The sequence below is a fragment of the Heterodontus francisci genome, chromosome 17, assembly GCF_036365525.1.
Source record: "Heterodontus francisci isolate sHetFra1 chromosome 17, sHetFra1.hap1, whole genome shotgun sequence".
Lineage (NCBI taxonomy): Eukaryota > Metazoa > Chordata > Chondrichthyes > Heterodontiformes > Heterodontidae > Heterodontus > Heterodontus francisci.
In genome coordinates, this window is record NC_090387.1 from 25,978,010 (window position 1) to 26,099,905 (window position 121,896).

The window sequence follows — 121,896 nt, forward strand, 5'->3', positions numbered from 1 at the left end:
TGTTTCCATTGCTTCCACTACCACTGCACTGTCCATATTGAGTAGTTCATATATTGATTACTCTCCCCGTGAAACATTTCCAGATATCAGTTCTAAAATTTGCCTTTTACTAGTTGTTTGAACCTGTGACCCCCTTGCCCTACTCTCACAATCTAACTTTAAGTAAAATTCTAGATTTACTTTTTCTATTTCATTTACTAATCTGTATGTCTCTATAAGATAGCATTTCAGGTAATCCTTTACAAGCTGGAAAGCCCAAGTTCCTTCTGTCTTACCTCATAACTCAGATCATTGATATTAGGGCCAGACTTATGGTTCTTTGCACTGCCTCCAATGCTTGAATGTTTCCCTTGTGTCTTGGCAACCAGATTGGATGGAATATTTGAGGTGTGGTCTGACCAAACTCTACAATTTGATCACGAGTTCCTCTTACCTTTCTAATCCATTTCCCATTTGTGCTACTGTGTTTGTCCTTGCTTATAATGTTTAGTGGGCATTTGGTGGTAAGATCAGATTAGACATGATTTTCTTCAACGTTTCACAGAGAGGAAAGACATTTCTACCTTCTTGAATAGAACTCAGCTGCAGATTAAGAATTTAACAGTTTGTGTAAATACTAATTAGAATGGCATTGACCTGTCTTAGTGATAGAATTGACATGGCCAGTTTGTGTAAAGCACCTATTTTTCTCCGGAGCAGCATGATTTGTACAATCTTCCTTATCAGCTTAAAATGCCAGGCACTACTCATTCCATCCTTTCCTTCTAAAGGAAGATGGAGATTTTGAAGGTCATTGAGTCAATGCTGAAAACTAACCAAAGATATCTGGCAAAATGCTGTAAAATCCCACACTTCACACTTGTTAACTTGATTAAAGAACAAGGATAAAATCACGGATGCCTGGCTAGTCAATCAGAACTCGGGTGACAAAATACAGAGGTTATGATAAAGAGCTAGACACAGCAAACTCTATCACCTGATGTTCTGCTAAGTGGCCCATAGCTTATACAGAAAACAGTGTCAAAACAGTAATGGGTAGGCTTGATTGCACAGAAACATAAGCCTGATTTAGTTAGTGGAAAACCTAAGGCATCACTGTGTTCGTGAAAATTCATGGTAGGGTTACCAATCTACCTGGATTGTCTTAGGATCTTCTGGAATTAAAGATTAATCTCCTAGGCACTGCTGCAAGCAATCCAGGAGAAAATGTTTTTGAACATATTCATTTATTTGTTATAAAAAAAATTGGAGATGGGAAAAATTGCAGTTTAACTGCACAAGGCAGTTGAATATGCGAAGTCATATAATTAAACCTCTAGCAATACATCCAACCAGATCTGGTAATCCTAATTCTCAATGAGAAGTTTGATGCTGAAACTTGGATGAGAAGGGATTATTCAGACTTCCAACATGAGTTTGATAAAGAGAAAATTGACAACAGTGTCAATATTTGGCTGCTTTGGAGAGATGGTGGGAACAGAACACCAACATCTGTGTTGTAGGAGGAAAGAAAATGAAGTAATCACACTGCAGTTTTGCTACCACATGTCTGACATGGACAAGTGCCATGTAGCCATTGGAAAAATGCAAAGTGTCAATTTACCAGTTGAATGCAGAAGTAATAGGAATGCTTGAATTACTTCAGTAGAATTTTCAGACTGGCTTTGAAAGTGGAATGGTCACCAGCAGAGAATAATTGATCTTGTTATGGAAAATTTTATAGGGTACAACACAGATCTTAAACTGTGCAAGAGTTTCTCTATAGAAAACATAAGATTGGCACAACTGCCAGACCAGAGGATCATGTAAACTTTCATGGAAAACTATCCTCAATCTCCACACACCAAAAAGATCCAATCTTATGGCAGTGACTACATTGGATGACAATAACTGTACTGGATGTTACCAGGTGCATATTAAACTATGCTTTGGATAGTTTCTTAGGGGCTGAATTTAACCCCCTTTCCCTCCTGGCAAGAATGATGTAGGTTGTTAGAGTGGGGTTAAGATAGTGGGGAGGTTGGGCCACATTCCTGACATATTCTGCCCCCTAACATCTTGACTTGCCTTAGAACAGGCATGGGAGGGCCTTCCGAGGCAGACAAGGACATTCTTTACATTGAGAAGTCACAGCCCAATTATGTCATCATCAGCACAACGTCACTTTAGCTAAAGAAACATCAGGAGGCCCACATGGGGCCAAGTCAGACAGTTGGACCTGACTAGAGTATATTGTTATGGACAGGCGGTAAGGGGTGTGGGTGGTTCTCACTGTTCACCTCCCAACTGACGACAGCAACTGTTTTTGTTACTAGAGTTTTAACCCCTTTGTGTTTTATTTGCCAAATAAACATTCAGTGACAGTCTTTCTTGTAGCTTTAAAACAGAAGATTAATTATTTATTGAGCAATATTCATTCCCAAAATTGTCACAACCACACCCACAGACACATTCTCTCTCTCTCTCTCTCTTTCTGTCTCTGTCTCTCTCTTTCTCTCACACACACACACACACACACACACACACACACACACACACACACACACACACACACACACAAGAAAAGATAGATAGAGAGGAAAAGGGTAAGTGCTTTGAAGTGAGGTAGGTGTTTGGGATTCACGCTAAACTTTCTCGGAGGTCAATTTCTCTTTTAAAGTTGCAGGACTGGGTTATTTGTAGATTTCTCTGGTGGGTGAAACTTCAATCTGGAAAGAAGTTTACTTTCAGTTCTCTGCTGCACAAGTTGAAGTGTAGAATTCACAGCAGGGCACCTTCTTTGGCTTTTCCTAGAGATCTCAGCTCTCTGGCTAGACAGGCTTTTGGTGATGTTGTTCGAATTCTCTCTCCCTCTCTCTTTCTCCAGAGCGCATCAACACGAGCAGAATTTCTCACCCACAGCTGTTACAAAAATTTCTAAATTCACTTGTAACAGCCCTTCAAAACACTCCCACAGGGGATGCTGAGACCAAGTGGGCCCACATCAGAGACGCCATCTATGAGTCAGCTTTGACCACCTACGGCAAAAGTGCAAAGAGAAATGCAGACTGGTTTCAATCTCATAATGAAGAGCTGGAACCTGTCATAGCCGCTAAGCGCATTGCACTGTTGAACTACAAGAAAGGCCCCAGCGATTTAACATCCGCAGCACTTAAAGCAGCCAGAAGTACTGCACAAAGAACAGCTAGGCGTTGCGCAAACGACTACTGGCAACACCTATGCAGTCATATTCAGCTGGCCTCAGACACCGGAAACATCAGAGGAATGTATGATGGCATGAAGAGAGCTCTTGGGCCAACCATCAAGAAGATCGCCCCCCTCAAATCTAAATCGGGGGACATAATCACTGACCAACGCAAACAAATGGACCACTGGGTTGAGCACTACCTAGAACTGTACTCCAGGGAGAATGCTGTCACTGAGACTGCCCTCAATGCAGCCCAGCCTCTACCAGTCATGGATGAGCTGGACATACAGCCAACCAAATCGGAACTCAGTGATGCCATTGATTCTCTAGCCAGCGGAAAAGCCCCTGGGAAGGACAGCATTACCCCTGAAATAATCAAGAGTGCCAAGCCTGCTATACTCTCAGCACTACATGAACTGCTATGCCTGTGCTGGGATGAGGGAGCAGTACCCCAGGACATGCACGATGCCAACATCATCACCCTCTATAAAAACAAAGGTGACCGCGGTGACTGCAACAACTACCGTGGAATCTCCCTGCTCAGCATAGTGGGGAAAGTCTTTGCTCGAGTCGCTCTGAACAGGCTCCAGAAGCTGGCCGAGCGCGTCTACCCTGAGGCACAGTGTGGCTTTCGTGCAGAGAGATCGACCATTGACATGCTGTTCTCCCTTCGTCAGATACAGGAGAAATGCCGTGAACAACAGATGCCCCTCTACATTGCTTTCATTGATCTCACCAAAGCCTTTGACCTCGTCAGCAGACGTGGTCTCTTCAGACTACTAGAAAAGATCGGATGTCCACCAAAGCTACTAAGTATCATCACCTCATTCCATGACAATATGAAAGGCACAATTCAACATGGTGGCTCCTCATCAGAGCCCTTTCCTATCCTGAGTGGTGTGAAACAGGGCTGTGTTCTCGCACCCACACTTTTTGGGATTTTCTTCTCCCTGCTGCTTTCACATGCGTTCAAATCCTCTGAAGAAGGAATTTTCCTCCACACAAGATCAGGGGGCAGGTTGTTCAACCTTGCCCGTCTAAGAGCGAAGTCCAAAGTACGGAAAGTCCTCATCAGAGAACTCCTCTTTGCTGACGATGCTGCTTTAACATCTCACACTGAAGAGTGCCTGCAGAGTCTCATCGACAGGTTTGCGTCTGCCTGCAATGAATTTGGCCTAACCATCAGCCTCAAGAAAACGAACATCATGGGGCAGGACGTCAGAAATGCTCCATCCATCAATATTGGCGACCACGCTCTGGAAGTGGTTCAAGAGTTCACCTACCTGGGCTCAACTATCACCAGTAACCTGTCTCTAGATGCAGAAATCAACAAGCGCATGGGTAAGGCTTCCACTGCTATGTCCAGACTGGCCAAGAGAGTGTGGGAAAATGGCGCACTGACACGGAACACAAAAGTCCGAGTGTATCAGGCCTGTGTCCTCAGTACCTTGCTCTACGGCAGCGAGGCCTGGACAACATATGCCAGCCAAGAGCGACGTCTCAATTCATTCCATCTTCGCTGCCTTCGGAGAATACTTGGCATCAGGTGGCAGGACTATATCTCCAACACAGAAGTCCTTGAAGCAGCCAACACCCCCAGCTTATACACACTACTGAGTCAGCGGCGCTTGAGATGGCTTGGCCATGTGAGCCGCATGGAAGATGGCAGGATCCCCAAAGACACATTGTACAGCGAGCTCACCACTGGTATCAGACCCACCGGCCGTCCATGTCTCCGCTATAAAGACGTCTGCAAACGCGACATGAAATCGTGTGACATTGATCACAAGTCGTGGGAGTCAGTTGCCAGCATTCGCCAGAGCTGGCGGGCAGCCATAAAGACAGGGCTAAATTGTGGCGAGTCGAAGAGACTTAGTAGTTGGCAGGAAAAAAGACAGAGGCGCAAGGGGAGAGCCAACTGTGTAACAGCCCCGACAAACAAATTTCTCTGCAGCACCTGTGGAAGAGCCTGTCACTCCAGAATTGGCCTTTATAGCCACTCCAGGCGCTGCTTCACAAACCACTGACCACCTCCAGGCGCATATCCATTGTCTCTCGAGATAAGGAGGCCCAGAAGAAAGAAGAGAGATCTCAGCTCTCTGGCTAGACAGGCTTTTGGTGATGTTGTTCGAATTCTCTCTCCCTCTCTCTTTCTCTAGAGAGCTACTTTTTAAGGTCAAAAAGTCTCTCATATGTTGGGAGACACAAAGCCCGCTCCCTGTGGTGACCAACAATGGCCCAGGATGTGGCTACTTCATATCTACTGTGTTTCAGAAGAGCCCATTCAATTCAAAAATGTTTGTTGATGGGTTCAGGTTGAATGTAATTGACACCTCTTAGTTTGGAATGTATCCTTTTGTCCTTACCAGATAGTTTGAACATACAGGGCCAGGTCATTTGACCTTCGGCGGCTATTTTGTAGCACATTGTCCACTTTTTAAAGGAAAAGTCAACTTTTTATAACTCTTTAATTTGGGTTCAGTATTTCAATAGCTGCACATCATGTAAGCATGACAATATATATTTGACATTTTGTAGTAATCCTCATGGGCCAGAAGGAGCAGGAATGTGCCCTTGGGCACCACAAGGAGAACTTGAGCCACCTGGCCTTGCCTCTCCCTTCCAGCCCAACATCTAGTGTTAAACAGCTACCCCCTCCCACCATCCCAGCACTAGCATAATGCTGGGAACTCTACCCTTGGGTCCCTTGCACCCTTGGGCTTCCCTCCCAACTTCTATTCCCACCCACCAGCCCTGACGTTAGTTCAGGCAATTTCCAGCAGGAAACAGCGCTGCCGTAGTCAAATTACACCCAGGAGATAATATGGCCCAGGCTTTACGCTGAGCTCTCCATGGAGGGGTTGGGGGGTGGGGGCTGGTGGTGGTCCTGCCCTGTACCCTGCCCATCCCAAACATTGCACCAGTTAAATACAACCAATGGCATCAATGCTGCTGAAAGCAAATCCTACATTCCTCATGTGCCAGAATTAATTCATACTGTCCAATCTCTACTTATATGATTGTCCTTACCTGGAATGTAACAATAGTAGCCCTTAGTGGTCTGAACCCAACATTCAAATAATGTGTTTTGCATATGCCTCCAATCTATTTTTTTTAATTCATTCATGGGATTTGGGCGTCGCTGGCCTGTCCAGCATTTATTGCCCATCCCTAATTGCCCTTGAGAAGGTGATGGTGAGCTATTTGAAGGTGGACTAACAAAACACCTGGCAAGATGAAGCCAAATATGTATCATTAAGCTGTTTTTAAACAGCAGGTGAACAGACAGAACATGTATTGAGCTCAGTTAAATCAGTACAATTTGTCTTCTAAATAATGGACACATTGTGATACCCCCATATCAGTGAGTCATCTTTCTTGATCAAAACAAAGTGACTTCTAACTGCCCTCCTAAGTTTAACTTTCTAAGTCAGGTCGAGTTGACCCTTGTGGCTTTCTCTGTTTCTTCTGGTTTTTTTTTCAATCTCCGTATGTCCACAACCTAAGTGGAGGACCTATGCCAGACAACCACTGCTAAGTGTTTAGGATCAGAGACCTCCCAACATAATGAGTATGAAATAATTATTGATTGCCAAGACAGGCTAACAAATTATTTATTGTTCACAGTCTTTGGGGAAACAACTTCATTACCTCGACCTGTTAGGATATTAACTGCCTTTTATCACTGCTTCTTCAAAAGCCTTGTGTGCATAAACCTTGCTTTAAAATTCCAACATGTAAATTTAACTCATTCCCAAATACTTTCTGTAGGAAAATGGTCAAAAATGCTGAGTTGTGACATTGTATCTGCAGTTCACATGATTGCTACTACATGGGTAGTAGTCTTATCGACATGCATGGTGAATTGTTTTTGTAAATATGGGCTTACTGCTGTGAATGAGTACATGTTTGATGAAATGAATGCTTCTGCACCTCTAGAGGCAACCTTTCACTCACAGGAATACATTGTAAGAATTTAATATAGACCTAAAGTAGTTTATGGCACAGAAAGTAGTAAGTTGCCCATCTATTCTGTGCTGGTTCTGTGCCGGAACAATGCAAAAATAATTCTGCAGCTCTACTCTTTCCCTATAGTCCTATATCTTCCTTTGCTTCAAATAGTTATCCATTTTCCCCTTAAAAGATGCAACAGTCTGCTTTAACCACTCCCTGTAACAAAACATTCCATCTCCATCAACCCTCTGTATCAACTAATTTTACTAAACCTCTATCTTCACTCTCGTTGTGACAAATTGATGACCCTTCAAATTCTCCAACCAGAGGAAAGGATCTTTTATTTCTCATCCTATCGGAACCTTTCATAATTTAAAAAATCTCCATTAAATCCCCTCTTAACCTATTTTGCTCCAGTGCAAATAATACCAGTATCAATACTCTCTTCTTATAAATACAGTTTCCTTCCCTGGCATCATCTTGGCAAATCCATGCGATATGTTCTCTATGGCTTTAATAATGTCCTTTCTATAATGAGGTGCCCAAAATTGCATACAGTACTCTTAAAGCAGCCTAGTGTCCTGTGCAAAGTTATCTAAATTTTTTCTCTTTTACTCCATTTCCCTATTTAAAAAACTCGAAATGTTACTGGCCTTCTTAAAAACTCTATCTACCTGCATATGCTGGCAAACCTGGGACATGCTGAGATTTGCACCAAGCTCATGGACCCAGAGATTACAAGTGAAATGAAATTAGGAAATCGAGCATTTGGCAGCAACCATTTGATTGAAGGAGATGAAAAGGAATCAGTTGTCATATCAACACAGTAAGAAATGAGGTGGAGAATTGTCCATCAAATTTACACTGTGCTTTAAAAAAGAGGATAAAGTCATTCATGATGCTGAATGATGCTTATTTGATCAGTTACACAACCTGGTTCCCAAGAAGCAACTAAATACAGAAGACAGTTACAAACTGCTAAGAGTTTGGACATTTTTTTATTTCCTAACGTGTTTATGCTGTAGCCAGTGTTTGTAGGATTGTACTGCTGTTTCTCAGTAAATAAAATTGATATAATCTGTTCCATTTGACTGTCTGATTAGCAAAGCTCACTAATGCATATGTCTACATATAATGATGAAACATAGTGCTGACCAAACCTCCCATTATAACCGAATGCAGCTCTGCTCTTTTTAGAGATAGACATTGAAGCTCTATCTATATTGAATTACCAGTCTGAGTCCAGCCTAAGGTTGGTCGGTAAAGTGAAGCTTACAGCCAGAGCACCCCATTTATACTGTGGGTTACAATTCTAATTGCACTATCACTCCTCATCTGAGAGTTCTATGCATGCTCATGATAATTTCACAGCTCTGCTGCTTACCTGTAAATTGGAAATATCTTAAAATTGAAGATGGGAGTGACAGCTTTCTCAGAACATTTAAAAATGTAATAAAGTACCCAGAAAATGACCCAGCACTGTTTACACCTGCCTTGACATCAGACTAGTGTGGTACCAAAGGCAAGGCAATAATTGATATGGTTATACAAGCATTTCTAGCTAAGGATGAATTGCTTTTCATTTGCTAAAGGGATTACATCTTCCCTCCTCAGTTTAGTTTTTTTTAAAGTACTTGACTCTGGCATGTCCATTAATGGCAGCAGAAATAGTCAGTCTATTTCAATAGAAAAGCACTGATTACATAAATTCCACTGCAACCTATTTACCACATTTACAAAGCCTTACAGCACTTTATGTAATGGTGTCTGATCTGAAGAGTGTCACTACACTCGATCACTGCCAACTATTTGTTGCATCACATCAGCAGCATTCACTTCTCCACAAGCCAAATGAGACACTGAAATATCTTTTTTTTTTAAAGAACTTGAAGTGAGGGCGCATCATTGTGTCATGTATATAGCTAAAGCATGATGGCAGTGAAATGCTTAAGTTTTATCAGCCTTTTGAATTCACAGGAGGAATAAAAATAAACAATGTGTTTTTTGTAAGACAGGAGGGCCAATAATACACTCCTGTGTTCCAGCAGTGCTGCTGCACTACGGGTACTGGCTCACTGCATTGTTGGGAATAGAAGCCTGATGTGCTCCTGTAATGCACTGAATATCAGGGATTTTAACTTACCTGACTTACCTGAAGTGGTGGGGAACTAGTAAAGTGCAAGAAACCCACAAGTCAGGGTTTCCCTGCCCACTGTGGAGTTTTAACTGACATTGCCGAATTGTTTCCCCCCCTTCCCCCTCCCCCCCCCCCCCCCCCGATTGACAGGCTTGGCTTCCAATTGGGCAGGGAGCAGTCCGGTAGAGACCACCGATCAAGGTAGGTCCGCAACCCCTGGAGGGGCTGTGTTGGTGGTTAGGGGAGGGTTTGCTAGATCTCGGGGGAGGGTGGAGTTCGATCCTGGGCGGGGTGCTAATCCTAGGAATCTGGGGAGTGTTGGTCAGATCCCAGGTTCTGGGAAGGTGGTGTAGTAATTGGAGGCCGGAGTGGGGGGACGGAGGGGAAATTGAAGGCCAGTGGCAGAGATAGTGGTTGGAATAGGAGGCCAAGGGGAGGGGTATCGGAGGCTGAGGACGGAACTCAAAGGGGATGTCTGAGGCTGAGGCAAGTAGTTGGAGCTTCCTAGGGAAGATTGGAACGGTGGTGAGGGGGAGCATGCCCAATATCAGGGTGTTGCCCAGGCGGGTACACTAGATCCAGCAGATAAGTGAAGAGGCACTGACTTCCTGGCTCTGACCATCCTTATCTGGGTTTAGCTGCCAGGTTTCCCAAGGCTCAGAAAACACTGCCATCCCCAATTAAATTTTAAATGGGAAATAATAATAATGATGAGGCTCACTACCTCATTATACTATTCAAAGTGCTAACCTGCCTCCTTTGAGCAGGTTGGTCATCTGTCCACCATCCCGCCTCCATTAAAACCAGAAGTGAGCAAGTTGGAGGTGGGTTTGGGTCAGGATTCAGGTGTTAACACTTTAACCACTCAACTGACCCAAACAAATACACTTTTTGAGGTTAAAATTCCTCCCTAACTATCTGTAATGCTTAGTTCATGTACATCAGTCATAGGCGAACTTTATTAATACTCAGATTTCATGCAAAGACAGTTAAAGGAGCACCTAGCAGGCAACGTTCCCGCTAAGCTGAGTGGATGCGCCCCCACGCTGCAGCCTGGAAGGTACTGAGCAGGTCTTGTACTTTGCGAACTAACATGTGCACTGCCAGGCAAAAATCTGATTCGAGAGATTCATAAGCGAGAGGTGCACAGATTTGGGAGGCGGCAACATGTTCATGGACCTTGGAATGGAAATGGAGATGAGAGATGGGGCAATAGTTTGCAAGGACATATGGATCAAGCATTATTCTTTGAGGAGCTAATGATGGTGACAGTTTCAAAAGAGAGGAAAAAGAGAGAATTATTTACAAGGTCACTTGCATGAAGGCCAGGAAGGCAGGTTAGGTGGTCAGTTTTGTGGGAATGGGTTCAATGAAGCAGGCGGTGGTGTGGAGAGGGCATGAGGGGAGATTAGAGAGAAACTAAGAGATGGGGGCTCAGACTAGGGCACGGTAGGAACATGGGATGAGAGCTGGTTTTGTAGGAAAGGAAAAGATGGAGGGTATTACGAGCTCACAGGACAACAGTCTTGCTTGTACTGTGTCTTTATTGAACTCAACTTGTCATGGCTGCTTGCAGTGAGTGCCTCTTGGTAGAGATCATATGACTATGGCAAGCCAGGAGGTACATTAGTACAGTATTGCATTTCTACCGCGAGCAGAGGGGGCAGGGCTAAGGATTTAAGGAAATGGTTGGTAGTAGAGAAAAGAAGATGCAGATTGTCTTTCCTTTTCAGATGATTCTTGAATAGTGAGTGGTTTTGACAGAGGAGACTGAAGCCTGACAGCTCTTAATGTTGTCCAGACAGATCCGGTATTCGATGGCTAAACCAGTTGTGCGCCAGATGACATTCAAGTGTCTGCCCACAAGCTTGTACTTCTGTTCTCAATGTTGAATGTATAGCCAATCTTTGACACTCTTGAGAGTGATGGCTCTGGTCATTCAAACAATTCATCTTAGATGTCCCCGTGTACTTACCTAAGCAGCTCTTATCTGATGAATCTCACTGCAGTGTGTCAAATCTCTGAGGTGATAGACTTTTTTTGAGAAATACCATGTGTAACCTCAGAATGATAAAATCCTACAGCAACGATACAATGGTTTGTGCCAACTATTTGAAAAAACAGTCCAATTTAATCCCAGATCCCAGCTTTTTTCCGTTAACCTTGCAAGTTAGTCCTCTTCAAATACATGTCCAATTGCCTTTCAAAGTTACTATGGAATCTGATTCCACCGCATTTTCAGCTAATATGTTCCAGACTGTCATGCAGGCCCCCCACCGGCTAAGAATGAGGCACATTAATTTCACCACATGGACGTTAAATTTCAAATTGTTGCTGGGAAGAAGAGAAGGCCTATTACAAGGGGTTTCCGGGCCCCTGGCTGGAAGGACATTTTTTCATATTAACAGACACTGCTTGGAGCAGAGGAGCTATCCCCTGCTCCAGTACAATACACAAAGCCAGAAGTGGTTTTATCAGTCAGTCACGTGATGACCCTGCTGGCCAATTTGGGGAGTTTTAAATTGTAGAGACAGTGTTTGAACTGGCAGAAAGCTGAATACTCCTGGTTTGAAGCAGATCTCCTCTCTCCTGTCTGCTCCCATCTCTTTCTCACGGAACTCCAAAACCCATTGAAGACACATGAACCCCAAGAGAGAAAAGTCTCCTACAGTGAACAAGGTTTAAGAAGAATACTGGGCCCCAATGAAAAGTAAGACCATTTCTTCAATCAGGGACTCTACAGCGTGCTTGAAGCATAGTAACAAAAAAACCCTCCTCAGAGATTGCCTCAAACTTTTCCACTTTATTTTTTCTTCTGCTCTTTTCTGTTCCTATCTGCATATGTGTATTGTGTATGTATGCTAGCGTGGGCATGTTGTGTATCCGTTGTCATTAACCGAATTAGAGTTTAAGTTTAATAAAATGTCATCTTTCTTTTTTAAACCTAAGAAAGCCTGTTTGTGCTCGTTTCTTTGCCTTATAACTGGAAAGCAGTGAGCAAGGATTCACCAAGGGAGAGCTGAAAACACAGTGTGTTTAAAAATAAAACCCTGTTACAGTAAGACCAAGTGAAGGCTGAAAGGGAACCCTAGACCTCTTTCTTACCCGGTATTTACCCTCTAGTTCTTTTGTCAATTATTTTAAATCTATGACATGTGGTTGCTGACTCTCTTGTCAGACCAAACAGTTTCTCCCTGCCTGCTCTATCTAAAGGCCTCATAATGTTGATTAACTCTATTAAGCCATCCTCTTAACTTTTTCTGCTCTAAAGGGAACTATCCCAGCTCCTCCAAACTCTCCACATAACTGAGCTCCCTCATCCCTGCTGTCATACTGATAAATCTTCTCTGTACCCTCTCCAGGGCCTTGACATGCTTCCTAAAGTGTAGTGCCCAGAATTGTACACAAAACTTCAGCTAAGGCCTAGCCAATGATTTATAAAGGTTTCGCATGACTTCCTTGGGTTTTAAGCCATTATATATCGTTCCTGGCAGTACAATTTTTTGTCAAAGTAAGTTTGTTGTTCAAGTGCCTCAAATCCAGTATTTAATGAATTAGATGGCACAAGATGAAAGAAGAGATGAACAGGCCTCATATTTGCAGATATTGGCACACATTCCTCCTAGTGAATGAGTACAACTGCCTCAGCTCCCGGTGGTGCCAATAGCTAAGCTTTGCCACCTGTAGGAAGGACAGCTGCAAGCCAATTCCAATATAGAGACACACTGCCCCCAGCTGTTATGCTTGTGGTTCACTTATGGCTAGCCACTTCACTATTAGCTCACAGATCAAACTGATGTACTGGTCAGTATGCTTCCACTTTCATCTGCTTCCCCATGATATAGCAGGTGCCCAATGTTATTGCATTGCTGCAGCTCCTGAAGTACAAGAGGTTAATGATAGCTAATATACATCCAACACGAAACTCATTCTGGGTGTCAGTAAACGAGCATGTGTATCTTACAATGGCTTGATGTGTGAGGCCCTTGGAAGATGCGTGTTAACCTCAGCACCTATGAGCTGTGCTTCAACGAAGTTACCACTTTCTGGAAAAGAGATTTAATGGAAAAAATTGGTTCACTGCCATCTCAAACATTTTATTCTTGTGTGCTACATATAGCATGAAATTGTACTAGATAAAGTAATGGTTATATTATTTTATGGATAATTGGAGAGGGTCAGATTTAGACCTGCAGCTAGCACAGTTCATGAGAAGGAAGCAGTTTGATCCACTTCTTATTCTGCACCCGGCTCCTACCACGTCTGCAAATCAAGAGAAGCAAATCCAACTGTTAACAGTAAGGGGAGATTTTCCTGGGTCTGTGCAAAAGGCACACTGTCATGCAGGCCCCCACCTGCCAAGAATGAAGCACACATTATTTCACCACATGAAGATTAAAACTAAAAAGTATTGTGGGGAATAAAAGAGGGCCTATCATAAGGAATTGCCAGGCCCCTTGCCAGAAAGACATTTTTTGCATACTAGCAGACAGTGTTGGAACAAAGGAACCAGTCCCTGCTTCCCCAATACACAGAAGACCATGTCAGACCAGTTTAGTCACATGATTAACTGGCAGCTGGGAGTTTTTTGAATTTGAACTTGCCACAGAGTTTTAAAACTCAGAAAGCTGAATACTCCTGGACTGAAAAGACCTCTCCCCTGTCTGCCCCCATCTCTTTCTCATGGAACTGAAAACCCATTGAAGACACATGAACCCCAAGAGAGAAAAGTCTCCGACAGTGAACAAGGTCTAAGAAGAATACTGGGCCCCAACGAAAAGCAAGACTACCTACAAAAGGACTACAATGAGCTCGAAGCTCTTCTGATATTGCCTCAAACCTCTATACTTTATTTTTTCTTCTGCTCTTTTCTGTCTCTATTTGCATGTGCGTATCTCATATGCATGCTAGTGTGGGGCACAGCGTGTATCTGTAGGCGTTAACTGAATTAGAATTTAAGTTTTAATAAATTTCGCTTTTCTTCTTTAAACTTAAGGAAGCCTGTTTATGCTCATTTCTTTGCCTTATAATTGAAAAGCAGTGAACAAGGATTCACCAAAGGGGGAGCTCAAAACACACTGTGTTTAAAATTAAATCCTTTTACAATAAGACTAGGTGAAGGCTGAAAAGACCCCTAGACACCTTTCTCACCTGGTCGTAACACACATGAATGTCAGAAAATTGGGGAAAGCAGAGAATAGCCTGTAAAAGAAAATTGGACAGATACCTTTACAGGCATAAAAACAGGAAATGCTGGAAATACTCAGCATGTCTGGCAGCATCTGTGGAGAGAGAAGCAGAGTTAACATTTCAGGTCAGTGACCCTTCTTCAGAACTGGCAAATGTTAGAAATGTAAAAGATTTTAAGCAAGTAAAGTGGGTGGGGGAAGGGTGGGGGTAAATCTTTTACATTTCTAACATTTACCAGTTCTGACAAAGGGTCACTGACCTGAGATTTTAACTCTGCTTCTCTCTCCACAGATGCTGCCAGACCTGCTGAGTATTTCCAGCATTTCCTGTTTTTATTTCAGATTTCCGGCATCTGCAGTATTTTGCTTTTATTCCTTTACAGGCATGTTTTCTCGCCAGCCTCATATTTGCTGTGCCCAGCCAATCCCGCGCACCTGAGTACAAACTCAGAAGAGCACTTCCATAGTGACTTACTCAACTTGTACAAATAGTATAACCATCCATAACACAGTGCTACTTATTATTTCAAAATTTTCTTCTGTTCAAATGACTTTTATGGCCAACATTTCCATTCAACTGATGTAGCTGTCACTTAAGCAGAACACCAGATGTATACCCACACAAACACAAAAACAAAACACTGTGAATGCTGGAAACCTGAAATAAAAGCAGACAATGCTAGAAATATTCAGCAGGCCAGGCAGGAAGAGCTTCCCCTCCACAGGTTACCCCCACCCACCGCTATCATGATGCCTCCCGGAGGTTCCATTGGAGGAAATGAGGGGCAGGAAATAGGTACTTTATCCCAGTGCCACAGTGTTAACAAATCAGCTGGGTCAGATCAGCTTGGCAGCAACAGCCTGTGGTTGAGTGCTTGCAGGTTTGAGCATCCAGAAGTCACCGTCCATGAGTACCTTAAGGATCCCCATATGAGGAAATGCAGCCTTCTACCAGCTCTGTCCCAGCCTCCAGTGCAGCACATCATAGGAGTAGTAGAATTAGGAAATTTCTTTAAAGAAAAATAAGGTAGCTTGATAACCTGGGTAAGAAATGAATGGAAGGTGTTTATTATTTTCCTTCCATTCAATCATCTGAGCTCCAGGACATCACTGCAGGAGTTCCTCAGGGTAGTGTCCTAGGCCCAACCATCTTCAGCTGCTTCATCAATGACCTTCCTTCAATCATAAAGTCAGAAGCGGGGATGTTCGCTGATGATTGCACAATGTTCAGCACCATTCCTGACTCCTCAGATACTGAAGTAGTCCGTGTAGAAATGCAGCAAGACCTGGACAATATCCAGGCTTGGGCTGATAAGTGGCAAGTAACATTTGCGTCACACAAGTGCCAGGCAATGACCATCTCCAACAAGACAGAATCTAACCATCTCCCCTTGACATTCAACGGCATTACCATCGCTGAATCCCCCTCTATCAACATCCTCGGGGCTACCATTGAACAGAAACGGAACTGGAGTAGCCATATACATACCATGGCTACAAGAGCAGGTCAGAGGCTAGGAATCCTGAGGCGAGTAACTCACCTCCTGACTCCCCAAAGCCTGTCCACCATCTACAAGGCACAAGTCAGGAGTGTGATGGAATACTCTCCACTTGCCTGGATGGGTGCAGCTCCAACGACACTCAAGAAGCTCGACACCATCCAGGACAAAGCAGCCCGCTTGATTGGCACCCCATCTACAAACATTCATTCGCTCCACCCCCGACACACAGTGGCAGCAGTCTGTACCATCTACAAGATGCACTGCAGCAATGCACCAAGGCTCCTTAGGCAGCATCTTCCAAACCCGCGACCTCTACCAACTAGAAGGACAAGGGCAGCACCACATGGGAACACCACCACCTGCAAGTTCCCCTCCAAGTCACACACCATCCTGACTTGGAACTATATCGCCGTTCCTTCACTGTCGCTGGGTCAAAATCCTGGAACTCCCTTCCTAACAGCACTGTGGGTATACCTACCCCAAATGGACTGCAGCGGTTCAAGAAGGCAGCTCACCACCACCTTCTCAAGGGCAATTAGGGATGGGCAATAAATGCTGGCCTGGCCAGCGTCGCCCACATCCCATGAATGAATTTAAAAAAAAATTATTTTAATGCCAAACATAATCACTTTTATTACATTTGGCACTTCGGCAATTTCTGAATCTCAATTGTCAGAATGTCAATGATGGTTTGAATGTTCTTCAATGCAGGATAAAGAAAGTGGTGAATAAGGTAACAAGGACATGTTATGCAAAGGAGCTCTATCTATGTTCTTAGGGCAGGAGTGTGACAAGATCATTAGAATTGGTGAGCTTTGAGATGATACCTGACATCTCTAGCTGCAAGACACTGATGTGGCCCTCTTTCCCCTGCTGATTCCTCTCCTTCCCCCAGATTTACCTCGTCTGATGACAGTTGCGTCTGCTGCTGCTCTGCCTCCTTCAAATACCGGCCTCTCTGCAATGTACTTTTGCTCAATATACAGCAGACCATGGTGATGCATGAGACTCTGTAGGGTAAATGTTAAACATAAAAAACAGGCAGATTTGGATCCAGTGTGGGGGAGGGTTAAAATCTTAAATATGAATCCCAATGCCAACCTATCTCCAACGGACCTCCCCCCACCCCCCGCAACTTACGGCTTTAACTGAGGCAGGATGATGGGCATTTAATGGACCTGCTCCAAAATAATACTGTGGCTACAAGAGCAGGTCAAAGGCTGGGAATCCTGCGGCGAGTAACCCACCCCCTGACTCCCCAATGCCTGTCCACCATCTACAAGGCACAAATCAGGAATGTGATGGAGTACTTTCCATTTGACTGGATGAATGCAGCTCCTACAACACTCGGGAAGCTCAACACCATCCAGGACAAAGCAGCCTGCTTGATCGGCACCCCATCTACTATCTTAAACATTCACTCCCCTCCACCACTGGTGCACAATGGCAGTAAAGTATGCCATATACAAGATGCACTGCAGCAACTCATCATGCTTCCTTCGACAGCACCTTCCAAACCTGTGACCTCTACCACGCAGAAGGACAAGGGCAGCAAACATGTGAGAACACCACCAAGTTCCTCTCCAAGCCACACACCATCCTGACTTAGAAGTATATCGCTGTTCCTTCACTGTCGCTGGATCAAAATCCTGGAACTCCCTTCCTAACAGTACTGTGGGTGTACCTGTATCACATGGACTGCAGCAGTTCAAGAAGGTGGCTCACCACCATCTACTGAAGGGCAATTAGGGATGGGCAACAAATGCTGGTCTTGTCAGCAACGTGCATATACCATGAAACGAATAAAATAAAAGGAGGCAGGTTGGCACTTTAAATATGATAATGAGGCTGCAGGCTTCATTGTTTTTCAACTTTTCAAATTTAACTGTGGATGACCTGGAAACCCAGCAGCTACACCCTGGTCAGGACGGCCAGATGCTCGAGCTAAGTGCCTTTATACCTACCTGCTGGATACAGCGCGCCTGCTTGGGCAAACCCTGCGATCAGGAATCCCTTAACTTTCCCCATGAGACCTCTGACCTTCCGCCCACCCCCAGGTCTCTGACCTCCCTCCTCTCCAGTCCACTGATCACCTCCCCAGACTTCAGTTTCCCTCCCCAGACCCTTGATCTTCCCCCTCCCCCCTCCCCCCCCCCCCCCCCCAAGTCCTCTGATGCCCTCCCCAGGTCTAAAATCCCCTCACTATGCCTTTGATTCCCTATCCAATTTCCTCCCACTGAGGCCTCCCACCCCTGGACCTGGGATTGGTAGCTCTACCTGGGATTGCCTTCCACCGGATCAATTCCCTCCCCTATCAAGATCGACACCATTGCAACCCCCCCCCCCCCAACCCCCTCCTCCACCCACCCCCGGGCGGCCTCTCCCCACCTCCATTGTGTATTCTTTAAGGACCCTGGGTTTGCCTGCTTTCAATTGTATCTGTGTTGCTTGGGCACGGTGGAATTGCACTGCAATGTCATCAGCCTCATCTCCCAACAAACACACTGTCACATTCTCACAGAGTAGAATAGCAGGGGGATGTTGGGGTGTCCGAGTATAAAGTCACAGTGGCAGCTCCCTTGGCACCTTGAACCTGGATGATGTTATTCCTATGATTGGCCATTAAGTGTACATTGATACAGTAGCATTCCTTTCTATCGATGAATGCTGCTGGTTTGTGTTCCGGTGACCTCAAGCCCATGTGTGTACAATCAATCATACTCTGTGCAAGAGGGAAGGCGGCCACTGCTGTGAAGACACAAGTTCTGATGAAGGGTCACTGACCTCAAACGTTATCTCTGCTTCTCTCTCCACAGATGCTGCCTGACCTGCTGAGTATTTCCAGCATTTTCTGTTTTTATTTCAGATTTTCAGCATCTGCAGTACTATGCTTTTATTTTAGCTAGTCCTGATCTCTGTCCTCATCTATTTCTGACCTCTTGCCTATCCCGATTTTAATTGCTCCACCATTGGCATCTGTGCCTTCACCTGCCTATGTCCTAAGCTCTGGAATTCTCTCCCTAAACCTCTCTACCTCAATATCACTCTCTCCTTCTTTGAGACACTCCTTAATACCTGCCTCTTTGACAAAGCTTTGGTCATCTGTCCTAATATCTTCCCAGAGAATTCAATGCCAAATTTTGTTAGATAACACTCCTGTGAAGTGCCTTGGGATGTTGTACTATGTTAAAAATGCTATACAAATGTAAGCTGTTGTTGTTATTGACTGCTAAATTCAATAGGGCAGGTACTATACTGCCCATCTCTGGCAGAAAGGGCACAGGTCACCTATTTAATGCAGCTGTGAACTGTGGACTACAAGACGTAGTTGATGTTCCCTGTGGCAGACTGAAGGATTCAGGGATTTAAAATTCATGGCTGTGGTGACTTGGAGGGACACTGACATTTCTTGCCCCCTTGTCCAGCAGGAAACAGGTCCTGTTGCAGAATGTTGTAGGGGTTTGCCTCCACCTGCACTGCTGCTCTGTTAGGTCCAAGGTGACTGTAGATCCTGGGTGCTGGCTCAAGACTCCTGTGTGCAGCGACCTTTTGTCTCTGACAGGTCCAATACAGGTAGCAGTGGTTGCCGAGGCTCTCCCTCCTCCAAGTGCAGCTCCATGCAGAACAAAGGAGCAAAAAAGGCCAGTGTAATAAGTAGAGAAACCTGACTCAAGGGCTGTAAGCAAAAAACGTACAGAAGTAGCCACCTGGAAGCTGGAAATTTATGGAAATGTCATCAGAGTGCAACTTTGATTTTTTAAATAGAACCCTACTTACCGAATATACAGCCAGAAACTGGTGAGTTAAAATGGGGGTGGAGAGAAGGGTGCACAAATGCTCCAAGCACTATTTTAACCCCTCCTGCCCCATTCCTGCTCGGCAACCTGAGTGGGAACTCAGCCTATTAGTTTCTGCTTAAATTTAACTTAGTGCAAATAATAGTGGAGCTCATTGTTAAATATCAGAGGCTACAAAGGTAGTTCAGTCATGTCACAACTCAGGATTGACTGACTTGCTCAAGAGCAAAGTGCTGTGGATGCTGGAAATCTGAAATAAAAACTGAAAATTCTGGAAATACTCAGCAGGTCTGGCAGCATCTGTGAAGAAGGAAAGAGAGTTAATGGGTAGAATTTATGCTGGCGACGGGGGTCTCAATGGTGGGTGGAAATCCACGCTGAGCTCCCTGTGATGGCCCCACTAAATTTAGTACCAATCAGGCACTTAACTGGACAGCAGCAGGCCTTCCATATGATTTAGAAACCCTCCGGGAGATATCCTGGCCTTGCAGAGCTGCCGGCCAATCAGAGGCTGGCAGCTGCAGCCACCAAACACCAACGAACGGCTCTGAAACCAGACTCAAGATAGGTCAAGGTGGGTGGGGTCTCGCGGGGCAGGGGTCACGGGGGAGGGGTAGGGGGTCGGCAGCAATGGCAGGGGTTGGCCCTCAGTGCCCCCCCCCCCTCTTCCCAATGCCGGTTCCCTCATTCAGGCACTAAATGCCTTTGAAAGAGGGACCGCCCACCACCAACGCCCCCCAACCCCTTGCCGAGAAGCAGCCCGCACAGTTGTTCGTGTTGAACATTAACAGAATTTCTTATCCACAGCTGTTACATAAGTTTATAAATTTACTTGAAAAAGCCCTTCAAAACACTCTTGCAGGGGATGCAGAGACCAAGTGGGCCCACATCAGACGCCATCTATGACTCAGCAATGACCACCTTTGGCAAATGTGAGAAGCAGAATGCAGACTTGTTTCAATCTCACTTTAAAGAACTGGAACCTGTCATGGCTGCTAAGCGCACTGCACTGCTGAACTACAAGAAAGCCCCCAGTGAGTTAACATCAGTAGCATTTAAAGTAGCCAGAAGCGCTGCACAAAGAACAGCCAGGCACAGTGCAAATGACTACTGGCAACACCTATGCAGTCGTATTCAGCTGGCCTCCGACACCGGAAACATCAGAGGAATGCATGATGGCATTAAGAGAACTTTTGGGCCAACCATCAAGAAGATCACCCCCCTCAATTTTAAATCAGGGGACACTATCACTGACCAACGCAAGCAAATGGACCGTTGGGTGGAGCACTACCTGGAACTGTACTCCAGGGAAAATGTTGTCACTGATACCGCCCTCAATGCAGCCCAGTCTCTGCCAGTCATGGATGAGCTGGACGAACAGCCAACAAAATCGGAACTCAGTGATGCCATTGATTCTCTAGCCAGTGGAAAAGCCCCTCGAAAGGACGGCGTTACCCCTGAAATAATCAAGAGTGCCAAGCTTGCTATACTGTCAGCACTCCATGAATTGCTTTGCCTGTGCTGGGATGAAGGAGCAGTACCACAGGACAGGCGCGATGCCAATATCCTCACCCTCTATAAGAACAATATGAAAGGCACAATTCAGCATAGCGGTGCCTCATCAGACCCCTTTCCTATCCTGAGTGGCGTGAAACCGGGCTGTGTTCTCGCACCGACACTGTTTGGGATCTTCTTCTCACTGCTGCTCTCTCATGCATTCAAGTCTTCAGAAGAAGGAATTTTCCTCCACACAAGATCAGATGGCAAGTTGTTTAACCTTGCCCGTCTTAGAACGAAGATGAAAGTACGAAGGTCGTCATCAGGGAACTCCTCTTTGCTGACAATGCTGCATTAACATCCCACACAGAAGAGTGTCTGCAGAGACTCATCGACAGGATTGCGGCTGCAATCGACAGATTGGCCTCACCATCAGCCTCAAGAAAACGAATATCATGGGACAGGAAGTCAGAAATGCTCCATCCATCAGTATCGGCGACCGTGCTCTGGAAGTGGTTCAAGAGTTCACTTACCCAAGGCTCAACTATCACCAGTAACCTGTCTCTCGATGCAGAAATCAACAAGCACATGGGAAAGGCGTCCGCTGCTATGTCCAGACTGGCCAAAAGGGTGTGGGAAAATGGCGCACATACACGAAACACAAAAGTCCGAGTGTATCAAGCCTGTGTCTTCAGTACCTTGCTTTACTGCAGCAAGGCCTGGACAACGTATGTCAGCCAAGAGCAACGTCTCAATTCATTCCATCTTCACTGCCTCTGGAGAATCCTTGGCATCAGGTGGCAGGACCGTATCTCCAATGCAGAAGTCCTCAAGGCGGCCAACATCCCCAGCATATACATCCTACTGAGCCAGCAGCGCTTGAGATGGCTTGGCCATGTGAGCCACATGGAAGACGGCAGGATCCCCAAGGACACATTGTACACCGCGCTCGTCACTGGTATCAGACCCACCGGCCGTCCATGTCTCCGCTTTAAAGACATCTGCAAACGCGACATGAAGTCCTGTGACATTGATCACAAGTCGTGGGAGTCAGTTGCCAGTGATCGCCAGAGCTGGCGGACAGCAATAAAGGCGGGGCTAAAGTGTGGCGAGTCAAAGAGACTTAGCAGTTGGCAGGAAAAAAGACAGAAGCGCAAGGGGAGAGCCAACTATGTAACAGCCCTGACAACCAATTTTATCTGCAGTGCCTGTGGAAGAGTCTGTGACTCTAGAATTGGCCTTTCTAGCCACTCCAGGCGCTGCTTCACAAACCACTGACCACCTCTGGGCGCTTACCCATTGTCTCTCGAGACAAGGAGGCCAAAGAAGACTTCCTGTGTGGCGAGAGGGCCACCCGCCACACGGGTAATTGCGGCTGTGGTGGGAAGAGGCCCTTAATTAGGGGTTAAGTACCCCTTTCCCGCCGCAAACTAAGGGCTGGATTTTGTTCTCCCCCAGGCATCGGCTCTGTGGCGGGGGGAGGGCCTGAAGATAGCGCCAGATGAGACCCACCACGGACCTCGACGTCAGCAGAGCCTGGCCCGATGCTGCCATCGGCGGTCACCACCACTGGGCGACGGGACTAAATTTTAATATTCAAATCAATTAAATTAATTTATTTAAATAAACTTACGTCACCTCCTGACGGCCAGCCACGATCTTCGGCCCGGTGGCCAGCACTCCCGTGCCTCCAGATCCCTGTTTGGGGAAACAAGTGGGGGGGGGGGGCAGGGGGGGTAAGTTTATCAGTGCAGGGGTGGGAGGGATACAGGGTCAAATTAACATATTGGTTAATCTCCCCCCACCACAGATCCGACGCCTGGGGGAGAACAAAATCCAGCCCTTAGTTTGGGGCGGGAAAGGGGTACTTAACCCCTAATTAAGGGCCTCTTCCCACCACAGCCGCAATTACTCGTGTGGCGGATGATGGGAAGGGTTGCAGTTTAAAGTTTGTGTAGTTTGGGGCAGGAAAGGTCAGATGGTGAAGGTAAGTGTTTTGGTGGGGGGGGTGGTGGCGAAGGACAAATAATTTAATTATTATTGGGGAGGTGGGGGAGGACCATAAGCAATGTATTTATTTAATTCAATTAAATCTATCTTTAAATATTTAAATATGCCGGTACGGCTAACAGCCCTTTAAAAATAGCGTCAGTGCCTGTGCACAACCAGCTGACACCATTGCCGGGGACGGACAGCCCGCCCCCTCCACATGATCGGGGGTGGGGTGGGTGGTTGGGCCACGCTGGCTATTTAAATAAGCCACCGCGCTTCGGATTGTGACGGTTTTGTGACATGACTTTTTTTTTCCCTCAGACGGAATCGGCTGCAGGCACAGAAAATTCATAAATTTCAGTGGAGACAGGCTGGTGCTGGGGCATCCCCTGCCACCACCCCACCCGATTTTATGCGGTGGTGGGGAGAATAAAATTCCGCTCACTGTTTCAGGTCGGTGACCTTTCCTCAGAACTGAAAAAAAGTTATGGAGGTTTTGAGCAAGTACAGAGGCAGTGAAAGTGGGGAGGGGAGGAAGGAACAAAAGGGAAGATCTGAGATAGAATAGAATGCAGGACTGATTAAATGACAAAAGGGATGATAGTGCAAGCCAAAAGAGGATGGTAATGGGCCAAGTAAAGAAACAAAAGATGCGTCGGGAGGAGCTGTAAATGCCAATAGCAGAATTATTACCAACAGCTGCTGTCTGAAAAAACGGGAGCAGTGGTTATGATCTGAAATTGTTGAACTCAATGTTGAGTGCAAAAGGCTGTAAAATGCCTAATTAAACAGAGAGGTGTTGTTCCTCTAGCTTCCATTGAGCTTCATTAGAGCAGTGTAGGAGGCCAAGGACAGAAAGGTCAGAGTGGGAGTGGGACAGAAAATTAAAATGACAGGTGACTGGAAGCTCAGGGTCATGCTTGTGTACTGAATGGAGGTGCTTGGCAAAGTGATCATCCAATCTGCATTTGGTCTCCCCAATCGTAGACAGCGAATACAGTATACTAAATTGAAAGAAATACAAGTAAACTACTGTTTCACCTGGAAGGAGTGTTTGGGGCCATGGATGGTGGGAAAGGAGAAAGTAAAAGATCAGGTGTTGCATCACCTGTGCTTGCACAGGAAGGTACCATGGGAAGGGAAGGAGGTGTTGTGGGTGTTTGAGGAGTGGGCCAGCGTGTCGAGGGGACAATCCCTTTGGAATGCTCAAAGGGAAGGGGAGGGGAAGATGTGTTTGGTGGCGGCATCAGGCTGGAGGTGGTGGAAATGATGGAGGATGATCCATTTAATGGGGAGGCTGGTGGATTGGAAAGTTAGGATGAGGGGAAGGGGTGAGAGCAGAAGTGCAGAAAATAGGACACAGTAGAAGGTCCTGTCAACCAGGGTGGAGGGGAATCCTCAATTGAGGAAAAAGGAAGACATATCGGAAGCACTGGAAAAAACTGGGAGAATGGAATGGAGTTCTTACAGGAATCGTGGTGGGAGGAAGTATAATCAAGGTAGCTGTGGGAGTCAATGAGCTTTTGGTGGTATTGATCAACAGTCTATCCCCAGAAATGGAGGTAGAGAAGTTGAGGAAAGGAAGGGAAGAGTAGAAGATGGACCATGTGAAGGCGAGGGAAAGGTGGAAATCTGAAGCAAAGTTGATGACATTTTTCAGTTTGGGACAAGAGTAGGAAATGAAATAGTCATCTATGTACCAGAAAAAGAGGTGAGGGAGGGGACCTGAGTAAGACTGGAACAAAGAATGTTTCACATACCCCACGAAAAGGCAGGCATAGCTGGGACCCATATGAGTTCCTATAGCAACACCATTTATTTGAAGGAGGTAAGTGGAGTTGGGAAGGAAATTGCTCAATGTGAGAATATGTTCAGCCAGAGAAGGGTGACGGTGGATGGGGACTGGTTTGGTCTCCATTCAAGAGAGAAATGGATGACCTTGAGGCTGTCCTGTTGGAAATGGAGGTGTAGAGGGATTGGACATGCATGGTCCATGGAGTCACTTACGGCTATAACACTGGAAATTTTTTAAATGGCGGAGGTCATTGGAAGAGTCACGGATGTAGATGGGAAAATACTGAACAAGGAGTGAAATGTAGACTTGAAGAAGAAAATCAGTCCTGTGGGAAAAGAACAAATGGAAAGAATGGGTCTTGTCAGGGGAGTCCTGTTTGTGGATCTTGGGAATGAGGTAGAAATGGGCTGTGCAGGGTTGGGATTATGAGGTCGGAGGCCATGGCAGGAATATTTCCAGAGCAATGAAGTTTGTGATTGTATGGAAAATGATGGCTTGATGTTTGATGGTGGGTTCATTGTGCAGTGGAGGTAGGAGGGGTTGCCGGACAGTTGGTGCTCAGCCTCCACAAGAATGAGAATTTTTAAATTGAGGCATTACTTAGCTGGGAGCCAGTGTAGGTCAACAAGCACAGGGGGTGATGGGTGAACGAGATTTGGTGTGTGTTAGGACATAGGCAGCAGAGTTTTGGATGACTTCAAGTTTATAGAGGGTAGAAGGAAGTTGGTCAGGAGTGCATTAGAATAGTCAAGTCTGCAGGTAACAAAATAAATTCATGATGCTGTTCTTTATCTTCTTCTGGATTCCTCCACCAGAGGAAATGGTTTCTCTCTATCTATCCTGTTGACTCCTTTATCATTTTAAACATCTCTATTGTATTTCCCTGTATTTGGCTGGTATCGCAAACAATTTCAACTCCTGCAACTTATCTTTCTCTCTCTGTTGGAGATGTACTTTCCAATTTTTATATTTGCAGAGAACTATGGACCAAAGAATGAAAACTGGGAACTTTACTGTCAAAAACACCATCTTATATCCTTAATTTCCAAATTAATTTTATTGACCAATCAAAATGATATATTCGGAAGAGTGTTGGAGTTGTTTTAGCACTTCTCCTGTCAATCACCTGTATTCCCGATAATCTCCAAATCATAATTTAGTCCTCTCAGACCAGACATCACCCTAATCACTATTTTCTGAAATCCTTTCTAATACACACAAATATAAACTCCATGCCTTACTCCAGAATTGGTCTCAGTATTGATTAGTACAATATAACTTATTCTGACTTGTAGCTCAATGTCCTTCAGAAGAACACTGGTACCCTGTTTGCCTTATTAATAAGTATTTCACAATGATCAAATGCTCACTTCCAAATCCTGTTCCTTTTTAGTCTGCACCAACACAGACTGAAAATATAGCCCTTTCATGTTATACTCTTTCATGTTATTCAAACTTGAAATTTTGCGGAGGCAGCTGTTGATTTCTGGGGTTGGCCTATGCCCAGGTCCACGATTTCCACTGGCTTATCCTAAAATAGGATCCTTTCATGTTACCATAAAATTTATACAGTTTGTGCCTTGCTCTTTCTAATGTACACTGGAAATACATTTGCCATCCTCCGATGCTCGACACATCTCCGCCACTTAAGGAGCTCTGAACAATTCAGCAAAGCATCACAAATTTTCTCTTTCAATTTCTTGAGGATTTTATGATGTATACCATCATATGTGACTTAATGAGTTTTTTTTGTGTAGATTTTGATTTGGTAACTATGCCTGTAATTTCAGCAATAGCAGATAAGGGGGTTAATTTTCAATACTTTTACCTGACAATGATGGATCAGTAATGGCCTCAAAATGGGGTCAGTAGCCTTAATGCCATGTTAACACCAGTGATGCAACCAATCCCATTTTGAAAAGGGTCTACTACCATGTAACTGTAATATTCACCTGATTCAGGTGCTCGGTCCCTTTTAAAATGGAAATGGGAGTGCCATGATGTAACGAGGAACCCAACTGCCATTTTACGTTGGAATTGGTCGGAGTTTGTGCTGTGCATAATCTGATCAGTTCCACGGCCAATGGAAACCAAAAAGCCAGCAAAAGCTAAGTTTTTAGTTATTATTGTGAGATCCAGCAGGCAAAGTGCTCCTCAAGGGCCAACAAAAATAATCTGGCAGTGTTAAAATAACAGATAGATGAATGTCATATGAATGTCGTATTAGGCAGTAATCTGCTGATAACACCAACAATAATTTCTAGTCGCAGAAGAGATCTTTTATGACATTTAGCAGTGAAAAAAACAGCTACTGGTATGTGACGGAATTCAGTTTGTATGCATGTGTGGAGCATGTGAAGCAACTTGCAGACTTTAAACAGCTAACCTTTAAGTGAGAGGAATAATCTTACGTTTTAAAAAATACATGTCCTCGCTTTAGGCAAGCAGTTATCTTGAAGACATCTGACTGTACTTAGAAAATCTGAGCAAGATATTGTACCTCCCTCCAATGGAATAACAACTCCCTCAGTCCCCTGTGGGAAGTCTCATCAGTGTGAAGAAATGTGGGATTACACAATTCTGCTTACATTTAGTGGGATGCCATGGTTATAACAGGTGAAAGGGTATTTCACATTATAAGATTCCAACACACCAGAGCCGTGATTTTGGGCTCCGCAGTGCCACTGGTGCCAGTGCTACAGAAGACCTGAAGCCATAAAATGGGACAGGCCACTTCCCAACCTTCTGGTACATCCAGCACACCATGTTAGACAGGGCGCTGGTGTGAGCATGCCAGGTATGTGCTGGGAGCATGAGGAGAGGTCTGATTGTTTTGTCAGTCAGCCATTCTGGCTGATTTGATGCACGTTTCACAAACTTGGTCTGCACGTGTTTACCAAGTGCCTATGCTAATCACTCACAGCTGAACATGTGTTTAGCAGCATGAGGAACACCCACAATAGTGTTATTTAAAGGGCCAGCCATCCAACTTGCAGATGCTGTGCTTTTGATTTATTTGTGCTGTGCCTTGTTTTTGGAGGTTTTGTGGTGAGCTGCTGCGTACATTCAGGGAGGCCACAGGATCTGATTACCCAACTCTGCATGAGGTATCTGAGAGGTGATCTTACTGAAACATATAAGATTCTGAGGGGGTTTGACGGGGTAGATGCTTGGAGGATGTTTTCCCTCGTGAGGGAATCTAGAACTGAGGAGCACAGTTTCAACATAAGGGATCTCTCTTTTCAGATGGAGATTAGAAGGAATTTCTTCACTCAGAGCGTCGTTAATCTTAGGAATTCTCTACGCTAGAAAGCAGTGGAGGCTGGGTCATTGAATATATTCAAGGCTGAGTTAGATTTTTTGATCAACAACGAGTCAAAGGTTATGGGGGGCAGGGAGGAAAGTGGAGTCGAAGCCATGATTAGATCAGCCAAGATCTTATTGAATGGCGGAGCAGGCTCACAGGGCTAAATCGTCTACTCCTGCTCCTATTTCTTACATATGGGAGCTGTGGTTGCAGTGCCTCTGGGTCTACAACATGACCAACTGATGGAACAGAGGCTGCAGAGAGAGGAAGCTCTGCAAAGAGGGAGGAGTAGGAGGGCTTTCCTCAGAAGGCCCTAAGATAGAACTATCTTATCTCCACCTAACCCACGAGCAATGCCTATGACCACTCGGGTTCAATAAGGTCACTGAATTGTGCCACCTACTTCAACACAATCCAGAGCCTTGCACCAGGGCAAGGACAGTGCTGCCACTGTCATTGAACTTCTATGCACTGGATCTTTCCAGACTGGAGCAGGTGGCATATCCAACATCCCCGAGTCCATCCATGCCTCCAGGAGGTAATGGATGCTACCTATGCCAGGAGAGACGAATACGTAATTTTCTCCCTCAGCAGGAGGAAGCAGGATGAGTGGCTTTGTCACAATAGCGGGATTCCCGATAATGCAAGGCGCCATTAACTACATGGACCTGACTCTGTCGATGGGGAGAGGTATAGAAACTGCAAGGGCTACCATTCCATCAATGTGCAGTTGGTGTGTGATCATGCACAGTACATCATATAGGTGAATGCTTGCTATCCTGGAGCAGCTATAATATTTTCATTCTGAAGCAATCTGCCATTCTGCCATCTTTGGACCTCCATGGAGAACCAGAGGAGACAAAGGCTGATGGCTCACCTCCACCACCTGACCTTTCAAGGACAACTAGGAACATCGTGGAGCAGACCATCAGCAAACTGAAGCAATGCTTCAAATGCCAGGACCATTCAGGGAGAGCTCTCAAGTACATTCTGGATCAAATGTACTGGTATGTGGTGGTCTGCTGCATCATCTATAACCTCAACATCATGAGGGCTCATCCATTGCCACCAGCAGTCTGGAGGCCACCTCAGGAGGAGAAGGTGGATGAGGCAGGGAAGTTGCATGCTGGACCCTTCACGCCAGACAGGCTGTCCAAGAGCACCTGCTCAGACTACGCTTCCCATAGGACAGCTTTCCTCGACCACCATGGATCCACCATTCCCCAATGTAATATCCATCTAAGATGCCCCATCACAGTGTCCCCTTGGCCAACATCCTACAATAAAAGCACCAACAAAAACATCTTTGTCCAACAACACATCCAATTATACAAACAAAACTGGACCATTCACCCTTGTACATTCCCTTAGTGCCTGTCTCCCAGGTTCCTTTGCCTGTCCTGGTGCTCCTGCTCTGTGCTACCCAAATTTCTGCAGAATGGCTGGTGGAAGGCTGCTGATTTAATTTTTTATTTGTTCATCCGATCTGGGAGTCACTGGCAATGCCAGCATTTATTGCCCATCCCTAATTGCCCTTGAGAAGGTGGTGGTGAGCTGCCTTTTTGAACCGTTGCAGTTCTTGGGGTATAGGTACGCCCACAGTGCTGTTAGGAAACGACAGTGAAGGAACGGTGATATAGTTCCAAGTCAGCATGGTGTGTGGCTTGGAGGGGAACTTGCAGGTAGTGGTGTTCCCATGCATCTGCTGCCCTTGTTCTTCTAGGTGGTAGAGGTTGCAGGTTTTGAAGATGCTGTCGAAGAGCCTTGGTGAGTTGCTGCGGTGCATCTTGTAGATGGTACACACTGCTGCCACTGTGCGAGGTGCTGGAGACATACCAGTCTCTGGGTAAGACAGCAAAATGGCCTTGCAGAATGCCTGCAAGTCGCTCTCGGTGTTGAAGGCCCTGCTTCGGACTGCACCACCTCGACATGGACTGGCAAGATGAGAGGCAGTGGCAAGGGGAGTGGCAGTGATGAGAGCACGAATATTGTCAATCTGAGAGGATAGCAGATTTGTGCTCCACAGTGCCACTGCCACTCTCACGGAGCAACACCTCAGGAATCCTAGTGATCTGCTGAAGCACAGATTGCTAGACTGCTGCAAGAGCCTTCGAGTCCCTTGGAGCACTAGCATCCAAAGCCATGATGGCAGCAGTCTTAGCCTGCATAACAGCAAGCTTGGATCTCATGATGTTCATCTGAGCTTACACTGCAGTACTGAAATGTTGAGACTGCAACTACCAGAAGCTGCATCATGGGTGGATCCTCTAATGTTGTCATCGAGTTGGCCACCACTTTCATACTTGAAAAGATGGGCTCCAAGCTCTGTGTGATGCCCTCCGCCACGTTGGAGACAGACTTCATGTTTCTTGACAGTGATAGGAGGGTATCTGGCAGGCCTGCCAATGCACCAGGCATCTTGGTATGTATGACCATCAGCATTCTCCTGTATGCTGCCCCATCCAAATCCTCATCTGAGTCCCTTGCAGCAGAACTCGTCTGCGATCTTTCCCTTCAGTAAGCTGACATACAACCTATCCTTTCCCCCATCCTGGCTGCAGCCAACTCATGCATAGTGACTGACCACATGCGGATTCTGACTCTATACTGGCTCCTAAGTTATGTGCAGTGCCAGTATCTGAGCTGGTGGCTGCAAGTGTCATATTAAATGACGGGTCATCTTCATCAGTGCTGTGGTGTTACTATGTCTCTTCCTGTTGGCGCTGCTGTGGCTGGCCAGGTGGCAGTTCTTTGGTATCTGAAAACATAAGAACGGAAGAGTAGGACTGGGTTGAGGAGGGGTGGGATGGCATGGGATGAAAAGCAGGAGGTCTATGGTCACACCATCTGCAGCTTGCACTTCACGTCAAATCGCAGGATGAAGGTGTGCTGGGAGTTAAGAGGGGCATAAGGCAGTAACATACCATCATCCTGAACATTATCAATGATGCTGGATTCTCCAGGCTCTGACATTGCCAGCTGCATTGCATCTTCTCCTCTCTCAGGCTCAGTGGATGAAGGTGTGTCTTGCCCTTGCTGGTTCTCTGCTGCTCCCTGCAATTACAGGCCACTTTGTCCTGCACGAGAGAGGGCAAAAGGTCACTAGACTAGTAACCAAGAGACCCAGACCAATACTCTGGGGACATGGGTTCGAATCCCGCCACAGCAGATGGTGGAATTTGAATTCAATGAATAAATCTGGAATTAAAAAGCTAGTCTAGTGGTGATCATGAAACCATTGCCAATTACCAGTGTCTATTGTTGTAAAAACCCATCTGGTTCACAAACTCTTACCTGGTCTGGCCTACATGTGGCTCCAGACCCACAGCAACCCTCTTAATGCCCTCTGAAATGGCCTAGCAAGCCACTCAATTGTATCAAACCACTACAAAGTCTAATAAAAGGAACAAAACCGGATAGACAACCCGGCATTGACCGAGGCACCGGAAATGACAATGGCAAACCCAGCCCTGTCGACCCTGCAAAGTCCTCCTTACTAACATCTGGGGGCTTGTGCCAAAATTGGGAGAGCTGTCCCACAGACTAGTCAAGCAACAGCCTGACATAGTCATACTCACGGAATCATACATTACAGACAATGTCCCAGACACCACCATCACCATCCCTGGGAATGTCCTGTTCCACCGGCAGGACAGACCCACCAGAGGTGGCAGCACAGTGGTATACAGTAGGGAGGGAGTTACCCTGGGAGTCCTCAACATTGATTAGGGACCGCATGAAGTATTATGGCATCAGATAAACATGGGCAAGGAAACCTCCCGCTGATTACCACCTACCACCTACCGCACCCCGCCCCCCCCCCCCCCCCACCTTGGATAATGAATCAATGCTTCTCCATGTTGAACATCAATTGGAAAAAGCACTGAGGGTAGCAAGCACACAGAATGTATTCTGGGTGGGGGACTTCAATGTCCATCACCAAGAGTGGCTTGGTAGCACCATTACTGACTGAGCTGGCAGAGTCCTAAAGGACATAGCTGGTAAACTGGGTCTGCGGCAGGTGGTGAGGGAACCAACAAGAGGGGGAAACCTACTTGAACTCATCCTCACCAATCTACCATTCACAGATGAATCTGTCCATGATTATATTGGTAGGAGTGACCACTTCACAGTCCTTGTGGAAACGAAGTCCCGTCTTCACACTAAGAGCACCCACCATCGTGTTATGTGGCACTACCACCGTGCAAAATGGGATAGATTGCGAACAGATCTAGCAACTCAAAACGGCATCCATGAGGCGCTGTGGGCCATCAGCATCAGCAGAATTTTATTCAACCACAATCTGTAACCTCATGGCCCGGCATATCCCCGACTCTACCATTAACATCATGCTGGGGGACCAACCCTGCTTCAACGAAGCGTGCAGGAGGGAATGCCAGGAGCAGCACCATGTCTTCTTCTTTGGCCTCCTTGTCTCGAGAGACAATGGGTAAGCGCCTGGAGGTGGTCAGTGGTTTGTGAAGCAGCGCCTGGAGTGGCTATAAAGGCCAATTCTAGAGTGACAGACTCTTCCACAGGTGTTGTAGATAAAATTGGTTGTCGGGGCTGTTACACAGTTGGCTCTCTCCTTGCGCTTTTATTTTCTTTTCCTGCCAACTGCTAAGTCTCTTCGACTTGCCAGACTTTAGCCCCGCCTTTATGGCTGTCCGCCAGCTCTGGCGATCACTGGCAACTGACTCCCACGACTTGTGATCAACGTCACAGGATTTTATGTCGCATTTGCAGATGTCTTTAAAGCGGAGACATGGGCGGCCGGTGGGTCAGATAGCAGTGATGATCTCGCTGTACAATGTGTCCTTGGGGATCCTGCCATCTTCCATGCGGCTCACATGGCCAAGCCATCTCAAGTGCCGCTGGCTCGGTAGGGTGTATATGCTGGGGATGTTGGCCGCCTCGAGGACTTCTGCGTTGGAGATACGGTCCTGTCACCTGATGCCAAGGATTCTCAGGAGGCAGTGAAGATGGAATGAATTGAGACGTCGCTCTTGGCTGACATACGTTGTCCAGGCCTCGTTGCCGTAGAGTAAGGAACTGATACACTCAGACTTTTGTGTTCCAAGTCAATGTGCCATTTTCCCACACTCTCTTGGCCAGTCTGGACATAGCAGTGGAAGCCTTTCCCATGCGCTTGTTGATTTCTGCATCGAGAGACAGGTTACTGGTGATAGTTGAGCCTAGGTAGGTGAACTCTTTAACCACTTCCAGAGCGTGGTCGCCGATATTGATGGATGGAGCATTTCTGACGTCCTGTCCCATGATGTTCGTTTTCTTGAGGCTGATGGTTAGGCCAAATTCGTTGCAGGCAGCCGCAATCCTGTCGATGAGTCTCTGTAGACACTTTTCAGTGTGAGATGTTAATGCAGCATCGTCAGCAAAGAGGAATTCCCTGATGAGGACTTTCTGTATTTTGGTCTTCGCTCTTAGACGGGCAAGGTTGAACAACCTGCCACCTGATCTTGTGTGGAGGAAAATTCCTTCTTCTGAAGACTTGAACGCATGTGAGAGCAGCAGGGAGAAGAAGATCCCAAACAGTGTAGGTGCGAGAACACAGCCCTGTTTCACGCCACTCAGGATAGGAAAGGGGTCTGTTGAGGCGCCGCTATGCTGAATTGTGCCTTTCATATTGTCATGGAATTCCATGACAATATGAAAGCAGCACCAGGTATACTTAAAAATAAGGTGTCAGCTGGTGAAGCTACAACACAGGACTACTTGCATGCCAAACAGTGGAAGCAGCATGCAATTGACAGGGCTAAGCAATCACATGACCAATGGATCAGATCTAAGCTCTGCAGTCCTGCCACATCCAGTGTGAATGGTGGTGGACAATTAAACAACTGACAGGAGGAGGAGGCTCCACAAACATCCCCATCCTCAATGATGGGAAAGCCCAGCACATCAGTGCAAAAGACAAGGCTGAAGCATTTGCAGGAATCTTCAGCCAGAGGTGCCGAGTGGATGATCTTGGCCTCCTTCTGAAGTCCCAAGCATCACAGATGCCAGTCTTCAGCCAATCTGATTCACTCCACGTGATATCAAGAAATGGCTCAAGGCACTAGATACTGCAAAGGCTATGGGCCCTGACAACATTCTGGCAATAGTACTGAAGACTTGTGCTCCAGAACTAGTCGTGCCCCTAGCCAAGCTATTCCAGTACAACATGGCATTTACCCAGCAATGTGGAAAATTACCAAGGTATGTCCTGTGCACAAAAAGCAGGAAAAATCCAACCCGGCCAATTACCGTCCTATCAGACTACTCCTGATCATCATTAAAGTGATTGACAGTGCTATCAAGCGGCACTTGCTCAGCAATAACCTGCTCACTGGCGTTCAGGTTGGGTTACACCAAAACCACTCAGCTCCTGACCTCATTATAGCCTTGGTCCAAACATGGACAAAAGTGCTGAACTCCAGAGGTGAGGTGAGAGTGACTGCCCTTGACATCAAGGCAACATTTGATCGGGTATGGCATCAAGGAGTCTTAGAAAAACTGGAGTCGATGGGAATCAGTGGGAAAATTCTCTGCTGGTTGGAGTCACATCTATCACAAATGAAGATGGTTGTGGTTGTTGGAGGTAAATCATCTCAGTCCCAGGACATTACTGCAGGAGTTCCTCAGGGTAGTGTCCTAGGCCTACTGCTTCAGCTGCTTCATCAATGACCTTCCCTCCGTCATTAGGTCAGAAGTGGGGATGTTTGCTGATGATTTCACAATGTTCAGCCCCATTTGCGACTCGTTAGACAGTGAAACAGCTCGTGTTTCTATGCAGTAAGACCTGGACAACATCCAGGCTTGGGCTGATAAGTGGCAAGTAACATTCAGTCCACACAAATGCCAGGCAATGAGCATCTCAAAGAAGAGAGAATCTAACCATCTCCCCTTGACGTTCAATGGCATTACCATTGTTAAATTCCCCACTATCAACATCCTGGAGGTCACCATTAACCAGAAACTGAACTTGACCAGCTACATAAATGCTGTGACTACAAGAGCAGGTCAGAGGCTGGGAATTCTGTGGTGAGTAGCTCACCTCCTGACTCCCCAATGCCTGTCCACCATCAACAAGGCAAAAGCCAGGAGTGATGGAATACTCTCCACTTGCCTAGATGGGGGTGCAGCTCCAACAACACTTAAGGAGCTCGACACTATCAAAGACAAAGCAGCCTGCTTGACCGGCACCCCATTTACCACCTTGAACATTCACCTCCTCCACCACCGATGCACAGTGGCAGCAGTGTGTATCATCTACAAGATGCACTGCAGCAACTCACCAAGGCTCCTTAGACCTTCCAAACCCATGACCTCTACCACATAGAAGGGCAAGGGCAGCAGATGCATGGGAACACCACGACCTGCAAGTTCTCCTCCAAGCCACACATCATCCTGATTTGGAACTATATCGCCGTTCCATTACTGACACTGGGTCAAAATCCTGGAACTCCCTTCCTAACAGCACTGTGGGTGTACCTACACCCAAAGGACTGCAGTGGTTCAAGAAGGCAGTTCACCACCACCTTTTCAAGGACAATTACAGATGGGCAATAAATGCTGGCATAGCCAGCGACACCCACATCCCCCGAACATGGATTCCAAGCTGCAGACATCTTCTGCCTGCAGGAGCTCCCAGCGCTAGATATTTCGACGTGACTTTCAAGAATGTAACAGGACGCATCAAGTTCCTGAAGGTGTTCAAGGAGAAAGGAAACCAGGATCCACTGTCGATCCTCACAGTGGAGCCACTCGTCACGCTGCTGTCGGAATGCGATCGGGTGGTGACAATCCACCTCCTACAACCCCCATGTTCCTGTCATGGATGTACGCACCTTCCTCGCCAGGTATGTCGAGGAGGCCGGCAGCAGCACTGAGGTCAAGGACCCCAGCAAGCGGCAGGTCAAGGTGACTTTGAAGGTCGTGCTAATGGAGCCATCATCCATCGTCCCCCCAGCTTCGCTATCGGGGGAGGTTGAGGCTTCTTGGTCTATGCAGGGCAGCCCAGAGTTCGTCGTATCTGCAGCAAATCTGGTCATATGGCAGCCAACTGCAGAACAGTCATCTGCAAGAACTGCAAGAAGGAAGGCTATCAGACCAAGGACTGTAAACAAAGTAAGTGCTGCAATCTTTGTGGTGGGGCAGGCCACCTCTACAAAACCTGCCCCAAACGCTGCCTCAGTTATGTTCAGGCGGTAAGGTCCAAGGAAAGGCTGGGAGAAGAAACGGTGAATGTGTCTGGTGCTGGGAGGGACTGCAATCCTCCCCGCAGTGAGGAAAGTCTATGAGAAGGAGAAGAAAGGGGAAGCAGCTGCAACCAGCAACCCAACACCTACCCCACAGCCGGAAACTCCTCCTCTACAGACAATATCAATGGAGGAGGAGGCAGGAGATGGACAAACTAGTCAGTGGCAAGTGGTAAAAAGGAAAACCACAAAGAAGAAGCCTCCAAAAAGGAACAGGCCACCACCCAAATCAGTGGCAAGAGGAGGCTACTGTCTGAGACAGACTACAGCAACTTCTCCTCATTGGACGAGGAAGGGATGGAAAGACGGCACCCGCAAAAGAAGCGGCAGGACTCATAGGAGCTGGAAAAGAAAGCCGCCCAGCCCCAGGGCACTGGAAGCTGTGACGGGCACAGCATGCCCCAACCCCAAAGCATGGATCCCAGCGAGATGCCCAGCGCACCCCAGTTCCGTGAATCCAAGAGCAGCGAAGCGTCCGGCGCACTCCAGCTCCGGGAAGCCAGGAGCAGTGATATCTTTGAGGAGGAACAGAGGGGAAGTACATTAACAGCAGAGGACAGCCCAAGCCTTGGTGTGGACAAGATCCCCCCCCCCCCCCTCCCACCTCGAGATGCACAACATCTTTAGCAAACCTGCAGACGGAGCCCAGTCTAGATACACCTGGTGAAGACCGGACGAGTCTGCCCGTTCCAGGATTGACTTCCTGCTTAAAAGAACAAAGAGAACAAAAGAACAAAGAACAAAGAAAATTACAGCACAGGAACAGGCCCTTCGGCCCTCCAAGCCTGCGCCGATCCTGATCCTCTATCTAAACATGTCGCCTATTTTCTAAGGGTCTGTATCTCTTTTCTTACTGCCCATTCATGTATCTGTCTAGATACATCTTAAAAGACGCCATCGTGCCCGCATCTACCACCTCCGCTGGCAACGCATTCCAGGCACCCACCACCCTCTGCGTAAAGAAATTTCCACGCATATCCCCCCTAAACTTTTCCCCTTTTACTTTGAACTCGTGTCCTCTAGTAATTGAATCCCCCACTCTGGGAAAAAGCCTCTTGCTATCCACCCTGTCTATACCTCTCATGATTTTGTACACCTCAATCAGGTCCCCCCTCAATCTCCGTCTTTCTAATGAAAATAATCCTAATCTACTCAACCTCTCTTCATAGCTAGCGCCCTCCATACCAGGCAACATCCTGGTGAACCTCCTCTGCACCCTCTCCAAAGCATCCACATCCTTTTGGTAATGTGGCGACCAGAACTGCACGCAGTATTCCAAATGTGGCCGAACCAAAGTCCTATACAACTGTAACATGACCTGCCAACTCTTGTACTCAATACCCCGTCCGATGAAGGAAAGCATGCCGTATGCCTTCTTGACCACTCTATTGACCTGCGTTGCCACCTTCAGGGAACAGTGGACCTGAACACCCAAATCTCTCTGGACATCAATTTTCCCCAGGACTTTTCCATTTGTGTCCCTTGCTTTCACGGTCAGATCCACCGATGTCAAGCCGATGTTCTTCTCTGACCACTGCCTCCTGCTGGACAACTGTCACTTACAGGACGATCAGCGGGTTGGCAGGGAGACATGGAAGCTGAATGTTACACTGCTAACCCCAGAGAACATTGAGGAACTCAAAAGAGATTACAAAGGTTGGAGAACCGTGAAACCCCTCTTTGGGATGCCAGTGCATTGGTGGGAAGCAATCAAGGCGAACATCAAGAGGTTCTTTATCTCACAGGTGTTCAGAGGGCAAGAGAGAGACAGAGGGAAATGTCCCGACTCGAGAAAAGAATGCAAAATCTGCTCTGGCTGCAGTCGATGGGGCTCAAGGTCAAGGAGGATCTCCAAGAGATGAAGAGCCAGCAGGGCTCGCTCTTTGCCACAGAGGCCTCCAAGATCATTTTCCGGTCCAGAATCCACTCCGTTGAGCAGGATGAGATGTGCTCGCATTTCTTCTTCCAAAAGGTGCACACAGAGAGCTCTGTGATCAGCAGCCTGAAGGAAGAGGACGGCTCAGTAACATCTTTGCAGTCTGACATACTAAGGATTACCAAATCCTTTTATGCTGGGCTGTATGATGTGAAGCCCACGGACAGCACGGCCTCCCAGTCCTTCCTGTCGTCTATCACGGAAGTCTTAGATGACAGCATGCGGGATAGTCCGGACAAACCGCTAACTCTCGACGAGCTGACTTAGGCCGTCAGGTCCTTCGAGACGAGTAAAACTCCCGGAAGCGACGGCTTACTGGTTGAGTTGTATTCGGCTCTGTGGGACTGGATTGGCCCAAACCTGCTGGAAGTATACGAGAGTATGCTTCTGGCCAGCAGCATGTCAAAATCCAGGAGGAAATGCATCATCACCCTCATCTACAAGCGGAAGGGGGAGAGGGTGGAAATCAGAAATTGGTGGCCCATCTCACTGCTTAATGTAGACTACAAGATTTTGTCCAAAGTCATCGCCAGTTGGGTCAAGTCTGCTCTGGAGTTGGTGATTCACCCCGATCAGACCTGTACTGCACCCAGCAGGAAGATCTCTGATAGTCTCGTGCTACTCAGGGACACGATCACCTATGTACGGGACAGGGGGGTAGACACCTGCCTCATCAGCTTGGACCAGGAGAAGGCCTTTGATAAGATATCACACACATTCATGATGGACGTTCTCTCCAAAATGGAGTTTGGGGATGGAATTTGCAATTGGATCAAACTGCTTGACACAAATATCAACAGTGCAGTCTCGATCAATGGGTGGGAATCAGAAAGTTTCCCGATCAAATCTGGAGTCAGACAGGGCTGCCCTCTCTCTCCGGCCTTGTTTGTTTGCTGCATCAAACCTTTTGCTGAGTCCATTAGGAAAGATGCAGGTATAAGAGGGGTGACAATGCCAGGCAGCAGAGGCACTCAGGTTAAAGCCTCCCTGTACATAGATGACGGATCTGGTGTCCGTTCACAGACTGATGAGTATCTGTGACCAGTTCGAACTGGCCTCGGGAGCCAAAGTAAATTGCGGCAAGTGCGAGGCCATGTTCTTTGGGAACTGGGCTGACCGATCCTTTGTCCCTTTCACCGTCAGGTCAGAATACCTGAAGGTGCTGGGAATATGGTTCAGAAGGGCCGGGGCGCGCGCCAAAATGCTGGAAGGAGCGAGTAGCCATGGTACACCACAAACTGAGTATGTGGGAGCAGCGATCTCTCTCCATTGTGGATAAGAACCTGGTCAACAGGTGCGAGGTGATCGCGTTGTTGCTGTATGTGGCGCAAGTCTGGCCCATACCCCACTCCTGTGCCGTGGCGGTCACCTGAGCCAATTTCCACTTTATCTGGAGATGCATCGTGTCCGGAGGGACACGATGTTCTAACCTCTGGAAAAAGGCGGATAAAATGTACCCAACATCGCCCTCATCCTGATGACCACCTTCGTGTGTGGCTACATCAAGCTGTGCATAGAATCCCACTATGCAAACACCTGGTGTCACTATGTGCTGAGGTTCTATCTGTCCCGGTGTTGCGAAGGATGGGTCTGGCCACATTGCTGCGGAACGCTCCATCCAGTTGGACCGTGCCGTACCACCTATCCTTCGTGGAAAAGTTTGTGCAGAAAAACACCTTTGACCACCAATCCATCAGGCAGTGGTCTGCACAGAATGTCCACAAGGGAAAAGGAGATGGTGGATCCTGTCGGATGGTTCCCCGAGCAGACTGCCAATGTCATTTGGCAAAATGCCTCATCACCAGAACTTTCAAACAAGCACAAAGATGTAGTGGTGGTGAGAAGGGCCCGCCCCATCAGAACCTTCCTGCACGCCCGGAATCTCACCACCTCTGCACACTGCCCTCGAGGTGGCTGTGGTGGGCAAGAGACTGTTGCCCACCTCCTTCTGGAATGTGTTTTTGCAAAGCAGGTGTGGAAAGAGATGCAATGGTTTTTGTCGAGGTTCATCCCAAGCAGCTCTGTAACACAAAGGTCTGTGCTCTACGGGCTGTTCCCAGCGACGTACACCGAGATAAGCATTATCTGCTGCTAGAGGACTATCAATTTGGTGAAAGATGCTCTTTGGTCTGCCCGAAATTTGCTGGTCTTCCAGCGCAAAGAGTTGTCCACGACCGAATGTTGCAGACTGGCACATTCCAAGCTCCAGGAATGCGTGCTGAGGGACGCACTAAAGCTTGGGGCAGCCGCAGCAAAGGCTCAATGGGGAAAGACCCATAGTGAACCGAGGAGCTGGATCTATGGAAAACCCCCCAGGCTGTATACATAAAATATGGGTTTGCTGTAAAATTTACATGGCATGTAAAATGGAATGGAAGGGTTGTGAGGCAACTCACTCCTGTATTGAAGAAAACTGATTTCCTTTGCACTTTCTGGAATGTCAACTTGGTACTGTTTTGAACTGTTGTAATATATTTTTGATGGATTTTTATGAATAAAGTGTATTTTTGATAACAAAAGTAAAAGAAAAGTCACTGGTGTCATACATGCATATATTACATGTTCATGAAATAGTTGTTGAATACAAAAAGTTGAATAGTTTCATAATGGGCCGGATTTTATTCCAGCGACAGGCCGGAAGGTTGGCAGGAGAACCCACCTCAGACCTCCAACGGACACCAATTACAATTTAACTGCAGGCAGACAATTAATTGCCACTGCCTGTATTGCAGGAGGCCTTCTGAAGAGGAGTTCAGAGACCCTAGAACAGGTGAGTGGTGTTGGAGTCATCAGGACCAGTCAGACAGGCGCCAGTGATGGGGTGGGGGGAGGAGTGGGGGTTGGGAAGGGTGGGGAGGTCTGAGTGCGTGGATGGCCATCGCTGCCAGGGAGCCCTCCGGGTGCTATGCATTGCCCCCAAAGAAGGGACCCCTTGACCCTACTTAGGAGGCTGCCAGCTCTCACCTGGTGGCGTCTCCACGTGCTGGCAGGCCTCTCCGTCCTCCACAAAATTGGAGATTCAGGAAGAGATCCTTAAGTGGCCATTAACTTGCCACTTAAAGGGCTCAATTGGCCTGTAGTGGGAAGGCCTTCTCCGTCCAGGACAAAACGGCCGGGGGCCCGGACAATATCTGGAATGGCACCCCTTGACATTCTGTTTACACCCCACTGCCCCCGCCCCTCCCCCCACCCCACCCCGCCTCTGTGCCCATCTCCAAGGCCAGCATAAAATCCTGCCTAATGGATGATCCTTGACAAACTGAGGGGAGGCACTGCTACTTTAAACATATAATCAGATTTTTTTTTCATCCTATTTTGAGCCAATGAAAGACAAATCTTTAAAGAAAGCATAAATTCACAACAAAGTGTTTGGCAATTGATTTTTGATTTGTTTGAATGAGCTTTGTCATTTTCATGATAATCACATCACATATGAATTATCTAATGTATTTCAGCTTAATTTGCTTAAATCTTATGTATTTGTTAACAAAGAAAAGGTTTATATTGAGCACATTTTTACATGGATTCCATCTGTTTAAAATTGCAATGGTACTAATTCAGGAAAAATGGAATACCAATTCAAATAACTATAGGAATAACCTGCCATGTCTACTACCTGTCTTATCAACCAATCTTGATTGTTGTTTTTAGGATTTATAATCAACAGCATAATCTAAAGAGATATCTAGCTTGTTGGAGCCCAATATAGTCTGCTCAGGGTCAAGCATTCTGTGACATTCACAACCATAGGCTGTCATGACACAACAAATAATGGATTTCAGAAAAGACACCACTGCCTGGTTCCACTGTGTATATGAAAGAAGAAAGAATGGAATGGTCACTCAATACTGTTGCCCTTGGGTTTAAATAAAATGTTGCATCTCCTTTGATAAATGATTGACTCAATCCATAGCACGTGATGTGCAGAAGATAAAAACACTGTACTCAACTCAATGGAAAGCTATAAAGAAGGCCTTGCAAATTAGAGGTCAGCAGGGGAACAGTTTATATATAGTGCACTAAAAGGAAGAAAGCAGAAATAAAACTGGTTTCAAAGACTAGCTAAAAGTGAAGTAAAGGTCTGGGTGTGAGATTAGCAGCAGGAGAGATAATAATATGCTCTGAAAAAGCATTAGAAATAGTGAAAGATAAAGGAACTTAAATAAATAGTTTAAAATCAACTAAATGGGAAAATGAAGGTAAGGTAGTAGGTATAAGCCTATCTATAAAGCACAGAAAGGAACTATAAAACAGGTAGAAATATCTTCATTCACACAAAGCAACAACAAAATGGAAAGGGGTAAAACTGAGAAAAATTGAAAGATGAATGCAAGGTAACTAAGAAATGAAATGAAGGAAGACTTAGCAAAACAACTACAACTTGTATTTATACAGTGTCTTTAACATAGTAAAATATTCCAAGGCACTTCGCAGGAGTGTTAGCAAACAAAATTTGACACTGAGCCATATAAGCAGCTATTAGGAACATCCTAAAGGAGGAGAGAGAGGGGTAGAGTTGCAGAGAGGTTTAGTCTGTAGGGAATTCCAGAATTTAGGGCCAAGGCAGTTGAAAGCATAGCCAGCAATGGTGGAGCGATGAAAGTCAGGGATGGGCGATAATTGAACAAATAGCTGAATAGCTTGCCCTTTTGTAATACGGAAAGACTATATATCAATGAGTTATTGATTAGGAGAAATATTCTGTTTGTATGTTCAACACAGCACACAAGCAACTGCATTACTTATGAGTAACTTAAAGCAAGTTAATTGTTGATTATCTTCCATATTCAGTAGTTCCTTAATGCCTTATTTTAAATTGTGCAACAAAGTGACTCTTCAAACCACTGAAGGACAGCTATTGGATATGACACATTAGGGAGCTCTTTAGGACTAAGAATTGTGCCATTATGCATCAACTAAATGCAGCATGCTGACCAGCACTGTCAATCGTGATACCCAGAATGAAAACCATGAATACAAAACACCCTTGAAATAACAATATTATGGCTGGTAAATCCATAAATGGCATAAAGAATTTTAATCAAAGGGTATCAGTTGTATCTCTAACCCCTCCGTCTTAGTTCCACATCAGAGAATTGGCTGCAGATTTATCACCCACTTCTAAGGATTATTAGATGCCTAAAGTTTCCGCTTGCCTCCAAACCATATATATTACCTATTCTAAAATATACTGACAGTTATACAAAATAAGCCAGATACTCAGGGAACCACAGCTCACTACCTCACTGAACTAGTTAACCCCAACTCATGAAAGAAGGAGCCATACACAAATCTGTGAATTAACACTACTTCAGACTTGTTCAATACTTTAAAATGTAGCTATAAATGTAGCAGCAGCTTTTTCGGGAGCAGAGTGTGAGCGAGTGAGCAGCTGGGAAGGTCAGTTTGAAAGTAAATTTAATTTCCTTTTGTTTTTCGGCGGAGGCCAGGGGGCTGCTGGGTAAGTAAAACACTATATATTTGGGCGGTTTCTGAACCCGAGGCACCACACTTGTCGTGTCTCCCACCCGCCCTCCTCCTCCAACCAAAAAAAAAGGACTCGGTGGGGTGTTTATAAGGTAAGGCTTTTTCGATTTCTCTGGTTTTATTGTGATTGGTAAAAACTTTTCGTTCCTTTTTCATTTAACTAAGTTAAGCTTAAGATTAAAAATGGCAGGAGATCTCAGACACGTGTCATGCTCCTCTTGCTCAATCTGGGAGCTCAGGGACATGGCTGATGTCCCTGACTCCTTCACGTGCAGGAAGTGTGTCCAACTGCAGCTCTTGTTAGACCGCATGACGGCTCTCGAGCTGCGGATGGACTCACTTTGGAGCATGCGCGATGCTGAGGAGGTCGTGGATAGCACGTTTAGTGAATTGGTCACACCGCAGATTAGGATTGCTGAGGGAGAAAGGGAATGGGTGACCAAAAGGCAGAGAAAGAGCAGGAAGGCAGCGCAGGAGTCCCCTGCGGTCATCTCCCTCCAAAACAAGTATACCGTTTTGGATACTGTTGAGGGAGATGGCTCACCAGGGGAAGGCAGCAGTAGCCAGGTCCATGGCACCGTGGCTGGCTCTGCTGTTCAGAAGGGCGGGAAAAAGAGCGGAAGGGCTATAGTCATAGAGGATTCGATTGTAAGGGGAGTAGATAGGCGGTTCTGTGGTCGAAAACGAGGCTCCCGAATGGTATGTTGCCTCCCAGGTGCACGGGTCAGGGATGTCTCAGATCGGCTGCAGAACATTCTAAAGGGGGAGGGTGAACAGCCAGTTGTCATTGTGCACATAGGCACTAATGATATAGGTAAAAAACGGGATGAGGTCCTACAAGCAGAGTTTAGGGAGTTAGGAGCCAAGTTAAAAAGTAGGACCTCAGAGGTAGTAATCTCAGGATTACTACCAGTGCCACGTGATAGTCAAAGTAAAAATGAAAGAATAGTCAGGATGAATGCGTGGCTTGAGAGATGGTGCAGGAAGGAGGGGTTCAGATTTTTGGGACATTGGGACCGGTTCTGGGGGAGGTGGGACTATTACAAATTGGACGGTCTACACCTGGGCCGGACTGGAACCAATGTCCTTGGAGGTGCTTTTGCTAACGCTGTTGGGGAGGGTTTAAACTAATGTGGCAGGGGGATGGGAACCAATTGAGGTCAGTTGACAGTAAGGAGGTAGTAACAAAAGCCTGTAAGGAACTAGATAATGAAGTCAGTGTGACTAAGGGGAAGAGCAGGCAGGGAGCAGATGATGAATATAAAGGGACTGGTGGTCTGAGGTGCATTTGTTTTAATGCAAGAAGTGTAGTAGGTAAGGCAGATGAACTTAGGGCTTGGATTAGTACCTGGGAGTATGATGTTATTGCTATTACTGAGACTTGGTTGAGGGAAGGGCATGAGTGGCAACTAAATATCCCAGGATATCGATGCTTCAGGCGGGATAGAGAGGGAGGTAAAAGGGGTGGAGGAGTTGCATTACTGGTCAAAGAGGATATCACAGCTGTGCTGAAGGAGGGCACTATGGAGGACTCGAGCAGTGAGGCAATATGGACAGAACTCAGAAATAGGAAGGGTGCGGTAAGAATGTTGGGGCTGTACTACAGGCCTCCCAACAGCGAGCGTGAGATAGAGGTACAAATATGTAAACAGATTATGGAAAGATGTAGGAGCAACAGGGTGGTGGTGATAGGAGATTTTAATTTTCCCAACATTGACTGGGATTCGCTTAGTGTTAGAGGTCCAGATGGAGCAGAATTTGTAAGGAGCATCCAGGAGGGTTTTCTAGAGCAGTATGTAAATAGTCCAACTCGGGAAGGGGCCATACTGGACCTGGTGTTGGGGAATGAGCCCGGCCAGGTTGTTGAAGTTTCAGTAGGGGACTACTTTGGGAATAGTGATCACAATTCCGTAAGCTTTAAAATACTCATGGACAAAGACGAGAGTGGTCCTAAAGGAAGAGTGCTAAATTGGGCGAAGGCCAACTATACCAAAATTCGGCAGGAGCTGGGAAATGCAGATTGGGAGCAGCTGTTTGAAGGTAAATCCACATGTGATATGTGGGAGGCTTTTAAAGAGAGGTTGATTAGCGTGCAGGAGAGACATGTTCCTGTGAAAATGAGGGATAGAAATGGCAAGATTAGGGAACCATGGATGACAGGTGAAATCGTGAGACGAGCTAAGAGGAAAAAGGAAGCATACATAAGGTCTAGGCGGCTGATGAAAGACGAAGCTTTGAAAGAATATCGGGAATGTAGGACCAATCTGAAACGAGGAATTAAGAGGGCTAAAAGGGGTCATGAAATATCTTTAGCAAACAGGGTTCAGGAAAATCCCAAAGCCTTTTATTCATATATAAGGAGAAAGAGGGTAACTAGAGAAAGGATTGGCCCACTAAAGGACAAAGGAGGAATGTTATGCTTGGACTCAGAGAAAATGGGTGAGATTCTAAACGAGTACTTTGCATCGGTATTCACCGAGGAGAGGGACATGACGGATGTTGAGGTTAGGAACAGATGTTTGATTACTCTAGGTCAAGTCGGCATAAGGAGGGAGGAAGTGTTGGGTATTCTAAAGGGCATTAAGGTGGACAAGTCCCCAGGTCCGGATGGGATCTATCCCAGGTTACTGAGGGAAGCGAGAGAGGAAATAGCTGGGGCCTTAACAGATATCTTTGCAGCATCCTTAAACACGGGTGAGGTCCCGGAGGACTGGAGAATTGCTAATGTTGTCCCCTTGTTTAAGAAGGGTAGCAGGGATAATCCAGGTAATTATAGACCGGTGAGCCTGACGTCAGTGGTAGGGAAGCTGCTGGAGAAGATACTGAGGGATAGGATCTATTCCCATTTGGAAGAAAATGGGCTCATCAGTGATAGGCAACATGGTTTTGTGCAGGGAAGGTCATGTCTTACCAACTTAATAGAATTCTTTGAGGAAGTGACAAAGTTGATTGATGAGGGAAGGGCTGTCGATGTCATATACATGGACTTCAGTAAGGCGTTTGATAAGGTTCCCCATGGCAGGCTGATGGAGAAAGTGAAGGCGCATGGGGTCCAAGGTGTACTAGCTAGATGGATAAAGAACTGGCTGGGCAACAGGAGACAGAGAGTAGCAGTAGAAGGGAGTTTCTCAAAATGGAGACGTGTGACCAGTGGTGTTCCACAGGGATCCGTGCTGGGACCACTGTTGTTTGTGATATACATTAATGATTTGGAGGAAAGTATAGGTGGACTGATTAGCAAGTTTGCAGACGACACTAAGATTGGTGGAGTAGCAGATAGTGAAGGGGACTGTCAGAGAATACAGCAGAATATAGATAGATTGGAGAGTTGGGCAGAGAAATGGCAGATGGAGTTCAATCAGGGCAAATGCGAGGTGATGCATTTTGGAAGATCCAATTCAAGAGTGAACTATACAGTAAATGGAAAAGTCCTGGGGAAAATTGATGTCCAGAGAGATTTGGGTGTTCAGGTCCACTGTTCCCTGAAGGTGGCAACGCAGGTAAATAGAGTGGTCAAGAAGGCATACGGCATGCTTTCCTTCATCGGACGGGGCATTGAGTACAAGAGTTGGCAGGTCATGTTACAGTTGTATAGGACTTTGGTTCGGCCACATTTGGAATACTGCGTACAGTTCTGGTCGCCACATTATCAAAAGGATGTGGATGCTTTGGAGAGGGTGCAGAGGAGGTTCACCAGGATGTTGCCTGGTATGGAGGGCGCTAGCTATGAAGAGAGGTTGAGTAGATTAGGATTATTTTCATTAGAAAGACGGAGGTTGAGGGGGGACCTGATTGAGGTGTACAAAATCATGAGAGGTATAGACAGGGTGGATAGAAAGAGGCTTTTTCCCAGAGTGGGGGATTCAATTACTAGATGACACGAGTTCAAAGTGAAAGGGGAAAAGTTTAGGGGGGATATGCGTGGAAAGTTCTTTACGCAGAGGGTGGTGGGCACCTGGAACGCATTGCCAGCGGAGGTGGTAGATGCGGGCACGATGGCGTCTTTTAAGATGTATCTAGACAGATACATGAATGGGCAGGAAGAAAAGAGATACAGAACCTTAGAAAATAGGCGACATGTTTAGAGAGAGGATCTGGATCGGCGCAGGCTTGGAGGGCCGAAGGGCCTGTTCCTGTGCTGTAATTATCTTTGTTTGTTCTTTGTTCTAAACTTTTCTATACTAAAACAAAATAAAGTGTGCAGGTTTGAACTAGATCCTTTTAACAGGAAATACAGTATAATTACTGCATAAAAGGGCTTATTGTCATAAACTTAAAAAAAACAGGATTGGTGGAAACATGCTACATGACCCCAAGAATGTCTCCATTACCAGGCTCAGCACAAGGAATGTTTCTGCTCCCAGTCTCAGGCCGAGGAATGCCTCCACTCTTGACCTCAGCTTTAGGAACAGTTCCACTCTTGGGCTCCAACTCAGGTTTGTTGCTGCTACTGTCATCAGCGCTCGGAATACTTCTGCTCTTTATCTCAGTCCCAGGAATACCTCCACCTACCTTTGCTGTTCCATTTTGTCAGATAACAGAAAACTGACTAATCCATTCTGCTTCAGCTCAGATTTCCAGCTCTCATTTTACCTGATTGCTCAGCTCCATTTTGCCTGACTTCTTGGCACCCTGGCCCTCTTTTGCATTCACACCGAACTATGTTGTTCTTTCAATGTACCATTTTCTAACCAACTGTTCTAGTCCCTAGTTTGTGACCCAGACTAATTGTGAGCTGTGCTATGGGAATACTACCATTATGTAATAAATATGGGGGTTATATGCAAATTGACTCATCACCTAGTAATATTGTACTCCATATAATTCTGCTATTTCTTTGCAATGCATAGATATTACATCGTAAATGTACATTAAATATGCATTTGCTACAATACGTGTATAGCCTGGTATGTGTTAATTGAAGTGGAATATATAACAAGTACATGGGAATCATCGCAAAGCAATCAACTGTTCAGTGGATTCAGATAACGTAACCAACCACAAAACTGAAGCTCCCACCTGTACACAGCAGAGAGAAGAGAGAAACAGCAGGCAACAACAGGGCGGCACAGTGGCGCAGTGGTTAGCACCGCAGCCTCACGGCTCCAGGGACCCGAGTTCGATTCCGGGTACTGCCTGTGTGGAGTTTGCAAGTTCTCCCTGTGTCTGCGTGGGTTTTCTCCGGGTGCTCCGGTTTCCTCCTACAAGCCAAAAGACTTGCAGGTTGATAGGTAAATTGGCCATTATAAATTGTCACTAGTATAGGTAGGTGGTAGGGAAATATAGGGACAGGTGGGGATGTTTGGTGGGAATATGGGATTAGTGTAGGATTAGTCTAAATGGGTGGTTGATGTTCGGCACAGACTCGGTGGGCCGAAGGGCCTGTTTCAGTGCTGTATCTCTAATCTAATCTAAAAGAGAGTAAACAGAGAAAGAAAGAGCAAGAGAGGAGGTGGGAGAGAAAGGCAGGAAGGGAGAGTGAGGGGAGGATAGGGAAAGAGAGGAATCAAAAGGGAGTGAAAGGGACTGAAGACAAATGTAAGGGGAAAAGAATGAGAGATGAAGGAAGTAGAAAGGCACAAGAAGAGGAGGAGGTGACAGAACTAAAAGAAGTGAGATACGGTTGGAAGGACAAAAGGAAAAGAGGAGACAGAGAAACAGAAATGGAAGTGGCAGAAAGACGTGAAGAGAGAGAGAATTTCTCCAGCTTACCATACCAGTGTCTGTATTTAAAGGGTATGAGATTGTATTTGCATTATTTGTTGTAAGAAAAAAATGAAAACTTACTGGATTCATTATTTTAAATAAAATTTGTCAAGGCTTACATGATGTGAATGATCCATAAGCAAGGTGGGGTGGGTTTAAGAATATGAATATAAAATATCATTTTGCTCCAAAGTTTGAAGAAAGTAAGAGCCCTGTATAACCAAAAGCCTGAGATGTGCTATACTCATTGTTATCACAACAATGTCAAACTGCATTGATTTGCTACATTACAACAGTGAATACACTTCAAAAATATATTTTTTTTCATTCGTTCAAGGGATGTGAACATCACTGGGATGGCCAGCATTTATTGCCCATCCCAAATTGCCCTTGAAAAGGTGAGTCACCTTCTTGAACCGCTGCAGTCCATGTGGTGTAGGTACACACCCGGTGCTGTTGGGGAGGGAGCTCCAGGATTTTGACCCAGGACAGTGAAGGAGCTGTAAAGTGCTTTGGGATGCCCTGAGATAGTGAATGGTGCTAAATAAATGCACGTCCTTCTTTTGACATGGCATTGTCCAAATATGAAGCTAAATGTAATAATTAATATGAAATCAACAATTGTAGCATATCATTGTGTTATTAATTCATCTGACTCTGACTTCTTATGCATCTCTCTCACTGCACCATTGAAGGCTGTGCCTAAGATCATCTAGACCCTAAGCTCTGGAATTTCCTCCCCAAACCTATCTGCCTCTCTATCTCCAGCTCCTCTTTTAAGATCCTCTATAAAGCCCACCTCTTTGGCCAAGTTTTTGGTCACTCATCTTAATACTTCCTCCATTAGCTTGGTGTCTTTTTTGGTCTGATGCTTCAGGACATTTTTCTGCACTAAATGCATTACATGAATGCAAGTTCTTGTTGCTGTCATTATGAGCCGGATTTTGTATTGGTCATGATGGCAAAACTCTCAGTGTTCACCATCATTACCCCACTGAAACTGATGGCAATTTCTGGAGTCTGCACATACGCAGAATAATGCAGAAATCCAGAAGTTGCTTCTCCAGAGGGTGCATGGTTGAGATACACCCAGACTGCAATCAATGGAAATCAACTGAATTGACAGGAGATTCCATTCTTACGCTGTTCGTCTCTCTGTAAAAACTCTTGAAAATGTTGCACCATGTTGTGTAACGGGGTTTTAATGGCGTACTAACCTCATAATTACTGCTAAACACCCTCAAGGGCCCTGAAAAGCTAATTTTATATCTGTGGACTGTCAAACAATGATAAAAAATTCAATTTTTTTCTCTCAAATAAAGTTTACACTTATTTTTATTTATTTATTTAGAGATACAGCACTGAAACAGGCCCTTTGGCCCACCAAGCCGACCAACAACCACCCATTTATACTAACCCTGCAGTAATTCCATATTCCCTACCAGCTACCTACGCTGGGGGCAATTTACAACGGTCAATTTACCTATCAACCTGTAAGTCATTGGCTGTGGGAGGAAACCGGAGCACCCGGCGAAAACCCACGCGGTCACAGGGAGAACTTGTAAACTCCACACAGGCAGTACCCAGAATCGAACCCGCGTCCCTGGAGCTGCGAGGCTGCAGTGCTAACCACTGCGCCACTGTGCCGCCCAATCCCAGGACAGAGATCTGGGCATGAGAGCGGAGTGTTGGTGGTGGGGGTGGGTGTTGAAATGGCCAGCAACCGGAAGCTCTGCGTCATGCTTTCGGACTGAGCGGAGGTGTTCCGCAAAGCGGTCACCCAGTCTGTGTTTGGTCTCCCCAGTGTAGAGGAGACCACATTGTGAGCAGCGAATACAGTATACTAAATTGAAAGAAGTACAAGTAAATCGCTGCTTCACCATTTCCGCCACGTCCAGCATGATGCCACTATCAAATGCATCTTCCCCTCCCCTACCCTGTCAGCATTCCGAGGGGATTGTTCCCTCCGTGCCACCCTGGCCCACTACTCCATTACCCCCACCACCTCGTCCCTTCCTACGGCACCTTCCCTTGCAATCGCAGGAGGTGTAATACCTGCCCATTTGCCTACTCTCTCCTCACTATCCAAGGCCCCAAACACTCCTTTCAGGTGAAGCAGTGATTTACTTGTACTTCTTTCAATGTAGTATACTGTATTCGCTGCTCACAATGTTGGCTCCTCAACATTGGGGAGACCAAATGCCGATTGGGTGACTGCTTTGCAGAACACCTCCGCTCAGTCTGAAAGCATGACCCCAAGCTTCTGGTTGCTTGCCATTTCAACACTCTCCCCTGTTCTCATGCTCACATCTCTGTCCTGGGATTGCTGCAGTGTTCCAGTGAACATCAACGCAAGCACGCGGAACAGCATCTCACTTACCCATTAGGCACGCTACAGCCTGCCGGACTGAACACTGAGTTCAATAATTTCAGAGCATGACGGGCCCCCTTTTTATTTTTATTTTTTATTTGTTTATTTTATTTTAGTTTGGTTACTTTGTTTTTACTGTGCTTAGCCACTGTTTTTTCATGTTTGTGCTTTGGGCCAGAGCTGTTCATTTTTCTGTCAATTAACACCCTCTCTGCTTTGTCTTTCACCACACCATTAACATTCTGTTTGCCTTTGCTCCATGACCTTCTGGTCAGTTATTCTCTGTGACCTTTTCCCATCAACACCCTCGCTTTGGTTATCTCTTGCCCCACCCCAGCTTTATTTGCTTAAAACCTGTTATAGTTCTAATATTTGCCAGTTCTGATGAAAGGTCACTGACCTGAAACATTAACTCTGCTTCTCTGTCCACAGATGCTGCCAGACCTGCTGAGTATTTCGAGAATTTCTTGTTTTTATTTCACATTTCCAGCATCTGCAGTATTTTGCTTTGATATTGTTATATTTATTTTAACTTCTATCTTAATCCAATCATAATCTTTTATTTCACTATCTGAAAATTTAAACTAAAATTGAAGGATAATCACTGCTTTTAACTTCCTGGTTTGCAGTCTGTGAATACTTCAATGTGATTGGCTGCTAATTGCTGACATCACTCTTGCTGCACGCCAAGAGATCCCTTCACTTGGCACCAGGTTTAAACTGCCATCAGAAAAGGGGAAAATCATGCCACGGAGATCACTAGATCTTTGTGGGCAGCTTTCTCCGGTGTCAGTGGCAAGCATCTTTGCTTCACCGTTGACGTGCTTGCCTTCATTGGCTGAGGCATTGAGTACAAGAGTTGGGACATCATGTTACAGTTGTACATGACGTTGGTTAGGCCGCATTTGGAGTACTGTGTGCAGTTCCGGTCGCCGCACAACAGGAAAGATGTGATTAAGCTAGAGAGGGTGCAGAAAAGATTCACAAGGATGTTGCCTGGTTTGGAGGGCTTGAGATATAAAGAGAGATTGGATAGGCTGGGTCTGTTTTCCCTGGAACGAAGGAGAACAAAGAACAAGAACAAAGAAAATTACAGCACAGGAACAGGCCCTTCGGCCCTCCAAGCCTGCGCCGATCCAGATCCTCTATCTAAACATGTTGCCTATTTTCTAAGGGTCTGTATCTCTTTTCTTACTGCCCATTCATGTATCTGTCTAGATACATCTTAAAAGACGCCATCGTGCCCGCATCTACCACCTCCGCTGGCAACGCGTTCCAGGCACCCACCACCCTCTGCGTAAAGAACTTTCCACGCATATCCCCCCTAAACTTTTCCCCTTTCACTTTGAACTCGTGTCCTCTAGTAATTGAATCCCCCACTCTGGGAAAAAGCCTCTTGCTATCCACCCTGTCTATACCTCTCATGATTTTGTACACCTCAATCAGGTCCCCCCTCAACCTCCGTCTTTCTAATGAAAATAATCCTAATCTACTCAACCTCTCTTCATAGCTAGCGCCCTCCATACCAGGCAACATCCTGGTGAACCTCCTCTGCACCCTCTCCAAAGCATCCACATCCTTTTGGTAATGTGGCGACCAGACTGCACGCAGTATTCCAAATGTGGCCGAACCAAAGTCCTATACAACTGTAACATGACCTGCCAACTCTTGTACTCAATACCCCGTCCGATGAAGGAAAGCATGCCATATGCCTTCTTGACCACTCTATTGACCTGCGTTGCCACCTTCAGGGAACAATGGACCTGAACACCCAAATCTCTCTGTACATCAATTTTCCCCAGGACTTTTCCATTTACTGTGTAGTTCACTCTTGAATTGGATCTTCCAAAATGCATCACCTCACATTTTCCCTGATTGAACTCCATCTGCCATTTCTCTGCCCAAATCTCCAATCTATCTATATTCTGCTGTATTCTCTGACAGTCCCCTTCACTATCTGCTACTCCACCAATCTTAGTGTCGTCTGCAAACTTGCTAATCAGTCCACCTATACTTTCCTCCAAATCATTAATGTATATCACAAACAACAGTGGTCCCAGCACGGATCCCTGTGGAACACCACTGGTCACACGTCTCCATTTTGAGAAACTCCCTTCTACTGCTACTCTCTGTCTCCTGTTGCCCAGCCAGTTCTTTATCCATCTAGCTAGTACACCTTGGACCCCATGCGCCTTCACTTTCTCCATCAGCCTACCATGGGGAACCTTATCAAACGCCTTACTGAAGTCCATGTATATGACATCTACAGCCCTTCCCTCATCAATCAACTTTGTCACTTCCTCAAAGAATTCTATTAAGTTGGTAAGACATGACCTTCCCTGCACAAAACCATGTTGCTTATCACTGATAAGCCCATTTTCTTCCAAATGGGAATAGATCCTATCCCTCAGTATCTTCTCCAGCAGCTTCCCTACCACTGACGTCAGGCTCACCGGTCTATAATTACCTGGATTATCCCTGCTACCCTTCTTAAACAAGGGGACAACATTAGCAATTCTCCAGTCCTCCGGGACCTCACCCGTGTTTAAGGATGCTGCAAAGATATCTGTTAAGGCCCCAGCTATTTCCTCTCTCGCTTCCCTCAGTAACCTGGGATAGATCCCATCTGGACCTGGGGACTTGTCCACCTTAATGCCCTTTAGAATACCCAACACTTCCTCCCTCCTTATGCCGACTTGACCTAGAGTAATCAAACATCTGTTCCTAACCTCAACATCCGTCATGTCCCTCTCCTCGGTGAATACCGATGCAAAGTACTCGTTTAGAATCTCACCCATTTTCTCTGACTCCAAGCATAACATTCCTCCTTTGTCCTTTAGTGGGCCAATCCTTTCACTAGTTACCCTCTTTCTCCTTATATATGAATAAAAGGCTTTGGGATTTTCTTTAACCCTGTTTGCTAAAGATATTTCATGACCCCTTTTAGCCCTCTTAATTCCTCGTTTCAGATTGGTCCTACATTCCCGATATTCTTTCAAAGCTTCGTCTTTCATCAGCCGCCTAGACCTTATGTATGCTTCCTTTTTCCTCTTAGCTAGTCTCACAATTTCACCTGTCAGCCATGGTTCCCTAATCTTGCCATTTCTATCCCTCATTTTCACAGGAACATGTCTCTCCTGCACGCTAATCAACCTCTCTTTAAAAGCTGAGGGGGGACATGATAGAGGTATATAAAATTATGAGAGGCATAGATAGGGTAGATAGCCAGAGTCTGTTTCCCATGGTAGGGGTGACTAAAACTAGAGGACATAGATTTAAGGTGAGAGGGAGGAGGTTTAAAGGGGATCAAAGGGGTAAATTTTTCACACAAAGAATAGTGGGTATCTGGAATGAGCTGCCTGAGGAGGTGGTGGAGGCAGGAACAGTAGCGACATTTAAGAGGCATCTGGACAGGTACTTGAATGAGAAAGGCATAGAGGGATATGGAATTAATGCAGGCAGGTGGGATTAGTATAGATAGGCATTATGGTCGGCATGGACGCGGTGGGCTGAAGGGCCTGTTTCTATGCTGTACAACTCTTTGACTCTATGACTTAGAAATCCGGGCCCATGTGTGCAGTAAGATGTGGCACCATGGTGTGATAAGATACAGGTTTGCTGTGGGAGTTGCTGAATGTAGGAGCCCTTGCCTCCGTTGGCAAAAATCAGCTCGGCTGATCTCACACCCTAATATAAGAGCAAAATACGGCAGAAGTGATGAAGGGTCACTGACCTGAAAAGTTAACTCTGCTTCTCTCTCCACAGATGCTGCCAGACCTGCTGAATATTTCCAGCATTTATTGCTTTGATCTCACACCCTTCCGAGTAACAAGTTATTCATTTTCAAGTAACAGTGATACAAACTTTATAATGTACAATATTATACAAAAAATAATTGCAAGCTGAAGTAATTCAGCCAATTAAGCTCACTCCATCCACAGTTCCTCAGCTAGCTTTTTGTGGACTTCCCTCCTCTCTCCACCAAACATTAACTTCTGAAAGCAATCTCCCTGGAAAAAATAGTGAAGTTAAATATTTCTATACCCTTCTCAACAGGTAGCGATCTAGCTCTCTTTTAAATGTGTGAAATTGGCCCCAAATATGTTCTCTGAGAGTTTGATTCACTATTTTATGCAGTAAGTGGGGGAAGTTTTTTGTAATCTCTAATCTTTTGTAAATGTTTTTCTTCTACTTTTATGCTGGTTAAATTAAATAGCTTGTTTATTTCTATCTCAATGTATCACTTTCATTATTTTGAAGACCTGCATCAATTCATCCAACTGTCCTATTGGGTGCAAAAGGTGCATGATCTGGTGAGACTAGAAAGGGAAGAGAGTAGAAATAGAAACAAGGGAGTAACACCCTCCTTGTAAGGTCGTATCTTACTAACACAACAGATGCAGTAACGTTTTAAAATAAATAATTTTACAGGCATGCTTTGAGTTTATGAATGAGAAAAAAAACTAAAAAGTCAGAATTATATTTTCGACTAAAAGTTCTCCTTCCGGACCAGAACGTGAAGTGGCGAGACGTTGGACAGCTCCGCATCCTGCTTGTGGCGATTGATTTGCCAGCCTGCGGCGGCTCGAGAGTTCGGCTGATCGCGCCTGTTGCCAACGTGTTGCTGGGGACGGAGTGAGCGCTGTCTGCTTTGCTTTGTTTTGTTTGTTTAACTGGACCGTTTTGGTTTCAATGAAAAATGGCGAGAGAAAGCACAATGAAATTGTCGAAAAACCTGCTGAAAATGAAGGTATATTATTTCACAGGCTGTCACCGGGTGCAGGCTGACCTGTTCGTGGTGAGCTGTAGGCCCTGGGCCTGTTGAGCTTGTATATGTAAAACTGTTTTATGTATGTATATATATATGTGTGTGTGATATTCGGATCACCAATACAGTAATATTGCACCAGCAAGCTTTTAAATTGGAAATTACTTAACGAAAAAGTCCGCCTTTTAGAAGGAGAAATGTATTTTCTCATTCTGACTGTGGCGTTGTCACCTGCTTGGTGTCCCTTTATCATTTCAGGATATAAACGGAACAACCTCTCGTGGCTTGATTTTGGCTCCGACAACAGATTGGGGGAGTGGCTGCCAGTTTGAATTTTGCAGGTTGTGCCCACCCCGAGCAGCTTGGTTGGAGATGCGATTAGAGAATGCTGTCTGGAACTTTGCTCAAGTCACTTTTGGATTTGGTATAGGTGGTGCCAATTGGTTGTGTCCTGTCTCCAAAGTGGGAATATTACTCACATTGGTTGTGATTTTTGTTTTTTGATTTGGAGAAGCCAAATGATCCGTGAATCATAGTGATTATAATATGATTGAGATCAACGAGTTTTTGAAAGGGAGAAACCCGTAACAGCTTCTAAGATTCTAGATTTAGGTAAGGCTATCTTCAGTATGATGAGACAGTGACTGCCTACAGTGTACTGGGCAAAATCTGTTAATGGGTTAAGTGACATGATCAGTTGAGGTGCGGGGTCGGTGGGGTGGGTAGAGAGAGGTTTACAAAACAGAATTTAATGTGACACAGACCAGTTTATTACCCTAAGAGGAAAGAGCTCTACTTGCCAAAAAAGCCACGGATGACTAAAGAAAGAAGAGACAGCCTAAAACAATAAGCAAAAAGTGTAAATTCAAAAGTGCAAAAAAAGGTACAGATCTTGTCAAATGGGGAAGATGAAAAGAACAGCAAAAGATGACAAAACAGATAGTAAGAGGTATACAAAGGGAATATAAAAAGAAGCTTGCAAGGAATATCAATCAACACACATTTTTACGATAAAGGCAAAATACTGCAGATGCTGGAAACCTGAAATAAAAACAAGAAATGCTGAAACCACTCAGCAGGTCTGGCAGCATCTGTGGAAAGAGAAGCAGAGTTAACGTTTTGGGTCACTGACCCTTCTTCGGAGCTCATTTTTACAATTACTTTAGGAAAAAGAGGGTAGTTAGGAGCCATGTGAGCCCCTTGGAATCTGATAATAGTGATATTGTCAGTGAAAATATGGAAATGGCAGACATGTTGAGTAATTGCTTTGTGCCAGTATTTACAGTGGATGAGGTCAGCATTCTGGAAATCTCAAAGATACTGAGGGAAAGTGAGGGTTGAAATTGCATAGGCACTGGCCACAATTTTTCAGTCTTCCTTAGACTCTGGGGTGGTGCCAGAGGACTGGAGAATTGCAAACATTACACCCTTGTTCAAAAAAGAGTGTAAAGAAAAATCCAGCAACTACAGGCCAGTCAGTTTAACTTCGGTGGTGGGAAAACTTATAGAAAAAAATAATTCGGGACAAAATCAATTGTCACATGGACAAATGCGAGTTCATTAAGGAAAGCCAGCATGGATTTATTAAGGGAAAATCATGTTTAACTAACTTGCTGGAGTTTTTTGAGGCGATAACAGAGTTGTTGAGGTCAACGCTGTTGATGTGGTGTACATGGACTTACAAAGGCGTTTGATGCAGTGCCACACAACAGACTTGTGAGCAAACTTGTAGCTCATGGAATAAAAGGGACGGTAGCAACATGCATACGAAATTGGCTGAGTGGCAGGAAACAAAGAGTCGTGGTTAATGGATGTTTTTCGGGCTGGAGGAAGTTTTGTAGTGGAGTTCCCTAGGAATCAGTGTTGGGCCCCTTGCTTTTCCTGATGTGTATTAATTAGCTTTGGCGTACAGGGCACAATTTCAAAGTTTACAAATGATAAGAAACTTGGAAGCATTGTGAACTGTGAGGGGGATAGTGTAGAACTTCAAAAGGACATGGACAGGTTGGTGCAATGGGCAGACAGGTGGCAGATGAAGTTCAATGTAGAGAAATGTGAAGTGATTCATTTTGGCAGGAAGAACATGGAGAGACAATATAGAATAAAGGATTCAGTTCTAGAGGGGGTGCAGGAGCAGAGGGACCTTGGTGTATATGTGCATAAGTCATTGAAGATGGCAGCACAGGTTGAGAGAGTATACAATATCCTGGGCTTTATTAATAGGGACATAGAATACAAGAACAGCATGTCAATGGTCGATCTCTCTGCACGAAAGCCACACTGAGCCTCAGGGTAGACGTGCTCGGCCAGCTTCTGGAGCCTGTTCAGAGCAACTCGAGCAAAGACTTTCCCCATTATGCTGAGCAGGGAGATTCCACGGTAGTTGTTGCAGTCACCGCGGTCACCTTTGTTTTTATAGAGGGTGATGATATTGGCATCGCGCATGTCCTGGGGTACTGCTCCCTCGTCCCAGCACAGGCATAGCAGTTCATGTAGTGCTGAGAGTATAGCAGGCTTGGCACTCTTGATTATTTCAGGGGTAATGCTGTCCTTCCCAGGGGCTTTTCCGCTGGCTAGAGAATCAATGGCATCACTGAGTTCCGATTTGGTTGGCTGTATGTCCAGCTCATCCATGACTGGTAGAGGCTGGGCTTCATTGAGGGCAGTCTCAGTGACAGCATTCTCCCTGGAGTACAGTTCTAGGTAGTGCTCAACCCAGCGGTCCATTTGTTTGCGTTGGTCAGTGATTATGTCCCCCGATTTAGATTTGAGGGGGGCGATCTTCTTGATGGTTGGCCCAAGAGCTCTCTTCATGCCATCATACATTCCTCTGATGTTTCCGGTGTCTGAGGCCAGCTGAATATGACTGCATAGGTGTTGCCAGTAGTCGTTTGCGCAACGCCTAGCTGTTCTTTGTGCAGTACTTCTGGCTGCTTTAAGTGCTGCGGATGTTAAATCGCTGGGGGCTTTCTTGTAGTTCAACAGTGCAATGCGCTTAGCGGCTATGACAGGTTCCAGCTCTTCATTATGAGATTGAAACCAGTCTGCATTTCTCTTCGCACTTTTGCCGTAGGTGGTCAAAGCTGACTCATAGATGGCGTCTCTGATGTGGGCCCACTTGGTCTCAGCATCCCCTGTGGGAGTGTTTTGAAGGGCTGTTACAAGTGAATTTAGAAATTTTTGTAACAGCTGTGGGTGAGAAATTCTGCTCGTGTTGATGCGCGGGTGGCCCTTCTGCTTGAAATGATGCAACTTCTTTGGTCTGAGTCTAACCTTGCTGCATACCAGGGAGTGGTCGGTGTCACAGTCCGCACTGTGGAAGCTGCGTGTGATTTGAACACTGTTTAAGGCGGCTCGCCTTGTGACAATGAGGTCTAGCTGGTGCCAACGACGCGATCTTGGGTGCCTCCATGAAACCTGGTGACAGGGTTTAGTGTGAAAGAACGAGTTGGTGATGCAGAGGTTATGATAGGTACACAACTCAAGCAGTCTCTGCCCGTTGTCATTCATCCTTCCAACGCCATAGCGCCCAAGGCAGGAGGGCCATGAGTCATGGTCAGCCCCAACCCTGGCATTAAAGTCCCCCAGCAGGAATAGGTGTTCGGTGTTGGGGATGCTGCTAATGATGTTATGGAGTTGTTCATAGAACTGGTCTTTAGCTTCAGGTGGGGAGCAGAGTGTTGGAGCATAGATGCTGAGCAGGTGTACTGGACCAGAGGTGGTGAGCAGTCGGATGGACAGTATGCGTTCCGAGCCATTTGAGGGAGGCTCTACATTGCTTTCATTGATCTCACCAAAGCCTTTGACCTCGTCAGCAGACGTGGTCTCTTCAGACTACTAGAAAAGATTGGATGTCCACCAAAGCTACTAAGTATCATCACCTCATTCCGTGACAATATGAAAGGCACAATTCAACATGGTGGCTCCTCATCAGAGCCCTTTCCTATCCTGAGTGGTGTGAAACAGGGCTGTGTTCTCGCACCCACACTTTTTGGGATTTTCTTCTCCCTGCTGCTTTCACATGCGTTCAAGTCCTCTGAAGAAGGAATTTTCCTCCACACAAGATCAGGGGGCAGGTTGTTCAACCTTGCCCATCTAAGAGCGAAGTCCAAAGTACGGAAAGGCCTCATCAGGGAACTCCTCTTTGCTGACGGTGCTGCTTTAACATCTCACACTGAAGAGTGCCTGCAGGTTTGCGGCTGCCTGCAATGAATTTGGCCTAACCATCAGCCTCAAGAAAACGAACATCATGGGGCAGGACGTCAGAAATGCTCCATCCATCAATATTGGCGACCACGCTCTGGAAGTGGTTCAAGAGTTCACCTACCTGGGCTCAACTATCACCAGTAACCTGTCTCTAGATGCAGAAATCAACAAGCGCATGGGAAAGGCCTCCACTGCTATGCCCAGACTGGCCAAGAGAGTGTGGGAAAATGGCGCACTGACACGGAACACAAAAGTCCGAGTGTATCAGGCCTGTGTCCTCAGTACCTTGCTCTATGGCAGCGAGGCCTGGACAACGTATGCCAGGCAAGAGCGACGTCTCAATTCATTCCATCTTCGCTGCCTCTGGAGAATACTTGGCATCAGGTGGCAGGACTATATCTCCAACACAGAAGTCCTTGAAGCGGCCAACACCCCCAGCTTATACACACTACTGAGTCAGCGGCGCTTGAGATGGCTTGGCCATGTGAGCCGCATGGAAGATGGCAGGATCCCCAAAGACACATTGTACAGCGAGCTCGCCACTGGTATCAGACCCACCGGCCGTCCATGTCTCCACTATAAAGACGTCTGCAAACGCGACATGAAATCGTGTGACATTGATCACAAGTCGTGGGAGTCAGTTGCCAGCATTCGCCAGAGCTGGCAGGCAGCCATAAAGACAGGGCTAAATTGTGGCGAGTCGAAGAGACTTAGTAGTTGGCAGGAAAAAAGACAGAGGCGCAAGGGGAGAGCCAACTGTGCAACAGCCCCGACAAACACATTTCTCTGCAGCACCTGTGGAAGAGCCTGTCACTCCAGAATTGGCCTTTATAGCCACTCCAGGCGCTGCTTCACAAACCACTGACCACCTCCAGGCGCGTATCCATTGTCTCTCGAGATAAGGAGGCCCAAAAGAAAAGAAGAATACAAGAGCAAGGAAGTTGTCTTAAACTTGTATAAGATACTAGTTCGCCCTCAGCTGGAGTATTGCATCCAATTCTGGGTGCCGCACTTGAGGAAAGACGTGAGGGCATTGGAGAAAGTACAGAAAAGATTCACAAGAGTTGTTCCAGGGATGAGGAATTTCAGTTATGAAGTTGGGACTGTTTTCCTTGGAGAAGAGGAGGCGGAGAGGTGATTTGATAGAGGTATTCAAAATCATGAGGGGTCGGGACAGAATAGATAGAAACTTTCCACTCATGAAAGGATTGGGAATGAGAGGGCACAGATTTAAAGTATTTGGTAAGAGAAGCAAAAGTGGCATGAGGAAAAACTTTTTCTTGCAGCGAGTGGTTAAGGTCTGGAATTTGCTGCCTGAGAACATGGTGGAGGCAGTTTCAGCTGAAGCAGTGTTACGGGGAGAAGGCAGGGGAATGGAACTGAGGGAGTTTCTCTTTCAGAGAGCAGGTGCGGACACGATCGGCCAAATGGCCTCCTTCTGTGCTGTAACGATTCTGTGATAAAGTCTGTCATAACAGACTTTTAGTTGAAGTTGAAGCCCGTGAAATTGAAGGTAACTTATTGACCTAGTGTGAAAATTGGCTGAGTGGCAGGAGACAGAGAGTAGGGCTTATAGCAGGTACTCTAATTGGCACGATATGACTAGTGATGTCCTACAATGATTTGAATTGGGGCCCCAGCTATGCATAGTTATGAAACACTTAGATGATGGGTTAGAAAGCCACATATCCAAATTTGCCGATGACACAAAGATAGGCAACATTCCATTATGCTGGAAGGTTAAAGTTGCGAGGCGATCTTGACACATTAAGCCAATGGTTAAACTGTGCTGAATGGAATTCATTGTAGTCAAATGTGAAATCATCCACTTTGAATCTAAAAAGAATAAAACCGGGTACTTTCTAAATGGTGAAAAGCGAGAAATAATGGAAGTCACAAGAGACTTGGCCAGGGACTGGAGGTGGTCACGGTACATGGCTCATTAAAATGTCAGACAGGTACAGCAAATAGTCAAAAAGGCAAATGGAATGCTGGCCTTTTGTATCTGGAGGACTAGAATGCAAGAGGGTAGAAGTCGTGCTTCAGGTGTACAAAGCCCTGTGTAGACCACACCTGGCGTACTGGAACCACACCTTAGGAAGGATATGTTAGCCTTGGAGGGAACACCGTGTCGGTTTACCAAATTGATAGCTAGACTTAAGATAATAGACAAGCTTGGGTTGTAATCCCTGGAATTGAGAAGGTTAAGTAGTGATTTGATCGATGTTTTCAAGATATTAAGGGGAACAAATAGGGTAGATGGAGAGAAATTATTTCTGCTGATTGCGGAGTCTAGGATTGGGGGGCATAGTCTAGAAATTAAAGCCACGCCTTTCAGGACTGAAATTAGGAAACCCTTCTGCATACAAAGGGTAGTGTCCTAGGCCCAACCATCTTCAGCTGCTTCATCAATGACCTTCCCTCCATCATAAGGTCAGAAATGGTGATGTGCGCTGATGATTGTACGATGTTCAGTGCCATTCGCACTCTTCAGATACTGAAGCAGTCCGTGTCCGTATACAGCAAGACCTGGACAACATTCAGGTTTGGGTTAATAAGTGGCAAGTAACATTCATGCCACACAAGTGCCAGGCAGTGACGATCTCCAAGAAGTTTGCCCTCTCCCCTTGACGTTCACAGCTTACTGTCGCTGAATCCCCCACTATCAACATCCTGGGGGTTACCATTGACCAGAAACTGAACTCAACTCGCCATATAAATACTGTAGCCACAAGAGCAGATCAGAGGCTGGTATTTCTGCGGCGAGTAACTCACAACTCACTTCCTGTCTCCTCAATGCCTGTGCACCATCTACAAGATGCAAGTCAGGAGTGTGATGGAATATTGTGCACTTGCCTGGATGGGTGCAGCTCCAACAACACTCAAGAAGCTCGACACCATCCAGGACAAAGCAGCCCGCTTGATCGACACCCCATCCATTCAGCATTCACTCCCTCCACCACCGATGCACAGTGGCAGCAGTGTGCACCATATGCAAGATAAACTGCAACTAGTCACCGTGCCTCCTTTGACAGAACCTTCCAAACCCATGACCTCTTCCACCTAGAAGTACAAGGGCAGTAGATGCATGGGAACACCACCACCTACAAGTTCCCCTCCAGGCCAAACACCATATATCGCCATTGTTTTACTGTCGCTGGATCAAAATTCTGAAACTCCCTAAGAGCACTGTGGGTGTACCCGCACCAGATGGACTGCAGCAGTTCAAGAAGGCAGCTCACCGCTACCTTCTCAAGGGCAATTAGGGATGGGCAACAAAAGCTGGCCTGGCCAGTGATGCCCACAAACCATGAAATGAATTTTTTTTTTAAAGACAAAGGGTGGTACGAGTTTAGTACTCTCTTCCACAAATGGCGTTTGCTGCTAGATTAGTTAATTTTAAATCTGAGATTGATAAGATTTTTGTTACCTGCAGCTAGGTATTAAAGGGAAAGGCGGATATCTAGTGTTGGGTCGTTTCTAGCCTATTTCTGTTCTTATATTCTTATGTTCCTATGAAAAATTGTAGGGCCAAGACCCACGTAGCAGAATAATATCAAGGTTGAAAGAGTACAGAACATGAGGTGCGGTTGGATCTTGGTTAGTTACTGTATATAAGGCTGAATCAAGAACTTAAGGATTTTTTAATGAAATTGTCAATTGTAGTTAGTTGCCTTATGAGAAACTAAATCTGAACGCGCACAAAAACCCTTGTGGTTTATGGAGGATATGAAGTTAATTGAGGCTATTATCATAGAATAGCAGAGCACAGAAAGAGACCATTCAGCCCATCAAGGCTGCGCTGTGTCTTTCAAAGAGAAATCCAGTTAGTCCCACTTCATCCACTCTTCTTCCTCAGAACCCTGCAATCATTTTCTTCAAGTATTTATCCAATTCCTTTTTGAAGGCTACTATTGAACTTGTGTCCACCAACCTATCAGCCGGTGCATTTCAAATCCTAACCACTCATTGTTGCCTCTGGTTCTTTTGCTAATCACCCTAAGTCTGTGCCCTCTTGTTGACATCCCTTCAGTCTTTGGGAGAAGTTTCTCTTTATTTACTCTAAGATGATGAAAGAAAGCTCTCTATCTAAACCCTTTCTGATTTTAAATACCTGTATCAAATCTCCTCTTGGCCTTCTGTGCTATAAGGAGAATAACCCTAGTTTCTACAGTGTTGTTAATGTAACAGTAATTCCTCATTCCTGGAACCATTCTGGTAAATCTCTCTACCCTTTCCAGAGCCTTCATGTCCTTCCTAAAATGCGATGCTCAGAATTGGACTCAATACTCCAGCTGGGGCCGAACTACTGCTTTGTATAGGTTGAACTTAACTTCCTGGCTTTTGTACTCTGTGCTTTTATTTATAGAGTCCAGGAAGTTGTGATTGGATAATGCTCTGTTTGAATGTTTAAAGCTTGAGGACTGTAAGATGATTGAAAGACTGATGTAGCTAAGGAGTTCTAGTTTTGAGTTTCTGGGAAAGAATGAATTAGCTTTGGAAACTGCATTGTGCAGGGCTGCCTTTTAAGATTTCAGATCAATAGAGAGAGTGTTGAAGATAATCGTAGGCAACCTGTTAAATGAGCACAAGCAATGTATGATGGCTATCGGAAGGCAAATCAGGTTTTGGGATGCATCGCTCAGATTAGTGTGTAAAACAAGAGTTCCATACTTGGGCTATACAAGGTTTGCTGTACCCTCTCCATGGCTTTAATATTTTTACTATAACAGCAACCAATATTTTATACAAATTCAACACCACTGCCTTGCTTTTATGTTTAGTGTCCCTGTATATAAAACACAGAATCCCATTTTGTTTTAATAGCCTAATCAGCCTGCTCTCACACCAAGATGTATGTGCATGTATTCCCATCACACTCTGCTCCTGCATGCTAAGATTATTGCCATTTAGGGTATTCTTCCTTTCACTCACTGCTTTTTTTAATCAAACTGTATGACTTCATGTTTATCTGCAATTAATCATTGCATAACTTGTATTCTGATTTACTACCTGGTGAACACAAACATGCAGACACAGAATACTGAATATGGCATCTGTGCTTCTAATATTGTGGATGGCCTGCTCTATCAGCATTACATCAATTTAAAACCATCCCATGTAAGTAACTGATCGTGCAGTAAAGTTTACTTGCTGCATTCAAAAAAAATTCTCGTAAAGACTGCATAATCTCAGCTCCAATGTTTCCCATGCTTGGACAGTTTAATTACTGTCTATCTTTGTGGTACTCTGTCATTGAACAATTATTTGTGAAAAATATTTACTTTATAACGTGAAATGTTTTGAAGTATTTGTAGTTTACAAAAAGTATTGAATTGGATTCGAATAGGATCTAACCTGAGCTTTGTTTATCATATGCATTTGAACTATTTGCTCATTAATAAGTGTATTAATTTGTTTATGTTCTAATTGGGAGAAAAAGGTATCTTGACAAATATAGGAGCGAATTCCAGAAACTTCTTAAGTTACTGCAATGTATCTGCAAACCTCCACGTTTTATTCGCAAGCAGCTCAATAATTTATGGGCATTGCTTTATGCAGCTGTGGCTACTATAATTCTGCATCATGTCAATATGTAACTGGTTGCCTTAGATTATTTGTGTGAATTGGATACAACGGTATAAATGCATGAGAAAACAGTCCAAAATGTCGACAATGGTTGGCAGAAACAGAATTAGATAATTAATTGAAGGCAAAAAACATTGCAGGGATATGGGAGAAGAGTGGGACTAACTGGATTGCTTTTTGAAAGAACCACTGCAAAATTGATGGGCCAAATGGCCTCATTTTGTGCTCTACTTTTCTATGATTCTGTGATATGGTCAACAGAAAAGCTACAGTTTCACAGTGCAACTTACAAGTGTCAACTTAAATAGTTTGAATAGTCAGAAGGCCATAAAGGGGTTCTGTATTGTCATAAGTCAGATGCTTGCTTTTTACATGGTCATAAAACATTCTGTAACATCATTTTGAAGAGGAGTAGGGAGATCTCTGTATTCCGTCAACATTCCTTCCTCAGTCAGCTATACTAAAGACTGATTAATGGGTTGTTTGTGTTATTTTCTGTCTGGCTTGAGCACAAAAATCTAGGCTGACACTCCAGTGCAGTACTGAAAGAGCACTGCATTGTCGGAGGTGCCGTCTTTCAGATGCGACGTTAAACCAAGGCCTCATCTGCCTGTAAAAGATCCTATGACGCTATTTTGAAAGAGAGCAGGGGAGTTATCCCTGGTCTCCTGACTAATATTTATCCCTCAATCGACATAACAAAAACAGATTATCTGGTCATGATCACATTGCTGTTTGTGGGAGCGTGCTGTATGCAAATTGGTTGCCATGTTTCCTACATTACAACAGTGACTGCTCTTAAAGTATTTCATTGGCAGTTAAGGGCTGTGAGATGTCCAAGGTCGTGAAAAGTGCTATATAAATACAAGACTCGTTTGTGGAAATTTGCTGTGTTGATTGGCTGCTACATTTGCCTACATAACAAATACATTTCAAGACAAATTCATTGAATGTCCTTCGAATACTATAAAGCACTTCAAAAATGCAAGTTCACCCATGCAGATTTGAATGGAATAAAATGAAGTGGATGTACAATGACACTCACTACAAGGAAAATAAAAAAAAAAATTCTGGTACCGTGCCAAACTAAATTAATTGTTGGTTGTAATTTTTTTTGGTCACTCAGGTGTCTGATACTGCAAAAACCCATCACCATGTATTCGAGTTTCCAAATGAAGTTCATGAAAAATCTAATCCTGTAGTGTTTACGTTTGTCTAGTAGGGACTTTACATGCTCCTCATTTGTTCACTGCCCTCTCAAGTCCAGAGAATTTGGAGAGAATTCCCAAATGTAGACAATAGTGGTACTAGAGCTTAACTAGCCAAAACCATCAGCCTACTGTCTCAAAACACTGGCAAACTTCTCTCTGCTTTTCAACTTTAGGACCATCCTATCAATTAGGGTGTTAGCCATGCGGGTTATTTGGAGACAAGTGCAAAGAGTCCCAGCTTCTGTTAAGTGTTCTGCCCTCTGAGTTTCATTAGTGAGTTAGGCTGGTTGGTGATTGTTCAGTGCATTGGAGTGTTACAGATTTGCCATGTTCATGTGTCGGGTTACTGAGTTTACCACAGCAAGTTGACTTGATTCTAAACTTTCATCACCAGGCTTTGTGTCATGAAGTTAGCTCCTTTCCTAAAAGCCCCATCTTCCCCATCCCAGACACAAGATGAGTTATTAGCTAATCATTAGAGAACTGAAAAGCATAAGTTTGAGTTCTTGCTAGTGTCACGCTCACGCAAGGAACAGTTATGAACTAAAGTGAACTGGAGTCAAAATGAACTGATGAACTAAACTCAACATTTGAATGATTCAGAGCCAGTCTGCTACATGGATATCCTAATGCATGAAGTTTTTGTAGCTTTTAATTTTTGAAGTTTGCCATATTCTCTGAAAGGATCATACATTGGTGAAGAATACTGTTGATCAGTTTTGAAGACTTGCCAAATGACACATTGAAATTATTCGAAGGAAAATTGTGTTGCAAGCTTGTTTCTCTATAACACTTCAGCTGGTGATATTGTGAGCAGTGAATTGCCTGATCCATATTGCAAGATTTAATTGCCTGATTACATGACTGAGGTTTTGTAGTTCTGTTGCAATATTGAACAGTCCCTTTCTGGAATCACTTTCTAGAATGAAAATGTGCTCTATTAGAATGGATAGGCAGGGAATTCAATGAAATGACAAGTTTGCTATTTTATTTGCAACTGACTTCCAGTAAATTACTTGTTCTATATGCCATTCCTGGATCATTCAAATCAGTATGCGTCCACTTGGTGTTTGATCATTTCAAACAATACAATTATTCATTGTAGACTGCTAATGAAGCTAAATCTTTGAAAAGTGACATTCGAGTAATAAATTTACATGCACGCTAGAATGCTCAGTAATTGCTTTGTATTAAAGTTTATGTCCTAAACATGTGAAGCATTTTCAAAGTTAACATTGCTTGGCAGAAATTGTAGAGCCATCAGCATTTTGATGCATTTGGATCATCAGCCTTTGGGATGCATCAGAAAGCCATGCCATTTATCAAAAACTAAGATGGGCGTTAATATTGGTAGGGCATGTTTTATTGTTGCAATGGCAGATTGTAAAGAATCTGGATATGTCTAGAATTTTTACACAATGAAGCTACTTAATACTTTGAGATTGTCAATTATATTTGATAATTGCATGACTATAACCTTTGCATTGTTAGAGGGATATTTTTCACTTCCAAGTATGGAACACATATATCCCTCTGCTCACATCAGTTAACCTGACCATAAGACTGTCATATGTATGCTTCAGAAGCTTACCTGTGAAAGACTATTTGCTCAAGCGTAGAGTGTTAAAATCTCTCAGTTTCTGCCACTTCCATTTCCAGTTCCAATTTCAGACCTGCCGTCCTATTAACCATAAGGACAGTAAATGTGGCTTGTATCTTGCAGATAAGTGTCATTGCATCACACAGATTCTGTAATCTTCCTTATTTATGCTGCATAAGTTACAGTTTCTGTACTTTTTTTTTCCTAATCTGTCAGCTGGGCTGCATGATTGTGGTGGCTGCTGAACTAAAGTGATTTTTTTTAAAAACTGGTTGACATCTTTTTCAGTTTTCATTTTCAGTGTTCAGTAATTTAGGAAAATAAATTGCCCGCTATGCACTTTTGCAGCATTATTTACCATAAATTTTCAAATCAATCTGCAGATACAGGAAAAATTAGTTTAACAGTTGAGGGAGTCCAAACAAATGTAGCCTGGAAAAACGGATTAGGTTTTCTCTTGAAGTAATGTGCAAAGAGTTTGACCCATGCACAAAAGAACAGGTTTAGAACTACTGTACTGTGAAAGTCATCTCAATTCTTAGAGATTTATTTCATATGGATGGCTGCAAATCTCTGCAAGATTTAAAAATAAAAGCCAGATTCTTAACTAGGTTAAACATAAATGCAGTTCACAGAATTATTACAGTGCAGAAGGAGGCTATTCGGCCCTTCTTGTCTGCACCGGCTCTCTGAAAGAGCAATTCACTCAGTTCCATTCCCCCGTCTTCTCCCCGTAACCCTGCACATTCTTCCTTTTCGTATAACAGTCTCATTCCCTTTTGAATGCTTCAATTGAACCTGCCTCCACCACAATCTCAGGCAGAAAATTCCAGACCTTAACCACTTGCTGCGTGAAAAAGTTATTCTGCATGTCACTTTTGCTTCTCTTACCAAGTACTTTAAATCTGTGCCCTCTCCTCCTCGATCCTTTCACAAATGGGATCAGTCTCTTTCTATCTACTCTATCCAGACCCCTCATGCTTCTGAATACCTCTATCAAATCACCTCTCCGCCTTCTCTTCAAGGAAAACAATCCTAGTTTCTATCTTCATAACTGAAGTTCCGCATCCCTGGAACCATTCTCGTGAATCTTATCTGTACTCTCTCCAATGCCCTCACGTCTTTTCTAAAGTCCAGGCCCAGAACTGGACTCAGTACTCCAGCTGAGGCCGAACTAGTGTTTTTTACAAGTTCAACATAACTTTCTTGCTCTTGTACTCTATGCCCCTATTAATAAATCCCAGGACATTGTATGCTTTAGTAAACACTGTCTCAACCTGTCCTGCCACCTTCAAAATGACTTATGCACATATACATCTAGGTCCCTCTGCTCCTGCCCCCCCTTTAGAATTGTACCCTTTATTCTATGTTGTCTCTCCATGTTCGTCCTACCAAAATGAATCACTTTACATTTCTCTGCATTGAACTTCATCTGCCACTGTCTGCCCATTCCACCAACTCGTCTATGTCCTTTTTGGAGTTCTACACTATCCTCCTCACAGTTCACAATGCTTGCAGGTTTCGTATCATCTGAAAACTTTGAAATTGTGTCCTGTACACTAAGGCTTAGGTCATTAATGTATATCAGGAAAAGCAAGGGTCCCAACACTGACCCCTGGGAAACTCCACTACAATATAAATTGCCCCTAGTATAGGTAGGTGGTAGGGAAATATAGGGACAGGTGGGGATGTGGTAGGAATATGGGATTAGTGTAGGATTAGTATAAATGGGTGGTTGATGGTCGGCACAGACTCGGTGGGCCAAAGGGCCTGTTTCAATGCTGTATCACTAAACTAAACTAAACCTTCCTCCAGTCCGAAAAACATCCATTAACCACGACTCTTTGTTTCCTGTCACTCAGCCAATTCCATATCTATGTTGCTACCGTCCCTTTTATTGCATGCGCTATAGCCTTGCTCACAAGTCTGTTGTGTGACACTCTATCCACTGCCTTTTGAAAGTCCATGCACACCACATCAACAGCATTGCCCTCATCAACCCCCTCTGTTACTTCCTCAAAAAACTCCAGCAAGTTTTTCCCTTAGGAAATCCATCCTGGCTTTCTTTAATTATCTTGCATTTGTCCATGTGACCACCAAAGTTAAACTGACCGGGCTGAACTTTACACTTTTTTTGAACAAGAATGTGACATTTGCAATCCTCCAGTCCTTTGGCACCATCCCCGAGTCTAAGGAAGACTAACGAATTATGGCCAGTGCCTCTGCGATTTCCACCTTCACTACACTCAGTATCCTTGGATGCAACTCATCTGGTCCTGGTGCTTTATCTACTTTAAGTACAGACAGCCTATTTAATATGTCTTTATCAATTTTAAAGCCTTCTAATGTCTGAATTACCTCCCCTTTCACCATTGCCTCGGTTGCATCTTCCTTGATGATAAAGACAGATGCAAAGTGTTGGCAATACCTCAGCTGTGCCCTCTGCCTCCATGCATAAATCCCCTTTCTGGTTCCTAATTGGACTCGCTCCTTTTTACCACCATTTTACTATTTATATGTCTATAGAAAACTTTGGGATTCCCTTTTAATGTTAGCTGCCAGTCTCTCTTCATGCTCTCTCTTTGCTGCTTTTACTTGTTTTTTCGTTTCGCCTTTGGACCTTCTATATTCAGCCTGGTTCTCAATAGTATTTTCTACCTGGCATCTGTCATAAGCAACCTTTTTTCTTTATCTTAATCTCTACATCATGAAATGTTTTTCTAATTTCTGTGTCTGGACATCCATGGTAATATGTGTATACTCCATGTCCAGAAAGATGTATGAAATTTGGCTTGTTACGAACAGGTAATTTTTAAAAAAATCTCTCTGAACATATTTCCCTGATTTTTCAACCACCTGTGCATAAATAGATTAGTGATTGAATTTCTTTCCCTCCCTTAAACCCTAATAATAAAATGACCACATCAACAACATGGTTAATAAAGTTGAAACAAATAAGTTAGGTTTATTAACACATTCTTAAACTCGGGAACGGGTTTAACTTTGCCACGCATGCTTACATACATTCAAGGAAAGGTTAAAGGCATACAAAAGGCAGGACATTTACTAAATAGAAACTTAAACTACCATGAATTTCAGTTAAATTAGTGTCTCTTAAATTAGCAGAAAAAGCCCAAAAATTGGAAATTACTGATTAGAAATGCCGAATAGGGGAGGAGCTGTTGGAAATATCTCTTCTCTTACAAAATTATTCTTTTTGCACTCATATAAATAGATGTAGCTTTTTTTTTGCTGAAGTCACCTTTTCCTTGGGTGAAGGTGAAGCTAGCAGAAGGCAGGTTTTCTTTAATTTTTCTTTGCTGTTTGAAGTCTGTGTCTATTTTTATTCTTCCTTTTGCAGACTGTCTTAGAAAGAACTGTGCAGCAGCAGGCAGGCTGTGGCTTCTCTGAACAAAAAGCAGCTGCGTAAAAGAAGACAGGCCGTGCCCTCAAACTGTAACAGTTTCAAATCCGGGCAGGTTGGATAGGGGTTTCCTGGGTACTAAAGCTAGACCCTTTTCAAGTTGCTGACCCACCTGACCTCTCTCCTCTATTTTGACAATTGGAACATAAAAGTAAAACTTAAAACATGCTGTATAAAATGGCAGTTGACATCAGTACTCAAATGCACAAAACAGAATTTACAAGGGGGTTCTCATCTATTCGTGACAGGCTTGATTCTATTTCTTTCTCGCTCCCCCTAAAGAAAATCCCCTATCCTGCACTGCACTGTGATGCACTGCAGCAACGCACCAAGGCTCCTTAGACAGCACCTTCCAAACCTGCAACTTCTACCACCTCGAAGGACAAGAGCAGCAGATGCATGGGAACATCACCACCTGCAAGCTCCCGTCCAAGTCACACACCATCCTGACTTGGAACTATATCGCCGTTCCTTCATTGTCGCTGGGTCAAAATCCTGGAATTCCCTTCCTAACAGCACTGTGGGTGTACCTACCTCACATGGACTGCAGCGGTTCAAGAAGGCAGCTCACCACCACCTTCTCGAGGGCAATTTGGGATGGGCAATAAATGCTGGCTTGGCCAGTGACGCCCACTTCCCATGAATGAATTTTTTTTTAAAAATCCTCATATGGCTAACATCTGAGCAATGCTTGTTTAACTTTTATTTTTCAAAATGGCTCTTGGACAGTCAGCTTCCTGGGGCGCTCCTCATTGTGCACCTCTATCCTTGGCCAATTCCTGCCATTCTTGGCCAACTGCTGCCATGCTTGACCCTTTCTCCCCAGATCTCCCCTATTCACTGTTTACATTCCCCTGGCTCTAATGTTGGGTGCATTTTAGCCCTAATTGCAAGTTAATTGCTCGTTTCAACTGCCACTGCCCATCCCCCTAATCGTATTTGCTTGCTGCTTTCCTTGGTGAGCTCTGGTTCTTATCTCTCCTGATTTTCTACGATTCTTGTGATGCTTTTTGTGTCTTCTACTGTGAAGACAGGTATAAAATACTTGTTGAAAGTCTCTGCTAGTTTCCTTGATCCTGTGGACTGTCAGTGGTCCAGCGATCACCGCCCATCTCTGTATCTCCCTCCAGAATTTCCATTCATTTTTGAACAAAACATCTTGAAATCCATGAGTTTCTTCTGGATGATTGCATTGACGGAAACCTGGCTTTGGGGCTGATGACACCCTCCCAATTAATGAAGCCTCCCCTCCTAGCTGTATCTTTTACCACTTGCCCAGATTTTGCAATGGCTTTAATGACCAAATCACATCTTGATCTGTGCCCCTTACCCCTCTGACACATTCTTTTTTCCTTTGAGTATCTCACCTTTCCACCTTTGTCCTCTCATTTAAAATCTTTGTTCTCTGCTGCCCACCCAAGTGCCATGCCAGTTTTCTCAATGAGTTGTCTTCACTGCTTTCCTTCTTCAGCCTCTGTACCAAGCGGCTTCTCATCCTTTGATTTCAACCTCCGTCTTATAGAATCATTAGAAATTTACAGTATGAAAGGAGGCAATTTGGCCCATTGCTGGCCAACAAGGAGCTATCTAGTGTTATCCCACTTTCTGGCTCTTGGTCCGCAGCTTTGTAGGTTAGGGCACTTCATGTGCATATCCAAGTACTTTTTCAATGTTATGAGGGTTTATGCCTCTACCATTCTTTCAGGCAGTAAGTTCCAGATCCCCACCACCCTCTGGGTGAAAAAAAATTCCCTTGAATTGCCTCTAAACCACCTAACCTTTGCCCTGAATCTATACCCCTGGTTCTGACCCTCTCAACCAAAGGGAACAGGACCTTCCTACTCACTCTATCTAGACCCCTCATAATTTTATACACTTCAATTAGGTCTCCCCCTCAGGCTGCTCTGTTCCAAAGAAAACAGCCTTAGCCTATCCAATCTTTCCTCGTAACTAAAATTTTCCAGTCCGGGCAACATCCTCATAATTCTCCTCTGTACCCTCTCTAGTACAGTTAGATCTTTCCTATGGTGCAGTGATCAGAATTGCACATAAAACTCCAGCTGTGGCCTAACCAGTGTTTTGTACAGTTCCAGCATTACCTCCCTGCTGTTTATATTCTGTGCCTTGACTAATAAATGCAAGTATCCCACATACGTGCTTGACCACCTTACCTACCTGTCCAGCCACCTTCAGGGATCTGTAAACATGCAGCCCAAGGTCCCTCTATTCCTGTATATTTCTCAGTATCCTACCATTTATTGTGGATTTATTTGCCTCGTTAGCCTTCCCCAAATATATTACCCCATGTTTCTCCATTTGCCACTGTTCAACCCACCTGATTTGTCCATTGATATCTACCTGCAGTCTACAGCTTTCTTCATTATCAGCCATATGGCCATCTTTTGTATCATCTGCAAACTTCTTCATCATCATTCCTCTTTCTCTCTCTTAACCCCCCCCCCCGCTACATTCGAGTCCAAATCATTGATAAATACTACCAAAAGCAAGAGGTCGAGTCCTGAGCTTTGTGCAACCCGACTGGAAACAACCTTCCAGTCACAAAAACACCCATTGACCATTACCCTTTGCTTCCTGCCTCTGGGCCAATTTTAAATCCAACTTGCTACTTTACTTTGGAGTCCATAGGCTTTTACTTTTGTGACCAGTCTGCCATGTGAGACTTTATCAAAAGCCTTGCTAAAATCCATATAAAGCCACATCAAATGTACTACCCTCATCAGTCCTCCTTGTTACCGTCTCAAAAAAAATTCTATCGTGTTAGTCAGACACGATCTTGCCTTAATAAATCCTGACTGTCTTCAATCTGTTTCTTTCCAAATGAAGATTTATCCTGTCCCTCAATTTCTTCCAATTTTACACTGACTGACCTGTAATTACTCGGTCTATCCCTTTCTCCCTTTTTAAACAATGGTACAATGTTAGCTGTCCTCCAGTCCTCTGGCACCACACTGTGGCTTGGAAAATGATCTCAATTCATCATGCTCTGTCTCCTGAGTTCACTGCCCTCTTACCCTCCCTTAATCTTTCCCTTCATGTAAACTCCCCAACCCATTTTCACGGCCACCCCTTGACTTTGCCATCTCACGTGGCCTCGTTACTCTTATAGTATCAATCACAGATACTGTCATCTCTGATCACTTCCTTGTATTACTCTCCACCCATATCCCACTTTTCCTCACTTCTCAAATCCTAGTTCTTTCTGCATCTGCCCTTCAGTGGGGGCTCGTCTGCCAATTCGCTTACAACTGCACTCTCAATCCCAATTGGAATGCAAAGATAAGCCCCCAGCTTCTCTCTATTGCAACTGTGTCTTCTTAAACCATTCCACCCTCATCTCCAACTAGTGCGAGGAGCTCATGGATTTCTTTTATCACCAAAATTGAGACCATCCGATCAGCTGCCTTTGCCAGTTCCCTCTCTTCCCCTAGCCCACCAGACCTCTGAACTCATCTTGTCCATTAGACCCACCTCCTGCTCTCTTGACCCTTTTCCCGCTGAACTACTGACCACTGAACTTCCCTTCTCAGTCCTCATGTTAGCTGACCTCGATAACAGTTCTCTCTTCTCAGATTCTGTCTCTCTCTCCTTCAAATCTGCTGTCATCACCCCTCTCCTCAAAAAATCAACCCTTGACCCCACTGTCCTTGCAAACTATTGCCCCTTTTCCAACCTCCTTTTCCCCTCCAAAGTCCTTGAATGTGTTGTTGGCTTCCAAATTTGTGCCCTTCTTTCCTGGAACCCCCTGTTTGATCCCTCCAATCAGGTTTTTACCCCTGCCACAGTAACGAAACAGCTCATGTCAAAGTCACAAATGACATCCTATTTGACTGTGATAAAGGCAAACCGTCCCTTCTCGACCTGTCTGCAGCCTTTGACACAGTTGTTCACACCATCTTCTTCCAACGTCTCTCTGCCAAATCCAGCTGGGTGGGACTGCACTCGCCTAGTTTATTCTTCTCTATCTAATTGTATCCAGAGAATCACCATCAGTGGTTTCTCTTCCCACTCCCGTACTGTTATTTCTGATGTCCCCCAAGTATCTATCCTTGGCACCCTGCTGTTTCTCATCCGCTTGCTGCCCCTCGGCAACATCATCTGAAAACACAAGGTCAGTTTTCGCATGTATACTGTTACAACCTGGTGAGAAAGGTGTCGAGGGGTCTTTTCAGCCTTCACCTGGTCTTACTGTAACAGGGTTTAATTTTAAACACGTGTTTTGAGCTCCCCTGGGTGAATCCTTGTTCGCCACTTTCCAATAATAAGGCAAAGAAATGAGCATGAACAGGTTTTCTTAGTTTTAAAGAAGAGAATTGACATTTATTAAAACTTAAACTCTAATTCGGTTAACGCCTGCGGATACATGCCGCGCCCCACGCTAGCATGCAGACACGATATGCACATGCAAATAGAGACAGAAAAGAGCAGAAGAAAACATAAAGTAGAGAGGTTTGAGGCAATATCAGAAGAGTTTCTTGTTACTGTGCTTCGAGCTCACTGTAGTCCTTTTGTAGGTAGCCTTGCTTTTTGTTGGGGCCCAGTATTCTTCTTAAACCTTGTTCACTGTAGGAGACTTTTCTCTTGGGGTTCATGTATCTTCAATGGGTGTTCAGTTCCGTGAGAAAGAGATAGGAGCAGACAGGAGAGAGGTCCTTTTGAGTCCGGGAGCAAAGAGCTTTCTGAGTTTCAAACACTCTGGCAAGTTCAAATTCAAACAGCCAGTTAGTCATGTGACTAAACTGGCCTGACATGGTCTTCTGTGTATTGGAGAAGCAGGGACTGGGTCATTTGTTCCAACACCGTCTGCTTGTATGCACAAAAGGTCTTTCCAGTGAGGGGCCTGGCAATTCCTTATGATAGGCCCTCTTCCCAGCAACATTTTTAAGCTTTTTACTGTTCATGTGGCGAAATAATGTGTGCCTCATTCTTGGCAGGTGGGAGCCTGCATGACAGTGCTAAGAACACCCAGTTTTACCTCACCATCACCACCACATCTCTTCTCCAATATCTCTAAATTGTCAGACTGCTTGCCCAATATATATATATATCTATGTCTCTCTCTCACACACTGTTTTCAATCTCTATCATATTTGATCTCGCAATGAGCTTTCAACCACATATTGACACCATCACTAAGACCACCTATTCCCACCTCAATGACATCGCCTGACTCCGCCCCTGCCTCAGCTCTTATACTGAAACCCTCATCCATGCCTTTGTAACTGCCATTTACCCACATTTGCCCTACATCCCTTCAAAACAGTACCCAACAAAGATTTATCTAGCTCATCTTGAAAAGTTCAATTGACCCAGCTTTTTTGGAGAGAGTTGCAGATTCCCACTGAGTGTTTGTTTTTTTTAAATCCTTCTTGATTTCACTCCTAATTGGTTGAGCTCCAATTTTTTCAATATACCCACTTCCATCATCCAGCCTTTTATGCCTCCAGACTTGACAATTCTAATGCACTCCTGTCTGGCCTCCCACATGTTACCCTCTGTAAAGAACAAAGAACAGTACAGCACAGGAACAGGTCATTCGGCCCTCCAAGCCTGCACCGATCTTGATGCCTGCCTAAACTAAAACCTTCTGCACTTCCGGGGACCGTATCCCTCTATTCCCATCCTATTCATATATTTGTCAAGATAAAAGTCGCTATCGTACCTGCTTCCATCACCTCCCCCGGCAGATGGTTCCAGGCGCTCACCACCCTCTGTGTAAAGAACTTGCCTCGCACATCCCCTCTAAACTTTGCCCCTCGCACCTTAAACCTATGCCCCCTAGTAACTGACTCTTACACCATGGGAAAAGGCTTCTGACTATCCACTCTGTCCATGCCGCTCATAACTTTGTAAACCTCTATCATGTCGCCCCTCTACCTCCGTCGTTCTAGTGAAAACAATCTGAGTTTATCCAACCTCTCCTCATAGCTAATGCCCTCCAGACCAGGCAACATCCTGGTAAACCTCTTCTGTACCCTCTCCAAAGCCTCCACGTCCTTCTGGTAGTGTGGCGACCAGAATTGCACGCAATATTCTAAGTGTGGTCTAACTAAAGTTCTGTACAGCTGCAGCATGACTTGCCCGAACGATGAAGGCAAGCATGCCGTATGCCTTCTTGACTACCTTATCCACCTGCGTTGCCACTTTCAGTGACCTGTGGACCTGTACGCCCAGATCTCTCTGCTTGTCAATACTCCAAAGGGTTCTGCCATTTACTGTATACTTCCCACCTGCATTAGAACTTCCAAAGTGCATTACCTCACATTTGTCCGGATTAAACTCCATCTGCCATTTCTCCGCCCAAGTCTCCAACCGATCTATATCCTGCTGTTCTTTTGGGCCTCCTTATCTCGAGAGACAATGGATATGCGCCTGGAGGTGGTCAGTGGTTTGTGAAGCAGCGCCTGGAGTGGCTATAAAGGCCAATTCTGGAGTGACAGGCTCTTCCACAGGTGCTGCAGAGAAATTTGTTTGTCGGGGCTGTTGCACAGTTGGCTCTCCCCTTGCGCCTCTGTCTTTTTTCCTGCCAACTACTAAGTCTCTTCGACTCGCCACAATTTAGCCCTGTCTTTATGGCTACCCGCCAGCTCTGGCGAATGCTGGCAACTGACTCCCACGACTTGTGATCAGTGTCACACGATTTCATGTCGCGTTTGCAGACGTCTTTATAGCGGAGACATGGACGGCCGGTAGGTCTGATACCAGTGGCGAGCTCGCTGTACAATGTGTCTTTGGGGATCCTGCCATCTTCCATGCGGCTCACATGGCCAAGCCATCTCAAGCGCCGCTGACTCAGTAGTGTGTATAAGCTGGGGGTGTTGGAGATATAGTCCTGCCACCTGATGCCAAGTATTCTCCGAAGGCAGCGAAGATGGAATGAATTGAGACGTCGCTCTTGGCTGGCATACGTTGTCCAGGCCTCGCTGCCGTAGAGCAAGGTACTGAGGACACAGGCCTGATACACTCGGACTTTTGTGTTCCGTGTCAGTGCGCCATTTTCCCACACTCTCTTGGCCAGTCTGGATCCTGCTGTATCCTCTGACAATCCTCATCATTATCCGCAACTCCACCAACCTTTGTGTCGTCCGCAAACTTACTAATCAGACCAGCTACATTTTCCTCCAAATCATTTATATATACTACAAACAGCAAAGGTCCCAGCACTGATCCCTGCGGAACACCACTAGTCACATCCCTCCATTCAGAAAAGCACCCCTCCACTGCTACCCTCTGTCTTCTGTGACTGAGCCAGTTCTGTATCCATCTTGTCAGCTCACCTCTGATCCCATTTGACTTCACCTTTTGTACCAGTCTGCCATGAGGGTACATAAACTTGAGGTCATCCCAAATTCTGCTACCTGTGTCCTAACTCGCACCAAATCCTGTTCACCCATCACCCCTGTTTTTGCTGACGTACACTGTCTGCTGTTAAGCAACGGTTCAATTTTTAAATTCTCATCCTTGTTTTCAAAACCCTCCATGGCCTGGCCCCTCCCCATCTTTGTAATTGGCTCGGGCCCTATAACCCTCCAAAATATCTGCGCTCCTCTAATTCTGGCCTCTTGATCGTCCCTGATTTTTAATTGCTCCACCATTGTTAGCCATGTCTTCAGTTGCCTAGGCCCTAAGCTCTGCAGTTCCCTCCCTGAACCTCTCCACCCCTCTACCTGGCTTTCCTCCTTTTGAAGTCACTCCTCAAGACTTCGATCTGTGGTCATATGCTCTAATATTTCCTTTCGTGGCTCGGGATTGCCTCTGAAGCGTTTTGGTACATTTTATTATGTTAAAAGGATTAGATTAGATTAGATTAGAGATACAGCACTGAAACAGGCCCTTCGGCCCACCGAGTCTGTGCCGAACATCAACCACCCATTTAGACTAATCCTACACTAATCCCATATTCCCACCAAACATCCCCACCTATATTTCCCTACCACCTACCTATACTAGTGACAATTTATAATGGCCAATTTACCTATCAACCTGCAAGTCTTTTGGCTTGTGGGAGGAAACCGGAGCACCCGGAGAAAACCCACGCAGACACAGGGAGAACTTGCAAACTCCACACAGGCAGTACCCGGAATCGAACCCGGGTCCCTGGAGCTGTGAGGCTGCGGTGCTAACCACTGTGCCGCCCCTATATAAATAAAATTATTATTGTGACTGCACAGTGATTTGCATTATCTTGATTGGATGTTCTCATTTAAGTACACTGAAAGCTATGAGTAGTGAACACAAATTTACCTAACACATGCACTTTGTAAAGTACAAGATAATTTGTTTTTCCTTAAATGCTGGCATAAAGTCTTTTTTAATGCAAGAAACCAAGACTAGATTGTTTTAAGTAATGAACTTAGAAACATTAAGGAAACATTATTTTAAATAGCACCTTTTTTTATGCTCTTGGACTTCAAAACACTTGACAGTCAAATTACTTTTGAAGCACTGTCACTGTTGGCTTGTAGGCAAAAGCAGCAATTTTTGTGCACAGTTAAGTTCCACAAACAGCAATGAGATGACCAGTTAATCTGCTTTTGATTGAGGGATAAATGTTAGTCAGGATTCCGGATAATTCACCTGTTCTTTGAGTCATGCCATGAAGTCTGTTGCATAGTTTTTTTTTACAAAAGAACAAATTGCTCTTACTGTAGTTTGAATTACTTGGATTTGATTTCAATATCTGTGATTGTTGTTCAAAAGTGATTTTATTTTATACCAGTCAAGATTTTTATTCACTGATTTTTAATTCAGGGTCGAAGGAAAAGAGAGAAAGTTTGAAATAAAAGTAAATGGCTGGCAATGATTTACCATAGATCACACTGTAACTGCATTCTGCATTTAAATTGCCAGTAAGGAAATCAAAATAATATACAACAGATACTGACATCAGACGAATTGCTTGGAATACAACAATGATCATTGTGACATCACTCTTAACTAGGTGTTTGGTACTTTAAATCCACAAATTGAAATTATTGCTTTTAATTTCTTAGAAGAATTGATGGTTATTTTTTGATTTGCTTTTAGTTTATGCAGAGGAGTTTGGATACAGAGACCAAGAAGCAGTTGGAAGAAGAAGAAAAGAAGATAATTAGTGATGAGCACTGGTATTTGGACTTGCCAGAATTGAAAGAAAAAGAGTAAGTGAACAATTATTAATGAAAATTCATTCCACTTTGGAATTCCACTTGGGTAAAGTTGCATCATCCCTTCCCAAACAATTTCAGGTTAGTTAGTTAGTGTACTCCAACTTGGAAGTAAGATCACCAAGTTTACTGAATTAGATTTGATTTTCAGACGAAAGAGACTTTTTTTTAAAATTGCTCATGGCAATAGTTACTACAACATCACCATTTCATCTTTTTACCATTGAATGTTCATTTGAACTCTTGCAACTTTCCTTTGTGCCAATGCATAGCATTACCAAATGTCCACATATTATTTTTCAAGATTCATTCAAACCATTTTTGGCAAGTGAATAGTTATTGAGGCAAGTTCAAGTTGTATTTTTTGATGAGTGTTGATAAGTTCTGAGATTTAAAAATGTATTTTAGTATTGATTTGTATTAGTGATATATGTTTTGTGTATTAAACAATTGACTTAATAAACCTGCAAGCAAGATCTCAAGTTGACCAGGGTCAGCGTCGATGCATGGGAAGTCCTTGCAGCTGACCGGAGTGCCTGGAGACTAGCAGTCAAGAAGGGCATGGAAAAAGCAGAGGACAAAAGAAACAACCAGATGATGGAAAAGAGAACCCGGCGGAAGGAAAAAGCATAAGTTGGCCTCAGGCCAACGTTGTTCATCTGCGCCAGCTGCGGAAGGGATTGCCACTCAAGTCTTTCTCTGCAGCCATAACAGACGATGTTCAATCTAGAAGTGATATACACCCCGGGTGCAGGATGTGAAACAGACAGATGTCCTTTCATCAAAATGAAGAAGCCAATGACCGTCTCTGATCCACAACTGTTTTATTGTCAATTCATATTTCAGTCCAAACATCAGTTCCCACTCTTTCCTTCTGGACTAACATTCTGTCCAGAGGCAACTCCCCCATTGGGCAAAAACCCAGTCCTTAAATGCAAAATTATAATGACCAGAATGTTGCCTGGGCTGGAGCATTTCAGCTATGAAGAGAGACTTGATAGGCTACGGTTGTTTTCCTTAGAGCAGAGAAGGCAGAGGGGGGACCTGATTAAGGTATACAAAATTATGAGGGGCATTGATAGGTTAGATAGGAAGAAACTTTTTCCCTTAGCGAAGGGATCAATAACCAGGGTGCATAGATTTAAGGTAAGGGGCAGGAAGTTTAGAGGGGATGTGCGGGGAAAATAATTTCACCCAGAGGGTGTTTGGAATCTGGAACACACTGCCTGAAGAGGTGGTAGAGGCATTTAAGAAGTATTTAGATGAGCACTTGAAACGCCATAGCATTCAATGCTACGGGCCAAGTGCTGGAAAATGGGATTAGAATAGATAGGTGCTTGATGGCCGGCACAGACACGATGGGCCGAAAGGCCTGTTTCTGTGCTGTATAACTCTATGACTATGAGCATCACCTGCTCTCTATTAACACTGAAATGAGTCTGTTTAATTAAAGGGACCAGCATTTTCAATATTGTCACAGGATGCCATCATCAATAAATATTTTCACTAAAATAGTTAAAACAAAAGAAATTCTTTTAACATTTTCTTAGTGATGCTATTGAATGAAATTTTGTTAGGATCGACATGAAAACAATACTGTATTTTATTCTTTCTTTGGCCTCCTTATCTCGAGAGACAATGGGTAAGCGCCTGGAGGTGGTCAGTGGTGTGTGGAGCAGCGCTTGGGGTGGCTATAAAGGCCAATTCTAGAGTGACAGGCTCTTCCACAGGTGCAGCAGAAAAATTTGTTTGTCGGGGCTGTTACACAGTTGGCTTTCCCCTTGCGCCTCTGTCTTTTTTCCTGCCAACTGCTACGTCTCTTCAACTCGCCACACTTTAGCCCCGCCTTTATGGCTGCCCGCCAGCTCTGGCGAACGCTGGCAACTGACTCCCACGACTTGTGATCAATGTCACAGGACTTCATGTTGCGTTTGCAGATGTCTTTAAAGCGGAGACATGGACGGCCGGTGGGTCTGATACCAGTGGCGAGCTCGCTGTACAATGTGTCTTTGGGGATCCTGCCATCTTCCATGCGGCTCACATGGCCAAGCCATCTCAAGCGCCGCAGACTCAGTAGTGTGTATAAGCTGGGGATGTTGGCCGCCTCGAGGACTTCTGTGTTGGAGATACGGTCCTGCCACCTGATGCCAAGTATTCTCCGGAGGGAGTGAAGATGGAATGAATTGAGACGTCGCTCTTGGCTGGCATACGTTGTCCAGACCTCGCTGCCATAGAGCAAGGTAATGAGGACACAGGCTTGATACACTCGGACTTTTGTGTTCCGTGTCAGTGTGCCATTTTCCCACACTCTCTTGGCCAGTCTGGGCATAGCAGTGGAGGCCTTTCCCATGCGCTTGTTGATTTCTGCATCTAGAGACAGGTTACTGGTGATAGTTGAGCCTAGGTAGGTGAACTCTTGAACCACTTCCAGAGCGTGGTCGCCAATACTGATGGATGGAGTATTTCTGACGTCCTGCCCCATGATGTTCGTTTTCTTGAGGCTGATGGTTAGGCCAAATTCATTGCAGGCAGCCGCAATCCTGTTGATGAGACTCTGCAGGCACTCTTCAGTGTGAGATGTTAAAGCAGCATCGTCAGCAAAGAAATTTTATTATAGTGGCTAATACACATGTTTTACATTTGTTGGTTCTAAGGCCTATGCACTCGGGACAGTACACAGCAGTCCCTTCAGTATTCTGCTTATAAAACCCACTGCTGTTTAAAGTCTGCATAATTGTATACATTATGCCTTTTGATACTGTGCAATTTGTTTATAACTTCAAACTAAAATCCTTTACAAAGATCCAATCTAATTAAGATTACACTCAACGCTCAAGATACTGTGTAAATGGATTTGATGGCAGATACCCTTTATTGTCTAACTTGAACATCTGGTAGTTTTAGACATGACCTGCAGATCATGGATAGGGGTGTAAACATGGTCTTCTGTAGTATAGATCCCAAAGAGCAATGTTCCAGGCTAAGGAAGGGACGTTTTCAATAATCACTGAAATGATTGGTTGTTCCTCCTGGGATAAAGTGAAGAATTGTAATTCCTCCAGAGTTTATCAATTTCTGAATGTATTGTGATGTCATGACATCACCACCAAATAAATCCCCACAAGCTTGCCTTGGCTTTTAGTTGTGCCAGTTTGAATAGGGTCTTCAAAACTAAAGTGAGCTTGGAAGTGCATGCACATGTAAGATAAATAGTTCAGCTTTGGATCTAAAACCATTTTTGAAGTACAGATATCAAGAGACAGTCATTCGTAATCCAGGTCTTGGCATTTACATAGATAAATCTGACTCCCTTATCCTAGTGGCAGATTTGTGGATGCAGTTTTTGTGGGCTAGGAGACAACAATCTCTCTGAATTCAACTGTAACAGTAGCAGTATAGAAACAGCGCTGGAGTACTGTAGTAGAAATAGTACAGCTGTTTGTTTCATCTCTGTGTTGATCTAATTGTTTACAAGACGGGAACCTTTTTTTAAAGCGTACAGAGGAAAGTTTTCAAGGAGCTGCTGTCGTCAAGGATTACAGAGAGGTATAGTGTAAATGGACCAGTTAAGAGTCACCACTAGTCCAGCTTGTGATGGTGTTTTTTTTTCCCTAATGTATTTTCCGTTAGGGACAGATGGGGAATTATGAGGGTGTATTATAGTACAAGTTTTTTTTATTCTTACATAGTATGTGAATGTTGCTGGAAAGGTCAGCATTTGTTGCCCATCCCTAATTGCCCATGAGAAGGTGGTGGTGAGCCGCCGCCTTGAACCATTGAAGTCCATCTAATGTAGTACACACACAGCGCTGTTAGGAAGTTCCAGGTTTTTGACCCAGCAACAGTGAATCAACAACAATATAGGTCCAAGTCAGGATCATGTGTGACGAGAAGAGGCACTTGCAAATAGTGTTCCCATGCATCTGCTGCCCTTGTCATTCTAGGTGGTAGAGGTCATGGTTTTGGAAGTTGCTGTCGAAGGACACTTGGCAAGTTGCTGTAGTGCATCTTGTAGATGGCACACACTGCTGCCACTGTGAGCAGGTGGTGGAGGGAGTGAATGTTTAAGGTGGTGAGTAGGCTGCCAATCAAGCAGGCTGCTTTATCCTGGATCATGTCAAGCATCTCTAGTGTTGTTTCTTATCAGCACCTTTTCTAGTTTCTCTCCTATCTTCCCTCATTCCCTTTCCAAGCTCAGCTTGTCCATGAAATCCAACCCCTGCTCTTGACACTATCTTCATTAAACTACTGACCACACAACTTCCGTTCCTGGTCCCTATGCCAGTGGATATTGTAAGTGGTTCCCTTTCCTCAGGCCTTACTCCCTACTCAGAGAGCCCACCCTTGATCCCTCTTTCCTTGCAAACTGCTGCCGCAGTTCCAACTGCCCTATCCTCTTGAAACACGTTGCCTCTGCAGCACCATGTTTGAACCGCTTATCAGGTTTCTGCTCTTACCAAAGCAGCAGAGCAACCCTAATCAAAGTGAGAAATTATATCCTCTGTAACTGTACTGCACTGTCTTTCCTCACCTTTCTTGACTATCCGCAGTCTGTGACGACGTGGACCACACCATCCTCCCCTCGTGCCTCCCTCTGTTTTCCAACTGAATGGAACTGCGCTCGGCTGGTTCCGTTCTTTCATAACCTGCCGTATCCAGAGAATCTCCTGTAATAACTTCTCTTCCAGCCTTCCAAGGGTCAATCCTTAACCTCCCTCGGCAACATCATCCAAAGGCATGATGGTGGAGTAGGAGGTGGGGGGGGGGGGGTGCAAAATTGGGCTCTGTACCACCTTTTTTTTGGGTACTGTGATGCCCCTTAGGATTTGAAAATGGCATCTGCAGTGTGCGTGTACACTTCTGACATGAAAAGTGCTGAACGTAATAACGGTAAATGGATTAGTTTGCGCGCAGCTAACGTCCACTGAAGTATGTGCAGCAGATAGATCTCTTAACTTCTCTTAACCTCACACAGGTAAACATGACATTAAGCAGTGTTACGAGTGCTTCCATTTTTTTTGGTAAATTTTGAAGATTTTGTGTTTCAAAACTGAAAAGACTCCACAGATGCTGGAACTTTGTGTGTGTTTTTTAAGGGAGGTTACCAGAAGGTTTTTGGCTGAGCTTGAAAACAATTACTGGAAGGCAACTGTCTGCAGATAATTACCTGGCAGGGGTTGTTTTTGACTTGGGGAAGATGTTTACAGAGAAGTGGCAGATCAAGATTTATAGAGGTCAGGAGGCTTGTCTCTTGTGACCTTGTTTATGGTTTCACTTTGGACAGTGAGTTGGGATATGGATAACGGTTTTTCAAAGACAGTTGGAGGAAACTTGCCAAGAAGAAACCACCTCAACTCGGGCTGTTCTGGCAGTTTGGAAAAAGCCTGCCAGTTTTCCATCTCTGAGCTGAAAAGCAAGTGTCAAAAGCAGACTGAAACTGTGACTGCATTCCTCTTGTAAGGCCTGTGTCTGAAACCACTGCTGCATTTCCTGGAGGCCTACCCAAACTAATCTTCAGTGTTGCCTGAAAAGAACTGTTCTAGAAGGATCCCAGCGACAGCATTTGGGACATCAAACCAAAACAAAGGACATCTTTCTATATCTTCTCTCTCTTCTTCAAGAATTAGCAAGTATTTAGCCCAAGTGGTTTCTTTTCTCTCTTTTTTTTGTAATAGAGCTCTAAACGCAAATCCTTTTATATTTTTCTGTGTGTGTGTGTCTCTCTCTCTCTCTCTCTCTCTCTCTCTCTCTCTCCTCTCCTCTCTCTTTCTTTCTCTCTCTCTCTCTCTCTCTCTCTGTCTCTGTGTCCGTCTCTATCTCGCTCGCTCTCGCGCTCTCCCTCTCCCTCTGTCAAAAACGGAACTTTTATGCTTTGCTACGTGCTGTCACCCATGGAGAAGTGGAACTCGAATAAACAGTGCACTCCTCCTGCCTCGTTCGTAACAGCAGCATGAAAGACAAGCAGTGCTATTTAAATGGAGCATCAACAAGTTAGTTTCTAGTTCATTTCTTCTGGCTATTGCTACAATTCTATATATCTTTGGTGTTTTTATTAGTTGTTACAAGTTTCAAAAGTCTACAGGAAGTAGTGTGGCAGGAGCTGCAGTAATTATTTCTGACTTCAAGGCTTCTGTATAAACTAGTTGCTCCCAGACATGGGTGCACTAGTAGGCCTTCCTCTTGGAATTGAGCGTGACTGGGAGAATGAGCAGAGGCTACGTAGGGCAGAAAGAGGTGGTGGCCCTATCTGTCCAGGGTGTTCTGGGAGCAACCCACTGATGACGTAGCTCATAACTCCACTTGCAACCCATGGACAGCTTGCGGTGGAATGGCTCTTATTGTATACAAAAAATGTGATAAATATGCATTGTAAAACAGTGATTCCACTGTCTGGACCACTCTGGAGGAGCCCTGCAATACTTAGCTGAGTGGATCAAAGTTTTGTGATGGTTTGCTGCATGCTGCCCAACCTTCTGTCATGAGGGACCTGCCCTTGCCAGTCAGCTATCTGGGAGCAGGAAGAGGTGGAGGTGGAAGAGGAAGGTAGGATACAACCTAGGTGGCCCGTTTCTCCCTGGACTATACATGAAAAACTAATTCAAATGCGATGCCAGCAATCTCAACCCCCATTCACCAACAGTCCCACAATTTCTTACCGTCCCTCTGTCACTGACCATCGTACCTTGGCCTCCATGCAAAAATAACCAAAACAAAATGCACATTCCAACCAAATCTATAAATTAAATCATGCCATATTGCCTCCAAAATTTAACTAATCACCCTTGTGCATTCGCTTAGTGCAGTCTTCCTTTGTGCCTTTGCCTATCTTAATGCTCCTATGAAGTTCCACCCCAGTGGCTGCAGCATAGCTGGCGGAAGACTGCTGACTTTCAGTAAAGGAGAGTGCAGATGACTTTGCAGGACAATCTAAAATAACTTTTGGCCTAGAAGGCCTGGCTTCAGACTGCACCAACTCTGCAAGGGTATCAGCAGTCTTGGCTGGCTGACTGACTGACAGGCTAAAGGCCGGCTCAGGTCTGCAAATGAAACCCGACCCGAGCCCGACAGCACCACATCCGGCCCGAGTCCTTTCATTTTTTCCCGCACCTGACCCAACCATCAATTAACCTAGCTTCTGTTTTTCACTTTGTTGCTTATCTGCACAAGCTTTAAAAAAAACCTGTAACTAAACAACCTTTCAATTCCAAAAAGTACATTAACATTGGAGCCACGTACCGGAGGTGGTGGGAGAGCGTGTCCGACCCGACCCGGCCCGACCCACCACATGTCATCGGGTCCGGGTGGGTAGCCATGTTCTACGACTGGGAACAACAAGGACGGGTGGGCACTGGCTGACTGGCAGGGGTGGGAGCACAAATGCTGTCATCCTGAGAGAGGGGCAGCAGGTTCGTGCTCCATAGAGCCACTGTTACTCCTCTGAGGCTCTGCCTCCTAGAATCCTAGAGGAGAAAGTAAGAAGTGGATGTTTTAGACCATCTGGAGCTTATAAATCAGGAGAGATTGTGGGATGAGGAAGAATTAGGATGTGAGGTGGATTAGGTATGAGAATACCATCCTCTTCAATGGATTCAGCCCCGTTGGTGGCTAAGGCCACAGTAATGGCCTTTCACATAATGGCCAGCAGCGTCTCCTCCATTGGGGATGGAACATGCAGACAGGCCTCTTTCTCCCTCCAGTTAGTTCCCACTGCCTCTGGTTGTGTACCACTTATTCTTGCAATAGAGAGGGGAAGTGTGTCAGTGAGTGTCGTATAATATGTTTGAGTGATGTGGCTGTCATGGTTAAATAGCTGACAGTGTGTGCAAGATTGGGTGTGAACCAAAAGCCTGCTCGGGTATAAAATTGAAACCCGGCCCGACCACAGCCAACCCGGGCCCAAGTACTTGAATTTTTTTTCGCGCCCCACCTGACCCGACATGAATATCGCAATAAATTTAATGATATCAAGCATGTTCTTGTGCTCTACCTTGTCCAAATGGAAATACTTGTGATCCTGTTCATCAGTGTCTTCCTGCCGATCGAGTTGTGGGGGATCATGCGTGAGCCTGATCCCGTGAGTTCCCGGCGGCAGCACTGCCCAGCCCGACCCAAACCCTGGACTCGGAATATAGACCCGACCCGAACCTGACACTTGTAGTTGGGTCTAGTCGGGTTCTGGTCAGGTAGCCAGGCTTTCGTGTGAACCTTGCAACAGTGCCAGGTGTGTGAGGTGAAGCATAAGAATGTTAGATCTGAGTCCTGATAAAGTTGGTGATGGGTAAATTGAGCAGTGGCTGAGGCTAGTGATGCAGTTGGTAGGATATGGCATTTCAAGATGCATTCACTGACCTTGACCACTCATTTGAGGTTATTAAACTTGGAGCATTGAATGCAGATCCATCGGACCAAATTCCTTGCCTTGACCTCCACAACTATCTGTTCCCACTGCCTTCTCATTGTGTGGCTGGAGGACCTTCTGTTTCCCCACTCCCACCCAAAAAACAGAAAAGCAGATACAGGACATTTCCTCTTTTTCCTCCAAGGCCTCCAGTCCAGCATCCAAGAACCTGGGCACACGCTGTCTCCTGCGGTTGGCCATTGTTTGTTGCACCTCCAGTAGCCACAGTATACCTTCCCTTTAAGTGGTGCAAGCTAGGTTAAAGAGTGCAAGTTAGGTTTGAGTAGTGCTAGGAAGTAATGATCCGTGCAGTCGTTGAACAGTGCAGATAGCACTGGCTGTACACAGAAATCATTGTAATGAGCAGGCAGCCCAAAGTTAGCATGCTGCTTGCATTACACTGGGTGCAGGTTAATTGCGCATAGCAACCTCTGTGCCTATTTTCGGAGGCTGTTCAGTTTAGCCCCCAGAATGTCAGGTACCACATATATGCTGATGACACCCAGCTCAATCTTGAGATTGCCGCTTGATCTTTCCACTGCTTCTGTGTTGTCAGTTTGCTTATCCAACTTTCGATCCTTGATGAGCCACAGTTGCTTCCAATTAAACACTGAAGACTGAAGCCATTGTCTTTATGCCCCTCCCCCAAACCTGTTTCCTGACCGCTGATTCCATCTTCATCCCGACCACTATTCAGGCTGAAGCATCTTTTTTGACTCTGAGCTGAGCTTCTGATCCCATACTTTCTCCATCTTAAGCATCACCTACTTCCATCTCCAAGGCATTGCTTGTCTCATTTGCTCTTGAAACTCTCATTGCGACCTTTGTAACCGCGACTATTCCAGTGCTCTTCTATCCATCCTCTCTGCCCTGACAATGTTGAAAATGCTGGTCCCTTTAATTAACCAGGACTTACTTCAGAATTAAGGGAACAGGTGATGCTCATTGCAGCTTGTATTTAAGGACTGGGTTTTTCCCCCAGTCAGGAGAGTTACTTCTGGACAGGGAGTTAGTCCAGAAGGGAAGAGTGGAAACTGGTATTTCTACTGAACTGTGGATTGAGAATACAACTGTTGTGGATCACAGACCATCTCCTGCTTCCTGATTTTGGTGAATGGATATCTGCCAGTTGATCATGCCCCTTCTGTGTGCTTATAACTAGTGTGTTATATCCTATCTTAAACTCTGATTAAACTCAACATACCCACCATATTGGTTGCAGTTGATCCTGATTGATTAGATAATTGATAACATCAAATATCTTCCAAAGATTAAAATCACTGCACATTTTGCATCTGATAACATTAGTGGATAAATCTAAACGACTTAAGTTTCTGAAATGTCGTCAGGGCACCGGAACCATAGAATGAAAATGGGGATGGAGGTGGAAGTATTAGAGGGGAGAAGGAAGCAGGTTGAAAATTATTTGATAGTGATGAGTTAATAGTGAGTCTGTTACTTTTCTGTGACTGAAATCCCAATGTTCAAATGCCATCTCCTGTTACATTTGTGGTACATACTATTCATCTGGGAAGGGGGCCATAATTGACTTGAAACACTGGAGCATAAAGTCAGGACAGGTGCGCATATAGAGGTGGGTGATCAATACAACTAAAACAGAATGGAAAAGCAATGCATAGTTGAAACAAAGCCAAGTCAATGCACAGTTATCTGTTTGCAACCTGTGTCCCTTATTTTTCAGTCTAGTTCCCTCACAATCATAAACCTTGCCCAGTGCTCCAACTCCATTTGCACTCTATTTCCTTTATTCGTTTCAGTCTCATATTGTGATCTCAACATTGGGTGTTATTTAATTTGTGAAAATCTAGCTAAAAATTACTAAGCATCTCACTCATATGATGATAAGGGTTTATTCTTTCTATATTGTCAAAAACACATTGTGTAACATGATTTGTCAAAATACCCAGCAGTGATTCCATTATAGTAATATCATCCAGGAGTTTGGATAATGCTGTATACTCAAGAGGAAATTGCAGACACTTTGTAAACATTGTCAGTATGCCAAGACTGAATTACTGCTATGTAATCATTCCCTAGTTTTTTATCTTTTCAGTTGTGCATATTTATGTAATGTGGAATTTAAGTTTTATTGGTTTGAAAAAATGGTATTGCTAACTAGCAAAAACAATCAGTGTTCCCTATGTAGTTGCTTAACAATATTTGCATTGAAAGATTGACAGTTATGACATCACCACAGCGAGTTTATCAAGTAGCAATCAGTTTATTACTGAGAAGTAATATCATTGTGACACAAATCACCAAGGTCTCCTTATCCAGTATAAAATATGCTCTATGCTTCATTCAAATAAACTAGAAATTTTTCAGGCTGTTGGTAAATATATATAGATATAATAACCAAATTTTAAACCTCTGTTTCTCTCCATTACCAAGTCTATATACATGATTAGTGTTCTTATGCAGCCCAGCCTCTGCCAGTCATGGATGAGCTGGACGTACAGCCAACAAAATCGGAACTCAGTAATGCCATTGATTCTCTAGCCAGCGGAAAAGCCCCTGGGAAGGACGGCATTACCCCTGAAATAATTAAGAGTGCGAAGCCTGCTATACTCTCAGCACTCTACAAACTGCTTTGCCTGTGCTGGGATGAGGGAGCAGTACCACAGGACATGCGCGATGCCAATATCATCACCCTCTATAAAAACAAAGGTGACCGTGGTGACTGCAACAACTCCCGTGGAATCTCCCTGCTCAGCATAGTGGGGAAAGTCTTCGCTCGAGTCGCTTTAAACAGGCTCCAGAAGCTGGCCGAGCGTCTCTACCCTGAGGCACAGTGTGGCTTTCGAGCAGAGAGATCGACCATTGACATGCTGTTCTCCCTTCGTCAGCCACTGAAGAAATGCCGCGAACAACAGATGCCCCTCCACATTGCTTTCATTGATCTCACCAAAGCCTTTGACCTCGTCAGCAGACGTGGTCTCTTCAGACTACTAGAAAAGATCGGATGTCCACCAAAGCTACAAAGTATCATCACCTCATTCCATGACAATATGAAAGGTGCAATTCAGCATAGCGGCGCCTCATCAGACCCCTTTCCTATCCTGAGTGGCGTGAAACAGGGCTGTGTTCTCGCACCTACACTATTTGGGATCTTCTTCTCCCTGCTGCTCTCACATGCATTGAAGTCTTCAGAAGAAGGAATTTTCCTCCAAGCAAGATCAGGTGGCAGGTTGTTCAACCTTGCCCGTCTAAGAGCGAAGACCAAAGTACAGAAAGTCCTCATCAGGGAACTTCTCTTTGCTGACGATGCTGCATTAACATCTCACACTGAAGAGTGTCTGCAGAATCTCATCGACAGGTTTGCGGCTGCCTGCAACGAATTTGGCCTAAACATCAGCCTCAAGAAAACGAACATCATGGGACAGGACGTCAGAAATGCTCCATCCATCAATATCGGCGACCACGCTCTGGAAGTGGTACAAGAGTTCACCTACCTAGGCTCAACTATCACTAGTAACCTGTCTCTCGATGCAGAAATCAACAAGCGCATGGGAAAGGCGTCCACTGCTATGTCCAGACTGGCCAAGAGAGTGTGGGAAAATGGCGCACTGACACGGAACACAAAAGTCCGCATGCATCAAGCCTGTGTCCTCAGTACCTTGCTCTACGGCAGCAAGGCCTGGACAAGGTGTGTCAGCCAAGAGCGACGTCTCAATTCATTCATCTCAACAGACAGCATGGATCGGTTGGAGCGGCAACTGGATGCACTTAGGAGCATGCAAGTGGCAGAAAGTGTCATAGACAGAAGTTTTAGAGCAGTGGTTACACCCAAGGTGCAGGTGACCGCTAGAAGGGGCAGGCAGTCAGTGCAGGAATCCCCTATGGCTATTCCCCTCTCTAACAAGTATACCGTTTTGGATACTGTTGGGGGGGTGGGCTGGCCTATCAGAGGAAAACAGCAGCAGCCAGAGCAGTGGCACCACGGCTGGCACTGTTATTCAGCAGGGAGGGACAAAGCGCAGAAGAGCAATAGTTATAGGGGACTCTATAGTCAGGGGCACAGATAGGTGCTTCTGTGGACGTGAAAGAGACTCCAGGATGTTATGTTGCCTCCTTGGTGACAGGGTCAAGGATGTCTCTGAACGGACAGGGGGCATTCTGAAGGGGGAGGGTGAACAGCCAGAGGTTGTGGTACACATCGGTACCAACGACATAGGCAGGAAGAGTGATGAGGTCCTGCAGGGGGAGTTTAGGGAGTTAGGTAGAAAGTTAAAAAAACAGGACCTCGAGGGTTGTAATCTCGGGATTACTCCCTGTGCCACGTGCCAGTGAGGCTAGAAATAGAAAGATAGTGCAGCTAAACACGTGGCTGAACAGCTGGTGTAGAAGGGAGGGTTTCAGATATCTGGACCATTGGGATCTCTTCAGGGACAGATGGGACCTGTACAAGAAGGGCGGGTTGCATGTAAACTGGAGGGGAACAAATATCCTGGCAGCGAGGTTTGCTAGCGTCACTCGGGAGGCTTTAAACTAGTGTGGCAGGAGGGTGGGAACCAGAGCAGTAGGACAGCAAGTGAAATAAATGAAGAGGAACTAGTAAATAAGGCCAGTAAGACTAAGAGAAAGAGCAGGCAGGGAGATGTTGCGGAGAACAGCGGGACTGGTGGTCTGAAGTGCATTTGCTTCAATGCGGGAAGTATAACAGGTAAGGCAGATGAACTTAGAGCTTGGATTAGTACTTGGAACTATGATGTTGTTGCTATTACAGAGACTTGGTTGAGGGAAGGACAGGATTGGCAGCTAACTGTTCCGGGATTTAGAAGCTTCAGGCGGGATAGAGGGGGATGTAAAAGGGATGGGGGAGTTGCATTACTGGTTAAGGAGAATATCACAGCTGTACTGCGGGAGGACACCTTGGAGGGGTCATGCAGCGAGGCAATATGGGCTCAGGAATAGGAAGGGTGCAGTCACGATGTTGGGGGTTTACTACAGGCCTCCCAACAGCCAGCGGGAGGTAGAGGAGCAGATATGTAGACAGATTTTGGAAAGATGTAAAGGTAACAGGATTGTAGTGGTGGGTGATTTTAACTTCCCCTATATTGACTGGGACTCACTTAGTGCTCGGGGCTTGGATGGGGCAGAATTTGTAAGGAGCATCCAGGAGGGCTTCTTGAAACAATACGTAGATAGTCCAACTAGGGATGGGGCCGTACTGGACCTGATATTGGGGAATGATCCCGGCCAGGTGGTCAAAGTTTCAGTAGGGGAGCATTTTGGGAACAGTGACCATAATTCCATAAGTTTTAAGGTACTTGTGGATAAGGGTAAGAGTAGTCTTCGGGTAAAGGTGCTAAATTGGGGGAAGGCTAATTATAACAATATTAAGCAGGAACTGAAGAATTTAGATTGGGGGCGGCTGTTTGAGGGTAAATCAACATCTGACATGTGGGAGTCTTTCAAACGTCAGTTGATTAGAATCCAGGACCAGCATGTTCCTGTGAGGAAGAAGGATAAGTTTGGCAAGTTTCGGGAACCTTGGATAACGCGGGATATTGTGAGCCTCGTCAAAAAGAAAAAGGAAGCATTCGTAAGGGCTGGAAGGCGAGGAACAGACAAATCCCTTGAGGAATATAAAGACAGTAGGAAGGAACTTAAACAAGGAGTCAGGAGGGCTAAAAGGGGTTATGAGAAGTCATTGGCAAACAGGATTAAGGAAAATTCCAAGGCTTTTTATATGTATATAAAAAGCAAGAGGGTAACCAGGGAAAGGGTTGGCCCACTCAAGGACAGAGATGGGAATCTATGTGTGGAGCCAGAGGAAATGGGCGAGGTACTAAATGAGTACTTTGCATCAGTATTCACCAAGGAGAAGGACTTGGTGGATGATGAGCCTAGGGAAAGGAGTGTAGATAGTCTCAGTCATCTCATTATCAAAAAGGAGGTGGTGTTGGGTGTCTAGCAAAGCATTAAAGTAGATAAGTCCCCAGGGCCTGATGGGATCTACCCCAGAATACTGAGGGAGGCAAGGGAAGAAATTGCTGGGGCCTTGACAGAAATCTTTGCATCCTCATTGGCTACGGGTGAGGTCCCAGAGGACTGGAGAATAGCCAATGTTGCTCCTTTGTTTAAGAAAGGGAGCAAGGATAATCCGGGAAATTACGTCAGTGGTCGGGAAATTATTAGAGAGGATTCTTCGTGACAGGATTTACTCCCATTTTGAAAGAAATGGACTTATTAGCGAGAGGCAGCATGGTTTTGTGAAGGGGAGGTCATGTCTCACTAACTTGATAGAGTTTTTTGAGGAAGTGACAAAGATGATTGATGAAGGAAAGGCAGTGGATGGTATCTATCTGGACTTCAGTAAAGCCTTTGACAAGGTCCCTCATGGCAGACTGATACAAAAGGTGATGTCACATGGGATCAGAGGGGTGCTGGCAAGATGGATACAGAACTGGCTCGGTCATAGAAGACCGAGGGTAGCAGTGGAAGGGTGCTTTTCTGAATGCAGGGATGTTCCGCAGGGATCAGTGCTGGGACCTTTGCTCTTTGTAGTATATATAAATGATTTGGAGGAAAATGTAGCTGGTCTGATTAGTAAGTTTGCAGACAACACAAAGGTTGGTGGAGTTGCGGACAGTGATGAGGATTGTCAGAGGACACAGCAGGATATAGATCGGTTGGAGACTTGGGCGGAGAAAATGGCAGATGGAGTTTAATTCGGACAAATGTGAGGTAATGCATTTTGGAAGGTCTAATGCAGGTGGGAAGTGTACAGTAAATGGCATAACCCTTCGGAGTATTGACAGGCAGAGAGATCTGGGCGTACAGGTCCACAGGTCACTGAAAGTGGCAACGCAGGTGAATAAGGTAGTCAAGAAGGCATACGGCATGCTTGTCTTCATCGGTCGGGGCATAGAGTATAAAAATAGGCAAGTCATGCTGCAGCTGTACAGAACTTTAGTTAGACCACACTTAGAATATTGCGTGCAATTCTGGTCGCCACACTACCAGAAGGGCGTGGAGGCTTTGGAGAGGGTACAGAAGAGGTTTACCAGGATGTTGCCTGTTCTGGAGGACATTAGCTATGAGGAGAGGTTGGAAAAACTCGGATTGTTTTCACTGGAACGACGGAGGTGGAGGGGCGACATGATAGAGGTTTACAAAGTTATAAGCAGCATGGACAGAGTGGATAGTCAGATGCTTTTTCCCAGGGTGGAAGAGTCAGTTACTCGGGGACATAGGTTTAAGGTGAGAGGGGCAAAGTTTAGAGGGAATGTGCGAGGCAAGTTCTTTACACAGAGGGTGGTGAGTGCCTGGACCTTGTTGCCGGGGGAGGTGGTGGAAGCAGGTACCATAGAGACGTTTAAGAGGCATCTTGACAAATACATGAATAGGATGGGAATAGAGGGATACGGACCCCGGAAGTGCAGAAAGTTTTAGTTTAGGCAGGCATCAAGATCGGCGCAGGCTTATAGGGCCGAATGGCCTGTTCCTGTGCTGCACTGTTCTTTGGTTTTGTTGTATTCCATCTTCGCTGCCTCCGGAGAATCTTTGGCATCAGGTGGCAGGACCATATCTCCAACACCGAAGTCCTCAAGGCGGCCAACATCCCCAGCTTATGCACCCTACTGAGTCAGTGGCGCTTGAGATGGCTTGGCCATGTGAGCCGCATGGAAGATGGCAGGATCCCCAAGGACACATTGTACAGCGAGCTCGTCATTGGTATCAGACCCACCGGCCATCCATGTCTCCGCTTTAAAGACATCTGCAGACGCGCCAAGAAGTCCTGTGACCTTGATCACAAGTCGTGGGAGCCAGTTGCCAGCGATCGCCAGAGCTGGCGGGCAGCCATAAAGGCGGGGCTAAAGTGTGGCGAGTCGAAGAGACTTAGCAGTTGGCAGGAAAAAAGACAGAAGCGCAAGGGTAGAGCCAACTGCGAAACAGCCCTGACAAACAATTTTATCTGCAGCACCTGTGGAAGAGTCTGTCACTCTCGTATTGGCCTTTATAGCCACTCCAGGCGCTGCTCCACAAGCCACTGACCACCTGCAGGCGCTTACCCATTGTCTCCCGAGACAAGGAGACCAGAGAAGAAGAGTGTTCTTATATACTGTGGAATGCAGTTGTATAATTGTAATTGGTGATTAACTTGGGTAGTAATCAGCACCAGCTAATCCAAAAGTTCATGGATAAGTTGTTGCATTTTAAAATCTTGACTTGCACCCTGCTTAGGATTCACCACGTTCTAGTCACCTTAGATGGTGGCATTTGCTGCCACAAAAATCAAGGCTATTCTAGGCTGCATGGTATGTTGATCTACAAGTCTTACAACAAATTTGTTAAAATTATGCATTTGGCATTTTTGTATTCTTCTGCAATGCTTGCTCAAATTCTGCATTGAGCTAAAATTTGCCAACACCCAAAAGTCATCTTTTAAGTTCATATCCGCACCTATGTGCCTTTGGGCTCCATTCCATTAACTACTCCAGATCGCCCACACTGTGGGCGGCACAGTGGCGCAGTGGTTAGCACCGCAGCCTCACAGCTCCAGGGACCCGGGTTCGATTCCGGGTACTGCCTGTGTGGAGTTTGCAAGTTCTCCCTGTGTCTGCGTGGGTTTTCTCCGGGTGCTCCGGTTTCCTCCCACAAGCCAAAAGACTTGCAGGTTGATAGGTAAATTGGCCATTATAAATTGTCACTAGTATAGGTAGGTGGTAGGAAAATATAGGGACAGGTGGGGATGTTTGGTAGGAATATGGGATTAGTGTAGGATTAGTATAAATGGGTGGTTGATGTTCGGCACAGACTCGGTGGGCCGAAGGGCCTGTTTCAGTGCTGTATCTCTAATCTAATCTAATCTAAACCATTCAGTGGTATGCAGTCTCAGCATGCTGCTTGACTCTCAGTTGGTCTTTTTACCCACATCAAGTCTATCACCAAGACCTATTTTTCCATCTCTTGACATTGCTCTCTGAACTTTAACTGTCTCCCATTGCTTTTAACCCATGCTTAAGGATTGGACTACCTGATACTTTCCAGGCCAGTGTCTCCTCCTACACCCTTCACAAACTTCAGTTAGTCCAGAATTCTGTATCCTGAGTCCCCTTGTACACACAGTCTCACATATCCAAACCACAAACCCCGCCCAACCCACAACCAAACATTGTCACCATGCACTATTGGCTCATCCTCATCAAGATCCTCTTTTTTCATATTCTTCCACAGTTTTGTTTCACCATTTAACTGAACAATTTTTTTCCGTTGTATGTACCAGTCCACATACTCCAGCTCGAGAACCTAGTACTGGAGCACATTTAGCCCATTGTCTTTATGCTGGATCTTCACGAGAGTAATCCAAAAACTAATCTCACTGTTCAAGTTTCTCCCCACAGCTTTGAATATATGCTCTACCTCAGATATTTATCCAGCTTTTCTTTAAAAAGTGCAATGGTACTGCCTTTGGCAAAATATTCCATGCTTGCACAACTCTGAAGCAATATTTCAAAAACTTCCTCTTCACTTTCTTCTTGATCTTAAATCAATGACCTAGTCATTGTTTCCCCAACCAGATGAAAGACTTTCTCAGTGGCTGTTGACATTCGACTGGGGCTGTTCTGCTTTGGCTTGTCAGCTCTGTATACTTCCTTCATGCTGCTGAAAGCCTGCAAGTTCTCCTTGCTTCTCGTCTTAGGTAGCACGGTCCTCCTTGGTTGCCTATGGAACCAACTGCGCTAGCTCTTTTTTTTTGTCCTGCAGCATGGTCTACTTGGGCTCACTCCTTGCCACCAGTACTGCACACTGGCACTGCAGAGCACTACCATGACCACCATCTTCCATCCTCGCCCTCATCGGCTACATCATCAGCTGTGAGTTGGAGGTGCGGCTAGTCTCCAAATCATTGGTAGCCTATTCACCTCGGCCTTCTAACGGATGATCAGCAAGTCCTTGTCTGTGTGAGGGAGTGGAAAGACTAGCGGAAAGTACAGAAATTCCTGGTGAGAATGATCAGTTAGGATCACTCCTCATGAGTCTGTCGGTCATGAATTCAACTCCCACTCCAGAGACTTGAACACAAAATCTACATTGACAGTTCAGTGCAGTACTTTAGGAGCACTGCACTGTTGGAGATGCCCCATTTGACCTCTGAGGTACATTTAAAAGATTCCATGGCACTATTTTGAAGCAGAACAGGTGAACATACGAATTAGGAGCAGAAGAAAGCCATTCGGCCCCTCAAGCATGCTCCGCCATTCAATAAGATCGTGGCTGGTCTGTTTCTGTCTCGAATTCCACACTCCCATCTATCCCCGATAACCTAACAAGAATATATCTACCTCTGCCTTAAAAATATTCAGTAACCCTGCCTCCACCACCTTCTGAGGCAGAGTGTTCCAAAGTCGCACAACCCTCAGAAAATTTCTCCTCATCTGTCCTAAAAGGGCGACCCCTAATTTTAAAACAGTGCCTCCTAGTTCTGGACTAACCCACAAAAGGAAACCTCCTTTCCACATCCACCTTGTCAAGACCATTCAGGATCTTGTATACTTCAATCAAGTCTCCCCTCACTCTTCTAAACTCCAGTGAAAACAGGCCCAGTCTTTCCAACCTTTCCTCATGTGACAACCCACTCATTCCAGGTATCAATCTAGTAAACCTCCTCTGAACCGCCTCCAACGTATTTACATCCTTCCTTAAATAAGGGGTCAAAACTACACACTGTCTTCGAGATGTGGTCTCACCAATGCCCTGTATAACTGAAGCATAACATCCTTACTTTTATTTTCAATTCCTCTCATAATAAAGGATAGCATTCCATTCGCCTTCTTTATGACTTGCTGTACCTGCATACTAACCTTTTGTGACTCATGCACTGGAACACCTAGATCCTTCTGCACCTTGGAATTCTGCAGTCGTTCTCCATTTAAGTAATACTCTGCTTTTTTTATTCTTCCTGCCAAAGTGAACAACTTCACATTTTCCCACTTTATACTCCCCCATCTGCCAGATTTTTGCCCATTCACTCAGCCTATCTATATTGTTCTGCAACCTCCTTATGTCCTCTTCACCACATACTTTTCTACATATCTTTGCGTCATCTACAAATTTAGCTACCAAGCCATCGCACCCCTCAAATAAGTCATTGATAAATATTGTAAAAAGTTGAGGCCCCAGCACAGACCCCTGCGGGACTCCACTTGTCACATCCTGCCAATCAGAAAAGGGCCCATTTATGCATACTCTCTGTTTTCTGCCAGCCAGCCAATCTTTTGGCCATGCTAATATGTTACCTGCTACACCATGGGCTCCTACTTTACACAATAACCTTTTATGTGGCACCTTGTCAAATGCCTTCTGGAAATCCAAGTACAGTATGTCAACGGGCTTCCCTTTATCCACAGCACATGTTACTCCTTCAAAGAACTCCAATAAGTTGGTCAAACACGATTTCCCTTTCTCAAAACTATGTTGACTATTCCTGATTACCTTGACTTTTTCTAAGTGCCCAGCTATAGCCTCCTTAATCAATTCTCACACCTTCCCCACGACAGACGTCAAGCTACCTGACCTATAGTTACCTGTTTTCTGTCTTCCACCCCCCCACCCTTCTTGAATAGAGGGGTTATATTTGCTACTTTCCATTCTGATGGAACCTTTCCAGAATCTAGCGAATTTTGAAAAATTAACACCAACGCATCTACTACCTCATTAGCCATCTCTTTTCAGACCCTAGGATGAAGCTAATCAGGACCCGGGGACTTGTTAGTCCACAGCTCAGTACCATTTCCCTGGTGATTGTAATTTCACCAAGTTCCTTGCTTCCTTCCACCTCCTGATTTACAGCTATTTCTGTATCCTCTATAGTGAAGACAGAAGCAAAATATTTGTTTATTTCATCTGCCATTTCCTTATTATCTACTATTGACTCACCATTCTCACTCTCTCGAGGACCAACACTCACTACTTATTCTTTTCCTTTTTACATATCTGGAAGTTGGTGTCTTGGCCAATATTTATTCCTCAGCCAACACTTAGAAATGTATTATGTGGTCATCATCGTATTGCTGTTTATGGGAGCTTGCTATTTGCTAGACTACAACAGTGACTACACTTTTATAAAAAAAAAAAAGCATTTCATTGGCTGTAAAGTGCTTTGGGACATCCTGAAGTTGTGAGAAGCAATTATATAAATGCAAGTCTTCGTTGCTTCACTCTATCCGAACTTCATAATTTTAAAATAGCAATTAAATTTCCTATTGGCCTCTGCTCCAATGGAAGTAGTCCTGCAATTCCAAGTCTCTCATAACAATAGGTCCCCGTCATTGCTATCATCCTGGAGAATTTAAGCTGTTTGGATTCTATGTTTAATGTCCTTTTTTTATTACCATACTCTAACTGTGGCCTAACCAAAATTTTGTATAAGTTCATCAATACTACTTTGCTGTTGTACTCTGAGCCCCTATTTATAAAATCCAATTTTCTATTCACCTTTTTATGGCTTTATCTACTTGCATTGGCAGTTCCAGAGAATTAAAATGAAAATGTCAACACTGATGTCCCAATCACTCCTTTTGATACTAAATTCCACACTTGTAGCTCAAGATTACTTGTTGCACTCCGCAACTAGTGCTGCAGAATCAAAGACCAATCTTTCAGTCGTGTAAGCCTTACAGTTTGAAGGTCTCTGCTAAGACCATTCAGTCTTCTAACTTGACTTCATTCAAAAGCCTCTAAAAATGTCCCACTCCTTTCAACTTTTCCCATGTACTGCTCTCCCTCTTGGGTAACATATGCTATATAAATACATGTGTTGACTATATTTTCAAATTAAATCACTTAAAGTTACAACACTGTCCTGTCCTTTTTGTTGTTATTGGCCATTTATTTTATTTTCAGTTACCTGCTGACATTATAGAGACTGCTCACCAACATGAATTAGTGGAAAATAATGAAACTTTCTTTGTCTGCTAGCCCCACAGTCAGTCAATTCTGGTATTTAGCTCAGGTAATAACCATAAAAATCTGATAATTGCAACAACATTTTGTCTTGTTTTGTCTTATTTAAACTGCACATTATTATGAAAAAAATAATACCATCACACCATGGACTGAATCATTTTAGTTGTCAAAAGTAGCATCATAACTTTTCTTGCAATGTATTTGAAAATGTTTTGTCGAGTTCGCTTATTGTCTCTAACTATTCGTGACTGGGTATTTTTATACCTATATCTAATATATCCAGTTTATAAATTCTATAAATTATAATTTCATTTTTCAGAAGCAGTGTATAAGCAGATATTTTATTGCATGATTGTATATTTGGCATGTCATTCATAAAGAAATGCAAATGATTATAATTTCATGGTTTTGGTATATATAATTTACTAAGTAATAAACTGTATGACAGATAATACATCTTCTTGGCCTTGCACAGTCTATGAGAATGATTAATGAATAACCCAATTACATTAGTTTTTTTTAAGAGATACCTGGTAGTCTAGGTTGTTTTATTGATTCTTGTTATAATTTAGGGAGGAGGAAATAAAATTGGTGAAGTGATGCATGTTAAACTTTAGATGCTGAAATGTATTTATTTATTTAGAGATACAGCACTGAAACAGGCCTTTTCGGCCCACCAAGTCTGTGCCGACCAACAACCACCCATTTATACTAACCCTACAGTAATCCCATATTCCCTACCACCTACCTACACTAGGGGCAATTTACAACGGCCAATTTACCTATCACCTGCAAGTCTTTGGCTGTGGGAGGAAACCGGAGCACCTGGCGAAAACCTACGCGGTCACAGGGAGAACTTGCAAACTCCGCACAGGTAGTACCCAGAATCGAACCCGGGTCCCTGGAGCTGTGAGGCTGCGTTGCTAACCACTGCGCCAAATGATCTTGTCTTTTTATCAGCTCAAGGAAGTAATATGTTTGAGACAAAAACAAGAAATGCTGGAATCACTCAGCAGGTCTGGCAGCATCTGTGGAAAGAGAAGCAGAGTTAAAGGAGTTCCGAAGAAGGGTCACTGACCCGAAACGTTAACTCTGCTTCTCTTTCCACAGATGCTGCCAGACCTGCTGAGTGATTCCAGCATTTCTTGTTTTTGTTTCAGATTTCCAGCATCCGCAGTATTTTGCTTTTATAATATGTTTGAGAGTCGGACTCAAAAGTTTTGAGTACTACACACAAGCAGCTTTTCAGAAAGCCTGCTATGGCACAAATCAGAATGATTACCTGTGACTCTCATGTATTGAATAACCTAGGTGGTGTTCTTTCCAAATTCTCAAGTATTTTCCTTTAATAACTAATTTGCCAAATTGTTAATGTGTTTCAGGAGTCACATTATTGAAGAAAAGAGCTTTGTGCCATGTGAAGACATGCTGTTTGGCCGAATGTCCTTTAAAGGTTTTAACCCAGAGATAGAGGTGTGTTTTTACACAAGATCCAATTTTATGTTGTAATTTCCAGTAGCCTTTTGAGTGCTGAAGAACTTTATCAGCACTTTCATGCAATGAGTTTCTGTAAATTTCACATATTGAATGTAAGTTAAGTTGGGCAAAGGCTATGAAACAGACATTACTGGCTACATAGTATGCTTGAAATTTTTTCAGTCAACATTTCAAACTCTTTATGCTGCTACTCCAATTGTTCAGATAGGATTGTGGGGTGCGGAGGGAGAAACTGCTTCAAGAAATGTAATTCCTGGATCTTTGTAGAATCATAGGGCTGAATTCTATAAACCCGCTGCTGATTTCGGCAGTGGGCGAAAAGGCCACATGCCAAAGAGCTGCCACGATTTCAAGCGCAGCAGCTCATTTAAATAGCCAGGGCAGGCCGCGCCCGCATGGAGGGAGTGGACTGTCAGTCCCCGGTAATGGTGTCAGCTGCCTGTGCTCCGGCACTGATGCCATTTTTAAAGGGCTGTTAGCCCTACCAGCAAATTTAAATCTTTAAAGAGCAATTAAATGTTAAATAAATACATCTCCTTTGTCCCTCTCCCACCACCTCCCATAACAAATTATTTATTTGCCCTCCCCCCACCCCACCCAAAACACTGACCTTTACTATCTGACCCCTTCTCCTCGCCCCCCCTGCCAAAAACTGTACAAACGTTAAACTATAACTCTTCCCACAATCCCCTCCACCCATAAGTTTACCCCATTTTCCACACACCCCCTCCCTGCACTGAGAAATTTACCTCCTCCTCCCCCCACCCACCCACCCACAGTGTTGTGCCTCATTTCCCCAGACGGGGATCCAAAGGCATGGCAGTGCCGGCCGCTGGGTTGAAGATTGCCCCGGGATGTCGGGAGGAGACGGGCGATTTATCAATGCAAGTATTTTAATTTAGTTAAATTGTGTTCCCTTCGCCATGGGGCGGGGTGGGGTGGTGCCACGAGGCCTCACTGCTGCCGGCAATATTGGGCTTACAATACTTGTAGTACTGAATCTCCCATCTGCTACTGATATCCTGCCACGGCCTTCAACCCGGCAGCCTGCACTGCCATGCCTTCGGATCCCCTCCGGGGAAACTATGCACAGCACTGGTGGGGTGGGGGGAGGAGGTAAGTTTCTCATTTTGGGAGGTGAGTGGAGATGGGTGGTAGGAAACGGGGTTGAGGTCCATGGCTGACTTCATCCAGGGCAGACTTCATCTAGGGCCATCTTCACGCTCCCCCCCCCCCCCCCCCCCCCAACCCCTCCCCGGCCCCCACCATGGATCCCGACATCGAGGGCTCTATAGAATCCAGCCCATAATGTTCACATCCTTTGTGCAGAATGGGTTAGGTAGTTAAAATCAGCAATGGCAGCTCTATGTTACTCGAGAATATTCAGTATTGTATTGAATTCAAGTATAATCTGCTGTAACTCCGGGTTGATCTGGGAATAGTAAAAGATGTTGCCTGCGGGGATGTAGAAATTTATTGCATGAGGTGGTCAAACCAGATCTGATGGTGTGCTCAAAGGAGAGATAAGAGTTGCACTGGGAGCACAGTGAATTTGGAAGTTGGCAGGAGATTTGGTGGGGACAGGGCACTAACAACTAATGTTTAGGTAATGCTAAATTCAGATTGATTCAGATGTTGTTAAAACAAATTATGCTTCATCTTTCTTTAGGATGGAGTTGTGCCAAAATCAATTGTTAAGATGAAGCCAGGGGCGGCTTATGTGGGAACAAAAATAAGTTGGGAGATCTGGTAGTAGTGTTCGAAATTATGATGGATTTGATAAGGTAAATTGGTGAAACAAACATTTCACCACCGGTCATTAAGGCAGCACTTAGAGTATAAATTTAAGATCTTCATTGCAAAGAATGAAAGGAGAGCTTAGGAGAATTTTATTTTTTACACAGGAATCTTAGGGCATGGAATGTACAGCAGAAACAATGCTGTAAGCCAAATCCATCATAGCTTTTAAAAGTAATGTGGATAAACATTTGACAACACTAAGTTTGAATGAGTATGGGGTAAGGGCAAGGGAATTGGACTAATTGAATAGCTCCGAAAACCAGGACAGACATGATGGGCTGAATGGCTGCCTTCTGTGCTGTAAAATTCTATGATTCCATGGAAAGCAGATGGAAGGAAGCTACTGAGCAGGCCTACAAAGCTGGAGATATTGTGGTGGAGGGCCAGAGGAAAGAGGTTGTGAGTTAAAGCAGGTACTGATGAAGGAACTGTTCTTGCCAGCAGCAGCTTGGAAGTAGGAGGGGAAAATGCATGATGAGGGAGTATTAAAGAGAACCTTGTCATTAAGCAAGATGTTAGAGCTGGTGAAGCTTGCAAAATGGCAAGATTTGAGGTTATAAAAAGAAGTTGATGTGCAAGGTGAAAGTCAATGTGAAGTCAGAAAAGAGCAGGAAGACAATTTTGATGCAAGTTGAAATTGGCATGGATCACTTGGTGTAAAAGAGGGGTTGTGACTAAACTTGTAGTTCTGTCAGAGACCCCATTGCTAAGAGGGTGCAGCACTTGCAGAGGGAGATTTAAACCAAGTGCTTTTTTAAAATGAAAAAAGTGTTTTTAGTGCTGCCACTATTTTGTGCCAAACATTTTTACTATTAATGTATATTTTTATAATGCTGCACTTTTGTACTGAGTAACAAAAATGCAAAGATTGTAGCTGCGATGCGCATAACGCACCCACTATAAATAGAAGCCATGCTGCAGATGACATGGAACCTAATTTATGTGTCTGGCCTGGCCTAAAATCATTCAAATGACATACCAACATGTGTGAAAGAAAGTTTATATTAAGCAGTGGTTATGATATTCAGTTGGAAAGCAAGAGGTCATGTATTCAGTTCCCAATGTGGCCACTTCTGAAGTTGAAATTGAATTCACTAAATCTGGTAATATGTGATTCACCTGCTGTTTGTTGTAAAAACGCAACTGGTTTGCTGTTCTCCTCCAGAATGCCACATGTCTGGTGTTTTCAAGACAATTCAATATAATCACATTCAGCAAAATGCCAAACTGTCCAAATAATAGTTAATACATAAGCATTGCCTTTATTCCAGAAACTAGTTGCACAGATGTATTCCCAGAATGAAAATGAAGAGCCTGACGAAGAGGTTAAAATGGAGGTAGATGTTTCAGATGTAGAAATGGCTAGGAGGTAAGCTACTATATCTCCATATATTTTCATAATTTTATAAATCAGTTATATCTGTTTCAGACTTGCTAAGGCAAGCCATATGGATTGTACTGAAGTGCACTGCTGGCTTCTCGGGTTCTGCTGCCTTGTTGGGTCTTGAAGAGAAATGTGCTTTCTGATAGACAAAAGTCCATTTCTCTGGCTGCATTCATCTATCAGACACAATACAGAATTATTTAATTCCTCAAAGTTAAAGATGCAGTATATATTTTAAGGTAAATGATGGATGTCATAGTAGCAATGGCTTTTGAGGTGTTGCAGTAGTATATCATGTAAAAGTGGCCTTTTTCTATCATTACAATAATCATAAACCATGAAAATAATGCTGGAGTTTAAACAGAAAAGGATTAGTGAGCCAGTGAACTATAACTGGCGTGAGTGATCCCAACTTTAGGGAAGAAGTTAAAGAATTAATAGATTTATTGGTACAATCATTCTGATATTAAACAGTTTCACTGTAGAAAATAATTGTGTACTACGAGATTCATTGTTCAGCCTATGAAAAAACATCCAGGAGGAAGAGATTGATTGATTGATTATTTCTGTAACAGTCTTCTTCATGATGCTGGGAACAGCTTTACACCCGATCAGACTATTAAAGAAAGATTTTTTTAAAAGTTCAGATCATTGGAGTAGAGCACTAGATGGTTTCAACTCTTGCTAATGGTATCACATTCCACTGCTATCATCAGATATCCCTAGTGCAACAAAATATCATTATATTATACTTATTGACAGAAGAACTATCTTACACTGTTAATCATACAGCATGTCCAAATGTACTAATTGACTCAGATGAATATAGTTAATAAATGTCAATCTTCATTAGAATATTTTTTATCAGACTCGTGGGCTTCAGAAATCCCTGAGTGCTACAAAGTTATCAAGAGGTTATTAGCCAGCTGTCCAATAATCTTTATTGCTGGAAGACAGATGCTTGATGACTCTCTTTTATCACTCAAAGAAGACACCTTTGAGGGTTCTGAAGCTTGTCTGATAAAGTATAGTGTACAGCAACAAATACTTATTGTACAGGTGTGAAAGTTTCATAATCTATTGCACTGTATATTTTCATAATTTTATAAATCAGATATATTGCATCTGTTTCAGACTTGCTAAGGCAAGCCATATGGACTGTACTGAAGTGCACTGCTGGCTTCTCAGGTTCTGCTGCCTTGTTGGGTCTTGAAGAGAAATGTGCTTTCTGCTAGTCAAAAGTCCGTTTCTCTGCTGGCTTTGGTATTTTTCCGTGACCTCCACCTTCTATTGCTGAATGATCTCTCTCTGCTTTCCGCTTGCTTCCTGTGGGTGACCCCTCCACTCAGCCTTCAGTACTCCTCACTCTTCATTAGACTTTAGGTCCAGTTCCTACTGTTGCTTCTGATCTTGTGTGCCTCTCGCCTCCTTCCAGGTGTTCCCTGAACGAGCTCCCTCATCTGTACTGATCCCGCAACTTACCTTACACTGGCTTCCTGGGCTTCACTGTTCTCAGTCCTTGTGTTTCATTCCCACTGCTCTTCTCTATACTGGATCCGTTGGTATATACTGCTAACATCTGAGGCCAATACCCACCTCTGCTGACTTGTGATCATCTCTATAATCTGCCTCAACCCCTTCCACGATAACTTCCAGCAACGCATCCACTGATACTTTGCCGCTCGAACAGCTCCTGGGTTCACTCCCTCTCCACAACTTTCTCCGAACTTGGACATTGGTTCATTAATGCTGCCAGCTTATGTCAACCATGGCTCAGTTGGTAGCACTCTTGTCTCTGAGTCACAGCGTTGTGAGTTCACGTCTCACTTCAGAATTTCAGCACAAAAATCAAGTTTAACACTCCAGTGCAGTACTGAGAGGACGCCACCTTTTGGAAGAGACGTTAAATTGAGGTCCTATCTGCCCTCTGGTGGATGTAAAAGATCCCATGACACAATTTTGAAGAAGAGCAGGGGAGTTATCCCCAGTATTCTGGCTAATACTTATCCTTCAATCAGCATCACAAAAAACAAATTATCTGGTCATTATCACTTTGCTGTGCGCGGAGCCTTCTGCGTGCAAATTGGCTGCCATGTTTCTCACTTTACAGCAGTGACTGCACTTCAAGTGCTTTGGACGTGCAGTGGTCATGAAAGGCATTATCTAAATGCATTTTTTTTCTGGTTGATTTTACCCAATCTGCAAGTCCACTTTATCTTGTCAGTTTGCCAGTTAACTTTGAACTTCCTTGTAACATCTCTGACCTGTTTATAATCGCAACATATCTCTCCTGATCTATGTAATTTGAATTCCCTATTTGTTTTCTGAGCTGAGTCCATTCTATATCCACTTTTTGTCCTCTTCAGACCCTTCTTTCCTGTTCCCTTTCCTTCCTGTCACCTAAGTCATGCATCCTTTTGCTTCTCCCATCTCCAGTTCTTCACTCACACTAATCCTGAACACAATCCATCATTGTTCCTTTCCCTTCCTACTCTTGCCATCCCATTATTGAATCATCCTTGAACAAGCTCATAGCTACTCTCTGCTTCTCAACATTTTCTGAAAAGACTCCAGTGAGGTACCTGTTGCTTCTTTCTTAAGAGCAGCAATACCAACTGCATCATCCTCCTCTCTTGCTGACCACCTTGTCCATTGGGCACTGAGCCCACCAACCTCCTTCCATTGCTCCCTCAGACCAATGCCCCCTCTAAACTTTCTTCTTTATATGCAGGCTGTTCGTTAAACGCATGGCCACAGAAGCACAATTTCTTAAAAGGGACAAATTGTGAATGGTACCTTTCGGCATGCTGCATAGCCACGCAAGCCCGCAGCTTACAAGGAACAGTGCCACAGACTTCTGTCAGTGGATCAGCAATCACTGTCCCTCTCCTAATTGCTCCCCAGAATATCTGTTCACTCACTAAAGAAGCCCTCATCAGCCACGACCTTGTTGATGGTTGGATTGTCATTCAGGCTTTGGAAACTTGGGTTAGAGGTGCCAAAACCTTGCCCTTTACTAAAGCCTCACCATTTGTCTGTACTTCATATCACCTACCCTGCCCAAACAACTGTTTAGCCTTCATCACTAATTTATACCTTGTATTCTCCTTCTACATTTTCTTTTTAGATTTTCACCTTGATCCACCCTTCTTGTCTCTCCTTCAAAAATCCTAATTTTCCACCATCCCCCTCAGTCTTGCCCTGCATTTATCACTGAGATGACCTCTCTGTTTCCTCAGACTGTGCTTTGAGAGACTCTTGATTGTCAATGATTCAAATCTCCTCAACTCATCATGCACTGGCCTTTCATTCCTTAACTTTTCCTTCCATAAACTCTCCTACCCATGTTTAGAATTCATGCTTCAAAATATTACAAATTAGTGGATAATGTAAAACTGTTAACATTGCAAATTATTTGCATTCTGTGAAGCATTATCAAACCTTGTCTTTTCCAGATACGAAAGTTTAGTGGGGACCATAAAAAGGAAGTTTACCAAAAAAAGAGAACGTTCAGCTCTTCAAAGTGAAGAAACAGAAGCTAGCACTGGGGGTGGTAAAGTCAAGAAGAAGTTCATGAAGCCTCGGGAATAAATAACACAAGCGTGCTTTTAAATATTTTCATATGTAAGGCAATGAACTTCCAGTCTGAAACTCTGCAGCAGCTGGTTATTTGTTGTAATTGTGGAAATATAAACTCTGTTTGCATACTAAAATTAGAAAGTATTGCAGCTTGCTGCAATGAAAATATTTTGTGAAGGTAAACAGATTCTGCTGTTTCCTTGTATTGAATGGTCATTCTCCATTACACTTCTACAACATGTTATAATATATGCACAAGTAAAAATCAGTTCAGCTATACTCAAAGTTGACTTGAGAGAAAGTTATCCTGGGACAGAACTATATTAATGTATATTGGTGAAACCTTGATTTATTTATATTTTACAGCTCTAAAAGTAACTGTGGTAGTCTTCCCTTCCTTTGGGATCTTCTCCTGGTAATATCTTTGTAAATCTTAATGTGCTAAAAGTATGAATATTGTCTTTATGGTGGGGCTGAGTATCATCTGTCTCTCAGATAGAGATCTTTTTACTGTGTACATTAGGAAACTGATAAAAGAATGGCAGTGATTTGAATATGAAAAAGATGAGGTTTTTATACAGCCCCTTCCAGACACTAGCTGTATTGTTCCAATGTTCCTCAGATTTGACTTATACACTGTGAGTCAGTCTGTTATTCTGTACCAGGGGAGGGATGTGATTTTTAATTCCTCAGAGCACGTTGTCCCACTGAGATTTTTTTTGTCAGATTCCAGTTATTCTTGGCAAATCTGTGAGGATAAGCTGTACCATTGCATCACATAATTCACGATATATAATACACCAAAGAATTCTATACCACTTCAACTTGAGTTGGTTTTGGATATTAAGGGAAAGCTGATTTTTTAAATTACATTTTTAAAATCCTGACCTTCTGAACACCTTTGGAGAAAAACTGGAACTTTTATAGTAAATTTCACTGATGCTAAATATGTATTTAAAAGAGACATTTCCCAGCATAAAATAAAAATAGAGCCAAAATTATTAGATGTGCGATGAAGCCCTCTCACAGGCAGGGGTAATGATTTTTTTTTAAATTCTCAGAACATACATTTTTACTCACAATTTGACAGAAGATGACTCTAATTTCAGCCCCACACAGAACTTTTAATGGCCCAGGGAACAAATGTGGCCAGGTTGCACTATAAGTTTTGATCTAATCACAACCTCAAGACATCGAATTGAATGATAGTCCCAGAGATTTGGAGGAGTATGTCATTTTTGCATATTGTTGCCACCAGCATCATTCTGCTCTTCCATTGAATGCACAGAACAATAAAATTAAGTTATTGTCTCACAGAAGCAGCAATAAAAAGAGCATCTGTCCTAACAGACAGAAGAATGGACACACTGCGCTGAATTTCACCAACCCTTCACATCAGGGGTCGTGGCAGGGGGGCCCGCCATGACCCCTGATGCCGAGAAGGGGTGCTGCATTTTATCGGCAGTGGTGAAGCCTTGGTGCGGCCCCTCCCCTCCCCCCCCCCCCCCCCCCCCCCCGGCCGCTTGGCGGGGCCTTTATTTAAATAATTTTAAAACAAATGCTAATTATCTTACCTGGTCCCGGCAGCTGTCCCGCGCCGATTTTGCAGCCGCCGGCCACAACTCGCGTGCCTTCGGAACTCCGTATGGAGTGGTGGGGAAAGGGGTGGAATTATCAGGGCCAGGTGGGGGAGCAGGGAAAACTTTTCTTATTGGCTGTGGGGGTGGTGGGAAGGGGTTGAAGGGCAAATGTGAAAAGGTGGGGGGGTGGAAGTTCAGGTTGCTAATAAAGTTAATTGTCTATGTTTTTGGCAATAAAAAACACAGTGGGGGGGCATTGGGAAAGGGCCTCCAGCTTTTAATTATTTTTAAAATGCAAATGAATCATTATATAACTTTAAGACTTTAATTTGTTCTTAAGGGCTTGAAGCCCTTGAAAAATGGCGCGGGCATGCTGGTGCCGGACGCCATTGCCAGGGATGGAGTGGCCACCTCTTACGTCATCGGGGGTGGCCGCTCCGCCACCTCCATTTAAATGAGCCCCCGTACAAAATATCGTGGGGGCTCAGCGGTGCCACTTTCGTGTCGGAAGGCTGCCGGGTTCAAAGCGCGCCGCTGCGAAATGCGGCGCGCTAATAAAATTCAACCCTCTGTGTGCATGCAAGCATGCATGTAAATTGCATTGTGTCATAGGAGATGTGGTTTTGGGGCACAGTGGCCTTCCAATCAATTCAAATATACACAATGAACTAGAATAGCATGTAGCTTGATACTAAAATCATGCATGCATAGTGAGCAAAAGAAAAATGAAAGCCCAGCAGAAGAAAGCAAACTCCACTTATGGAGCCAAACTCCAGCCTCTGGGTGCTGAGAGAGTAGGCTTTGGGAAGAGGAAAGAGAGAAATTTACTGGATGGATTTGGAACATGATATGGGTAAGTTTAGAGGGGTTTTTCTTTTTGTAACTGGTGTATGTTTACTTTTTCAGGCTGTTTTTGTTGACTGCAGTAGCAACTTGGCCATTGGAAGAAGTCAAAAAATGAAGTGAATCAGTTGGTTTATTTTTGGCAGGTTCTGGTTCTTGACTGGAAGTGAGGAAATGAGCAATATGATTTTGTGGATTGCTGATTCAAGATTGGTTGCTTTTCCCACCTTTCTAAATTTAATCAAGTCAGCATGGATAATTGACAGATAATGGTAATGAGGTAACCCAAAAAGTGTGGTGGTTGATTTTTTTCATGTTAGACATATTTCATGTGTGACATGCACTTTATACAAGGCTTCTTATTTTATAGATAAATGAACTATTAAAATTCAGGAAATGGAAATCAAACAGAAGCCTTTTGCCTCTGGGGCCTTGGTTGATGTGCAACCCAGCCGATTGGAATGAAAGTTTCCTGTGCTGACAGTCTGAATCCAGTTCCCACTAGCTGTTGGCCCCCAGCAGAAATCTGTAGTTGTCAATTTGTACTTGAAGACCATTGGTTACTTGGTATTGGAAATTGAAAATGTTCCACTAGTACAACATGGGATGCTTTTCATAGAGTGGGGATCAGGCATGTTAGGGCCACACAACAGAGGAGCTTTTATCTGATTCTAACCTTGCAATAGCTAGAAGTGCTTGGTACTTGAAACTCCTCAGTAATAATATACCTCACCTTGATGAGCACAAAGTTCCTAAAAAAAATTAAAGGTCCTGTGCTAAGCAAGGTTCAAAATCTCATCAGGAATCCATTTACATCAGTATTTCCACAGCAGTGTCAATTTGTATAATCTATCCAATACCAGTAATGCACGCTCCCCAGAAAGCAGTTTCCTTTTTCATTTATTCATTTTGTGTGCCGGTGTAGTTGGTACAAACAGTTATGGCTTTGATAATTTATTTTAGTTACAGCATAGTTCTCAATTGAAACAATACACTCACTGGCTTTAAGAACATAAATAAGTTTCAAGACAAACTAAATAGCTTGCTTAAATAAATACAGAAAATGCTAGAAACACTCAACAGGTATGGCAGCATCTGTGAAGAGAGAAAGATTTCTGTTGAAGGGTCATCAACCTGAAACGTTAACTCTGTTTCTCTCACCAGATGCTGCCAGATGTTCTGAGTATTTTCAACATTTTCTGTTCATATTTCAGATTTCCAGCATTCACAGCATTTTGCTTTTGTAAATAATTTGTTTCTGAAGTATTGTCCTGAATTTTGAGGGCTAAAAAACTACACAGGCAAAAAGAAATCAGTAATCACAGATACAATTTTTAGAATTATTTAGATAAACTGTGACACCATTCCTCAGATAACTATCTGTAAAGTTAACTGTTCTACAGATGAAGCTGAGGGTTTTTAAGAGCAAATAAAACATATAGAAGCATGCAAGAAAACAGTATTTTCAAGAGGGCAAATAGCTTCAAGGTGTATAAATGTACTGATATTACTATTCATGCTACATTGTAATAAGCATCATTAGTACTTCTGGGTACAGTAATCATAAAACTTATCTGAAAAGATATTGGGGGAATTACAGCACTGTAGGAAACTTCAGATAGCATTTCTGGATTGTAAATGCAACAAAGCTTTCATTTGACCTTCCCTCAAATAGATAATGAGCAACTGGGAGCTTTCTAAGGAAACAAACTGTTGAGTAGTTTTCTTAGGGCTAAATGTAAAATATATGTAGAATAAAAGCTTCGTTATTCGGCACTTTACCAACCAGCAAGCTCTATTGTCTGAAATTTCCAAAATCTCCCGAAACAAGTCTCGAGTAGTAACCAGAATTCTTCTGGCACCTCCAGACATCTCCCAAAGCTCTCCTAGGCTGAGTTTTCCCAAGTACAGTCGATTGTTCTTGGCATTAGTTTGTGATGCTGCAAATTAGTTGCAAGATTACCCTAAGGAACTGCCAGAGCACCAAGTGTCTCCTGAATCCCCAAAAAAGCAATAATTTACTGTACATGCAGTACTGTAAATAATTACAGTTTTATGTGTAGTGTAAGTTATCTGGGTGTATGCCATGCGTTGTCCATACTTTAGTGACACATGTTTAGTGCTTTAGTGTAATTTATACACAATTTACTCTGTCAAGATTTCTATGCATCTTTACTGCCTCAAATTTCTGTATTGTACATCTTGTATGTAATCATTTCTCTTCAAATTAAATCTTGTATTGCATTGCTTTGGTAAGTACAACTCTTGATTAACTAGAATTTTCGATTATCTGACACCTCTCAAGTCTGGTACATGCCGGAACAACAAAGCTTTTACTGTATTATGAAGTCTAATCCTAAAATAATCAGCGATGTACTTTAAAGACTATTTTCCATCATCTGTTAATACGGATTTTAACCACTCATCAAGGGAACTTCCATTCCAAATATGTCAGCATTGCTCAGTAGCATTTTCTGTGTCTGAGTCATAACCTTTTATATTCGAGTCCCACTCCACATAATCTGGACTGATTATTCCAGTGCTGCACTGTCAGAGGTGCTGCTCTTCAGACTGGAGGATGCTAAAGATCCTATGGCTGTGTTTAGTAAATATCCAAGAGATTGTGCATAACATTCCATCCCCAGTCAACACAACCAAAAATAGATTAACTGATCATTCTGGATCGTGATCATTCTGGATCTTGCTGAACATTGAGTGTTTTCCACATTTGTCTACATGACAATAGTAAATCACTGAAGTTTGAGATATAACGAGACACTAAATAAATGCACACCCTTCTTTCAAATATTAACATAACCGTTAAATAGCAGGGAAATTAGATATGCATTGTAACATTTTTGTGTTCAAATGCGAGCAATGAAGAATGAAAGACTGTTCTATTTTGGAGTCCATTGTTTATTTAAAGCACTAGTAGCCATAAATTACACTTCTTCTAATCTGCCTGTACAATATGCCCAACCTCAAGTCCAGAAGACGACCTTCACATCAATGTGAAAATCACTATTTCCCACCCCGACTACCCATATGATGTCTGTTTGATGTTGAATTATAAGCATTCACATTGTCTTCCACCCTTGAAGAATAGGGCTGAAGCTCATTTCCTACAGACAACCTATAAAAGATTTTATTCCATTAGTTCCAGTCAGCTTAACTTGTGATTCTAGAAATGAAAGAATGGTGTGCTAATTGAGTACCATATTGTATCCAAAATTCAATGGGGACATGTACATAATCCTTATATGGTTACCTACCTGAGAACAAATATCAGTGTCTCAGGACTGAATCTTGATGTACTCTCTACATCATACCTGACCAATTATAACTATTACAAGTGATCTATTTACATTGTTTTCTACTACTCAACTAATCAATCCAATTTACAGTATACTCTTAATCTGAGAGTCTCTTGTGATCTCTTTATCTAAAAATCCACCATATTGCCATTATGCTACATCCAGAAAGAATTCCAATAAAGTAGGTAGAAAAGAGCTTCTTTCATAAATTTGTTGGATGGAATTGGCATTCACTAAATATTTTTGAATGTTTTATTTTTAATCTACTCAAATGCACCATTGGAGACTTGAGATTAAATCAGGTACATGAAATTATAATCATCTGATAATGGATAATTGACACTGCTAAATGAAAATAAATTCTTCCTTGAGTGCTTTTGTCTTGAAAAAAATCTAAAGGTATTCAAATTCATATCTTGCCTGGGTTGGTTGCACTCCCACCCACAATTAGATAGAATTATATTGCGTGTAAGTGTCAAAAAGCTGGCAGAGTAAGGAGAATTCCCCATCGGTCTGGAATAAATTCACACCTAAGTCTCAAAAATGAAAGTACAGTGTTCCAATACAATGTGCCACCCAAATACTGATTTACTTGAGTTTAAATTTGACTATCCATTTGTATACATAGAATCTGTTACAGAAACTTGAGTGCTATTTATTTTTAATGACTGGGCCACCTGCTAAGTCACAAGTGAAGCTGTGAATGAGTCATGGCTTGCAGTAAAAGTGAGATAAATCATATCCCACAATTCTTCATAATGCATTTTATGTGTTGCATACATTAAATAAAAGAATTGTATTAAAAATTAAGAGATTGGGTTCTGTGGGCACTTGATTCCTTTGCTTATTGTTTCCAGTGCAGCTAAAACTGCATGAATGTTAATTAGATTATTGTTTCACAAAGTGGATTGAGAGTGTTTACATTTTGAAGATCTTGTTGAAATGAAATTGCAGAAGTAATATAGTTTTCGTAATTGGAATGTAATAGAAATATCTACAGTATATACACTTAATGCTGGATTTGTTCAAATTTAGTTTGATTAGCAAATTTTAAGAGATGATTCATGCAATGAAATGATTCTAATTATATTTGATGCATAATTAAAATAGAATGCAATGTTGACACCAGATTTATTTAGCAAATTGATGCAGGGAAAAGTGTGAGGTTATCCACTTTGGTAGGAGGAACAGATGTGCAGAGTATCTAAGTGGTAGATTAGAAAGTGTGGATGTACAAAGGGGCCTGGGTGTCCTTGTCAATAAGTCACTGAAAGCTAACATGCAGGTTTTTTTTTTAGTTTTTAGAGATACAGCACTGAAACAGGCCCTTCGGCCCACCGAGTCTGTGCCGACCATCAACCACCCATTTATACTAATCCTACACTAATTCCATATTCCTACCACATCCCCACCTGTTCCTATATTTCCCTACCGCCTACCTATACTAGGGGCAATTTATAATGGCTAATTTACCTACCAACCTGCAAGTCTTTGGCATGTGGGAGGAAACTGGAGCACCCGGAGGAAACCCACGCAGACACAGGGAGAACTTGCAAACTGCACACAGGCAGTACCCAGAATTGAACCCAGGTCGCTGGAGCTGTGAGGCTGCGGTGCTAACCACTGCGCCGCCCAGGTGTAGCAAGCAATTAGGAATGCTAATGGATGTGTTAACCTTTATTGCAAGAGGATTTGAATACAGGAGTAGTGAAGTCTTGCTTCAATTGTATAGAATCTTGGTTAGATCGCACTTGGAGTACTGTATGCAGTTTTGATCCCCTTACCTTAGGAAGGATGTTATTGCCACAGAGGGAATGCAATGAAGATTCACCAGACTTGTTCCCGGGATGGCGGGACTGTCCTATGAAGAGAGATTGGGGAAACCGGGCCTGTATTCTCTAGCGTTCTGAAGAATGAGAGGTGATCTCACTGAAACCTACAAAATACTTAAAGGGATAGACAGGGTAGATGCAGCTAAGATGTTTCCCCTGGTTGGGGAGTCTAGAACCAGGGGACACAATTTCAAAATAAGGGAGAAGCCACTTGGGACAGAGATGGGGAGAAGTTTCTTTACTCAGAGGTTTGTGAATCTTTGGAATTCTCTACCCCAGAGGGCTGTAGAAGCTCAGTCATTGAGTATGTTTAAAGCAGAGATTGACAGATTTCTAAATACAAATGACGTAAGGGAATATAGAGTTAGTGTGGGAAAAAGGCATTGAACTGGATGATCAGCCATGATCATATTGCAGGGCGGGGCAGGCTCAATGGGCTGAATGGCCTACTCCTGTTTCTATGTTCCTATGCCATTATGCTGCTAAGGTCAGTTAGACTGATGTGTTGAAAATTATGCCACATGCTTGTGTGATCTTGATTCATCATTTCAAATTTCTCCCATCACTACCATCACCAGTGACACCCAATCGCCCTGGAGTTCAAAATACTGTCTCCACACTCAATATAATTCTGGAAACCTGCGATAAGTACTTGAACTGCTTGATGTTTTCACAGTTCAAGTGAATAAAGCATAAAAGTTTCATCAGGCCACCATGAAACTGCTAAAATCTTAGTCAAAATGCTATACTGATTTAACCAACTAAACACTCCATTTTGTCATGTGTTCTCTTATTTATCATATATGTTTTTTTGCTAAAGCTATAATTTTACCAACATTTACTGAATATTGATGTGCATTGCCAGTGTACATTTTCATGCACCCTGACAAGCCTACATACAGCAATTAGCCCTTTAGTTGGAGGTTGTGTTGACGGCGACCAATTAGTCCAGAGAACATGAGGTTAAATTTGACAATCACCCTTGTTTGGCATTTGAAGTCTTGCTGAAAGCAAAGTTGTTATTTCTGCCTTGTTTGTCCTTCATTTACTTTCATTGCAAATCTATCTAAAGATTTGTGCTGCTCTCGCAGTATCTTATTTATACTCATACGTAATTTTATATTGATATAAGGGGTAAATCAAAATATAAAGAAAGCCTCTGCAGGTTTTATTGGATAATGTATGTTGTATTCTCAATGTAAAATTGAATTTGAAAAGAGTTGACTGACTTGTAAATCCCAATGATTGATGCTTTCAATTGCTTAATAAAATTTATTGTGTAGGTTTTTTACATTCTTGCTGCTCAGACTTTCTGTAGCATTTCTTGGTCTGTTTTACCATTGAATTAGATCACTTTGGCTGATTTTTGTGTGGTGGGGGCCTTTCTCTGCAGTGCTAACTGGAATCTAAAATTGCTATCTCCAGAGGCAATTTTTCTGCATTTGTAATGAATGTTATGTTCAACTATACATAACATCTATAATTGTTCCTTATTAGCTCTCTCAATGTCAAATTACTTTTCCAGACTTGTTATGAAGGTGCTTTTTTTTTTGGTGGTGGGGGGGTGTTTGAGGACTCATTTAAATTGTGGAGATGGATTCATTGGAAGGCTGAAGATTTTATATTTGTTGGACTTTGGTTTGTTGTTGACAGTTCACTGAAAGGAAACATGTTGTTTGAATACAACCTTTGCTGGAAATCATGTGCTTTAAGCTCAATAAACAACAGAAACGTTGGTGGCCTGGGCATGATGTTTTTAGAGAGCCCACATGTCAAGGTTTATGGAGGTCAGGAGGTTGACTTTGTGGTTTTGCTTCTGAGATATTGTTTTGGTTCAGTTGGGGTGTGAACTGTTTTGAAGACAGTTGGTGTTTTGCCTGCCAAGGAAAAAGCAACCCCAACTCATTTTGCCTGCACCTCTCCAAGAGACCCTGAGAAGGCCAGTCTGTCAGATCCTCTTTCCTCCTGTCTTTGGAAAAACCCTGCGATTCAAGTGTGTGTTGGTTGAAACTCTTGATGCCACATGTGTCCTGGAAAGCCTACCAGATGATTTCTTGACATCTCCAGAACGAATTGCTTCTGAAAAGATCTTAGTGACCCATCTCCATATACCCGGACACCAGACCAAAAGGGACAACTGACTTCCTTCCATGTTTTTTATTCTTCATTCTCGGAATGAGCAAGTATTTGGCCAAAGTATTTTTTTTGTCTTTTTTTTTTTGTAACAGACCTCTGCAGAGAGAATTTCTGTTTTTTTTCAGTGTGGGGAATTTAAAAAGGGAAGTTCATATTTTAATCTGTGTGTTGATGCTGTGCTTCATTACTGGATAAGTCTTGTTAATCTGATAATTTTGTTTATTAAAGAAACTTGGTTGGTGTATTTTATTCTGGGATAAAGAGTAGAGTATATGATTGACTGAATTTGTAACTAGGTAAACATTTTGTTAAAAATATATATGTTGTGACCTGCAGAGAAGTGGGACTAGAAAAGACAGTGCACTCCTCCTATCTTGGTCATAACATATAATTGGGGGCTGTGTGCGGGATAACCTAAAAGCCGACAATGTTCAATTTTAAGTGGGGTAATAATAATTGAAAAGAGGAAAAGGAAAAACCAGTTTGCGTGTGCATTTGAGTAAAGTTTACCTTACCGGAA

The 121,896-nt window shown here is 44.2% G+C and overlaps 1 protein-coding gene across 1 annotated transcript; it reads left to right on the plus strand.

Annotated features, from left to right (window-relative positions):
* The first annotated feature begins 56,687 nt into the window (after positions 1–56,687).
* On the plus strand, positions 56,688–112,030 carry mphosph6 (M-phase phosphoprotein 6). Its single transcript, XM_068049166.1, has 5 exons — positions 56,688–56,865; positions 81,959–82,071; positions 104,794–104,884; positions 107,980–108,077; positions 111,548–112,030. The coding sequence occupies exons 1-5, from the start codon at positions 56,815–56,817 to the stop codon at positions 111,681–111,683; spliced, it is 489 nt and encodes a 162-aa protein (XP_067905267.1). The 5' UTR covers positions 56,688–56,814; the 3' UTR covers positions 111,684–112,030.
* The last annotated feature ends 9,866 nt before the right edge of the window (positions 112,031–121,896 follow it).

Bases quoted from the DNA above. Each gene is read 5' to 3' on its own strand.
- mphosph6 (XM_068049166.1), top strand. From the start codon at position 56,815: ATGGCGAGAGAAAGCACAATGAAATTGTCGAAAAACCTGCTGAAAATG. The intron at 56,866-81,958 runs GTATATTATTTC...ATTTGCTTTTAG, and splicing joins AAAACCTGCTGAAAATGAAG to TTTATGCAGAGGAGTTTGGA. The intron at 82,072-104,793 runs GTAAGTGAACAA...AATGTGTTTCAG, and splicing joins CCAGAATTGAAAGAAAAAGA to GAGTCACATTATTGAAGAAA.